Source organism: Muntiacus reevesi, chromosome 15 (genome assembly GCF_963930625.1).
Source record: "Muntiacus reevesi chromosome 15, mMunRee1.1, whole genome shotgun sequence".
Taxonomy (NCBI): Eukaryota; Metazoa; Chordata; class Mammalia; order Artiodactyla; family Cervidae; genus Muntiacus; species Muntiacus reevesi.
In genome coordinates this window covers 31331925-31474958 of record NC_089263.1, presented here as the reverse complement: position 1 = coordinate 31474958, position 143034 = coordinate 31331925, and the positions used below count along the sequence as shown (strand labels likewise).

The following is a 143034-nucleotide window of genomic DNA, read 5'->3' as shown; positions in this document are numbered from 1 at the left end:
AAGGGCAGGGGTCTGGTGCCTTCGTGGGAGCCAGTTAGGCTTGGGGCTCGGACCATGCTCCACACCTCTCCCTACACCTGGCAGCCGTAGGAGGTTCTCAGCTCTTTCAAAGCCTCTCCCACAAGGCTCCTGGCTTGTGTGTGACCTCCAGGGGGGTCCAAGATCCTTCCCAGGTCACTCAGGACAGGTTGGCTGCAGAAACCCCTCAAGGGGAGGTAATCCCTAGAACCCTTCACAGCAGGAAATTAGATCAGAAACTCCTGCCCTCCTTGCCTGCCTCTAGCCACCAACCAGCAACTCCTAACTGAATACACCCCTTCCCCTTTCTAAGGGAAAAATTCCCCCATGACCCAACACCACCCTAACACATATATCATCCCAGGATCAGGCAAACGCCCCAGCCCAGCCCTTTTCCTGCCGTTCAACCACAGCTCAACTGCTTTGTAAACCCAAGCTACTGTGTCCACATACCCAGAGACAGCCATCTGCACCCAACCCCTTCTGCATGAGGAGGTTAAGGGTCCAGGCCCCCCAGGCTCTGGGGTGGATGTCCTCCTAAGCGCAGGCTTTGTTCTTTGACAACTCCTGCCTCCAGGCCTAGTTTCACGGCCCCCATTCTCCCACCTGCCCTTCCACAGGTCTAAATTCTGGCCCATGACCCCATCCCCCAGGCCAGGCACCTGACACCCACTCTGACACCCCCATTCCATCCCCCTTGCCTGTGCACCCAAGATGCCCAGGTCTTACCTGGTGATGCCAGGAAGCCTCTGTCTTGGGAGATGTCAGTGTTCCACAAAGGAGATGCTGAGTGCAGCAACCCCAACCTCCGCCTAGACGGGCAGGGCCGCCCCCTTCCCAGGCACCCTTAGGACCAGGAAGGTTTGGTTTCTGATGGCTCCAGTCCAAGAGTGAAGGCCACTCACACACCAGGCCAGGCTGGACTAGACTCTCAGCACAGAGGCTGGCTCAGCAGTGATGGTCAAAGCAGGCACTCCCAGGAACAGGAGAGGGGTGAGGGACAGAAACGCGCCTGAGGAGCACTCCACAGCACTGGGCAAGGGCTCTGGGCCCAGGCTCCAGGGGTGGGAGATGAGGACATGCTCTCTCCCCCCGTCAAGCCCCTTGCTGATCGAGAACAATCTCACAGAGAAAGCTCAGTTAAGAACTAGAGATCGGGGCTCAGGGCTATGTTTAGAATCAGGGTTTAGGATATGCACAGGGATGGGGCTCAATATGCATCAGCATCGGTGCTGGAACTTGCGCTAGAGCTGGGCTGTCTCTGCTCTTTCCCTGCATTCCAACAGGAAGGCCATCCCAACACCTGAAATAACTTATCTTCATCCTCGAAATAAACTGAGTGGGAATCAGCCCCAGATCAAGGATTTCAAAAAAAGAACTTTGAGAAGATTCACAACCTCTGGGGCAGGATCTGGAGCCAAGGGCTGGGTAATATTCCTCTTCTCATGGGCCAGCTCAGGCCCCTCCATCAGGACCTCCCCTCCTCCTCCCAGCTCCACAGCCCTGAGAGGACCACAGCCTAGCCCGGTTATATAGTCTGCCGTTCCGTGTAAGAGCTCTGCACCCTCTCCATGTCCTGCTCCCTAACACAGCTGAGTACAGAGGGGAGCCCTCTCTGTGATCACTGGGGGCAGTGGCTTCCTGGGGGTCATCCCATGACCCTAGTCCAGCACCAAAAGAGAGGGTGTGTGGAGACCTAGAGAGTCCTGGAGATCCGTACAGCAGTGAGCAAGAGGGGGAGCCCAAGAGGAGAAACAGGACGGGTCATCCCAGGACTGACCAGGCAGACATTTGCCTAGACACACCGGCAGTGTGGCCAGCGGATGCTCAGCTTTGCCTGTGTACCTTCCGGAGGCAAGGCCTCTCCGGCTTCAAAGGTGGGTGTGAAGCTGGTCCTCCCCTTCCTGGCTGTCTCTTCTGGGTTCCCAATCCCCTAGTTGAGGAGTAAGGGTGGGGTGGGGACCAGCTTGCATGACTCATGTGCCCTTTGGCAGGTGCCTGCCCATCCAGACCTTAATCCCCTGTTACTTTGCTCCTCAGAGAAGGGCTGTGATGGCCTGAGAGCTCTGGCCACTTGACCAGGACAGAACAGGAGGCTAACGGGAGGAACAGGGAAAAGGGTGGGAGAAGGCTGGGCCCCCTGCATCCTCTGCTGAATTCTCAATTCTCCATGAGCCTCTGACTCTCCTGCCTGGCTGACTTTTGTCCTGGCCCACTCCCCAGCCCAACTCCAGCCCATGCCCCTCTCCACTCCCACCCCTGCCCATGGCTGCTGAGATGGCCACGTGCTAGCTCTGGGAAAGGACAGGAGAGGCGGTTTGAGAGAACTGGCACCTTCCACTTCATTGTGCTTCCAGGGACGGTGTCCAGGCCAAGAGAACAGCCTTAGCAAAGCTCTACAGCTAACTCAGTTCATGCACAGGAGGGAGGGCAGACCCCTCCCCACCGTCCAGCCACTTTCCAGAGCCTCCACTTCCCCAGCTCCCTCTGGGACCCAGCCCAGGCTCCCCCAGGGTCTTGGTTTACAGCCCTGCCCATCACTGCATCACTCAGGTACCCAGGATGTCAACCCACCTATTCCAAGCATGTTGACAGGGTCAGAATCACTCTGTGAGCCCCTGTCAGGAGCAAGTGACAAGTAGAAATCCCAGTTGAATCAGGCCAATTGACTGCCTTCCTGCCTCTGGCCGGCCTCTCCCATGCTTGCCTCACCTGCTACCTGTCCTTCTGCCCTAGGAAATAACAGTGCCCATGTAGAAAACCTGGTCCCAGACCTGCTCTTTATCTCCAAAGGTGCATCCTCTAAGGAAGGTCAGGGGTCTGACACCTAATGCCATTTTTCCTGGGTTTTTCTACCCAGACTGGCCTCTCTCCTGCTGGAACCTCTGCCTGGATTCCCCCGCTTACCAAGTCAGGCTGTGTGTGGTGTTGAAAGTTGAATGAAAGGAAAATCATGGCTCTCATACAGAATGAAAAATGTTAAAGATTGTGTTTAATTCAGTATTAATGAGGGAACCAGGCAGACATTACGACCAGTTCAGAGGAGAATTCAAAGAAGCCTTAATTTATATGGAATAAAGAAATGTTTAAGTAGATTTATAAATAATTTGTAAAACTGACTTTTTCTTATTTGCTTGATTATAAACAATTATTTTGCATTGCTATCAGTCATAATGGTTTTAATCAAAACAGTGCATAGTTTCCACTGGAAACATCTAGTAATTTTTTTTCTTATTCAAAATTTTCTTACAGTGGCCAGACTCTGAGCTGTGCAGCAGAGGAAGTGGGGCTTAGTAAGTGTTGGAGATGTCAGGGAAGGCTTCCTGGAGGAGAGGGCCTGGACAGGACAGCAAAGGGGAGGGCACTGGCACAGACTACTAGTTGTCCCCGAATACTTCTCCTCCTATTTTTCATTACGAATACTATCCCTTCTTCTTTTTCTTCTTTTTTGGTCATATGGCATGGCATGTGGGATCTTAGCTCCCCAACCATGGATTGAACCTGCATCCCCTCATTGAAAGACAGAGTCTTAACCACTGGACTGCCAGGGAAGTTCCCAACTATCCCTTATTCTTAGCTGGGCATGCGGTGGTCCAGAATAAAGACTACATATCCCAGCCTCTCTTGTAGTAGGTGTGACCATGTGGTCTGGTTCGTGCCAATAGGATAAGAGCACCATGATTTCCGTTCAGTTCAGTTGCTCAGTCCAACTCTTTGCAACCCCATGGACTGCAGAGCACCATAAGGGATATCCCCAAAAGGAAAAGGTGTTACTCTTTGTCATTCTCCTTCTTGCTGACTGAAATGTGAAACTCAAACTCTTGAACCATGAAGTAGAGACTGTAAATGCAAAATGGTGAAGCAAACAGGAAGGTCCTAGACATCCTTGAAGTCATCTGACCAGTTGTGGATTATCTACCTCCAAACTTGTTTGGTATGAGAGGGAAATAGATATCTATGTTATTCAAGCCACTGTTATTTGGGGTTTTCTATTTTTCATTGCCCTAGCCCTGACTTTACACCTGTATTGGATAGAAACTATGCCTGGCCTCCCTTCTCTGACTTGGCAGCACCTGACTCAGCTGACATGAACAGAGCTCACTCAGTGGGAGCAGTGGGCAGTCTTTGGGGGCACACATCCCTTCCAGGCAACCCACACTTTTAGGCACTCTTAGCCCTTCATGATTTTGCTTTCTTCATACTTCTCTATGTCTCCCCAACAAGCACCCTCCACTTGGGCTAAATGGGAACACTCATTCTTTCCAGGTACATTTCCAACTCCATGCTTTTGCTCCTGACTCAAGGGGTAGGTACTATGAATTGCCCATTGAAGTGAAGTGAAAGTTGCTCAGTCGTGTCCGACTCTTTGAGATCCCATGGACTTTACAGTCCAGAATATTGGAGTGGGTAGCCTTAGCTCCCCAACCCCACTCTCTAGGCCAGAATATTGGAGTGGATAGCCTTCCTTTTCTCCAGGTGATCTTCAAAACCCACGGATTGAACCCAGGTCTCCCGCATTGCAGGCGGATTCTTTACTGGCTGAACCACAAGGGGATCCCATTAACCAAAGAAAAAATTGGAAAACCAGCACAATGTCTACCTTTAATAAAAATGCTGGCTGCAGAGAAATAGAAATCTGCATGAAGGCATCAGAGAGTCAACACAACAGTGAAGAATTCCTAGACCAAGATACAAGGAGACAAAAAAGGTTCAGCATTCGGAGCTGCATTTCCCATGGGGGTGTTTGTCTATCCTAAAAAGGTAGCTGAGAAGATGATCAGTACTTTGAAGAGCTTCTAGGTTACCATAGAGACAAAAGTTGAAGTCCAGGACCTGCCAACGTTTGGGGTAAGGTTTGTATATGTTCTTATAAACCCATAGACCATTGGTTTGGAACACTGGACGGCTATACCCTGGGAGTAAGGGTGATCTGGAAGTAAGCCAAATCTCACATAAACTGCAGCTCAGTTTTCAGTCTCAATTCATAAAATTGGATTAAAATGATCTTGAATTGCTCATGAATTCAGGCACTGGGATAGGAAAACGGAATTGTCTCTGGTGGAAGATAACATTATCTTAATCCTCAAAACATTTTACAAGCTAATGTTTTCAAAATGTTTGGCACACAGCTAAGGCAACTAGGCCCAGAAGGAGACAAGAAAACATGACCAAGAATTAATGAAAGCAGCAGACAATAGAAACCCCCTCAGAGGATGATTGCAAAACTCTTAACTTCAAGCCTGATTGGGGCAAGGACTATTCATGAAAACTAGAGGCTCTTGAATTCTCAAACTAATTTGAAGAAGCCAAGCAAACCTCTGAGGAGGGTTTAAAATATAAGGTAAACATTCACATAACACAAACATTCCTCAGCTCAAAGAAGGTTTACAGATCATGGAGGCTTGGTTGGCAGAGAAGAAATGCATGAACCCTTTCAATACCCTCAATCTGTCCTGGAAACTGGAGGGTGATCCCAGGACAAGGACACAGCTCACTGATCCTACCTACCAGGAACTAACAGAACAACTATGAAACAAGCCATTCAACCTGGACACAAAACTCCAAAATCCCTGATCATGACTACCCTACTCTCAGCGTCCTCCTCAGAGTCCATGTGGGCAGTATGCCTGAGGAGGAGGAAGTTGCGACATCTGCACCACCACCTCCTTCCCAAAAGCAGACCAAGACAGAGCCCAAGGAAGAAGACTTCTCCAGAGAGGCAGCAGGCACTGAAAGACAAAGAACCAGGGGCTGATAAGGAGAAAGGTTTTGACACAGCCTTGAAGCTCCATGACAGAGCCACAGGCCTGGACTCCACCAACATGATTTATGTGACCAATCAAGCAGCCGTGTTCTTTGCAAAGGGTGACTCCGGTGAATGCCGGGAGCTTTGTGAGAAGACCACTAAAGTGGGCCAGAAGGACTATCAACAGATGGCCAGAGCTTATGCTCGAATTGGCAACTCTTATTTCAAAGAAGAAAAGTACCAGGACGCCATCCATTTTCACAACAAGTCTCCAGCAGAGCACTGAATCCTAGGTGTGCTCCAAAAATGCCAGCGGAGCACTGAACTGAACTCCCTCTGCTATCCAGCAGCTTCCGGCTCGCTAGTTTACATATCGTAGGGCATATATGTCAATACGACTCAGCTTGGGGCTCTGTGAAGATCTAGACAGGTGGAATGGGGAGTGGGGTGGGAGGGAGGCTCTGGAGGGAGGGGATATATGTAAACACACGGCTCATTCACAATGTTGTACAGCAGAAACTAACACACATTGTAAAGCAATTACACTCCAATTAAAACAAGAGTGCCAACAGAAAGAGAAAATCCTGCAGGAGCAAGAGCCTCCATAAGCTCTGAGTTGGCTTCAGAGGAGAAGAACAAAGGCAGTGAATATTTTCAGGACAGGGACTCTCCCCAGCCCAGGAACCATTTAGACAGAATCCATCAAACAGAACCCAAACGATGCCAAATTGTACAGTGATTGTACAGTGTACAAATTGTACAGTGATCCAGCCTACTAGCAAACTCCTGTGGTTGTAGGTGGCAGTCAAGAACTGTGAAGACTGTCTTCAGCCAGAACCAACCTTCATCAAGGGTTTTCCATGGAAAGTGGTTGCCGTTAAAGTGACGAAAGACTACCCACAGGTCACAAATGTCCAACCAGAAGGCACCAAACCTGGACTTCAATTGTAAAGGAGGTGATAGATGGTTACCAACGCTACATGATGGTCCAGGACAACCGACACGACAGCGTGAAGGTGTGAAGTGAGGGGCCATGGCCACCTTAAGGTGCAGCAGATAACAGGGGACCCTGCGTCATCCTGGAACAGACGCAGAAGTGCCTCGAGGAATGTAAGGCGGTGCAGCCACAATTCACAGTGGGAAACACTATGGAGGTGCCTCAAAAATGCAAAACAAAACAAGAGTTGCCATATGATCCAGCGATCCCACTCCTGGGCATGTACCCTGACAAAACTATAATTAGAAAAGACACATGCATAGGAATTCCCTGGTGGTCCAGTGCTGAGGACTCCATGCTTCCACTGCCGGGGGCACGGGTTTGATCTCTAGTCAGGGAACTACAACCTCACATGCCACACAGCATGTCCAAAAAAAAGGATAGACATACCCCTATGTTCATAAGCAGAACTGTTCACAATAGCCAAGACATGGAGACAAACTAAATGTCCATCAACAGATGAGTGGATAAAGATGTGGTATATGTGTGTGTGTGTGTGTATATGTATATATTACATATATATAATGAAATTTTAATCAGTCATCAAAAAATACCATTTACAGCAACATGGATGGACCTACAGATGATCATACTAAGCAAAGGAAGTCAGAAAGAGAAAGACAAATACATATGATATCACTTATATGCTCCTTGGAAGAAAAGTTATGACAAACCTAGACAGCATATTTAAAAGCAGAGATATTACTTTGCCAACAAAGGTCCATATAGTCAAAGTGATGGTTTTTCCAGTAGTCATGTATGGATGTAAGAGTTGAACCATAAATAGGCTGAGTGCTGAAGAATTGATGCTTTTGAACTGCGGTGCTAGAGAAGACTGTTGAGAGTCCCTTGGACTATAAGGAGATCAAACCAGTCAATCCTAAAGGAAATGAACTCTGAATATTCATTAAAGGGACTGATGTGGAAGCTGAGGCTCCAATACTTTGGACATCTGATGTGAAAAGACAACTCATTGGAAAAAAACGCTGATGCTGGGAAAGATTGAAGGCAGGAGGAGAAGGGGATGACAGAGGATGAGATGGTTGGATGGCATCACTGACTCAATGGACATGAGTTTGAGCAAGCTCTGGGAGATGAGGAAGGACAGGGAAGTCTGGTATGCTGCAGTCCATGGGTTTGCAAAGAGTTGGACATGACTAAGCAATTGAGCAAAAACAATATGTGGAATCTAATATACGATATAAATCAACATATCTGTGAAACAAAAACAGACTCACAGATACAGAGAACAGATTTTTGGTTGCCAAGAGGAAGGTAGGTGAGGAAAGGATTGGCAGTTTGGGTTAGCAGAGGCAAATTCTAATATATAAGATGGATTAAAAACAAGGTCCTACTGTATCATGCAGGGAACTATATTCAATATCCTGTGACAAACCATAATGGAAAAGCATATGAAAAGAATATACACACACACACATATGTGAGATAGATCTAAGACCTGGGACCCTTTGCTGAAGTGCTACAATGCTTGCATCTGAACAAACATCTCCTAGAGCAACAAGATACAAGGAAACTATAAGGGACTAAAAATAACTTATTTTTAGCAAGTTTGCATGCCTTGTTGGGGAAAATTCTGGACAAGACACAAAAAGACCAACTGCCAATTCTGAAGAGCTGGGGGAAAACATAGCAGGAGGCAGGCCAGAGCAAAAGCAGGGTACTGTGCATGCCCCCTGCACACACCACCACCACCTAAAGGGTGGGTAAACCACCTAAGCCACCCTTGCCCTACCCTCACTTCATATAAGGAACCAGCTTACCCACTCCCCAGCGAGTGAGAAAGCAAGGGAATCTGTTACTTGTTATTGCTCCTCCCTGCTACAGCAGGGGCCCCAGTAAAGCCTTGCCTGAATTTTTTGTCTGGCCTCTGATCAATTTCTGTTGATTAAGGAGACCAAGAACTCTGGTTGGTAACATATGTATAACTGAGTCACTTTATTGTACATAAGAAGTTAACACAGCATTTTAAATCAACTATGCTTCAATCAACCCTGAATATTCATTGGAAGTACTGATGCTGAAGCTGAAGCTCGAATACTTTGGCCAGCTGATGTGAAGAGTTGACTCATTAGAAAAGACCCTGATGCTGGGAAAGATTGAAGGCAGGAGGAGAAGGGGACGACAGAGGATGAGATGGTTGGATGACATCACTGACTCAGTGGACATGAGTTTGAGCAGGCTCTGGGACATGGTGTAGGACAGGGAAGTCTGGTGTGCTGCAGTCCATGGGGTCACAAAGAGCTGGACATGACTGAGTGACTGAACAACAGTGCTTCAACAACATTAAAGAAGTACATTTAGGCAGCGCTAGTGGTAAAGAACCCGCCTGCCAATGCAGGAGGCACTAAGGGGAACATTCAAGAATATTGTCATGGCACAGAAGATTCAGAAACTGATGGATATGGATCTGATTGAAGCTTAGGGATGATGTACTCAGGATCCACCATCCTTTCACCCTCATGTGGAAAAAGGAGTCGGGGTTGCAGTAACCCACATGAAGCAGAAGGGAGAGAGGGCAGGTGGGGAGTGCCAACTTACCTTTAAATATTTATACAGATCTATGTGGAAGACACAGAGATGTGTACTCGTGTTATTCATGGAGCTACTGCCTCTGGGCCCTCCCAGCACATGCTTGGTCTCTTCGGCTGCCCTGGAGTTCCGTGTCTCTTTCCCCTGACTCCCAGTCACTGTCTCAACTGCTCCTTCACAGTTGGTTATTTTTCACTCGTGCCAGTGGGCATGTATAGGGAGGGGAGGATATTTCCCAACCTCAGACACTGAGGTAGGAAACAGATGCGCCCCCAGGCTGGACAGCTGGTATTTGTCAAGTGGAGTAAAATTGAAGTTTTGTTCTCACCCAGACAGTCCAAGGACAAAGCTAGTGGCAGAAGCTGAACTTTGTTGAAGAGATAAGATGACCACTCCTGAGGTCAAGGAAAACTTCCCTGTCTGCATATGCGCAGGGAGACTCCTTGGGTGTCAAAAATGGAGGGGACACCACCCCGTAATAAGTGTACCCCCATAATAATAATACCCCACAGCCTTCTGCGGTGGAATCATATTAGCAAAATGTTGGGCATGCATGTTGGGGAGAGTCCTAGAACAGGTCGGGGGTAGGAAAAGAAAAAGAATGGCCAAAGGTAAACAAAACCCCTGAAGAACTGCCCTATATAAGGGATTTAAATCACCCCTTTACTGCACTCTTTCGCATTAGGAAGGACACCCATGCCCTTCCTCTCTAGGTGTGTACTTCTGCCCAGCTTCTGTCTTAAATAAACAAACTTTCTCTGTGTGCTCTTCCACTTGTGCTCTGCCTCTAGTAATAAACTTTTTGTATCTATTACAGTTTTTGCCTCCTTGAAATATTTTTGCTTTCAGTGGGGGTAAGAGCCAGGGCAACTTTGCTTCCAGCTTCTAGCCTCTGGTGTCTAGTGACTAGAAGTCCTGATTTTCATCCAGGCTACTCAGGTCCAATTCCTGGGCAGGGAACTAAAATCTCTCTTCAGGACTGCTCATTGCTGTCTCTCTGAAATAAGAACCAACTGTCTTCATATTGTTAATTCTCTGTTCTCTTCCAATAAAATAAGTCAGTCAGGATTGGTAATTTAAGAGAGAGAAGAAAAAATAAACACCCCCAGAGAGACCAGATATTGGAATTATCAGACACAAACTAAAAAATAACCATGCTTACTATGTTCAAGACTGAGAAAAACTTTAAAACTACCAAACTATTAAAAAAAAAAAAAAAAAAAGAAGGCACAGCAGGTTAGAAAAAACTCTAAGTAGAAAAGTACACTAATTAATGGTTTTCACAGTCAATTAGACAAAACTGAAGAGAGAATTAGTGAGTTTATAGATAGGTCAGAAGAAAATATTCTGAATTAAACATGCAGACTAAAGAATAAAACATGTGGAAGACAGAATAGGAGATATGGAGGCTACACTAAGTAAATCAAATATGCCTTCAATTAGAGTCAAAGGGGGGCAAGAGATCATGAGGTTGAAGCAGTATTTTAAAAATTGACAGGATTTTTTTTTAAATAATGAAGCTTTATAAATTCCAAGCAAGATAAATAAAATTAATTATACTCCTAGCTACATTATGGTAAAATATCAGAAAACCAAAGACAATTCTTTTAATCTTAACAGAATTTGAGGGGAAAAGTCAACTCGCCTTCAAAGGAGTAAGAATTAAGTTGAAAGCTGACTTCTCAACAGAAACAGCTGGAAACAGAAGACCATCAATGGCCTTCAATGAGCTAAAAGAAAATGGCTGCAGTGTCAAGTTCAAGACATAGCAAAAACGTATGTCAGAAAAGGAGACAAGGAAAGAAGATATTGAAGCAGCCTGAGCACAGGTCGGAAAAGGATTTGCAGACACAAAGTATTTCCGAAGGGAGCGAGTTTATTAAGAGCAAGGAGCAGAGATAACAAAGGAGCTACTAGCACATCATGCCAACCTCCTGACAGACCCGGGAAAGCCAACCGTTTTTGTGGGTTGGTAGCCAATTTTTACAGCCCCAAGGCAAAGAGAATTCCTGATGGGAGATTGGCATTAGGTAATTAGTTAGGGTGCTATAGGGTGAGCACTGGGGTGGGCATTTTTGCCTAATATGGGTTAGGAAGCCTGCTGATGATGATTGGGGGGCTTTTGGCAATGGTTACAAAGGGGCTCAGTCAGCTTCAGAGGTGACCTCGGTTCTGAGCTCCGCTTCTGCAGCCTTGGTGCAGAACTCAACAGAAGATACTTGTAGACATATAAAAACTGAATTTGTCACTAGCAGGCATAAGAGGTACTTTCAGGCAGAGGTCAGATATGCAATAGGGAATAAAGATTAGATAGGCAGATGTAGAGAAAGATTTGTTTACAAATTAACGCACATGTGCATCTAAGTGAATATTTTTACCCTGCTTTAATGAAAATTTTCTACCTACATAGAAGAAAATAATACAATAATCCCATTACACATCTTTAATAATTATCAACATGGGATCCTCCAAAAGCTTATCTACAGATTTCTCTTCAGAAGATTTGGAACCAAAGAAGACAGTGGGCTGTTATACTCAAAGAAAAAGGCAAACTGTCAATGAAAAGTCCTATGTCCACAAAAATGGTACTCAAAAAGGGAGGGAGAGGAAGTCCCCTGGTAGCCTAATGGTTAGGATCCCAGGCTTTCACTAGGATGGTCTGGGTTCAATCCCTGGTTAGGGAATTGAAATCCTGTAAGTGCACAGTACAGCAAAAACAAGAAAGGAAAAAAAAATGGAGGGGGAGGCAAGAAATCAAGACATTCCCAGATAAACAAAAGCAGAGGGAGTTTGTAACCACTAGACCTGACCTGATCAAGAAATGCTCAAGAGAGTCCTGCAAGGTGAAATGAAAGGAAACTAGACAGTAACTCAAAGCCATGCAAATAAAGATCACAATGTAAGTAAATACATGGTGGTGGTGGTTTAGTCGCTAAGTTGTGTCTGACTCTTTCCACCCCATGGACTGTACCCTGCCGGGCTCCTCTGTCCATAAGATTTCCCAGGCAAGAATACTGGAGTGGGTTGTCATTGCCTTCTCCAGGGAATCTTCCTGACCCAGAGATCGAACCCAGGTCTCCTGCATTGCAGGTGGATTCTTTACTATCTGAGACACCTGGGAAGCCCATAAGTAAATATATAGGCAATTATAAACCTAGTATTATTGTAACAGTGGTTTGCAGCTATACTTTTTGTTTTCTACATGATTTAAGAGACTAATACATTTAAGAGAATTATTAGCTTTTTGCTTAGGGGCTGAGCGCCAAAGGATTGATTCTTTTGAACTGTGATGCTGGAGAAGGCTTTTGGGAGTCCCTTGGACTTCAAGGAGATCAAACGAGTCAATCCTAAAGGCAATCAATCCTGAATATTCATTGGAAAGACTGATGCTGAGGCTCCAATACTTTGGCCACCTGATGTGAAGAGTTGACTCATTAAAGAAGACCCTGATGCTGGGAAAGATTGAAGGCAGGAAGAGAAGGATGACAGAGGACAAGATGGTTGGAGGGCATCACTGACTCAATGGACATGAGTTTGAGCAAACTCCAGGAGATAGTGAAGGACAGGGAAGCCTGGCATGCTACAGTCCATGGGGTCACAAAGAGTCAGACACGACAGAATGACTCAACAACAACAACAATACTATGTACACAGATTCATCTTGTGACAAAAACTAAAAGAGTTAGGACAGAATTGTAAAATAACAGAGATTCTGCATGTTATTTAGGTTCAGTTCAATTCAGTCACTCAGTTGTGTCCGACCCTTTGTGACCCCATGAACTGCAGCATGCCAGGCCTCCCTGTCCATCACCAACTCCCAGAGCTTACCTAAACTCATGTCCATTGAGTTGGTGATGCCATCCAACCATCTCATCCTCTGTCGTCCCCTTCTCCTCCCGCCTTCAAATCTTTCCCAGCATCAGGGTCTTTACAAATGAGTCAGCTCTTCAAATCAGGTGGCCAGAGTATTGGAGTTTCAGCTTCAACATCAGTCCTTCCAATGAACACCCAGGACTGAGCTCCTTTAGGATGGATTGGTTGGATCTCCTTGCAGTCCAAGGGACTCTCAAGAGTCTTCTCCAATACCACAGTTCAAAAGCATCAATTTTTCAACACTCAGCTTTCTTTATAGTCCAACTCTCACATCCATACGTGACTACTGGAAAAACCACACCTTTGACTAGACGGACCTTTGTTGGCAAAGTAATGTCTCTTTTTTGTTTGTTTGTTTGTTTTTTCTCTCTCTGCTTTTTAATATGCTATCTAGGTTGGTCATAACTTTCCTTCCAAGGAGTAAGCGTCCTTTAATTTTATGGCTGCAATCACCATCTGCAGTGATTCTGGAGCCCCCAAAAATAAAGTCTGCCACTGTCTCCCCATCTATTTGCCATGAAGTGATGGGACTGGATGCCATGATCTTAGTTTTCTGAAAGTTGAGTTTTGAGCCAACTTTTTCACTCTCCTCAAGAGGCTTTTTAGTTCTTTACTTTCTGCCATAAGGGTGGTGTCATCTGCATATCTGAGGTCATTGGTATTTCTCCCAACAATCTTTTCTTGATTCCAGATTATTGAGGTTAAACTTGTATAAATTTAAGTTAAAGTGTTATAACTTTAAGATGTTAAATATAATCCCCACAGTAGTTAAAAGAAAATAGTTAAAGAGTATACACAAATGAAAATGAGAAAGGAATTTAAACATTTCACTACAGAAAAAGTTGACTGAAAAACAAAAGACAGGAATGCAGGAAATGAGAGACAAAGAAACATATAGAAAACAAATAATACAATGACAGAAGTAAGTCCCTCCTTATCAGTAATTACTTCAAATGTAAGTAGATTAAGTCCTCCAGTCAAAAGACAGGATGGAAGAAGGGAAAAAATACATGGCCCAACTATATACTGTCTATAAGAGAATCACTTGAGTATCAAAGACACAAACACGTTGAAAGTGAAAGGATGGAAAAAGATATTTCCTGTGAATAGTAAACAAAAGAGAGCAAGACTGGTTATACTAATATCAGACAAAATAGACTTTAAATCAAGCAGTTTACAAGAGACAAAGAACAACATTATATATTAATAAAATGTTCAATACATAAAAATACATAACAATTTTAAAATTTATGCACCTAATGACAGGTCAAATACGCGAAGCAAAACTGTCAGAACTAAAGGGCAAAATAGACAGTTCTACAATAACAGTTGGAGACTTCAATACCTCTCTCTCAGTAATAGAACAACCAGACAGAGGTTAAGTAAAGAAATCAAGCGTTTAAACAACACAATAAACCAACCCAGTGTTCAACCTGTTATAGCTGAACACCCCACCCAACAACCGCATACACTTTCTTTTCAAGTGCCTATGAGATATTTTCCAGGATAGATCACATGCTAGGCCAAAAATTAAGTCTCATTAGACTCTAAAAGATATCACACAGTGTATCTTCTCTGATCAAAAATGGGATGAAGTTAGATATCAAAAATATAAAGAAAATTGGAAAATTCACAAAATTGTAGAAATTAAACAACACACTTTTAAGCAAGCAACAGATCAAAGAAGAAATCAGGTTTTCCACTCCATTCTAATTTTTTAGAAAATACTCAGAGTCAAATGAATATGAAAACACAATAACCCACACTTATCATGATAGATTTCTAATTTTAAAAATAGATATGCAACAAGCAACAAAGGTTTACTGTATAGCACAGGGAAAAACAGTCAAGATTTTGTAATAACCTATAATGGAAAACAATTTGAAAAATAATATATGTGTGTATATATATAACTGAATCACTATGCTATGTACCTGAAACTTTACAAGTCAACTATACATCAATAAAATATACATATTAAGAAAAAAAACAATAACCAACACTGTGAGACTCAGCAAAAATGGATACAAAGGCGGGAATTTATAGCTATAATTGCTTATATTAGAAAACAAAGAGGGAAACTTCTCTGGATGTTCAGTAGTTAAGACTCCAAGCTTCCAGGATAGGGGCCGAGTGTTTGATCTCTGGTCAGGGAATTATAATCCCACATGCAGCATGGCCAAAAAAGAGACCAAACAAACCAAACAAAACAATAATGATCTCAAATCAATAACCTAAATTTACAATGTAAGAAACTAGAAAAACAAACTAAAGAGAAGAAAGGAACAGAAGGAAAAGAAAAATAAAGGTGAAGTGGAAATAGCTAATACAGATTAGAAAAGCAATACAGAAAATTCAGTGAAACCAAAAAAATTGATTCCTCAAAATAATCAACAAAATTGACAAAAATTTAGCTAGCAGACTAAGAAAAAAAAAAGACTCAGATTACTAAAATTGGAAATGAAAGTGGTGACATTACTAACTCTACAGAAATAAGAAGGGTTATAAAGGTACTATGGACAATTGTATGCCAATAAATTGGATAACCTAGATGAAATGGAAAATCTCCTAAAACACAAAATCTACCAAGATTAAATCATTAAGAAACTTAAAAATCTGAACAGGCCTACAAGTAGTAAGAGGATTGAATAAGGAATCAAAAGTCTATTAACAAAGAAAAGCCCTGGACCTGATGGACTCACTGGTGAGAGTTCTCAAATGTATAAAGAACTAATACCAATCTTCCTCAAATTAAAAAAAAAAAAATTTGAACAGGAGGGATAGTTCCTAACTTATTCTGAGGCCAGCATTACCCTGATAAAAAAAAAGACACTATAAGAAAACCACAGACCCAGAAGTGGAATTGCTTATGAACATTGATGCAAAAATTCACAACAAAATAGAATTCAGCAGCATATTGAAAGAATTATACACCAAGACCTCATAGGGTTTATTCATGGAAGTCAACGATGATTCAACATATGAAAAATCAATCATTAAGCCACATCAACAGAATGAAGGGAGAAAAACCACACAATCATTTTCATTGATGCAAAAAAAAAAAAAGCATTTGACAAAGTTCAAACATGCTTTCATAATAAAAACACTCAACAAAATGGGAATAGAAAGGCAAGGATGACTACTTTCACTACTTCTATTCAACATAGTACTAGAAGTTCTAGGCAAAGCAGTTTAGCAAGAAAAAGAAATAAAAGGACTTCCCTGGCAGTCCAGTGGTTAAGACTCTGAGCTTCCACCACAGGGGGTACAGATTCAACCCCTGCCCAGAGAACTAAGATCGCCCATCCCAGGCAGCACAGCCAAGACATTTTTTTTTTTTTTTTAATGCAAAAGAAAGAAAAAAAGAAAAGGCATCCAAGTTGGAAAGAAAGCAGTATCATTATCTCTATTTCTAGATAAGCTTATAAGTTTAAAATCATAAAGATTCCACAAAAAATCTGGTAGAACTAATAAATGAATTCAGCAAAGTAGAGGGATACTAAGTCAATGAACAAAATCAGTGGCATTTCTATATGCAATGAGTAATATGAAAAGAAAATCATAAAAGCAATTCTATTTACAGTGACATTGAAAAGAATAAAATACTTAGAAATTGATTTAACCAAGAAGGTGAAAGATTTATACAGTAAAACATACAAAACATTGTTGAAAGAAATTACAGAGATATAAATAAAAACACATTCCATATTTATGGATTGGAAGACTTCATATTGTTATAATGTCAACACTACCCAAAGTGATCTATCGATTAAATGCAATCCCTATTAAAAATTTCAATGACTTTTTTTGAGAGATAGAAAATCCCATCCTAAAATTCATATGGAATATCAAGGGGCCCCAAATAATGAAAACAATCTTTAAAAAGAAGAACAAAGCTGGAATACTCACACTCTGATTTCAAAATCTACTATAAAGCTACAGTAATCAAAGCAGGGTAGTATTGGCATAAAGACAGACATTTAGACTACTCAAAACCCAGAAATAAACCCTTGCATGGTAAAATGATTTTTTAAAGGGTGCCAAGATTACTCAATGGGGAAGGGATTGTCTTTTCAACAAATGGTGCTGAGAAAATTAGATATCCATATACAAACAAATGGAGTTAGATACTTATCTAACACCATATAAAAATAGTTAAAAATAGATTAAAGACATAAATCTAAGACCTAGTGCAATAAATTCTTAAAGACAACATAGAAGTGTCACAGCACTGGATTTGACAATGATTTCTTAGATATGACACCAATGGTACAAGTTTAAAAAAATAAAAAATAGGCAAGTTGAAATTCATGAAAATTTAAAGTATCAAAAGACATTATCCATGGAGTAAAAATGCAAAAGCCACAGAATGGGAGAAAATATTTGCAAATAATTTATCTGATAAGGGATTAATATCCTGAATATATAGAAAACTCCCCAAACTCAACAAAAACCAGATTCAGACAGAAATAGGCAAAGGAACTGAATAGAAATTTCTCCAAAGAACATACACAATTGGCCAACAAACATGAGAAAGATACTCAACCTCACTAATCATTAGTGAAACACAAAGCAAAACTATAATAAGATAACTAACTCACACCCATTAGGGTGGCTGTTATTAAAAAACAAACAAAACCCCAAATACAGCAAGCATTGGCAAGGACGTGGAGAATTTTTTTTTTTTACTGAAGTAGATTTACAAAGTTGTGTTAGTTTCTGATGTACAGCAAAGTAATTCAGTTATACATACATATATATTCTTTTCCATTATGGCTTATTACAGGACACTGAATATAGTTCCCTGTGCTATCCTATTGTTTATCTATTTTATATATGGTCGTTTGTATCTGCTAATCCCAACTCCTAATTTATCCCAACTCCCAACTTCTATCCTCCTTTCCCTGCCCTGGTAGCCCTAAGTTTGCTTTCTATGTTTATGAACCTGTTTCTGTTTTGCAATTAAATTCATTTGTATCATATTTTAGATTCCACTGTAAGTAATATGACATTTGTCTTTTTCTTTCTGACTTACTTCACTTACTATGATAACCTCTAGTCCATCCATGTTGTTGCAAATGGCATTATTTCTCTTTTATGGGTGAGTAGTATTCTATCACATGTATATACCACATCTGTTGATGAACATTTAGGTTGCTTCCATGTCTTGGCTGTTGCAAATAGTACTGCTGTGAACTCTGGGGGGGGGGGAGTGTGCATCTTCTCAAATTAATTTTTTTTTCTGGATATATGCCCAGGAGTGGGGCTGATGGATCGTATGGTAACTCTTCTTTTAGGTTTGTTTTTTGTTTGTTTGTTTGTTTTAAGCAAACTCCATACTGTTTTCCATAGTGGCTGCACTAATTTACAGTTTCCACCGACAATCTAGGAGAGTTCCCTTTTAGGATGTGAAGAAGTTGGAGTCCTTGTGCACTGTGGGTGGGAATGTAAAGTGGTACAGCCACTGTGGAAAATGGTATGGTGGCTCCTGAAAACCCTGTTCTCTCGCCCCTGGAGAGTAGAATAGCTAGAAAATCAGACACGGAATTGAATCATAAGGGTGGCAGAACTGCAAAGGAGGCTGTATGATCAACCACAATTGATCTCCTGTCCTAAAGACAGGGTCCCTGATAGAAAAGTAATGGGATTCAGATTACTGCTATGGGAAAATTTGAATGGATACACCCAAGAAACTTGAACCTCCAGTTTTCCCTGGAGGCTAGGCTATAAAAACCCCTCATCTCAAACCTTAGTAAGCAAAGCAGCCTTCTGCTGCCTGCAGACTAGGCGAAGAACTTCCCCAAGGTAGAATCTTCCCTTACAGAATGATAATGTGTCCCCTCTTCATTGCTGCCCCGCACTGCCACCAGACCAATACCTAGAGTTAGCCCTCATCATGGTCCAAGATCAAACGTACAGTCCTGCTCTGGATGAAACCATTTATTTACCAAAAGAGTTGCAGGAGCTATTATGTATTGGAAGAATCTGGGAGAGGAAGTATAAGAGAAGACATGAGAATTTATTTACCTGGGAGCACTCTCCCATGAATTTAATATCTGTCAACAACATCTGGAGTTCCAACATCTGGAGCTCCAACATCCTGCTAGAATGACTCCTTGAATTCTGAACATGACGTTTGCTACAGTATACTAAGTGGAGATCATATAACTACTTTCTGAAAGTATCAAGGAAGGACATTCCCATAAACTGACATGAGAGACCTGAAGGCTATGCTTTGGGAATAAGGAAGATTCCCTAGGAACAAGGACAAAATAGGAAAAGACACACCCTAACAAAACCTAAAGCCAAGCCATGACATACACGGTCAAGTTAATTCATTAGTAATTTAACTGCTGACCGGAACAAAACTCAACATATTTAGAGTGAGGTAACACAAGCCAAATCTCTACAGTATATGTTCAAAGTCCAGCATATAGAGAAATATTTACTAAATATATAAAGCAGCAAGAAAATGTATCCTAAGATTAAGAGAAAAACCAGTTAACACAAGCAGACTCACAGATGGCTGAGATATGACAATTAGAAGACAGGATTTAAACAAAAAATCTCTGGAATTAACCAAGTCCCATAGCAACTACATTCCACTAGTCATGTGCAGATGTGAGAGCTGGACCATAAAAAAGGTTGAGCACTGAAGAATTGATGCTTTCAAACTGTGGTCCTGTGAAGACACTTGAGAGTCCCAGCAAGAAGATCAAGCCAGTCAAGCCTAAAGGAAATCAACCCTGAATATTCATTCAAAGGACTGACGCTGAAGCTCCACTACTTTGGCCACTGATGAGAAGAGCCAACTCATTGGAAAAGACCCTGATGCTGGGAAAGATTGAGGGCAGGAGGAGAAGCGGGTGACAAGAGGAAAAACGGTTGGATGACATCTTTGACTCAATGGACATGAGTTTGAGCAAGCTCCAGGAGACAGTGAGGAGCAGGGAAGCCTGGCGTGCTGCAGTCCATGGGATGGTGAGAGGGTAACAGGCAGGAAGGCCAGGGGTCTCCAAAGGAGGAAACAGGCTACATGTGTCAGACATTTTTTTTATCTCTCCCTTAAGCGGCAGGAGGAAACAAAACTACAAGTGTCAGATTTTTTTTCTCCCAGTGGATGCTTCATGAAGAGGCAACAGCTTGTGTGGCTGTTGCCCAGCCTCTCTGGCTGTTTGGCGCATATGATCCCAGGGATAGATTGGAGAAACCTGTTTTTCTTTATCTCTTTGTCTCCTGTCCTCCATCTCACCCTGTTTTTAATCACCTTTAGTTTTTGCTGTCTGAGCTTCTCTTACTTCAATTGCCTGGATTTCTATTGAAACCAGAGTAGTCTGAGGTCGTGCTGAGACAGGGGTTGTTTGGCCCTCTACTTGGGCACTCTGAATCTCAGTTTGGATTTTTACTGAGATCAAGGCAACCCTTCTTGGTGGGGGCGGGGGGGGGGGTGTTCCCTGACTTTCAGTTTGGTCAGTTTGGAGCCCCGGATATGGGGGCAAAGTAGGAGGACAGAAGGGAGCTGAAGGTTTCATGCCCAAATCTATACCTGAGGAAATAAATCTGGCATGTCTTGCAGAAAGAAAAAGGGCAACACATATGCTACTTCTACCCATTTCCCATGTTTTCTACAGAACCACTCTAATTGTAAAACGGTATTAAAATTAAGAGACCCTCCAACCGGTCACCATTCGCCATCCTCCAGTGGATACCATGGCCATGGTATCACATAGGAAGATCAGGCATGTCTTCTTTCAGCCCTGGGGATCAAATCTATCCCAGTTTTTCAGAATACAGTTCAAAGGCGTGGGGCTGGAATTGTTAGCTCCCATCTGTAAGAGAGGGAAAAAGCGATCGGCGCCATCTTTCTACCAGAGGCGTCCCTCCCTGCTCTAGACGGGGGTATAGACAGACTTTATACTGAAGCTTTCCTTCCCTGCTCGAACTTAGCCTGTCCCTTACTGGTGCAAGCGTTTTACTCGTCCCTCCCGGCTCTACCACCAAGGCGGGGTGGAGATGCACCAGAGGGACCTGATGGCATCCCAGACTGATGTCCAGCTCCTCACCGTTAAAACCTTGCGTGCCTCTGATGCCACCCGGGGTGCAATCAGAGTAACCTTCTGGAATGCCTCCCAAGCTAAGACCACTGGGGGAAACATTCATCTCCTGAGTGCTTCTGCACGACCCTGAATATATTTCTGACCACACTAAGATGGGTACAAACATAAAACCAATATGTTCCTTCTGAGCATCACTACACCAGTATTCCTACAGATTCCACAGAAAGAATACCTACGGAGTTGGGCCAAAAACCACTGGAGAGTCTCCTCTGGACCACTAAGAGCTAGCGTTACCAAAGGAAGAAGCCCGCTGTACTTCCTGAGTAACCTTTAACCTGAGAGATGCTCTTGGAGCTAGAGCTCCATCTAGCTTCTGAACTTCCAACTCCTAGTGAGGCTAGGCGCTTCCTGACTACCAGTCTAAATTTGGGACCTAAGTAAGAGTACACAGTAACAGCATAGGTCACAAGTCCCTTGAAAGTCTATGATCCAACAGAGTAGCTTAGCAGTTCATTCTAATTCCCAGAAGTTATGAAATGGTCAAAGAGACTGGAAAGTTTGACCAAGAAAGGAGAGCTTGGCCCACACACTTCGTCCATCTCTGGCTGTTCCCTGGAGACACTGGGTGCCTCTTGACATTAGCAGGTCGGTATAATCCCCAGACAGGGTTTCTGCCATAAGCCACATGAGGTCACCTCAGAATTGCAGATTAGGACACAGCCCTTGGTTCACATTTGTGTCTCTTTTAATTGATCACACACACAAGCACACCGTAGAGTTAGTAAAATACAGCAGAAAATGTGTTTGCCAGGAGAACAAAGGACTAGAGCTCAAAGCGTCCTTAACTTGTCCTGAAGAACCCCGGGCGAGCCCCCAAGATGAAAGGTTGTTGTTGAGCCATGAAAGATGCCTCCGGGATTCTTGGCCTCCGGAGGAGAGGAATTCAATACAGGGCCAGTGACAGGCTTGATCGCGCAGAGCTTTTGTGTAATAAAGTTTTATTCAAGTATAAAAGAGATAGAGTGCCGGGAGCCATTATGGGAGATCCCACCCATGACAAGGTCATGAGGAGAAGACCTGAAATGCAAGGCTGTTCAGGCTACAAGGGACCCTCCAGGTTGACCCCGGCCTCTACCCAACCCTGTATCCTCCCCCTCTTGCTGTTGTCCTTGTTCGTCCTGTTGTGGATCTTTGCGTTGCTTGCTGAGAGCTCTTCTGCTCCTCTTTCACTAAATAAAGACCAACATAGAACCCTAATTAATAAATCTCCTGGACGCTGGTTCCCTATGAAGGGGCCAGGGATGAAGGAAATGTTTCAAGTAAAAACCTTTTTGCTGGCACTCTGGCTTGTTTGGCAAATGCATACTAATGCACATGACTGTTCACAACACCTTAATCATAAAATAGCATAAAGAATCTGATCACAAAAGGCCCTGATAGGCACAGAGCCCTTTGGGGGTTGAGAAAGCCCTATTGGAAAACACAAAAAATATTATTCTAAAAGTGGTTATTGAATCAATGTTTGATTGCTGTTATTGTACTGAGGTTGTGCAGTGAAAACTATTGTTAATATAGTTAAGAATTTAGAAAAATAAGAGCTTAGCCCTAGTGTAGAAACAATAAGATAATTGTTAATTTTAATCAAGAGTGCTAAAACAGACTCACCAGAGCCACAGTCTTTGCAAACTTTTTAGATAAATTTAGCTGAGAACTTTTGCAAAAAAGGCTGACATTTGCTTTAACAGGATTATATTTCTATTATGTTGCAACCTGCTGTACCATGAGACTGCAACTTTTCTGTTTTCTGCTAAAGTCAAGGCAAAATAGAACAATAAAGAATAGACTACAGAAAACAGTTTTGCCTTCTCCTAGGTCATAAAATGTTAATAGGCCCCAAGGCCAGAAGATAATGTACAAAGATCCACTATGAAAGAAGACTCTCATGAACAAAGAAATATGCAGAAAACACCCTGGCTTCGTGAAGGACAAAACTGACATAATGTTAAACTAAACTTTGTACACTTATCTTTCACCTCCCCTTAGAAATGTACTAACTTAGAGCATAAAAGCTACAGTGGAAAAAAAAAAAAAAGCTACGGTGAAAAATAAAATGCTGCCTGACTCTGCTGCACATCTCTCTCTCTCTCTCTCTCTCTCTCTCACTCACCAATGCCATTCATCCTGACAGTACCCCTGGATCCTGCTGGGGCTGGACCCCGGCAATAGAGAAAGCTTCCGACAGACATCAGAAGGGGGCAGAAAGAGTGCCCCCTTGCTAGTCTTTAGCCGGATGTTTTATGTCTGTTAGGAAGCTATCAATCAGATAAGAGACACACCTCAAGGCTGAGGGAGGTTCACCAGGCCCCTCTCCCACAACTTGCATTTTTGAGATAGGATGGTACAAGATGTGTCATTCCCCAGCCATAAAACAATTGATATGAGTACTGGTTTGTTCAGCTATTATCAGTCCAAGGTTTGAGAAAAGAAAAAAGTTAGTCTTAGGTAGAACAATTTTGAAGAAAAGCAAATTCCAAAGCAAATACATAGTTTCATTAACAGAGCTTAAGAAAAACATTTCCAAAAGAAAAACCCATTGGTTAGCTCAAGGTTTGAGAAAAGTTAAGTTCGGGTGGAACCAGAACTTTGGCAACAAAGAAATTTAAGAGAAAAAAATCTGACACTTGTAGTTTGTTTCCTCCTGCCGCTTAAGGGAGAAATAAAAAATGTCTGACACTTGCAGCCTATTTCCTCCATTTGGAGACCCCTGGCCTTCCTGCCTGTTACCCTCTCAGTGGCAAAGAGCTGGACATGACTTAGCAACTGAACAACAACATAGCAACTACTGCCATGAGCCTTCTGATCTAAACCAGCCAGCTCCCTGACTCCACATTAAACATAACATCCCCCCTATAGCATCATAACTAATCACCTACTGCCACCCTTCCAGCATGATTTTTCTGTCTTGAGGCCATAAGAATTGGCTTCTAGCCTGCAAAAGGGCTCTCCATTGAGCCAACACACTGTTCTAACAGCATCTCCAGCTCTAATAAACTCCAGTCGGCTCTCATTCTGCCTTGCGTCTCCAATCCACACAGAGACCATGACAAATCCTTTTTCATTTCTTAAAAATTCATTTGAAATCATTATAGATTCAAAGATTTCAAAGATAGTGCAGAGAGGTTCTGAGTACCCTTCACTGTGTCCTCCAGCAATTACATATAATACAATATCCAAACAATGTCAAAGGTATAGTTCTATCATTTTATCCCATATAGATTCATGTAACCACCTATGATCAAGATTCAGAATTACTCCACCACTATAAAAAGCTCCTCTGCCAATCCTTTTTTTTTTTTGCCAATCCTTTATAGTCACACTTTATCTCTCCTCTCCCACCATCCCTGTCCCCTGGCAGCCACTGATCTTTTTTCCACCTCTATAATTCTGTCATTTCAAGACTGTTATATAAAAACGTATGTGATGTGACTTTTTGAGATTGGCTTTTTTTTTTCCTATTCAGAACAATACCCTTGAGACCCATCCATGTTGTTGCATGTACCAGTAGCTTGTCCCTTTTTACTGCTGAATAGTGTAAAAAAGGGATTTCCAGGTGGTGCAGTGGTAAAGAAGCCATCTGTCAATGTAGGAGGTGGAAGGGATGTGGGTTCGATCCCTGGGTTGGGAAGATCCCCTGGAGGAGGAAACAGCAACCCACTCCAGTATTCTTGCCTGGAAAATTCCATGAATACAAGAGCCTAATAGGCTACAGTCCACAGAGTTGCAAAGAATTGGACAGGACTGAGCAACTCCCGGCAGTCTTGACTCCAGTTTGTGCTTCCTCCAGCCCAGCGTTTCTCATGATGTACTCTGCATATAAGTTAAATAAGCAGAGTGACAATATACAGCCTTGACGTACTCTTTTTCCTATTTGGAACCAGTCTGTTGTTCCATGTCCAGTTCTAACTGTTGCTTCCTGACCTGCATACAGGTTTCTCAGGAGGCAGGTAAGGTGGTCTGGTATTCCCATCTCCTTCAGAATTTTCCACAGTTTATTGTGATCTACACAGTCAAAGGCTTTGGCATAGTCAATAAAGCAGAAATAGATGTTTTTCTGGAACTCTCTTGCTTTTTCGATGATTGAATGGATGTTGGCAATTTGATCTCTGGTTCCTCTGCCTTTTCTAAAATCAGCTTGAACATCTGGAAGTTCACAGTTCACGTATTGCTGAAGCCTGGCTTGCAGAATTTTGAGCATTACTTTACTAGCGTGTGAAATGAGTGCAATTGTGTGATAGTTTGAGCATTCTTTGGCATTGGATTGAAAACTGACCTTTTCCAGTCCTATGGCCACTCCTGAGTTTTCCATATTTATTGGCATATTGAGTGCAGCTCTTACAAAGCGTCATCTTTCAGGATTTGAAATAGCTCAACTGGAATTCCATCACTTCCCCTAGCTTTGTTCATAGTGATGGTTCCTAAGGCCCACTTGACTTCACATTCCAGGATGTCTGACTCTAGGTGAGTGATCACACCACTGTGATTATCTGAGTCATAAAGATCTTTTTTGTACAGTTCTTCTGTGTATTCTTGCCACCTCTTCTTAATATCTTCTGCTTCTGTTAGGTCCCTACCATTTCTGTCCTTTATTGAGCCCATCTTTGCATGAAATGTTCCCTTGGTATCTCTAATTTTCTTGAAGAGATCTCTAGTCATTCCCATTCTATTGTTTTCCTCTATTTCTTTGCATTGATCGGTGAGGAAGGCTTTCTTATCTCTCCTTGCTATTCTTTGGAACTCTGCATTCAAATAGGTATATCTTTCCTTTTCTCCTTTGCTTTTCACTTCCCTTCTTTTCACAGCTATTTGTAAGGCCTCCTCAGACAGCCATTTTGCTTTTTTGTATTTTTCTTGTGGATGGTCTTGAATCCTGTCTCCTGTACAATGTCACGAACCTCTGTCCATAGTTCATCAGGCACTCTATCAGATCTAGTCCCTTAAACCTATTTCTCACTTCCACTGTATAGTAATAAGGGATTTGATTTAGGTTATACCTGAATGGTCTAGTGGTTTTCTCCATTTTCTTCAATTTCAGTCTGAATTTGGCAAAAAGGAGTTCATGACCCAAGCCACAGTCAGAGGAAGCACAAGCTGGAATCAAGATTGCCGGGAGAAATATCAGTAACCTCAGTTTTGGAGATGACAGCACCCTTATGGCAGAAAGTGAAGACAAACTGAAGAGCCTCTTGATAAAAGTGAAAGAGGAGAGTGAAAAAGTTGGCTTAAAGTTCAGCATTCAGAAAACTAAGATCGTGGCATCCGGTCCCATCACTTCATGGGAAATAGATGCAGAAACAGTGGCTTTTTTTTTTTTTTTCTGGGCTCCAAAATCACTGCAGATGGTGATTGCAGCAATGAAATTAAAAGACACTTACTTCTTGGAAGGAAAGTTATGACCAACCTAGAAAGCATATTAAAAAGCAGAGACATTACTTTGCCAACAAAGGTCCATCTAGTTAAGGCTATGGTTTTTCCAGTGGTCATGTACAGATGTGAGAGTTGGACTATAAAGAAAGCTGAGTGCTGAAGAATTGGTGCTTTTGAACTGTGGTGTTGGAGAAGACTCCTGAGAGTCCCTTGGACAGCAAGGAGATCCAACCAGTCCATCCTAAAGGAGCTCAGTCCTGGGTGTTCATTGGAAGGACTGATGTTGAAGCTGAAACTCCAATACTTTGGCCACCTGATGCAAAGAGCTGACTCCTTGTAAAGACCCTGATGCTGGGAGGGATTGGGGGCAGGAGGAGAAGGGGACGACAGAGGATGAGATGGTTGGATGGCATCACCAACTCGATGGACATGGGTTTGGGTGGACTCCGGGAGTTGGTGATGGACAGGGAGGCCTGGCATTCTGCAGTTCATGGGGTCGCAAAGAGTCAGACACGACTGAGCGACTGAACTGAACTGAGCTGAGCTGAGCAACTGAGCCTGCAAACCTCACTAAAATGGAGTCTAGAGGCCAGAAGAGGGAGCTGTTGCCCAGTACCACTCTGGGTCAATTACAGAACTTGGGTGAATTTGACCCCAATGGGAAAGATATACATTGCATCTTCTACAAGAAATTTACTACCTCAGCAACAGCCAGCAGAAAACCATCATCAACCCTGAACGCCCATTTTTCTCCAATGGACTTTCACTCAAAACAAATCCTCTCAACTTCTCCTCTTTCTCTATAAAATAACATTTCTCTTCTTTCTTTGTTGGACTTGGTTATGCTTTTTGATGTAGCTTGCTTACCCAGAATTTCAGTTCCTTTGCCATTTCCGAAGAAACATATTTTCTGCTAGTAAAATAACTTATTTTTAAGATGAACAATAGTAGTTTGTAATATGGTTGTAAAACACTTTTCTTAGCCATCATTTGAGGGATATTTGGCTGTTTCCAGCTTGGGGCTTTTACAAATAAATCTGCCATGAACACTCATATATAGATTTTTGTGTAGATGTAAGTTTCTATCTTTCTGGGATAAATGCCCAGGAGTACAATTGCTAGGTCATATTAAGATGCATGTTTAGTTTTTTAAAAAAAAACCGCCAAACTGTTTTCCAGAATGTTTGGACCACATTATATTTCCACCAGACGCATGTGACAGAGTTTTATTTGTATTTATATGGTCACTACTTCTCAGTTCCCCTCGTTTTAGTTCAGTTGTTCTAATAAGTATGTTGTGTTCTCTTACCATGGTCTGAATTTGCATTTCCTTAATGGTTAGTGATGCTGAACATGTACTCATTTTTAAAAGCTAAACAACTGTATTAAAAAGAAAACAATTTGGTAAGTGGTTCTCAAAGTGTGGCCCCTGAACCAGCAGCAAAGCATCACTTGGGAACTTGCTCGAAATTCAAATCATCAGCCTCCACCTCTGATCTACTGATCAGAAACTCTGGGGAGGAAATTCCCTGGTGGTCCAGCAGTTATGGAGCTTCCCAGGTGACACTAGTGGTAAAGAACCTGCCTTCCAGTGCAGGAGATGTAAGAGACATGGGTTCAGTCCCTGGGTCGGAAAGATCCCCTGGAGGAGGGCATGGCAACCCACTCCAGTATTCCTGCCCGGAGAAGTCCATGGACAGAGGAGCCTGGTGGGCTATGGTCCACGGGGTTGCAAAGAGTTGGACACGATCGAAGGGGCTCAGCACACACACCAGAGGTTAGGACTCAGTGCTCTTACTACTGAGGGCCCAGGGTTCAATCCCTTGTTGGGGAACTAAGATCCCTCAAGCCGCACGGTAAGGCCAAAACAAACAAAATTGTGGTTTGACAAGCTTTTCAAGTGGAAAGTCGGTATCGTTCACTACAAATAGAAAGTAACTGTAAGAAGGAATGTATTTGCATACCACCTAATATCATCTTGTGTACCAACAGGTTAACACACCACACTTTGGGCAGGGCCCATTTATTCCTCAGCTCTGGGGGCTCCCTTCGCACATATTATGACAAGAATACCCCCCCTTCTCCTCCTAAAATTGTGCAGTGCACAGCCTGCCCAGCTTTACACGGAGTTCTGCCTTTCAGACACTGGCCTTGTACTACCCACATTTTTAATCTGACCAAGAAAACGGAGGCTCTGAGGTAGAGGCTTACCCAAGGTCACCCAGCTGCATGGCCAGACTCCTGTTAGAGCGCTCTTATCCCTGCTGGAACCCAGGGCAAGGCCCGCACAATTCCTAGTCTGTTCAAAGCCTGCCACTAGTCACTGCTGGGTGAAAACTTGGATTCCAAAATAGACTATGGTATATTGTTTTATAAAGTTCCTATTTATAGCGAGTAAAAGGAAAAACTATTCCTCCACACACTGAATACCCCGACATCAAAAGTGTGGTTTTCTCCCCTCACCAACCCACTCTCTGGCTGAAAGTCCCACAATCCTGTTCTGACACTATCTACCTGCGGATAGCATCAAACCACGCAGGAGAAGGGCTCAGTCCCCAAGATTTCCCCTTACCCCATACACCAATCCCAAAGAGTTGCCCCCACCACCCCCAGTAAGTCCAGGTTGGCTACAAATCAGGGTTCTCACAATTGCCTCCTCAGGTGAAATAATTTGTCGTAATGGTTCAAAGAAGTTAGGCAAACACTTATGCTCACCAATTTGCTATATAATAAAGAACATGATAAAGGATACAGTTAAACAGTAAGATGAAGAGACACATTGGGCAAGGCCTGGAAAGTTCCAAGGACAGGAGCTTCTGTCCCAGTGGAGTTGGGGTGTGCCCCCTCCCAGCACACCAACCTGGAAGCCCTTTGGTTCACAGATCATTATGGAGGCTTCATCACAAAGGCATAATCAACGGTTAATTCACTCAGCAGCCCCTCTCCAAGCTTCTCTTTTTAAAAAATTAATTTATTTGGCTGCACTTGGGTGTCAGTTGTGGCAGGCAAACTCTTAACTGTAGCATGTGGGATCTAGTTCCTTGACCAGGGATCAAACCTGGGCTTCCTGTATTGGGGAGTGCAGAGTCTTAGCCACTGGGGGAAGTTCCATCCAAGTTTCTAATCATGGCCCGGTCTTCCTGGTGACCAGATGCCATGCTGAAGCTATCCAGGACTCCACCCAGAGTCACCTCATTAGATGTTTCCTGCTACTGCCCAGGAAACATCAAGGGATTTAGGAGCTCTGTGTCAGGAACCCATGGTAAAGACCAAATGTATATTTCTTATTAGGTCACAGTTACACATGTGTGGAGAAAAGTTGGAACGGGCTGTTAGAGCAGTTTTGGGGGGAAAGAAAGAGTTTACAGATTTTTGTTTAACTTCTCTGTATTTTAGAATTTTTAAAAAAATCATTTGGCCGCACCACATGACGTATGGGATCTTAGTTTCCCGGCCAGGAACCGAACATGTGCCCCCTGCATTGGTAGTGTGGAGTCTTAACCACTGGACCACCACAGAAGTCCTGTATTTTGTGATTTTTTTGTTAAAATTATCATGTTTAGTTATGTAATTCGAATGTACTAGATATTACTTCCCAGGTGGCACTCATGGTGAATAATCCCCCTGCCAATGCGGGAGACACAAGAGAAGTGGGTTCGATCCCTGGGTCAGGAAGATCCCCTAGAATTGGAAATGGCACCCCACTCCAGTATTTTTGCCTGGAAAATTCCATGGACAGAGGAGCCTGGTGAGCTATGGTTCATGGGGTCATACAGAGTTGGGCACGACTGAACACAAAAAAGTCAACATGAAGCCTTTACCCGTGATCCAGCCAGGGCCAACTGTTGGCAAGGTCAGGAGGCCTTCCAGACAGAGCAGCGCCTGCTTCCACCCCAGTTTCACAAGCTGAGCTCTGCCTGGACACCCTTGGCCTGTGGTCGCCCCCACACCCTCCATATTCACACCCACCATCACCTCTTGGGGGTGAGGCCCTTCCCTTCCCAATCCTGGGGGCCCACACACCGAAGCCTGAGAGTCTGCCTGTCTGTCTCTAAAGAGGGGAACTCTTTAGGGCATGCACCCTGCTCGACCTATCACCCTAGAGCCTGGCATAGAGAAAAAGAGTATTTGGTAAGTGAATGAATGAAGGTGGAACTAATCCTAAAGAAGCGGATTTCCTAAGGCCTTTCTCCAGCAGGTGCAATCAGTTCCCCTTTCAGCCGTCTCCTGGGCAGAGGACCTGGTGTGAGGAGTAGGGGGTACAAAACCCAGTGTTTCTGAGGTCGGGAGAAGCAGACTGGATGGACAGGGGGCTTGTGTGGGACTTGGAGTGGGAGTGCGGAGCTGCTGTGGGGCTGCAAGGGAGTGGGCAGCCTCAGTGTGGGGGACCCCCTGGCCCCCAGTGGTGGCTGTGCTGTGTGGGGCGGGAGGCCCGGCTGAGGGTCTCAGAGACAGGTCTGGGACTGGCCCCCGATCCAGCCTGAGCCACTGACCCTGGGCCTGCACCCCTAGCCCCTCAGACCACCTCAGAGAGACACTCACCTTCAATGCGGGGCTGCACGAGAGTGGCAGGTGAGAGAGAAAGGCAAGGTGAGCCTCGGCGTTAGAAGTCAAAGAATCGCCTCATGGCCAGAGGCTGGACAGGACTCCCATGATGGTCTGTGGGGCAAAAGGCGAGGGTCTTCAACTAGCCAGAGTTCTAGAGTTCTGGCCAGGACCACCCCTTACTTGCTCAGGAACGCAGGCTGACCCTCCCACTGCTGACCTGGGGCTTTCTCTCAGGCAGACAGATGAGATCCACGCTTGCCTGCTTGCCTCCACCTCCTTATGAAGCCTTCTTCTCTCCACCTGTGGGGTGTGTGGGGCTGGGATGAGCAGGTCCTCACCTGTGGGCCTCTGACTCCACTGCCCCAGGTGGGTCTGGAGAGCCTGGTCTATACGCAATGTTCCAGCACCCTCCCCTAGCCACCTGGCCGTCTTTTCTTTGTTACTGGGGACTATCTCATGCCTTGCAGGCTGTTTAGCAGTGTCCCTGCCCTCTGTCCTCTGGATGCCAGCATTCTATAGTTATGACAACTAAAAATATCTCCAGACATTATCAAATATCCCCTCGGAAGGCAAAATCACCCCAGTTGAGAAGCCCAGGCCATAGCACCTCTAGGATAATGTTGGGTCATAATGAGAGTGCATTACTACTCCTGACTTTAAGGGGAATACATCTAGTATTAAAATATAGTATCTATATATTCCTGTCCAGGGCTAGTATACGAGTATACTGTATCAAAGTTTAATTTGCAAATAAGTGAAAAACAAGACTTTCATACAAGTGGAGGGAAGCATGTCAAATATTTAATTAATGAGGGAACAGTAAGATGGTAAAGCTAATTCAAAGAACTTTTAAAAAAATCTTTTGGCCACGCGGCATGTGGGACTTTAGTTCCCAACCAGGGATCCAACCCATGCCCCCTGCATTGGCAGCGCAGAGTCTTAAACGTTGGATCACCGGGAAAGTCCCCAAGGAACATTTTGAGAAGTTTTATTTTTTTTTTAATTGAAGGATAATTACTTTACAGAATTTTGTTGGTTTCTGCCATACATCAACATGAATCAGCCATAGGGATACATATTTCCCCTCCCTTTGAACCTCCTTCCCATCTCCCTCCCCACCCTACTCCTCTTGGTTGATATAGAGTCCCTGTCTGAGTTTCCTGAGTCATACAGAAAATTCCCATTGGCTAATTTATTTTACATACGGTAATGTAAGTTTCCATGTTACTGTCTCCATACATCTCACCCTTTCCTTCCTCCCCCACCCTCGTGTCCTTAAGTCTGTTCTCTATGTCTGTGTTGAGAAATATTTCTAGTGCACAGGCAAAGGCATTTCAAAGTGTGTGCTGAGAGACAAAAACCTGATAATTACATATGGGGCAATGACATTGTAATCTTTGGGGTTATCTTTTCTAACAGACAGAAAATCATGAGTTAACATATAATTTCTCAGATACATTTTCCTACATTAGTGGCTTTCAAAGTATAGTCCCCAAACTGGATTTCTCAGTAGACCAGGGAAACTGTTGGAAATGCACATTTTCAGGTCTCATTCCAGAGCTGATTAATTACAGAAATTCTGGGGGTGGAGCCTAGTACTGTTGTGACAAGTCCAGCAGGTGATTCTTAAACACTCTAAAAGTTTGATAACTACTCATCTAAATAGTCAAATAATCTTTATTTGTGAAACAAATCTGTGAGACAATGCTCCAGTATGACATTAAAAGGACATGCCACCTGCCTTTTGCCTTATTTCCAAATTTAAATAAATTGTCTGTTTGATGTTTGCTGTTTTGTCTTTCAAATACCCTATCAACTTAGGGCAGTTTTCACCTATTACTAATTTTTTTCTTTTTTTAAATAATGATTTCCTAAATGCATCAATTCATTTCTTCTTTTGGAACTATTCTTGTCCTCTTTAAAGAAAAAAATTTTGATATGGTATATTGCAACACTATTGATTTCATTGTACTGATATTGATGATTTTTAAAAAGATCTTTTTAAGTGTGATCAATTTTAGCAAAAATTAAATTTCTATCTCTTTCTATTTATGGAGTGGTTTAATTGTCATGGGCTCTATCTGTCCTTTAAAAACTTGAAAGTCTGCAACAATAAAACAATCAGGGTCTACTGTGTAAGTGAGAGGCATGAAACTAAAGAGAGAAATCAAACTGTTCAATTTCTTTTTTGGTCATTAGTTTATACTCTAGTGTATTTTTGTTGTTGCTATCTTTTGTTTGTTTTTATCTATTTAAGCGAATACTGGAAACTTAGTTTTCCTGGCCTATTCACTACTTCAAGCTCACCAGTAAGCAGACTAATACAATTTAAAGCAATCTTTTTCTCTCCCACTAGATTGAGAAAAATTAAGATAAACAGCTGATGTTGGTGAAGCTGCAAAAGCATTCTAAGCATGTCAACTGTTACAGGCTTTTTGCTATGCAACTAAAGGGATTCATCAATATGAAATAAAATACCCAGGCACTTGAAGGCGGTATCTGGGGTACTGGTAATGTTTCCTTATTTGGGTGTCGGTTACATGGGGCGTACGGTTTACGAAAATTCATTAAGCTCTGTATTTGTACTATGTGCAATTTCCTGTATGGGCATTCTATTCCAATAAGGTTTTAAAATTTTATCTGTTGCCACAACCCACACCTGTTAGGGCTTCCCTGATGGCTCAGAGGTTAAAGCGTCTTCCTCCAATGCAGGAGACCCAGGTTCGATCCCTGGGTTGGGAAGATTCCCTGGAGAGGGAAATGGTAACCCACTCCAGTATTCTTGCCTGGAAAATCCCATTGACGGAGAAGCCTGGTAGGCTACAGTCCACGGGATCGCAAAGAGTCGAACACGACTGAGCGACTTCACCTCACACCTGTATAGTAAGGGCGCTGTTTACTGATGCAAAACACGGAAACGACCTGAATACGAGTGCAGAAAGGAAGACCTCCCCTGCCTTAAAGAGAACAAAGTAAACGGCTTCCACTCCCTCTTCCTGCTGCTTTGGTTCTGCTTTCAGTTAGCCTGGGGGTTGGCGCTGGTCCTTTCTGGAGAAAGGTTCTGGGGACTGACAAAGGGACCCGGTGTCTCGCTCCAGCAACTCGGGGTTGGGCGACTCGCGATCCGAGCAAGCCCCGCCCCAGCGTCACGTGACCGCTGCATCAGCTGACCCGGCGCGACAGGAAGGTGAAAGTCCTGGGCGCGGGCTTCCTGGAGCAATGGTGAGGGGTGAGGGTTGATACGAGGCTGTGGTTGCTGGGGGCGGGCACGGTAGGAACCCCCAAATCCCCCCGCCGCTGCTGCGGGAAGGGTGGGGCGCTGGATGCGAGGAGATGGGGAATCTGCCCGGGCCGCGGAGCAGACACTTGGGTGCGGTCGTTAAAGCCGAGGGTCTGGTAAAGAAAAGCCTCCCTCCGTCCGCCTCCAGCAGGGCGGGACGGCAGGCTTGGAGTGTCTTGACTGGAAGGAAGGGCCCAAACTTCCAGGGGCAGGAGCTGGGGCTTGTCTCTCCAGGCCTTTCTCTGCCCTAGTAGGACGTCCCGAAGGCGCCCACCTCCCAGCCTTCCTGTGGAACTTGGAGAAACACTTCCTGACAATTTGGCTCTGTCTTCACTGTTAGGAAATCCCTTTGCTCTTCCCAGAGGCACAAAGGAGCATATACGGGGTGGAAACTTCTCAACTTATCCATTCATTGATTGCTTTAACAGATTGTGAGTGTCTCTGTATATCAGGCACTGTGCCAGGACTTGGGCTGCAGGGGAGAAGGGCAGAATTGGAGGCTTGAATGGGCAGTCATAATTAAGACCTGAGGCGGGAGGAACTAAACTCACCTTGTGCATGATGCCTGAAGGCTTCCCAAGGATGGCATCACCTGAGGGCCTGGGAGCCGGGAAGAAAGCTTGCTGGGGCAGAAAGAAAGCAGCTAGTGTACCCGGAATTGGGAGGCATGGAAGAGGGCTGGTGGGAGGCTGTATCTTCAGATAGGGGACAACATTCAAAGACTTAAGGTGAGTGAGAGCTCGGAACCCTAGGAATGAATACATTTCATCACCTGGAAGAGTAGAAACTAGAGGCTAGTGAACGACTGATAAGCAAAGACCACAGCTTGCTGGGTCTTCAGAGGAGTTTGGACTTTTAAGAAAGGATGGCAGGGAAAGGAGGAAGAGCCTGGGGCAGCAGACACTCCCCCACCCAGGAGATGGTAGTGACTTGAGAGAGTGTGGAGATAGAAGTGGAGGAGATCAGCGGGGCTCAGAGGCTAAATGCATGAGGGAGAAGGGGGAGTGAGGAAGCTGGGCTTGGTTCCCAGGTGCTGGTGCTCAGTGGTGGCGGGACAGGTGGGGGTTAGGTTTCAGAGGGAAGAGAACCAGTCACTGTGATACATGCTGAGTGAGGCTCTAAGCCACCAGGTGCACCTGGGTAGGAGACAGTCTGGATTTAAGGGTATGGAGCTCAGAAGAGAATCTACAATACGATGGCGGTTATAAATTTGGGAGTCATCTGCAGAAAGATGATTGTCTCAGCCACAGTGTGAGTTCAGAAGAGAGGGCCTAGGACAGAACCTAGAGAAATGCCAGTATTTTAAGAAGTTACACAAGGCGTCTACGGCCATACCACCCTGAACGTGCCCAATCTCGTCTGATCTCGGAAGCTAAGCAGGGTCGGGCCTGGTTAGTACTTGGATGGGAGAAGTTACACAAAGAACACATTCTTATGGTAGATTTGTAAATAATACAGAGATGGTAGAAGTCAGAGAAAGTCCAGAGATGATAAAATAGTCCAATAGGTAGAAGTCAGGGGCCCAAGAACTTAGGAAAAATACTATATCTCAACTTTCACTAACTTCAAACTGAAATTTAATATTTCCTCCAGTTATGATTGTTGGCAACAGACCTCAGTATTATTAGCAGCACCTCTGACTTTGTCACTAATGGAAATCAGATATTTTCATGTCACAGCTGTTGGGATTATTTACATATTTATGCTCATTTCCAAATTACTGTCATCAGTAATTGAATTGAAACATATGTCACATTACCAATTGGTTTTGAATATTTTGATAACTTTTTTTCCCCCGCCACACCATGTGGCTTGAGGGATCTCTGTTCCCCGATCAGGGATTGAACCGAGGGCCACAACAGTGAAAGCCCAGGATCCTAACCACTAGGCCACCAGGGAACTACCTATTTTGATAACTTTTAATTAGTGTCTTTTACTATGTAGTTTTTCCTGTGTACTTTATTCATTTGAAAACGTTGTTTTGAGAGAGGCCTGTAGACTTCACCAGATGCCTGATGAGTCCTTGCCACAAAACAATTAAAAATCCCTGAAGTAGGGAAAGAAGCCCCAGACTTTGCTTAACACCCCACCACCTCACCAGCGGTCCCAGTGCCTTGCCTCAGAGTAATGACAGCAGGCAGTCTGCAGAGATCACCGTTTGGGGGCTGCGGTTCAGGAGGGGTGGGCCAGCAAATGAGACAGAGGCCAGGCCAGAGGGAGAAATCTAGAAGAGTGTGTGGCTTCAAGAAGAAGGATGGGTTTGTGTCTGCTGTTGTGGATGAACTAAGGAAGAGGAAGACTAGGTTTAGTGACAAAAGTCACTTGTGACCATGCCTAGAGGACTTCACTGGGGTCATGTGTGATCAAGGGGGTGGCAGGCCAGAAAGGTTTGGAGGTGGAAGGGTCATGGAGCAGGTCTGAAGTGACTGATAAGGTGAACAGTGGGGCAAAGTAGAAGACATGGAGTTAATGGGGCTGCCTTGAGGGCCCGAAAGAATCAGGAGAACGTGGATTCACGGTGTCTCAAGTTTGCGGGTTTTGTTCCCAATATCTGAAAGCAATATAGGTGGAGGTGTGGAGAGATGAACATGTACATTGCGTGCATTAGAACTTTGCTGCAGAAACAGGGCAAAGGACAGTGGATCAGGTGGGTGGAGGATATTATCAATATGTGGTTGACTGAGTGGGTTTGCATTCTAACAGAAGACAGACCTTGAATAAATAATAAAATGTGATATGTGGTGTGATAAACGCTGTGGAGAAAAAAAAAAGAAAAAAAAAGCTGTGGAGATCAAAAAGGAAGAGAAGGAGCTAGAACATGATGGTGAAGAACTGTTTAAATGGCTTCTTTGAGATAAAATTAACATGTGTAGATGTATGGTTCAATAAGTTTTGACATGTATGCTCATGAAAACATTATCACGATCAAGATAATGAATACATTTGCTGACCATCCCAAATTACCTTGTGTGAGGGGCTGTTTAAGAAAGCAAATAGAGAAAGCCCATCAGAAGAGGTGTCATTTGGGCAGAGACCTGAGTGAAATGAGAGAGCAAGCCACGTTTAATTTGCAACAGAAGCAACAGGGAGGCCAGTGTAGCTGGAGCTGGAGAGGGAAAGAAGAGGAGGTGAGAGGGTCATGTGTTCCATGTGGCACCCCCAAGCGCTTACAGTGGGTTCTCCCACAGAGCAGGCACCCAGGCTTGTCCGCAGAGCAGGTGAATGCCTGGGACACGCATCAGAAGAAGGTTTGGTGGCAGGAAGAATCAGGGAGAGTGTTCTCTAAACAGCCTGGTGGTAGGGGAGAACAAGTGGCCAGAGCTCGTCCATCTTGGACAGGGAGCAGGAAGCCGGAGGAGCAGTAGCTCAGGAGACACCTGGGCATGTGTCGGCCTGCCCTCCAGCCTGACACCTACCTCACTCTCTTGCAGAGGTTCCGATTCTGTGGTGACCTGGACTGTCCTGACTGGGTCCTGGCAGAGATCAGCACGCTGGCCAAGATTGTTGAGTGCAGGGGATCTTGGGGGTGGGGGCAGGGAGGGATTGCAGCTGGGGGCTCTTGCGGGGGGCGTGGAGGGTGGTGAGGTCACTCTTGAGTTGGGACCTCAGCCCTCTGGGGCCATTCTCACACGCTGTGTGACTGATCATGTGGCCAGCCCTTTCTGAGCCAGGCCGTCAGCGTGCCTGTATAAGGTGGGTCAGTCCAGCTGATACAAGGCTTCCCCCTCCAGTCCTCTGTGAAGCTGAGGCTGCTGTGTGGCCAGGTTCTGAAGGACCTTCTGGGAGACGGGCTTGACGTGAGTACAGGCCCCTGCCCCCCGTGGTCCCATGACCCGGGGACCCCACTGCCCTGAAAGTGCACCAGACCGAGGGGGGCGGGTGATCAGCTCCCACCCTCCCTGGATGCCTCGTGTCCTTACCACAGGGTCCAGGCCAGGGGGCTGGTGAGCAGGGGACCAGCCCCGCCCTGAGGGCCTCCTTTCTTCACAGTACGAGAAGATCCTGAAGCTCACTGCGGACGCCAGGTTTGGTGAGCACCCCACTGGCTCCACAGACCTTTGGGTGACCCTGGGTACTTGGCCTGGGGCCTGGCACAGAGGCCCCTCCGCCCGGCCCGCTCTGACCCGCTGGCCTCGGCAGAGGAAATAAGGAAGGAAAGTCACTGCCGCCCCAGGGCCTCCACCAGCTCCCGGTGGCTCAGTGGCAGTGCTCGTGGCTTTAGGAGGCCTGGGGACTCTGAGCTGAAGATAGTGGGGCCACAAGGAGGTGTTTGGGGCTGCAGTGACACCCCCACTCCACCCACGGCTCCCCCCAGAGTCGGGCGATGTGAAGGCCACGGTGGCGGTGCTGAGTTTCATCCTCTCCAGTGCGGCCAAGCACAGCGTGGATGGCGAGTCCTTGTCCAGCGAGCTGCAGCAGCTGGGGCTGCCCAAAGGTATGGGGACGACCTACAGGTGGGTGACCTCTGGGCTGAGGGGTACTGGGCAGAGGTTCTGTGTGACCCTGGGACGCACCTTGCCTTCTCTGGGCCAGGAGCCTGAGACCTGCGCTCTGAGCCACCTAAACCCGAGCCTGCTCGCTCAGGGGACCTCCTTTCGTCCCCAGAGCACGCGGCCAGCCTCTGTCGCTGCTACGAGGAGAAGCAGAGCCCCCTGCAGGAGCGCCTGCGGGCCTGCAGCTTGCGGGGTGAGTGCAGGGCGGGCCTGGGTGGGGGCTGGGCTCCATTCTGGAAGGTGCCTGTGGCTTGGGAGGTGTTTGTCCTCAGAAAGGATACTTAACAGCATCACGTCAAGCAGTCACAGGGCTGGGCTTCCTGGCTTCAGCCAGGTTTCTCTTCTCTGAGACCTGCTCTGGGTAATCTGAATTCCTGGGTCAGAGGGATGAGAGCCTCTCAAAGGCCACAGAGCCCTGGAGGGTTCCGGGCTGAGCCAGGGTGAGGGCTCGGGTCGCCTGGCTCCCTGGCCTGTGACCTCAAGCCCCTCTTGGTCTCACAGTGAACAGGCTGGTCGGCGTGGGCTGGCGGGTGGACTACACCCTGAGCTCTAGCCTGCTGCGTGCTGTGGAGGAGCCTTTGGTACACCTGCGGCTGGAGGTTGCAGCTGCCCCAGGTGCCCCGACCCAGCCTGTCGCCATGTCCCTCTCAGCAGACAAGTTCCAGGTCCTCCTGGCAGGTGAGGCTCAGCTGTATCAGGAGGGTAAGGGGCGCCCTGAGATCCCGCCTAACTGCCGCCTGCCTGCCCGCCTCTCCCCCCTGCAGAGTTAAAGCAGGCCCAGGCCCTGATGAACAGCCTGGGCTGAGAAGAAAAGCACAGGGCCCCATGTGGAGCTGCCCTTGAACTTTTCATTAGGGGGCAGCCCCAGCTCCAGGACCCTGAGGGCCTGGTCTCCTGGGTCTCTGGCTTCCTAGGTTACCACCTGAGAACCCAGCCTGGGATCCTGAGAACACTTCCAGCATTGCCTTCCCTCCCCCGTGAAAGGCACTTATCAATGGTTTTCCTGAGAAGGAACAATAAACAGAAATGTGAAAAGTGTAAAGCAGTGTGTGCGTGATTTCTTTAGGGTTCAGATCAGAGGTTTTCGTGACAGAGACAAAGTGATACACTGACCTATGGTACATTTTCTTTTCTCAGCTGCTGACTGAGGCAGGTCAGGGGTGAGGCAGAATGAGGAACAAAACGGGACAGCTTGTCTGTAGACAGGAGAAGCAGGGCTCCAGCTCCCAGTCCTGGGATGCTCTTGGCTCTGCCCTGTCTGTGCTGGCCTTGTCTTGAAGCTGGCAGCAAGTTGGTGGCCCCAACACCAGATGCCCCAAGTAGAGAAAGGAGGGAGCCCGTGACTCCCTGTCACCTTCTCTAGGAAGAGAGAAGGCCCGTGCCTGAACCACTCATTGGCAAGGGGAATGGGATATGGGCTGCATGATTGTGAGCCCACCCCTAAATTCCTATGTCCAAGCCCCAACCCCAGTGAGATGGTTTTAGGAGGTGGGGCCTTTGGGAAGTAATCAGGTTCAGATGAAGTCATGAGACCTGCATGATGGGATTAGTGTTCTTATAAAAGAAGACAGACTTTCTCCCTACAAACATGTACTGAGGAAAGGCCGTATAAGAACATAGCAAGAAGACAGCTGTCCAACAAAGCAGGAAAGAGCCCTCACCAAGAACTGACTCTGACTTGAATGTGGACTTCCCAGTCTCTGGAAGGAACTGTGAGAAATATATGTCTGTTGTTTAAGCCACCTAGTCCATGGTATTTTGTTATAGCAGCCTGAACAGACTAAGACAAAGGGCTTCCCAGGACTGTCTTAGGCCATCCAGGGCCGCTTGTAGAAAAGACTGATCCTGGGCCTGGGGCAGGGAGAGCACAGGGGGAGCCTAGAACATCTCAGGGTCCAAAAGTGAAAGTGAAATCACGCAGTCGTGTCCAACTCTTTGCGACACCTTGGACTGTAGCCTACCAGTCTCCTCGTCCATGGGATTTTCCAGGCAAGAGTACTGGAGTAGGGTGCCATTTCCTTCTCCAGGGGATCTTCCTGACCCAGGGATCGAACCTGGTTTCTCCCACACTGTAGGCAGATGCTTTTACCATCTGAGCCACCAGGGAAGTCTCAGGGTCCAAGGAAACTCAAAAAAATGAGTCATGTCAACAGGCACAAGCTTGACCCACTGGCTAAAGATGGGACAATTTAAAGAGATAAGGCCTGACTCCCTTCCTGGCTTCTGGAGAAATGGAACGGATGAGCTTTTCTCTGTTTCTCCTACTAAGTGCAGCTAGAAACCTTGAACATTTTTTATAAAACAAGCATGAGACTCCAAAAGGTGATGAGATGGCAGACTGCCTAGGATCCTCAAGACCTGAAGAACAATACAGCAAAAAATTCCTTAGATTTCCTTTTTGTTGCATGTATCCCACGCTGAGTGATGGTGAAGCTTACCGCCAGAAACACCAACACACAAAGGAAGCCCCGACAAAAGCCTGCTTTCTCTAAGCAGTGGACGAGGAAAAGGACAGTCCAGCAGCACAGAAAAGTTAGAGACAGTAAGGGCTGTCCTCGCCACACCCTGCAGAACCGCAGCCCCCCTTCCATCCCTGCCTACAAAGGCTGAGTGGGAGCTTAGACTCTACCCCAGCTTGCAGGAGGTGGCATAGCCCTTCCCCCACTAGCCCCATGTCAGAGAAGGCCTGCTAAAAGAGAAGATTTAAATATGATCCAGTTTCATAATACCCAAAATATTTAGAATTCAATTTTTAAAATTCATTGTACCAAGAACTGACAAAATTTCAACTCAAATGAAAAAAGACAAATGCCAACACTGGAATGTCTCAGATGTTACAAGTCTATGCTAAGGATTTTAAAGCAGGCATCCTAGAAATGCCTCAAGTCTCAGCAGAGAAATAGAAGATATAAAGAACAAGATAAACATTTTAGAACCAAAAACTACAATAGCCCAAGTAAAAATCTCAATGGGTGAACTTAACTACAGAAAAAAGAATCAGTGGATTTGAAGATAAACCAATAGAAATTACCCAGTCTAAACAACAGAGGGAAGATAACTTGGAAAACAACAAGAACAAAAAAATAAATAAAATAGAGCCTCAAGGACATGTAGGACTGTTAACAAAAGATCTAGTACGTGTGGTGTCAGAGTCGCAGAGGGTACGGAGAAGGAGGATAGAACAGAGAAATACTCAAAGAAATAATGACCAAAACTTTTCCAGAATATGGCAAAGGACACAAATGTATAGAGTCAAGAAGCTGAATGAACTTCACACAGGTTGAATCTAAAGAAATTTATGTCAAGATACATCATAATCAAACTTCTGAGAACTAAAGAAAAGAATCCCGAAAGCAGCAAGACAGAGATGACACCTTACATATAGGTGGAAAACAATTCGAATGACTGAATATCTCATCAGAAACCACAGAGGCCAAAGACAACAAACACAACACGTTTCAGGCCCTGAAAGAAGTGTCAACCCAGGATTCTATATTCAGAGAAAGTCACCTCAATAGTAAAGGACAAGGGACTTCCCTGGGGGTCCTGTGGCTAAGACTCCACACTCCCAGAGCAGGGGGCCCGAGTTCCATCCCTGGTCAGGAAACTAGACCCCACGTGCTGCAACTAAGAGGTCACATGATACAACTAAAGATCCCTCATGGGGACTTCCCTGGTGGTCCAGTAGTTGAGAGTCCACCTGCCAATGCAGGGGACATGGGTTCGATTCCAGGTCCAGGAAGTTCCCACATGTTGCAGGAAAATTGGGCCTGTGGGTCACAATTACTGTGTCTGCAAGTTGCAACTACTGAAGTCCACCATCTAGAGCCCGTGCTCCACAACAAGAGAAGCCATTGCAATGAGAAGCCTGCACACTGTAAAAAGAAAGTCCATGCAGCAATGAAGACCCAGCACAGCCAAAAATAGATAAATAATAAAAATTAAAGATCCTACATGCCCCAGCTACAGATCCCACATGGGACAACTAAAGATCCTGCGTGCTGCAAGTAAGACCTAGCACAGCCAAAGAAATATATATATATATTTTTAAGAGTAAAGGGCGAGTAAAAGAATGAAATTAGAACATTTCTCATACCATAAAAAAAATGGATTAAAGACCTAAATGTAAGACCAGATATGATAAAACTTGAAGAAAACATAGGCAGAATACTCTGACATAAATTGTAGCAATTTGGGGGGAGGGAATTTTTTTCTTCCTAAGGCAAAGGAAACAAAAGCAAAAATAAACAAATGGCATGTAGTTAAACTTAAGAGCTTTGGCACAGCAAAGGAAACTATGACAAAAATGTGTACAGAATGGGAGAAAATAATTGCAAATGATATGACTGGTAAGAGATTAATATCCAAAATATATAAATAGCCCACAGAACTCAATATCAAAAAAGGAAACAACCCGATTGAAAAATGGGCAGAAAACTTGAATAATCATTTTTCCAAAGAAGACATAGGAATGGTCAACTGGCAATGAAAAGATGCTCAGCATCGCTAATTATTAAAGAAATGCAAATCACAACCGCAATGAGATATCACCTCCCACCTGTTGGAATGGCTATCACCAAAAAGACTACAAATAACAAATGTTGGCAAGGATGTGGAGAAAAGGGAACCCTTGTTCAAGGGAATATAAATTGGTACAGCCACTGTGGAAGCTATATTGAGTTTCCTCAAAAAAAATAGCAAAAAATAAAATAGCAATAGAACTATCATATAATCCAGCAATCCAACTTCTGGGTATTTATCTACAGGAAATAAAGACACTAATTAAAAAAGATACACACACTCCAATGTTCATAATATATTATACATATCACTCATCCATAAAAAATAATGAAATTTTGCTTTTTACAAAAATACAGATGGACCTAGGAGAGTATTATGCTTAGTAAAATAAATCAGAGAAAGACAAAATAGTGTATGATATCACTTACATGTAGAATCCAAGAAATGAATGAATAGAAGAAAACAAACAGATCCATAGATATAGAGAATAAACTAATAGTTACCAGTGGGAAGACAGAAGAGGGGAGGAATAAGACAGGAGTAGGGGATTAAGAGGTACAAATCTCTATTTTATGTGTAAAATAAATAAGCTTCAGGGACATATGTACAGCACAGGGTATATATCAATATCTTATAATAACTTTAAGTGGAATATAACTATAAAAATATTGAATCACTATGTTGCACACCTGAAACTAATATAATATAAATTAATTATATTTCAATTTTTAAAAATGACAAAATCGTAAGACATTTTGAAGAGTAAAGGGGGAGATCAAGACATTTGAAGATGAGGAATAACTAATAAAATTGTCACTAGCAATTGTAATATAAAAATAAAAAGGCTAAAAGGGAACCATAAATAAAAAGACAAGAGAAAATATTTGCAAATGATGTGGCCAACAGGGATGAATCTCCAAAATACATAAACAACTCATGCAGCTCAATAACAAATAAACAACTGAATCAAAAAATGGGCAAAAGATCTAAACAGACATTTTCCCAAAGACATACAGATGGCCAAAAAGCACATGGAAAGCTATGCTCAACATTGCTAATTATTAGAGAAATGCAAATCAAAGCTACAATGAGGTAGTCAGAACGGCTACCATCAAAAAGTCTACAAACAATAAATGCAAACAAAAAAGAAAAAGGAACCCTCATGCACTGTTGGTGGGAAAGTAAATTGGTACAAACACTATGGAGAACAGCATGGAATCTCTTTTTAAAATTAAAAACAGAGCTACAATATGATCCAGTAATCCCATTCCTGGGTATATATCTGGAAGGAAGCATGATTTGAAAATATACATGCACTCCAGTGTACATGGCAGCACTATTTACAATAGCCAAGATAGTAAGCAACCTAAATGTCCATTGACAGATGAATGGATAAAGATGTGGTATATATATACAGTGGAATATTACTCAGCCATAAAAAATGAAATAATGCCATTTGCAGCAACATGGATGGACCTAGATATTATTATACTAAATGAAGTAAGTTAGACAAAGAAAGACAAGTGTCATATGATATTACTTAAATGCAGAATCTAAAAAAAGTGATACAAATGAACTTATTTACAAAACAGAAACAGATTCACAAACATAGAAAATACACTTTTGGTTACCAAAGGGGAAAGGCTAGGAGGCAGGGATATATTAAGAGGTTGGGATTACCATATAAACACTACTATATAAAATAAATAGTCAACAAGGACCTACTGTATAGCATAGGGAACTCCATTCAATACTCTGTAATAACCTATATTGGAAAAGAATCTGAAAAAGAATGGAGATATATATATATACACATATGTATATGTGTATATATGTGTATATATGTGTATATGTATATGTGTATATGTATATGTGTATATATGTGTATGTATATATATAAAACTGAATCACTTTGCTGCATACCTGAAACTAACACAACATTGTAAATCAACTATATTCCAGTATAAAATTTAAAAATGTTTAAGTCTAAAGGAGGATCTCTAAACAGAAAGAACATGATAGAAGAAATCTTGAAACATTAGGAATGAAGAATAATGGAAAGAATAAAAACATGGATGCAGCAGACTTTCCTTCTCTTGAGTATTCTGAAATATGTTCAACATATTTGAAGCAAAATATAATACTGTTAGATGTGGTTCTCAATGTATGTAAAGGAGATATTGAAGGTTGTTATAAACTAGTGAGGGGAAAAGGAGATAAGGTTTCTACACTTTACTCAAATTGATAAAATGTCAATATCAGTGAACTGTGACAAGTATATACACACGTAGAATATATGTATAGAGTAATACCTATAGCAACCACTTCAAAGGCTATATACAATGTAATGCACTCAATATAGTTAAGTCAAACTGGAATTCTAAAAGATGTCCAAGTACCCCATATAAGGGAAAGAAAAAGAAGACAAAAGCAAAAAAAACAGGGAATAAAATGCAAATTAAATGGCAGTCACAAAAAAAATTCCAAGTCTCATCAAATTCGTAATAGAAACTGGGTTACCCAGGTAGCATTCCCTCTTCTGTATCATCACAGAATCTCCTCTAGTTGCTATCATAGCACAGCATTGCAATTTTGTATTTACTCACTTGCCTTTTACCAGTCTTTCTTAAGGATAGGAATTATATTTACCTGTTTGTATAGCCCTAAAGACTAAAACAGTACTTTCAATAAGTGGGGGAAAAGAAAGATTTGGCAGGGAACAGATCTAGCTATTGAAAATAAAAAAAATCCATGAGTCCATAAAAGATAAACCCCCTCCCCGTAAAAAATCAAACCTAATTTGTCACCATTGGACTTTATTGCACCAAGTTCTTAGTCTAAAAATTGATCATTGAAGAGAAGTGTTTCAGAATTTATCCTGTCTTTTTAGTATTTCAGAATAACCCTAATCAATGAAATAAAGCTCTTCTTTACAGAAGAATTCAAGTTAATGTAGAGGGAATGACAGCATTAGAAAATCACCATTTTGTAACTCCCAGTTAAGTACTTGATTGAGGCAAGAATCATTGGTGATAAGAAAGCCATTAGGTGAAAGGCTGATGTGATGTGAAATTGGGTATTTGCATGGTGCTAAAGAATAACCTCACGTAAACAACTCAGTGTCCCTCAGCTGGTAAGAGGATAAACATGCTGGTATGTCTACACAGTGGAACACTACTCAGCAATAAGGATTGATAAGCATCACAACATAGATGGATCTCAAATGCATTATGCTATGAGGACAAAAGCAAACACAAAGGCTACATACTAGAGATTCTGTGTACAGGCACACCTTGGAGATACTGCAGAGTCAGTTCCAGAACACTGCAGCTCAGCGAGTATGGCCATAAAGCAAGTCACATGAACTTTTTGGTTTCCCAGTGCATAGAAAAGCTTGTTTACACCTTACTGTAGTTTATGAAGTGTGCAATACATTGTGTTTAAGGGCTTTCCTGGTGGCTCAGATGGTGAAGAATATGCCTGCAATGCAGGAGACCTGGGTTCAATCCCTGGGTCCGGAAGATCCCCTGGAGGAACTCCAGTATTCTTGCCTGGAGGATCCCAAAGAATTCCATGGACAGAGGAGCCTGATCGACCATAGTCCCTGGGGTCGCAAAGAGGTGAACATGACAAGCAACTACACTACTACTACACTGTATTTCAAAGCAATGTACAAGCTTTTTTGTACATTGTGAAAACTCTTTTGTAATTAAAAAATACTTTATTGCTGGGAGTGGTGGGGAGGATAGATTGGGAGTCTGGGATTGGCAGGTGCAAACCATCATATACAGAATGAATAAACAAGGGCCTACTGTATGGCACAGTAAAATATTCAATATCCTGTAATAAACCACAACAGAAAAGAACATGAAAAATAATATATGTAAATATATAACTGAATCAGAAACTAATACAACATTGTAAACCAATTATATTTTATGAAATAAATTTTAAAAATTCTTTATTGCCAAAAAATGCTAACCATCATCTTGACAAAGCAGGATTGCCACAGACCTTCAATTTGTTTAGAAAAAATGCAATTATCTGTGATGTACAATAAAGTGGAGTGCAGTAAAACAAGATATGCCTGTGTATGACATTGGCAAAAACTATATGGGCAGAAAACAGATTAGTGGTTGTCAACAGGTACAGTGTAAATATTGACTAAAAAGTGCATGGGCAAATTTTGGGATGGGGGGTGATAGAAATGTATTACCTCTTGATGGTGGTGATGATTAAGTGTATGAATTTGTCAAAAGTCACACTCTAGGGACTTCCCTGGTGGTCCAGTGGTTAGGGCTCTATACTTCCAATGCAGGGGGCACAGGTTTAATCCCTGGTTGGGGAACTAAGATCCAGTATGCCTTGTCATGGGGAAAAAAAAAAAAAAAAAGACAACAACAACAAAAAAGCCCTCACACTCTAAAACGGATGAATTTTACTATATAACTTCATTAAACAAACAGGACTAAGGAAACGGAAACCGTCCCATAGATTACTTAGTGGTCCAAGGATGTGAAACATACCTTTACAACACGGAAGTCTGGCTGTCACAGCCTCACCGGTGATCAATTTCATCCCCACTAAAGTGAGACAACCAGAGGCTGGGTGTCTCCTGGTGTCATGCAATTTGGAGTACAGAACAGCATCTAGGAGATACTGGGGCTTCCATGATAGCTCAGTTGGTAAAGAATCCACCTGCAATGCAGGAGACCCCGGTTCGACTCCTGGGTTGGGAAGATCCCCTGGAAGGGGATAGGCTACCTACTCCAGTATTCTTGGGTTTTCCTTGTGGCTTAGCTGGTAAAGAATCTGCCTGCAATGCGGGAGACCTGGGTTCGATCCCTGGGTTGAGAAGATCCCCTGGAGAAGGAAAAGGCTACCTACTCCAGTATTCTGGCCTGGAGAATTCCATGGACAGTCCATGGGATCCCAAAGATTTTGACACGACTGAGTGACTTTCACTTCCACTTCCAAGCCTTTAGATCTAACTTCTGGGGTGCAGGGAGAACTAGAGACAGAGGAACAAGTTAACAACACCCAAGGAAACAGCAAACAAATCCAGAATATTGATGAGGCATCTCAAAGAACTCTTCAGAAAGGTAAGTATCATGAAGTCCAAAAAAAAAGGGCAAGTGAGGTGAGTAGGAGGTGGAAAGGGTGGTTCTATCTAGATTGGAAGCGATTGAACAGACATATAATCCTCGTTTGGTCTCTGCTTTGAACAAACTAGCTATAAAAGACATTTTGGGGACAACTAGGGAAATTTGAATGTGGGATGTATTAGATAATATTAAGACGTTATGTTGGGGACTTTTTCTGGTGGCCCAGAGGCTAAGACTCTGTGCTCCCAAATGCAGCGAGGGCCTGGGTTCCATACCTGATGAGGGAACTAAATCAAGGAATTAGATCCCGCATGCTGCAACTAAAGAGCCACATGCCACAACTAAGACTCCCTGCAGCCAAATAAATAAATACATATTTTTTAAAAGTTATTGTTAACTTTACTAGGTTTGGTAAAAAGTATTATCTAATGAGGGCTCCCTGTTGGCTCAGAGGTTAAAGCGGCTGCCTGCAATGTGGGAGACCTGGGTTCCGTCCCTGGGGTCGGGAAGATCCCCTGGAGAAGGAAATGGCAACCCACTCCAGTACTCTTGCCTGGAGAATCCCATGGACGGAGGAGCCTGGTGGGCTACAGTCCACGGAGTCGCAAAGGGTCGGACACGACTGAGCGACTTCACTCACTCACTCTGATGAGTTTCCCAGGTGGCGCTAGTAGTAAAGAACCCGCCTACCGGAGATATAATAGAGGCAGGTTCTGTCCCTGGGTTGGGAACCCCTGAAGAAGGGTACAGCGACCCACTCCAATATTCTTGTCTGGAGAATCCCATGGACAGATGAGCCTGGCAGGCTACAGTCCATAGGGTCACACAGAGTCGGACCCAACTTAAGTGACTTAGCATTCCTGCATGCATTGTTTAATTTACTTTAAAGTACTTCTGGCAAGATACACGAATAAATAGATGAAGGGAGAGGAAGTAGTATGAAGGGGGAGAATCGGCTGTGGGTCAAGCACCGAGCCTGCTGCACTTAGAGTGAAATGCCAGCTCCTTATGGAGGCCTCCAGAGGTCGGAGGGGACTGGCCCTTGCTCGTGTATCGGTCCTCCCCTCTCAGCACTCCCCCTAACCACCTCCCTAGTAGTTCCTTCCACCTGCCCTATAGACTGGTCCCCTCTCTTCTCCTGATGACTCCTTCTGAGGTTTCAGCCTAAATGTCACCGCAGAGAGACCTTTCCCCACATCGGAAATAGGTTCCGCTTCTCCGCCCCTGCTTTTGGTTGCCGGGCAGCACACTACCACCCGCGGGGGCGGTGTTTATGTGTTCTCTCTGACTAGCGCTGAAACGTAAGGCCACCACCGGGTCCCCAGAGCCTGCACTGAACGCACACCTGTTCGCGCCCTGCGCCCAGCTGCAAGGGTCTCTGTTTCGGGAAGTTGCTGCTGTTTACCGCTGGGATTGCCCACCAGGTCCTGGACTTAGCCGCGTGGCTTCTCACCGCCAGAGTCGGCTGCAACCCAGGACCTCACACCTGACCCCGGAACCCGCCGGCGCCAGGCAGCGGGAACCAGGTTCTTCCGCCACCTCCCAGCCAGGTGACTGACCGAAGCCTTTCCCACACCCCAGGGCCCCCTACTCTGGAACTCCACCCCGTACAGGCTTTACCACCTACAAGAACTACACTTCCCAGCAGCGCCCGCAGCTCCCAGCATGCTCTTAGGCGCCGTTCCGCCTCCGGCATAACCCCTTGGTGGCTGCAGGCTTGCGGGAGCGACGCTGAGCGCAGGTAGCCTGCGGCGGGACGGGGGACGGCGGTTGTGTGTGTGTGCGCGCGCGCGGCAGAACTGAGAAGAGGACTGGAATGGGGGCCTTGGGAAGGAAGGGAGCCAGGGTTAACCGAGGGCAGGCAGCGGGAGCTGGAGGAGGGGGATGGGTAGGAGGCGAGACATTGAGCGTCCGCCCCTCGCGAAATTAGGAACCTGGAAGTTCACCTTTTCCCGCAAAACGAACCCTTTCGGGTGCCAGGCCCGGAGCGGCGCCGAGGTTGCGGGTGGGGAGGGCAAAGGAGTTCGCCCTGGCCAAATGCTTCGCTCTGCCCAACACCTACCTTGGCCTCAGATCTCCCGACACTGGCTTGAGGAAATTGTCAAACTCCCTGCCTCAGCCAGATGGGAACCCATGAGGGTGAGGAAGGAGGACACCCCTCTTGGCCCGAGACGCTGGCCCGGGCGTTTCCTATGTCCCCCTGGACCATGGCCTGGAGCTTCGGGAGCCCTTCCTGGCGCCTCATCCACCTCCCTCAAAGTCGTGTGTCCCTGACTCTAGCTCTAATGTACCTGAAGACAACTACATTCCCTCTTACTTGGCCTCGGCCTCGGTCCTGACCAGTGGGTGATGGGCTGGCTCCTCCACCTTGTCTGCCGGCAGAGCCTGTGAGCCACCGTTGTCCCAGGTCTTATCTTCCAGGCTCATTCCCTCAATCATTGTGGCAACGGAGGTGGGCCTGATTCTTGGGGAGATGAGCGTGCACAGTTCCACAGTTCCCATTCTGGGGTGGGAATGGAGCCAGAGCCAGACAGGAGCTAATAATTTCAGGTTCTGGGAGTGCCATGAAGGGGGTCAGGGAACGGAGGACGCTGCCTCCGATACAGCGGTCAGGAGGTGCCTCTCTTAAATGTCTCTAGACCGAGGGGGACGGCAAGGGCCGGGGATGGGGGTGGGGGGCAGGGAGAGCTGTGTGCTTGGAGCAAGGGGGTTGGCGCACAAGGGAGGAAATGAGATGACAGCCTGGGCCCGGGAAGGATATGGACTTTATTCTAAAATCAGAAAGTGTTCTGGAAACTCATGGAAGGTGTTAATGAACACGGCAGTCATGTTTCCCGAGTCAGAGCTCTCCAGTGTCCTGGGCTTTCTCAGCATTTTCAGGGATGCGGGAGGGGGTGGGGCGGGGGAGGGACAGAGCAGGGGCTGTGGCCAAGCCAGCTGATTTCCTGCCTATTCCCATTGACCATGCCCTCCTCTGACCCTCTGGGTTCCCCTTTGAAAACTGGGAGTGATATTGCCACCTCACTGGAAGCACACCTGGCCCAACCTGCTGTCATCCTCCCCACAGGGCCCGGCCGCCCCTCCCACAGAATGCCTGAGGGCCCTGAGCTGCATCTGGCCAGCCAGTTTGTGAACAGGGCTTGCAGGGAGCTGGTGTTCGGCGGGTGTGTGGAGAAGTCACCCGTCAGCCGCAACCCTGAGGTGCCCTTTGAGAGCAGTGCCTACAGCATCTCGGCCTTGGCCCGCGGCAAAGAGCTGCGCCTGACCCTGAGCCCTCTGCCTGGGGCCCGGCCCCCACGGGAGCCACTGGCCCTTGTCTTCCGCTTTGGCATGACTGGCTCCTTCCAGCTGGTGCCCAGCGATGCGCTGCCACCCCACGCCCACCTGCGCTTTTACACAGCTCCACCTGGCCCCCGACTTGCTCTCTGCTTTGTGGACATCCGCCGATTCGGCCGCTGGGACCTTGGGGGCCAGTGGCAGCCAGGCCGCGGGCCGTGTGTCTTGCTGGAGTACGAGCAGTTCAGGTAGGGCCAGCACCAGGTAGGAGAAATACAGTCCAGGGCTCCAGACGTGGCTTGTTAGTCCTTGTTGGCCAATGAGAAGCGAGTTCCAGCCCCTCTGGGCTTCAGTCCTTTCATCTGTAGACCAAGACAGTGTCCTTTTCTGGGGACAACTCCCTGAGCTAATGGATGTGGAAACCCAAAACCTGTAAGAGGAGGTGGGGGCAAGAGGTGGAGGACATGGCCGGTTGTGTCAGAGCTGGGGCTCTCATCAGCATCCCACACTGCTTGGTGCCTGCACAAGGCTAAGAAAAGTAGAGAGGCTTTAACAACCCTAGAAGGGAGGCTGAACAGAAAGGAACTGCTTCAAGTGGGTGGGGAGAGGACCACTAATGACATGGCTTCTGAATCAGGTTGTGGTCTCCCACATCGTGCCAGCCCACTGGTCTGTCCCCCCTGGTCTCTCTGCCTGTCTTCTGCCTGAGGCGGGGTAAGAGCCCCACCTGGGGTGGGATGCAGGTCACATAAGATGGCCCAGTGTCAGCCACTTCCTGTCCTCTAAAGATAAAACATGCTTGTGTCTCTGCTTGGTGCCAGGCCAGTTCTAAGTGTTGAGGGTTCAGCTGTGATCAAGAGGGATGTGGTCCCTGCTCCCACAGAGCTATTTCAGGTAGGGCAGGGGGAAGGGAAAGTGAAAGTGAAGTGAAAGTCACTCAGTCATGCTCCTCTATCCATGGAATTCTCCAAGCAAGAATACTGGAGTGGGTAACTGTTACCTTCTCCAGGGGATCTTCCCAACCCAGGAATCAAACTGAGGTCTCCTCCACTGCAGGCGAATTCTTTACCAGCTGAGCTACCAGGGAAGTGCAAAGCTCTCAAGTACAAGCATTCTGACAAGACTCACAAACAGGAAGGCATGGAGTGGGACTTGACAAATCCTTTCTTGGGGAAGGCATGCTTTCGGCTGCCCATTGGGGTGGGTCAGGGCATCTCTGGCCCACAGAAGGCAGCAGACTCCTGGCCTTCCCAAGCATGACCCCAAGTGCACCCCCAGGGAAGTATCTGTGTTGTCTTAGATTTCTCCCACTTCACCTTTCCTGGGGGGTCAGGCCACAAGTTAACTCTTTGCCAGCTGGTTCTGAAGCTTCTCTCGCGTGATGAGCATTTTGGCTTGTTTGGTCCTCCAGCTGCAAAGCCTGTGGGGATATGCCTCCCTCTGGGAGCTGACCACCCAGGCTGACCTTCCACTTTACTTTTACCCCCCAAACTATCTTCTGGCCCTTGTATCATTTGCTTTTCATGCCCATCACTGAGTCAGTCTCGTCATGACCCTTTTCTCAAAGAAGCAAGATTCATTTCCTCTTCATGGTGGTGAGGAGAGACCTGTGGGGGTGCTGGGGCACTCACCAGCCAGGACTTGCCCCCTTCACTCCTGCCAGACAGAGCCAGTGCCAGCTTCCTGGAAGATCTTCAGCATCTCGAAAAGAGCTGACCCCACCAATGCCAAATCTTCATGTCTAAGCAACTGGAAGTCCTAGACAGGGAGTTCCAGACTGCAGGCACACCTGAGGTCCTGTGATCACCTTGTTCCCCAAAGTATCTTGAATCTGAGCCACTCTGGTGACATGCAAACCACATACATAGATTCAAATGTTTTCTTGAGCATGTTCCTTTAGATTGGCATTTTTAACCTTTTGTAATGAATTGAAATCCCACATTGTTCCCATTTAACAGAAAATGGAGGTTCCTGCTGCCAAATACCATGGAGGCTGGGATAATGGGAAATTGGGACTTCTTGTTTCCTTCCCTTGCACCCAGAAATTTCTTCCCCCAGCTCCTCTCCCCTACCCCATTGGGAGGCAGGGAGGCATTGGCGGGGGGGGGGGGGCGGGCAGGCAGAATGGGTCTTATGTGCCCGGGCTTGTCCCTCCAGGGAGAATGTGTTACGAAACCTAGCAGACAAGGCCTTTGACCGGCCCATCTGTGAGGCCCTGCTGGACCAGAGGTTCTTTAATGGCATTGGCAACTATCTGCGGGCGGAGATCCTGTACCGGTCAGCAGGCAGGCCTTGGGCATGAGGGCAGGGGTGGCTGGGTATGCTCACGTTCCCCTATGCTTAGCACCCCTCTCCACCTCCCTGCAGGCTGAGGATCCCCCCCTTCGAGAAGGCCCGCACAGTTCTGGAGACCCTGCAGCAGCGCAGGCCGGTGAGGGTGCCAGGAGGGATGCGCCTGCACCCGTCAGGCAGGCGGACAAGGGTCGGGGCTAGGTCAGGTGTCTGCGGCTCAGCTCAAGCAGGTCCCTTCTCAGTTCCAGCCTGTGTCTACAATGTGTGTGTGTGTGTGCGCGCGTGTGCGTGTGGGAGGTGATGGGGGCTGCTGATGAACTGTCTGTGTCCTGCCAAGCTCAGAAGGGGCCTGTTCCCTGAGGGATCAACTGCCTTCTGAGCAGCCTTGCCTAATGCTGACATCCAGGTCCTACCCCTGCCCCATCTCCAGAGCCCGGAGCTGACCCTGAGCCAGAAGATCAGGGCCAAGCAGCAGAAGCCCGACCTGCTGGAGCTGTGCCACTCGGTGCCCAAGGAAGTGGTCCAGCTGGGTGAGGCCTGGGAGGCAGAGATGGCTGGCTAGCTCTGCTTTGGCATATCATGTAACCCAGGACAGTTCTGCCCCTCTCTGGGCCTGGTTCCCTACCCGGAGAATGGAAGTTTGTCGACCTAGTCGTTTCTAAATGGACTACACCTCCTTCACAGATCTTCACATGTTGGGTGTCTGTTTCCTGAGCTGCCCATGAGGCAGGCAGGGCAAGGATTCTTAATCCGACTTCAGGATGGGAAAGCCATGGCCCAGAGTGGGGAAGACACCAGCTTGAGGTCACACAGCTGGAGGGGGGAGAGCCTTGGCCCCCTGACTCAGTCCATCAGCTTTGAAGCTGATGTCTGAGCCAGGTCTAATTGGGCTCCCCCTCCTCCCAGCCTAAGTCAGCCCTCTGATCTCCGCCTGGTTCCTCTGTCCCACAGGGGGCATGGGCTACGGGTCAAAGAGCTGGGAGGAGGACTTTGCTGCCTTCCAAGCCTGGCTGCAGTGTTACAGCGCACCAGGCATGAGCTCCCTGCGGGACCGGCATGGCCGCACCATCTGGTTCCAGGTTTGAGCTCTAATGCTTGTACAGGCAGAGACCCAAGGAAGCTGGTGGGATGGAAAGACCTGGGGTCACACTGGTCCTGAGGGTCTAAGCCTTCCCTGTGCTATGCTCCGCCCCTCCTCTGAGTCCTAGGGTCCCCGCTAGTGGTGCAGCCCCAGAGCAGGGGGACCTTGCTGCTGGCACTGACCTGGGGGGTGGGGAGGGGACAGTCAGGCTTCCTTGGGGAACGGCTTCACTGATAGGGAAGGACAGGTAGGATTCTGCCTCTCCAAGGAAACTACCCCTGCCAGGCTGACTCCTGAATTCTCCTGATTCCATTTTAGGGGGATCCTGGACCCCTGGCACCCAAAGGTAAACTCCTAATGTAACGAAAGCAGAGAGAACTAGTTGTGCAAGGGCCAGAGCACCCTTCTCCATCCCATTCCCCTGCTCCGACCCTGGCAGTCACTCCAGAGTGGGAGCGTGGGAGTCTAGACAAAGGGGGCCGAGGCCACAGGACCCTCCAAGCCCATCAGCATCAATGTCCTGCAGGGGGCAAGTCCCGCAAGAAGAAGTCATCCCAGGAAGCACAGCAGGGTCCTGAGGACGGAGCGGAGGTATGGCTCCCTGCTCCTCCCTGTCCCTGCGTGCTCTCCTAGTCCAGCCACACCTCCCAGGCCAGGCTCTCAGGCAGCTCCTTTCCTTGACAATGGAGGCCTAAGGTGGGTCCTCACCCACCTGACCTGCTGGGCTCCTCGGGGACCTGTGTCTTCTCCACCCAGGACCCTCCATCTCCAAACAAGGCCCCTTCAAGGACACGAAGGGCACAGAGAGGCCTTCCTAAACAGACTACAGCCCAGGTGCCCGAGAGAACCAGCCTCCACCAGGACCCAGAAGCCCCCCCAGTCCCTGACAAAGGGAAGAGGAAGCGGCGACCAGCACCCTCAGGTGGGCTTTCCTCAGCAACTTTCTCTGGGGAGGGACGGACCACCACAGCGAGCACCCCAGGACAAGGGATGGCAGTGTGGGTGGGAGGAATACGTGGACAAAGGCGGGAGGGGGGCTCTTGGGGAGTCCTCGGCCAGGGACTGCCATCTCACCTGTCCTTCCCCAGGCCGCCGCAGAACCCGAAAGACCAAGGCTGACACCCCATCCTTGGAGCCTGAGGGGACCTCAACCTCCTAGCAAGAGGCTCTTCTTGCTTGTATCCACCCCTCCTCCTGGCACCCTGGATCTGGGCCTGGGTGACTTCCTAGAAGTTGCAGGGAACTGGATGCTCCAACCCTATGGCCATTCCCTATACAATTACGTTTTTAATTGTACCCCACTATCCTCATTTTTTAAGCCCATGTGAAAAATGCTAATTTTTAGTAAATGCATAAATGTGAACTTCCTGGCACTTCTTGGGCTGACTGCAGAAGGTCTGGGAAGGCTGAATGTAAAGGGCCTGCTGCCCAGTCCTGAGGACAGAAGGTTACGGCCTCTGCAGGGATGGCCCCTCATTGGTGGTGCAGAGGCCCCCTGCCCAGCTAGCCCAGACTCTACAGCTCCTCCAGTCCAGGACTCCTCAGGGCCTGTGGCTGCTCCCCTAGCCTAGTCCAGACTAGTCAATGCTTCCCTCCTAGTCAGGGTCAGTCAGAACCCACCCACCAGGCCTTCTCCTCAGCCCCAAGCCCTCTATCTGTGGGTACAGGGGGAAGTGCTTCTTTTTTTTTTCCCCATGTGGGATTTAAGTTCCCTGACCAGGGGTTGAACCCACACCTCCTGCATTGGAACCTCATAGTCTTAACCGCTGGACTACCATGAAGTCCCAGAACACTGTCTTGCATCATGGTCTTTCAGTCAGCTTATGATCACCAACATCCCGGGTCTCTCTCATGGGGGGCTGCAATCCAGGTGCTGCATGCACAGATAACCTTAGGTCTTGCCCCTGCCCCCAAATGCCTGGGGTAAAAACTGTCCCCTCAAAGCCTGAGGATGGGCCCTGAGGGGACTGAGCAGGGGCTACCAGCAGGGTCCTGAGCCAAGGGTTTATTGTTCAAGAGGTAACTGACTCTTGCTTCAGGCTCAGGAGGCTGCCAAAGCCTTCCACAAACAAAACCCCACCCTCAGGAACTCAGTTCGGTGGGGGCTGTAGAACGAGCAACAAGGACTGCACTTGGAAAGGAGTAAAGGTGAGCTTCAGGCGGTTGTCCCGGAGGAGTAGGGGGCCAGTAGGGTCGCGGTGCTCCAGGAGGTCACAGCTGGAGAACAGGAAGTGGCCATGAGGGCCCCGCGAGGGCAAGACCCCCACTGCTACCCTGCACCCCCACTCACAGGACGGCCTCCTGAACCGGCAGCGACGTGTGCAGCCAGCAGTCGGTGTGACTGCCATGGGCCTCGTAGAGCCGCAGCAAGAGAGTGCGGCCCTGGGGGCTGGTCTCCGCCTGCGGAGGGAGGTGTGGTGGTGGGTGGGGTCTATGGCAGGCCCCGCCCCTGCCGCGCCCCTGCCCCTCCCCGCTCCGCCCCTTGCCTGCTTGACAGTCTCCAGCACGACAGCGGGCGAGGACACTGAGAAGGCGCTCCATGCAGAGGCGGGCGCCGGGCCCGGGGCCGGCAGCGCCAGCAGCGGGAAGTTGAGGCTGTAAGCAGCGGGGATAACGCCAGCGTCCTGGAATGAGCCTGGGCGCAGACCGGAAAAGGGACGTGTGGTGGAACATGGGGTCAGGGCGCGGGACTACGGGCGTTTTCCCCACTTACCGTTGGGGCAGCAGAGGCCGAGAAGGGCAGAGGAGTATGGGGCGCAGCACTCACCCTTGTGCGGCATCAGCGCGTAGGTGAACTCGTGGCGTCCCATGTCCACGGTGGCGTCAGGGGACTTAGGAGCTCGCAAGCTGCGGTGGGGAGGGTGGGAAAGGACAGGCCGGAGCTGCTGCAGTTCTGTCCTGGCAAGACCGGGATCCCATAGCAGTCCCTGGGGGGCACCCCACTCACAGCGAGAGGCTGAGGACGTTGCCCCGTACTGACGCGCCATACTTGCAATCATTGAGCAGAGCCAGCCCAAAGCCGTGCTCTGACAGATCCATCCAGCGGTGGGCCCACACCTGCAGTGCAGATCAGAGACCCTCCTGGTGGCCCCCTTCCTCCATGTGCTCCAGAGCTCCCTGTCCTAGGCTGAGGGATGCTTTGGGACCTCACGACTGATTGAATTCCAGCTCTCACCTCGGGAGGCCCTGGGCACACCACATAGCCTGTCTAAGCCTCAATCCCTCATCTGGGAAAGGTGGATTAAGAATCCTTACCCCATCAAATGGGCATGAATATCAAACTGAACATAAAGCGTTTGGCACAATGCCTGGCATACATGCCAGGAACCATCATGTTCCTCCTCACCCCATACCACACAACAAATCGTTCCCCAGCCAGGGAGGAACCAAATCTTCCACCCCACACCACCCCATGGCAGACCTCAAATCGAGCCCAGTCCCAAGAGGTGTTGTAGTGGGTGGGCCGCTGCAGATGTCCAAACTGGACCTCATAGGTGGCCTGGGGGCTGCGCACACGGGCAGGGAACTCCACCTTCAGGAACTTGTGGGCCTCGTGCCAGTGCACCTGTGTGGGGTGGGGGACAAGGGGCTGGCCCCTCCTCACCAGCCATACCCAGGGAAGATACCCACCACCCTGCCCCCTGCTACCTCAGTGTGGAAGCGGACATAGGGGCAGCCAACATCCAACACAACCTCCTGGCTGAGCCGACTGTTAGGACTGATCTGCAGCAGGAACCAGGCGCTGCCCCGCACACCACCCTCAGTGCCCACTGCCAGGGTCCCTGCCTGGCCCAGCACTGGCTTCCTGTGGAATAGGGGGGAGAAGCGCTGAGCCAGGACAGCCTGGCAGAGTGGGCCCAGTACACTTGTTCGTATTCCCACTACCACTACCCTGAGTCCTGCCCACCCCTCACCGTGTTTCTAGGTGGTAGTCCATGACGTCCCACGCATCCCAGTACAGGGGGACATCGTCAAACAGCACAAACTGGTTCCCCACGGCGCCCTCAGCAATGGCCTCCCTGGAAAGACATGGACATCAGTACTTTATAACCGAATGACTTTGCTCTCCCAGCTGTTTGAGGTGGGTGCGGTGGAGAGTAGGGTGAGTAGGCCCTGCTCCATGTGTGGGTCCCAGTTCAGAGCCACTCGTGGGCTACTGTGGTCAGCTGTGGCCAGGGGACAGAGGGAACAAGAGGTCTGGGGTCCACCTGCCAGGCACTGGGAGAGGGCAAGGGGTGAGCACCTGCCAGAAGCCACCAGCACCAGGGATGTCAGGCGGCCAGTTGGGTCCAGCCTCACTCGGATGATGCCGTTGTCCAGAGTCACAGAACTGTCAGTCTTGGTGGGAGGGGGCCTTGAGGCTAGGTCTGCAGGGGCTTCCTGCAACCAACAGCCCACCCAACCTCCAGCCCCAGCCCTGCCTCGCCACTTGCTCCAGATTGGGGAGCTCAGAACTTCCACGTTGTTAGGGACAGCCCAGGACAGCCTCTGCCCCACCGCCACGTGCCAGCACTCACCTCTTGCACTACGAACACAGGCTGCTGGGGCAGCAGGGGCTGCAGTGAGGTGGGGGTGGGAGCAGGAGCAAAACCCATACTGGGGACGGTGACCAGGGCTGGGGAGGAGGCCTGGGCGTCAGGGCAGCCTCCTTGACCTTTCAGTAACCATACTTGGGGCAGGGTAGGGTGGGGTGGAGGGGGTAAACACTCCTCCTCTCTAGCCTGGGGCACCCTGGGGCAGAGACCCCCAAGCGAATGTCCCTGACTCTCAATTTAGCCTTGATCTCTCCTGCCACAGTACACACCCTTCTCCCCAGCTCATACCTAAGGAGTGGGCCCCGCCAGGCCGGGGCAGGGCCAAAACTTCGGTGCGCTTCCAGGGCAGCGTGTTGACAATGAGAAGGCCCTCAGGACCTGGCTCCCCAGCACACAGGGCTGCAGCTGCAGCGCTGAGCAGTGTGTTGCCATGGGAACGGATGTCTGGGGAGAGACTGGTTGGTTATGGGTGGGCAGGGGGTCAGGGTGACCCCTGAATGTCCCATGGGGGACACTCTGGGCGCTGCACTGGGTGCTGGAAAGCTGTGGAAATGTTATCAGCCTCACCTTCGTAGTGGCACATGGCTTCCTCTGCCACCAGCTGGATGCAGCTCCCAGTCACCACATCATGGAACTGGGTTAGGAGCAGGAGCCTGCGGGGGCCAAGGGCAGGGCTGAGAAGGATGGGAGGCTGGGGAAGGCTGGGAGGCTGGGGCAGCCACAGAGGCGTCTGGGTGAGGTTAGCAGGTGGCAGAAGATGTGCCGACCTCCAGAGATCCTGCAGCAGGGCAGCCGGGTAGAGGAACTGGGCACTGCGGGCCAAGGCCAGGCTGCTGAGCAGCTCCACGTCATGCAGGATCCGTTCACACTCCCGGTTCCCCTTCTTGATCTGAGCCCAAGGGAGGGGGACTCAGTCTAGAGCCTGGGCAAGCATCCCAGGGCCCTCCTGCCAAAGCCTTCTCTTGCTCAGAACCTCTGATGCTCTCTAGGAACTCCTGGATGAAGCCTTGTGTGTTATTTGCCCCAAAAACCTGCCTCCTCTCCCCTCTGTCCAAGACCCTCCCCGCTAAGAGATGCTGAGTCCTGCCACCTCCAGGCTCCTGAGCACCCAGCTCTTGCATTCCTCTCAGCTCTTCCATGGAACACAAGCCTCTTCCCCCAGGTCTGGGCCACTCGAGGGCACCCCCCCTTCGCTGGTTCAGCAGCCAGTTCCTGACCTGGGCATGCGTGGTGTAGGTGCCGTTGTGTAGCTCCAGGAAGAGCTCCCCAACCCAGGTGCACAGCTGCTCCGAGTGGCCCTCCAGCGCCGAGAAGAGTCGCTCCGGAGAAGACAGCTGCACCCTGAGGGAGACTGCAAACCTGGGTTTCCCAGCCTGGGCCATGTGACTCACCCTTCTTCCATGCAAGTGTGACAAGAGGTCCAGCCGCAACAGAATGGAGCCACCCCTAGAAGACTCCCTGTCCAGACAAGGCCAGGTCTGGACACCCCCCCAGGAGAGTTCTGTTTCAATGGCTTTAAGCTCCTTCCCACCTTCGGCTTTTCTCCCACCCCACCTCCAGGGTAGAAGTTGGGAGGTGCCCATGGTCTGGGATCGGAGGGAACAAGGTTGAGGGGAGGCACTGGGTCCAATGTTTGAGCAGAGGCAGGGTTCAGGGCAAGGGCAGAGGGTGGGGTGGAGTGAATCCAGGCCTGACCTGGGCAGCCCATCGGTATTGCACAGCCGCTTCAAGCGGTCCACCATGGTCTGGGTGGGGCCACCACCTCCATCCCCAAAGCCAAAGAGGAAGGCACTGTGGTTGGTCCGTCCCTTGTCCCGGTTTTTGGTCACTGTCTTCAGCACCTGGACAGGTGGGGGCAGGTCCACACTGGTCAGCTTAGGCTGGATGCCCGGCCCTCTTCAGCCTGCCTCCCTTCCCAACCTTGGCCACGAGATGCCTCTCACCTCCTCCACACTGCCCTGCATCCCATAGGAGTCACCAGGCGGGAAGTGGGCCAGCACCTGGGAGCCATCCAGCCCCTCCCAGAGAAAGGTATGGTGCTGCAGGCAGGGAGACAGGTGGAAGAGTGAGGCCAGAGTCAGGGCTGAGGCAGAGCCGGGCCTCCCTCACCTGCCCCCCACGCTGTGTGACCCTGGGAGAGGCATGTCTTCCCTGGGTGGAGGCTGGGTGGTTTGTCCAGGACCCCTCAATAAACCTGGACGAGATGTTCAGGCCAGGAGGGACCCAGGCCCGCTCCAAGCCTGGCCCCCTGGCCTGCTCACCGGGAAGGAGTTCACCAAGTTCCAGCTCAGCTTTTGGGTGAGGAAGCGCTTGATACCACAGCTACGCATGATCTGGGGCAGCTGTGCAGAGTAGCCGAATGTGTCTGGGAGCCAGAACTGCAGGGAGAAGGCCTCTGGGGCATGGGGACCCAGGAGCTCGGCAGAGCAGCCCAGCTGCAGCCCCTCCTCACTCAAGGGCAAGCTCCGGCCCCCTCTGCCTGCCGGTGTAGCAGCTCCCCGCCTACCTCCGAGCACATCTTCCCGAACTCCTGACGGAAGAAGTTCTGACCCTGCAGGAACTGCCTCACCATGGACTCTCCACTGGGAAGGTTCCCATCCTGGCCATGAGGGAAGAAGGGGCCGCTGGGGTCAGCACCAGACAAGACGGGCAGGGACTCAGGCAACCACCCTGTCCGAAGAAGCCAGGGCTCTGACAGAGGGAAGCCAGTGCCCCGGAAGCGCCCATCTCCTCACTTCAGCCTAACCATCTGTCTGCCAGACAGGAGGTATCCGGGGCCGGGTCACACAGATGGCCCGTCACAGTGCTTGAGACCCCCACCCCCTGGGAGTCCTGAACCCTAGGATTCCAGGGACTGATAAGAGGGCATAAAGGACCTGCAGAAAGTCACCAGCACAGCCGAGGGCAGAATGGTAAGGCCTGAGGCTGAGGGGCTGCAAAAGGCACTCACCATTTCCACCCAGGTGCCCCCCACGGGCACAAACTGCCCGCGGCAGGCGAACTCCTGGAGCCGGGCATGCAGGCCAGGGTAGTAGCTCCTCACCCACTCGAGCTGCTGTGCCTGTGGGGCAGATGCGGTGGGGGCTGGCCAGGAGCAACAGGAAGCCCACCCAGGGCTGAGCGCCTTGGACTCAGTAGGTGGGCTGCGAAGCCCTGGGAACCCCACACTAGCACCCCCTGGGATCCAGGTACCACTCACACAGCCGTCCCTCTGACCTGGGAGCAGGCAAAGATGAACTCGGGGTTCCGCTCCATGAGCTGAACTACTGTCACCCAGCTCCGGGCACATTTTCGCACGGTCTCCTTGAAGGGCCAGAGCCAGGCTAGGGGGGGAGGAGGGTGGAGATAGAGAGCAGTCAGACCTTCACAGACCTCCAGCCGCACCCCTGTCCCCTAGCACCCAACCAGGCCCCTCCTGGGCCACCAGAGGGTCACCGTAGCCTTCCTCCCATCCCGTCCCATTCCCTGCTGAGTCCTGTGGCATCTCTCCTGAGCTATCACTTTTACATGGCTGGGGCTAGCGGGGCAATTTTATAGTCAGGAAATGGGGGCCTCAGTCCCTGGATTGGCCTTATTCTGCGGTTTAGAGAGGATCCTTTAGGAAGCAGCAGGGGTGGCCCCTCCCCTACACACACGGAAAACATCTGGGAAGAGAGGGCATCGCTTCCCTGGATGGACCCGCCTGGGCCAGCTGTCCTGCCTGAGGCACTGCTGCCTCTCATAACCTCTAGGCCTCCTCAGTTCCTTCTTTACCAGCCCAGAACGCCACATCCCACGCTTTGGCACAGCAGAGAAAGCCCCGGTTCTGTGGCTCAGAAACTTCAGCTGCATCAGAATCAATACCTTGGGAAGTTCATTTAAAATGTCATTCCCTGTAAGCCTCAGACACTGCAGACTCATCAGGTTCCAAAATGAACTCCTGATCCTCCCCAGGAAGCCTCCCCCTGTGCTTGCATCCCCATCTCAACTACTTCCACACATCACTCCTGTCTGAGGATTCGGGCACCCTTGTCAAATTCTTACTCATCCTCATTCTGTTCAAAGGCCACCTCCTCTAAGAAGCCCTTCTTGAATCTGCCACACCCAGCTGGGTTAAGTGCCTCTTTTGGGCTCCCCATCTCCCCATACTTCCCTCCATCATGGCAGCAACTGTCTCTGCCTATTTTGTGATCATCAGCCTCAATAATCCTACCCCCTTCCCCCAATATCTAGCATGATGCCATCAAGGACATCAGATTTTGCTGAAAGAATAAATGAAGTCACATTTAGCAAAAGCTACAGTCCATTCCCCTTCCCCATTTTACACATGGGAAAAACTGAGGTCCAAGAACTTGAAGTGGATCACACAGTGCTTCCAGGGTGCAACAAGGTCTTCAAGACCACTCCTGACCCCCCATGCCGAGCCACCCCGGCCAACTGCGGCCCTACCTGTGTCAATGTGGCAGTGCCCCAGGGCGTGGATGGTGTGCTGGCTTTCACCCCCACGTTGGCCAAAAAACTTGGAGGCCAGGGCCTGGGCCACTGGGAAGGTCTCAGGCTGGGCAGGGTCACATACGTTCACCATCTGGTTGGCAGTGTATAGGGCCTGGAAGCTGCGCTGGTTGTCCTCCCCGAGGCCCTGCAGCAGGGTTCTGCCCCTTAATCCCCATCTCAAGCAAGCAGAAGCTCCAAAATTAGACCCCAGTTGATCTCCCAGGGGTTCTCAGCAGAATTCCTCCCTACCACCAACCCTGACCTCCTCCTGGTCCCCCTGCTCAGCACTGTCTCCCTCTTCCCCTTTACACAGGGAAGTCCTCCCAACATTCAGGCAGGCACAAACTCTCTCTATTCTGGATTCCCGGAGCCCCAGCTATCTGACCCAAGAAACAGCCTGCCTGAAACAGGGCTCGAGAGAGTATACAGGTGGGGTGGGGATGTTGAGTACCTTGGCGATGCCCAGCAGGAGCTCCAGGTCCACCAGGAGCTTGTAGACATCCCGGTGGAACACGGCCAGCTCAGCCCGGCTCACCTGGAACATCTTCTCTGGATCAGGGGCTGCGATCATGGATCCCTTTCCGGCCCCCAGGAGCCCATTGCAGGCTACTTCCACAAAGAGGGTCAGGCTACAAATGTGGGGAGGCAGCCTCAGGTCAAGGGACTGGCAGAGGACTCTGGGGCTTGGGCAGGGAGGACCAAGGAGGCATCTGACAGACCCCTCCTCATGTGCCCACAGGATCTACCACCCAGAGGATCTCACAGTTATGTCAGGTACGTCTGAAGGAGGGTCATGGTGGAAAAAACAGACTAAACCCACATTCTGCCTTGGCTGGGGAGGTTAAGTAGTCAAGTTTGGAACTGTGTGAATTATGTTGTTTAGATTTCTGTTTCCAAAGCTGTCTATACAAAGCACTGCCTGGATCTCAGAACCCTCTTTGCACATTAAAAACATGTTTGGATCTCCCAGGTCCAGGTTTCAGAGCAACGATCTGTCAGCCAACAGATGCAGGCCATTGTTCGAAGCAGTGTGATAGGCTGTGGTGCTGTTCTGCTCAATCTTCAGAGAGCAAACATGACTTCCTTCGGGAAGCCTTCTGGGACTCTTCCCCTAGTGCTCTCCTTAGTCTAGAACAGATTTCTCCCATTCAGAGTGCTATCTTTCAGAGCCCTCATCAGTTTTGTAATTGTATATGTAAGTCTCCCTTGCTGTCAAAGATCACATCACTCACAATCCTAGTCCCCATGTCTGGAAACATCAGATACAGAAGGTTTAATAAATACTGAATATAATAAAATATAATATCTAAGCAGAGTTTTTTGATGGTGTCATAAAATGCACATGTTACAATACGGAATTTTAAAAAATCAGGATGCAAAATATCAAACCTCAACTAATAAATGCCACCTCTGAAAAAATTTCTGGGAAGAATGCTGAGCTGTTAATAATGGATATCTCTAGGTGACAGGGTAATAGGAATTACTAATATTTACTTCTTAGTGCTTTTCTGCATTTAATGTAGGAACTAAAATGCTATCTTTTTGGTCAGAAAAATCCTGCTTTTTAAAAACCAACTATGAGGGTTGAGGATGGTGGTATTGAAAGTGGGTGTGTTTCTGCGATCACTCTGGACCTTGGCGCCTCCTCACCCTCTGGTGCCCCCTTCCCCTACAGCACTGGTCAGCCACAGTCCAGGGACTCACTCACCTGCGGGGGTCTTTCTCCCCCAGCTTGTCAGTCAAAATGTAGCTGGTTTTCTCTCCCTCTTTGGTCAAACCCTGGTGGGGAGCGGAGTGAAAGAGACAGGGCCTGAGGCTTGTGGACGGTTCTGGTGAAGTATAAGCTGAAGGGGGCCAGGCCCCTCTACTGGACCTCTAGCACTAGCTCCTCTCTCCCAAGGCCAAGACTGACAAATCAGGGACCTCTGGGAGCAAGTGCCCCTCACCCCACGGCAGTCAGCACCATGGCCACCAAATGGCACCTGCTGACCAGCAGAAAAGCCACTGGTCTTGTGGGGTCTTAGGTAGGAGTCAGGTCCTTGGTGGCTTCTGACGGCCTCTGTACCCCGAATAAGCATCTGACGGGAAACACTATGAGGTCAGGGAAAGGTGTGCTTCATTCTTCACTACATCCCAGTGCTTAGCACAGGGACCTGTGCAGAGATGGCACTCAGGAGACATCCACTGAGCCAAGAAAGGGAGGGAGGGAGGGAGGGGTCTGCTGCCTTTCTGCACAGGAAGAGCAGCAGTCCTAACCCAAGACTGAGGATTAGTCAAACTGAAATGGAAGCTGTGTGAACCCAAGCAAGTGTGCTAACCTCTACATATCTCAGTTTCTGTCTGTGAAAAGTGAAAGTGTTAGTCGCTTGGTGGTGTTTGACTCTTTGCAATTCCATGGACTGTAGCCTGCCAGGCTCCTCTGTCCATGGAATTCTCCAAGCAAGAATACTGGAGTGGGTAGCTTCCCTTCTCCGGGGATCTTCCTGACTCAGGGATCGAACTCAGGTCTCCTGCACTGCAGGCAGATTCTTTACTGTCTGAGCCACTGGCCATAAAAATCTATCACATAGGATTATAAAGGTTAAACCTGATAAAGTTGGATGCATAAACAAGGCACTTAATAGTGGCTCTATCTGAGGAACTGGGGGTGAGGTGGGAGAGACCCATTATTTCAGGTAAAGAGGACTTTGTAAACTTTATATTATCCAGAACTGTTTCAAAGTCCTCCTCCCCAGCTGCCATAAGCATATATTACATATAATAAAAACTAGTTTACTAAAAATTAAAAATAAGAAGTGATATAGTCTGCAAAGTCACTAGTCTGGCACCTAGCATCTAGTAAAGGCTTAATAAGTCCATCTGCTGTACATATTATTGTATTTGATTAGTAACTAGTTTCATTCTAGAATGGGAGGGTGACCAGTCAGTGGCAGAGTTGGCTTAGCATTAATTATGTTGAGACTTTAAGTGATCCACTTAAATATAAGAAGGAACAGTTACACAGGGATCTAAGCAAAAACCCATCCAGTCCTGAAATCCTGATACCACCCTGCAGGCATAGCCATTCAGCTGTCGTTTCGCCAGAGACCAGGGCTGAAGTGGCCATACCTGACCCAGGGCAAGGCTCCTCACCTGGACAGGTTCCCCATCACGCCACACCAGGCCTTCTCCATCGCTTTCCCAGCGAAGGTGAACTTCCTGACCCACCCATGCCTCTGGGATGGTCAGCTCTACGCGGAACCAACAGGTCCACCATCTGCAACAGAACCACTAAGATGAGCCTAGGGGTCAAAGCCCTGTCCTTTCGACATACTTCCTATGATTAAGGGTCAGCGAAGGCTTGAGACTTTCTGCCAGAATCTGCAGCACCACAAGATATTCAGCTTTGATCCAAAAGAAAGAAGCAATGGGGTGTGCAGCAAGGTGAGAAAAGGAGGCAGAGAGTCAGGGGTCTGTGATCTGTCCTAGAGTGCCCTTCCCAAGGGATGTCACTGAGCAGGAAGAAGTGAAGTGAAAGTCACTGAGTCGTGTCTCTTTGTGACCCCATGGACTGTAGCCCGCCAGGCTCCTCTGTCCGTGGAATTCTCCGGGCAAGAATACTGGAGTGGGTTGCCGTTCCCTTCTCTAGGGGATCTTCCCAACCCAGGGATCGAACCCAAGTCTCTGCATTGCAGACGGATTCTTTAATATCTGAGCCACAGGGCAGCCCGCGGGGAGTAGTGGGGAAGAGAAAATTCTTCCATGAAGGCTTGAGGAACCAGGGAGCTATCTCCAGCAGAGGGTGCTGCTCTGCCCCAAGTGACAGTCTCGGGCAGAGAGCCGACAAAGGAGGCTTATAGGGGAGTCAAGCAAGCTGGGAGGTGGGGCCCAGGGACTCCGTCCTCTCTGGAGCGTTACCCACGTGGGTCCGAAGCTGTCGCCGACCTGCGCGGGGCGGAAGTCCTGCTGGACTGCCTCCTCGTAGGGAAGTCTTTCGGGCGTCAAGAAGCTGGAGAGCTCGGCCACTGGGCAGCTGTCTCCGAAGAGCCTAGGCGGGAGGGGCAGGTGGTGCGCGCTCGTGGGCCAGCCGGCGGGTGGGGATGCGCGTACCCTCCATCCACCGCCGGGAGGGCTGCCCCATGACACAGTCTCTCCCCACCCTCTCCTCCCGGGCCCCAGCACTATCTGAGGCGGACACTTTGTCCCTCGGCCCACGTGGCCGAAGCTTGGGTTTCCCCTCGGAAGGGAAGGCTAGATACGCGTGGATGCGGCCGGCGGGTGTCCTGGGCAAGGGGGCCACACCTGCCGCGGAGATTACAATCGGTAAAGTAGAGCGGCGATACGAATTTCTCCACCCGCTCCAGCGTAGTGCGCCAGTGCTTCAGGGCCGGCGCCGCCGCCATCACCGCGCGCTCGCTCCTCTCTCCTCTCCCCGGAAGACCCCAGGCGCTGCCGGCGCGGTCCTCGGTCTGGAACCAAAGGTTCCGGCGCCTAAAAGGCGCCTTCCAGGCCCGGGCAACTTTCCGTGGAACACCAGCGGCTCAGTGAAGCCCCGCTGCTCCGAACTTTGAGCAGCGAGCTGAAAACTAAAAGCTGCGCTTCTGAGGCTTTACTCTTATCTCGGTCCAAGCTGGTCGCCACTGGGCAAATCCTTAAGTAAAATAGGAAGTCTGACGTTTCGATTTTGAGAAAAGCCTAGGACAGAAACAGACCGAAGGCGCGACTGGTGGGAGCTTGGGTTGCTGCAGATCCAGGTGACTTAAGTCTCAGAAGCTACAAGAGGAACCTCCTTGTCTATGGCCCTGTGTGTGCTTAAGGTGGCGCCAGGGACCGGTGCTTTGAAGCCATTCGGCGGACGTGTGTTAAATAGGGAGTGCTTTATATTCCAGTAACCTCAGCTCCCTCTACTACGTGTTCTATTTTATGTATATGGCTAATTGCTGCCCATTGCCAGAAACTTAAGACTTTGAGACGGCAGATCAGACATAGAATTTATGAGCCTAACAGAATAATGCATTTCTCTGTAGGGACTGATGAGTTCAGAGAAGCCATAATACCAGAAACACCTCCAATTTCATCCTCATGTTACTCTGGTAGTCTATTGGCAGGTTTCCCCCACCTCCCTCCTGGGAATGGGATGAAATCTTTCTCTATAAAATCACCAGGAAGAAAAGTATATACACAACATAACGGACCCCTGATGTTTTAATAGAAATACTGACCAAGTTTACAACATTTCAAATGCAAATCGTAGGGAAAGGTGACTTAAGTACAGAATACCAAACATGACTTAAAATATAACTTGCTGCTGTAAGATAGGCTGAGCTGAGCTTGGAGCTCAGATGTCAGAAGGCAGGAGACATAAAAATGCTGTTTGTAAATCCTGGCTGTAGGTGAAGCTCCCTTCTTTTGGTTGCACTAGTAGGATTGGTCCTGAAACCCTATCCTGACCTGCAGGCAGCTGCTCTGGACATAACCCTCTGCAGACACAGCAATAGCTGGGGCTGCCTGGGTCACGTTCAGTCAGTTCCCCCTATTAACTCCAAGTCAACAGGATCTTTCTTAAGCAAGCAGATGGGGATGGGTTGAGTCACTGGTGGAAAACCTGAAGATCCTACCCAACCCATCAGTATCACTCCACCTTCCAAGTGAGGCAGTGCTGCAGCTTCACCAGAATCTCCTCCCACAGCCTTTGGTGCCGCTTCACACATGTGAGATGAGTCTCCTATAACTGTCCCATCCCTCCACTGCCCCCCTCAACAAAAAAGTCTAAAAATCAGGTAAGCTTACCATTCGTAAGGAAACTCCAGAGCAAAAAAAATTTGTGGTTTTGTGGTGGTGATATTAGGGATTTTTAATTAAAAAGCAAACAAAACCACACAGGAACACTGTTGTTTACTTTGACTAGAGTAATGGTTGCTGGAGAAAAATTCACCAAAGTCCCAGGAGGGGCTCAGTTGGTGTTTGTTCAGAAAAGCCAGTCTGCCCACATACAAAAATCCTAATCACTCATGTTTAAATATCTGCTGCTTTAAATTTACGTAATTAAAAAATATATATACGTATATATTCCATTTGCAGTTGCTAATGTATCAAGTCTTCTCCCTCCTAACCCCATTTATATCACACACAGTGTAGACACTTCTTTCAAACACTAGTTTGGTATTTAAGCTGTTCACTCCCATTTCCAATAAAGGTAAGAAAAAAAAGAGAAGCACAAACTATACAGCTGCACAACATACCCATATGTAAAATATTTCCAAACAGCTGAAATAAGGGGGTATAATATGTACCAAAAGAATGAATAACTCTATTTTTAAAATGTGAGATATTTTGATTTGGGACAAGTACAACTGACTGCTAACTATTTAAAGCAAAACCCTGTTTTTGTACTGTATGTATATAAGGAACTGAAGCCCAAATCCCTGCTTCACAGTATTCTCTGGTGAGGACAAGGGACTTGTGTTGAGAGTTTATTCCTTAAGTAAGAACCAAGCTTTATTTATTTACAAAAAAAAAAAAAAGTTGGGGCAAGAAGGAAGACAAGTTTTACACAAAAGTACTACAACGGTAACTCCCTTTGGTAAAAAGTGTAATAAATGTCTTGTACATCTGTTCATAGGTACTAAATCTGAAGCCACATAGAACTATGGTACACAAGAAGCTAGAGCAGTTATGCTAGCACATCAAAGCATATTTCTTTTAATAAAAAATTGACAGTATGTACATTATTTACAAAAAAAAAGAAAAACCAAGTTAAAATTGTGTGTGTGTGTGTGTGTGTGTGTGTGTGTGTGTGTGTGAGTAAAGCTGGTGGATGGCACTAGGGCAGACTAGTAAAGAAGCAGGTACAAAACAGTTCCACGGGAGCTAAAAAGGACGACTGATTTGAACTTGTTGAGGCTGAGAACCAGAGGAGAGAAGAAAGGGTGGGCAGCAAGGTACTCGTCAGGAATCAAATCCACAAGATGATCAATCCCAAGGCCAAACTGCAGGTCCCAGAGAAAACCTAATGGGTGATCTAGATGTGCTCAAGTGACCAGGAAAAAAAAAATCCAATCCAGTTTTTTTTTTTTTTTTTTCCTTTTTGGGGGGAAGAGGAAAGGAGCAGTGACCATCAGAGTTGCAATCCATCTAAGCGATGACTCTTCTTGAGTCTGTCAGTCGATGCTTGCCCATCCAGTCCAGGTGTGAACAGCATCTGGTTCCCTCACCGAAGGTCGCCTCAGGAGGCTCCAGTCTCCACTCTGCTGGTGTGTGCAAGCTGCGTGTCCCTGTGCTTGCGTGGGTTTCCTCCCCTCCAGGGCAGGTTAATACCCAAAACCCCTGGGAAAAGTTCCAACTCCGGCTTTGTAAGGGATCACACGTTCCTTATATGTAGCCCACTTGGTGCCAGGCTGCACCAGCCACGCACAGATCAGGTGGCCATGTCCCCGAGAGGCCCAGTGAGGCTTGAAAGGCATCTTCCTTATTTCTTCAGTGTGTGCGAGTACACGCGCCCCCCCCCACACACCACCCCCTCCAGTTATCTGCTCTGGCTTTGCAGTTACGGGGTTTTGAACACTGTGCCATATTTGACACGGTACTTGTTAATGCTCACGAAGTGCAGGGTCTCTGTGTCACAGGTGGTGGTGCAGGGCACCAGGCCCTCCAGCCCCTCACCCATAAGCCACTTGCTGGTCTCCGCTGCCATTTCACGGGGCACATGCTCCTTGGTCCATTTATCTACCCAGGCCTGGAACCTCTGATGTAACCGCTTGCTTACACGCTCATGGGACTGCAAGATAGAACAAAGAAGAAACCACCCATGAACTAGGACTAAAAAACCCTTCAAATACAAAATCCAATTTTCTTCTAAAGTAGCAGAGGTAAGATGTGGGCTCAAGTTGCAGATCATAAAGCCCCCAGAGAAATGCCAACCCAAGGTCTGGTCAGAATTAGCTCAGTGCTTCTCGATTTTAGTCTGCAGCATCACCATGTGGTGGCGTGTTGGGGAAGGAGAAGGTCTTGGAAAAAACATGTACAGAGTTTCTTGTTTCCATCGATCTGTATTTTTAAACCAGCAAGTCAGCCGATTCTAATGTACCCTGAGTGAGACAATGACTGAGGCTGTTGGTCATTTCTGTCACAGTGCAAGGCAAAGGGTTTAAAACCCACTATCCCTTCCTGCTATTATCCCACTCTGTCCAGCAGATTGTTGGGCACAGAAGATCTTCAGTGGAGGTTTTCTGTTCCTACCTCCAACATACTTGTTGGTGCCCATCATCAAGGAAGGGAAGGTGATACAAAGATGAATTAGGTGTTTCCCAGCTCCCTACATCATTTGAATCAGACATGCAGACATATAACATACAGCACTGAGAAAGAAGTAGATTAAATTGCCCACCCTGTGCTTCCCACTTGAATGTTCTGTAGTCCTTTGATCTGCCTCCTAAACCTGGTAATAACCCTTTCCTGTTAACAGATGTACCCCTAAGCTTCCCAGTTACTCAAGCAAAATAAGCAAAGAAACAAAATCAAAAAACAAAACCCACCAGGTATCATCCTTAATGTTCTCCTTTCTCTTAACCTCCCCACATCCAATCATTAGCACATCCTGACAATTATATCTCCAATCCTTTTTTGACACTCAGCATGGCATATGGGATCCTAGCTCCCTGACCAGGGATCAAACCCAGGCTTCTTGCATTGGAAGCTCCAGGGTCTTAACCACTCGACCACCAGGGAAGCCCCTCCAGTCTAATTAAAACCACTCTACAAGGGTTTATCTTGTAGTAGTCTGGGCAGTTATCATCTCATATGTATTAGAGCAGTCTTTTGAGTGGTCTCTGCCCGTCCAACTTGGTGCGCTCGCTCACTCCCATCAGTCTACATCTTGGTCAACAAAGTCTCAATGTATCTCAATATCCAAACCATAGCCTGTGAGAATAAGTAATGTGGCCTCTGCCCACCCTTCCAACTTCATGCATCCCACTTTCCCTATGGCTTAAAACACAATGATATTTATTTTTTAAAGGCCCTGCCATGTGGCATTTGGGATTCTAGTTCCCTGACCAGAGACCAAACTTGCACCTCCTGCATTGGAAGTGTGGAGCCTTAACTACTGGATCACTAAGCAAGTCCCCCACAACTGATGTTAGTTTTTCGAACACGTGAAGTCCTTTCCTCCCTCCCAGCCTTGCACTTGCTTGTTTCCTTTGCCTAAAAAGTACTAACCCAACTCTGCACCAGGCTGGATCCTCGTCATTGTACAGGCCTCAGGGTCACCTCCTTAGAGAGGTCTTCCCAACAAAAGCAGGGCCCTGTGTACCAGTCACCCTTGATCACCTCACCTCGATTCTTTCCTTGGAAATGCACATCATCACACTACCTTACATGCTCTATCTCGTGGCTGTAGTCTCGGGGCCTGGCACAATACCTGGTACATAACTGCACTAGGACTTTCGCATGTGAACACAGACAGGATTCACACAAGCAATACTCTCGGAAATGTGAATGCTGGGAGTAGCTTCACTAGAAGGTGTCACCAGCTGTTACTAAGTTGTCCCCCAACAAATTCACAAGTGGAAATCCTAACTTCCACTCCTCAGAATATGACCTTATTTGGAAATAAGGTTGTTGCAGACACAATTAGTTAAGATGAGCTCATACTGTCGGAGGGTGGACCCATAATCCAGTATGGCTGGCGTTCTTTAAAAAGGGGGAAATTTGGACAGACGTGCACTTAGGGAGAATACCATGTAAAAACGAAGGCAGAAATATGCAAGCCCCGCAATGCCGGTGATTGCTGGAAAACCATCAGAGGCTAGGAAAGGCAAGAGATTTTCCCTCACAGTCCTCAGAAGTTTTGAAGCAACTCTGCCAACACTTCAACTTTGGACTTCCAGCCTCTACAAGTGTTAAGATAGTAAGTTTTTGATGTTAAGTTACACAATCTGTGGTACTTTGTTACAGCATCCCGGTATTGGCTAAGGAGGGAGACGTGTGGAAAAATTCCAAATACTGGTTCTCACCTGATGAGCCCGCAGCAAGGCGGTCCTCCGATACATGTAGTCCTCTGACTTGATCACATATACCATCTTGTAGGAATTCAGCTTGAATCTACACTCCAGTTTATCCAGGCTGTCTGCATTCTCCATGGTCTTCTTGCTGTTTCCTTCCTTCCCTTCCTTTTCCTGCTGCTCTCGACCACGCTGACACTTCCGGATCCGCCGCAGATTCCTACAAAGCAGCAAAGCCCTGCAGCGTAAGAGTTCCTCCAGATGCAGATTCCTATGACTGCCCCCCAATTTTTCCTTATTATACACCTTCGTGAAGCTGATCACAACTACATACATCTAAAAAAATGTTCAATGGTTTCATTGTTAAAAAAACTTTTTTCAACTGCAGAGATACATGGAATAAAAAGCAGAAACTGCCAACTACCCCCAATTCTGAAAATCCCACTTGCCCTGGCAGGGGTGGCCACTGTTGGCAGTTTGGGTTTTTTAAAATATATTTATTTTTGGCTGTGCTAGGTCTTCGTTACTCCACGTCGGCTTTCTCTAGTTGCAGCCAGTGGGGGCTGCTCTCTAGTTGTGGTGCGCCGGCTTCTCATTGTGGGGGCTTCTTTTGTTGTGGAGCATGGGCTCAGTATTGGTGGCACATGGGCTTAGCTGCCCCTTGGCATGTGGGATCTTCCTGGACCAGGGATCGAACTACTGTTCCCTGCATTGGCAGGCGGATTCTTAACCACTGGACCACCAAGGAAGTCCCGCTGTTCGCAGTTTTGGCTTAAAATCTTCTAGGTCTCTCTCAATTTTTCACTTAATGCCATAAAGATTTTTTTTTTTTTTTTCATTTCATTAAACATAGATTTGTGTCATTCTCTTTTAACTGCTACAGAAAAATATGTCTTAATTTAACATTTCCTTAACAGGAATCAATCAGGGCTCTTCACCTGAACCACAGAGCTCAAAAAATTATTCAAATGTCTATTTTTTCAGTTCTCTCAAAGACGGTACATAATCAGTGCCATTCTACATATGAAAAAAGATAATTCACATCAGTGGATGCCTTGGCAGGTATTTAGAGCTTAATCCCCTCAACAACAAGCAGAGAAAGGTTGTCAGCTTGACAATTCTATTGTTTCCTATACTTTGCTATTAAAAACTGCTTCAGTGAATATCTTTGCTCATGTACATTTCCATAGGACAGCAGTTCTTTGGTCCAAGGACTGTCAGAGGGTCCAGGACCTTTTTGAGGAAGTTGTGAGATCAAAACTATTTTCATAATACTAAAACATTGTCTTTCTTTCTAAAAAAAAAAACAAAACAAAACACAAAGTACTAACATTAGCATTAGTGGTATAAAAATAATGGTGATTTAAAAAAAAGCTGATAGTGGCACCAACCTCCTCAGGTATCCTTGTACTCTTCTCTGGCCACACACCAGCAGTTAAACAAAAAGGAAAGCTGGTCTGACTTAAGAATGTCCTTGTGAAGCAGTAACATTTCGTATGACATTAAAGCCCCTTATTTCACATCTTTTTAATATGCTGGGTGATGAAATGGAACTACATATAAAGCACCTCTGTGTGCTAAAGTACAATGGACTCATGAAGGAAAGCACTTGAGCACCACTTGAACTGCAAATGTTCACACTTTTTACCCGAAAGAATAGCTGACTAGCCAGTCTGGGATGTTTAGCAGATATATTCTCAAAAATGAACAACAGAGCCTAGTACCTCAAGGAAAAACAACTGAATGTATTTGTTGTTAAAGATAAAATTTAAGATTTCAAGTAAAATTACGAATTTTGATAAATTGGTACTGGCCAGCATGACAAGTGACAACTTCCCACTACTTAAAGATGTGACTGATGAAGTCAACGGCAATATTAATAAATGTGGCTTTTTTCAGGGGTGGTATGGAGGTAGGGGTGGGAATATTGTAAAAAGAAAACATGTCAACATTTGGTAGGTCTGCATACCTCGGTGAATTCACATTTTCCAAATAACTGACTATATGAAGTTATAAAACCATGCAAGAAAAAATTCAAAGTACAAGATAAGCCAATGGATTTTGATAAGCTCGTTGATACTATAACTAACCTTTAAGAAACTACTACTTGGAGAGTTTTGTTGTCATATCAAATATCTACAATTATCTGAAAGGATATGAAAATACTTCCTTTTCTAGCCAGATTTTCTTCACATAGTACAACCAAACAAAACAGTGCAACAAACAGACTGAAAATAGGAGCAGCTATGAGAATCCAGTTGTTATACTAAGCCAGACATGAAACAGATTCACAAAAATGTAGAGCAATGCCACTCTTTTCACTAATTTGAAGTAGTGTTTCATTAAAACACTATTTATGATAATAACATGGAATGCATCTAGTGTTTTTTTTAATGAATTCATAAATATTTTGCAGTTTTAATTTCTAAATGTTATAAATATTACTATATATAATTCACATAACTAAGAGCTTTGGGGGGTATTCAATCTCTTAAGAATTTAAGGGTTTCAAAGAAAAAGACTGAAAAATAACCCCAGCTGTAATAATAGCTGTAAGGCAAATTATTAAAAACCAAAGGTCCAGGGTAAAGTATTCTGCATTTTAATTGCTCTGACCTCAGAATGATTGTATCAATATTTCCCCTTAAAGTATGTGAAGGTCGCTCCCCTCGTTCCCACACCTGCTAAAATACAGTTTACAAATCTTTTAAGAATTTTGCCAATCTGGTGAGAAATATACAATCTTATGTTTATTCGTACTGTTTCATAAGCATGGAGACTAAATCTGTTTTGTTGAGAAAGGGGCCTGGCACAGAGCAGCTGCTTGAAGTCTGCTAAATGACTCAATGAGTAGAAGAAGCTGGCAGCGTCCTTCTGTTCACACCTCTTTCCATGTTCCAATCAGGAAAGAGTCTAATCACACTATGATAATACCTTTCTGGGAATGTAAGACATGAGATTTCAATTCCCAAACTTTGGAAAGGGAAGAAAGCTGCTCAACTATAGCAAAACCTGTTTTCTACTTCTGAAACTTTCTTTTCATCTTCAGATAGAGGTCGTCCAACATACACAATTTCCCCACATACAGGGAGGAAATTTCAAAAATTCTGCTAAGAGTAACACAGCCAGCCTAAGACTGCCATCCTTTGAAAACCTTGCTTACAAGGTTGTCCCCTGGGTGGGTTCTGGGACTGTGGATCGTGGGAAAGTTTCCACCATTCTCTAAATGCTAAGAGTGCCTCACTTTTACAAAGTAAATGGAAAGCTGAAAACCTGCTTTCCTTCTGGAAGTCAAGAATTTTGGTACAAGTTAGGCAGAGGGTACCCACAGGACTAGCAACCAATAAAAAAAAAACTCACAGCACCAAGTCTCCAGCAAGCTTCTCTGACAGGCAGCATTTCAAACATATTGTAATTTGCTGCTGGAGGAATTAAGAGTGTCCTTGTGACTCCAATGGAAGCCACAGACTCTCTAGAAGCTTGCGCCTGCCTTCCTCTGATTTTTGTCACAGGGACCTTCTGACTTTGCTGATTTAGCTGTGTATCCTTTCATTATAGTAAATCATCACTGTGGGTATGACTGCATCCTGTGAGTCCTCCCAGTGAATCATCAAACCCTGGAGACTCTGACACACATTCTAAAGGGAAGTTATTACTGATTCCTAAAATTCTCACCTCCCTGATGCTTGGGCATACGCTCCAGGTAAGAGCATGGTGCAAAAGCCACACAAACCTCAAATTACTGTCTTCGGTAAATAGAACCATAGATAAAATGAAAACCACGACCCTGAAAGTGAGCTAACCCCTTGTTCCCGGACACGCAGAAGTGTCCTGTTGCCGCCACAGGACACGGTTCACTCACCGTGGGAGAAAAACTGGCTTCCGTGCCAGGTGCTCACGAAGCTCAGGAGAGGTAGTATCAGAATTCATGTATCGCTCCACGTAGTCTGACCAGCGCTAGAATTGTAAACACAACATGGGTGTGGGGAAGGAACCAAAAACTGAACTCCAACCTCAACAGATGGGTTAGCAAATTCTGACTGAAATGTCTGAAACACTTAAATTTCAAGATAAAAAAATTCTCTTTCATAATGACATGCTTGTTAAGTGGTACTGAAACACAGCTTAAAAAAAGCTGTGAGAATGCAAAACTTAAAGCTTCTCTGAGATACTTCAGAGTTATCAGAAGTCATAAATGGTAGCTCACTGAAAAGTTTTATTTCCCCACAGAGGGTTCTGTTAAAGAACAAAATGTATAGTGGCAAATGTCTGAAAGTCAGTACCTTTCACATCAAAATCTGAATTTCTGGAACCTCTTTTTAAAAATTAAATATTCGGCAACCATATTCCCATAAAACAACAGTCTCCTCCCCTCCATATGCCATCAATGTCATACACGATGCTTGCCTCTCTCATTAATATTATCTGCTAGACCCAGCTGTGATAACCAACTCACTCTCTATCTACTCTGTGGGGTTGAACTCCTGGCTCCATCTATCCCAAAAGAAAGTAAACATGACACAAAGAATCAAGATGATACTGGGCAGATGGCACCTCATTGTTGTTTCTTATGCTTTAGGAGAAAAACAAAGCTGCCAACCATGAGATTTCCTCTGAGGAGAGGGCTTTACTGAACGCTAGATGAGACTGCCATTAACTCTAAATACCTACCACTAGGCAGTCTCCACTAGGCAGTTGAAGACATGGCTGACATGACCTATACTTTAAGCATCAGGTCTTGACCCTTAAACAGGCTAACGCTGGCTGGGCTTCTAGTAGACAGTTCCTACGCAGACTCAGCACAACACACTCTCAGCACAGTTTCTGCAGTATGTTCATCCATACCTCTGCTTCTACAGGGTCATCCGAGTTCTCCTCTTCTGTGTCCAGAAGCTCAATGGTCAGCTGAACCTGGCCTTGGCTCTGAATGAACATAAGCTGCAAATAAGAAACCTGAGTGTAAACCAAAGACCATCTCCAAAGCTGTAATTAGATTCTCAAGGGTTGAGAGGTGGGGGGATGCAACAGAGTTGTAAAAAAAAAATTTTGCTCCAGTTGAAGAGATGAGAAAGATACTCAAAAGCTTAAGAGGTGATTAAAAGGCAAAGGTTGTTCATCTTGCTACCAGCAAAATGAAATGTAAGAGCTTCTTGCTGACATTTCATGTTTCATACTTCTTGAATTAGCTAAAACAGTAATCAATATCAGAAAGAGTGCTCAAAAGTCAGAACCATAAAATGTCAATGCCATTTCACTTGATAATCTCACTTATGGGACTTAATGCAAAGATGTAAACAAGTCTACAGTGCTTTTTTGTATTTTTTTTTTTAAAGAAACTTCCCATACCAAACTGAAGTGGAAAACATTAGAGAGCAGCAGTCACATTTTCACCACAATAAAGACTACCCAAGAAATCACACATACCATGGGGTAAGGAACACAAACCATCAACATTAAGAAGTGATCTGTTGCAATGAAACCAATGATATTTGAAATTCTGAGTTTTGTTAATATTATTTGTGTGATTTTTTGAAAAATTCATATTTAAAAGCAATACACTGATGGGGCAAAACCAAGTCATGTTTTGCACAAAAGAAGTATCAAGTGGTGATGGCACACAGAGCTTCCTGATGGGAATCCCAGGACTCTCAATGCCCTTATCCTGAGGAATTGCTGCAGATAAGTCACTATCAGATTGATCTCTTACCTAACTCCACAGTGATAAGAGAACAGACTCTCTGCTTTCACTACCTTTAAACCATCAAAGCTTTGCACTTTGTTTTATGTCCCTGGATATACTTCAGTGTCTCCAAGATTACAGTCTGTGGGAACTTGAATAGAGTGTGTATCCTACTACGTGAAAACTGTATAAATTTTAATTATGTTGAATTGGTTCACAGTGCTTTTCAGGTTTACTATATCCTTCTACTTCTCTGTATACTCATTCTATTAATTTTTGAGAGTTTGACACTGAACTTATCTACTTAAAAAATAATTATAATATATAGTGGCACTATATGTAACCTTGTTCTGTATTTTCCAAGCTTACTATAAATGTGTTATCATACTTTCATAATTCAAAAAAATTAAAATTAATTGTAAAGAAATTAGCCTCCCAACTAATAAATGAAAAAAAATTAAAAACGTAAAAAAGATCACTATCAGAATTACATGGTAAAGATCAGAGATTAAAGAAAGCTTGAGAATCATTTATTTCAACATTCTCCATTTTACATAGGGAAAAACCTAAAATTCAGAGTTCTGATTTCTCAAGGCCACACAGCTAGTCAATAAACAAACAGAACCAGAAACCAGTTCTGGTTCACAGTTCTTCTAGAGCAGCCTTTAAAAACTCCTATTAGCTAAGAAATTTTTAAAAATGACAAGAACATAACATACACACATATAAACACAAACATAGTTACTTTCAAACTAGATTTGAAAACACCTGTTCCGAGGAGTTTGCTAAAACCTCCTGGACTCAGGATGAATGACCTAGAGTGTTAAGATCTGTCCTATGGCTGTAAGGAAGCCACCCTTCAAAGCAATACTGAGCAGAGCGTCCTCTGCACGCCTAAAGCTGACGTCGCTGTCACCCGAGGCTCCTCACCCATCTGACACGTACCTCGCTAGGTCTTTTACCATGTGCTCACCCCCACTCTGACCTCTGCAACCACCCCACGCCTTGACTAGCTGTATTATTAGACTGCCCACATCCATCACCCCAATTTGGTAACTGCCTCCAGTCGGAATTATGCCTCGATTCCTCCCCTTCTCCTTACTCAGTGCTACTAAACTGATCTTCCTGAAAGCTCCAATCCAGTGGGCTATTTAGTCCTTAAAAATGCCTCACTGCTCACCAACCACAGCAAAAGTCACACCTCGTCCTTACTATGGCTATGAAGATCCTCTGCCATTTGGACACAACCCTCCTCTCCTTTCTCTACATACCTCTCTTGCTTCATTCAGCTAACACAGTCAAGCCACTGAAAGTTTGTCATTTATCTGTCAGGGGTACACTCAGAAGAGAGCATGGTTTCTTGCTTGTGTGTGCATGCATGTGCGCATGTGCAGTCAATTGTGCTGACTCTTGCGACCCCATGGACTGCAGCCCACCAGGCTCCTCTGTCCGTGGAATTCTCCAGGAAAGACTATTGGAGTGGGTTCCCATGCCCTCCTCCAGGGGATCTTTCCAACCCAGGGATCAAATGTGCGTCTCTTACACCCCCTGCATTGGCAGGTTGGTGCTTTACCAGCTGAGCCACCGGGAAGCCCCAGTTTCTTGCCTGGAGGAGCTTAATTCAGTAAAGGAAAAGGAATACATACAAACAGCTATATTTACATTACAACAAAATAACTACAAAGGTACTATTCTAGAAACATGAGCAATATGCTATTCCCTGCTCAGTGAATTGAGAAAGATTCCACTTCACTGAAGTGACACTTAGCTGGGCCCTGAGAAACATGACAATGGGGAAGACCAACCAATTTCAGAGAAACCGTAACAAAGAAAATCAAACAAATAAATCATAACAAAAATATTTGAAAAAGTACATAAAAAGAACTACAATCCTGCTCCCCCAGAAACACTGAAGGATGTGAATGCGAGTACGCAATACACAGAAGAGGAAAAATGGGTGACAGTAGGAAACAGGGAAATATATTTTTCTAATCATCTAATTGTCAAAAATGAGCTTGATAATACTAAGTGTTATGGAGAAATAAATGCTCTTATCAAAGTACATACTGGTATACCCTGTCAATTTGGGAGAGAAATGAGAAAGTTTAAATTTTAAAACATGCATGGGCGTGCATGCTCAGTTGTGTCTGACTCTTTGCGACCCAGTAGAGTGAAGCCCACCAGGCTCTTCTGTCCATGGAATTTTTCAGCAAAGAATACTGGAATCGGTTGCCATTTCTTCCTCCAGGGAATCTTCCCAACCCAGGAACTAAACCTGTCTCCTGCAGCTTCTGCACTGTTGGGCGGATTCTTCACCACTGCACCAGGCTTCCCTGAGAGCTCAGTTGGGAAAGAATCCGCCTGCAATGCATGAAACCCTGGTTTGATTCCTGAGTTGGGAAGATTCCCTGGACAAGGGATAGGCTACCCACTCCGGTAGCCTAGTATTCTGGCCTAGAGAATTCTATGAACTGTATAGTCCAAAGAGTCGGACGCAACTGAGGGATTTTCACTTCACTTACCACTGCACCACCTAGGAAGCCCTAAAATATGCATACCTGACCCTTTTAACCCAGTAATTTCATTTCTATGTCTCTACCCTTAACACTACCACATGCACACAAGAATAAAAATTGTAAATGCTGTTCAATGAAGCACTATTTGAGATAGTAAAAACAGAAATAGCTTAAAAAGTTCACCCATAGGGGAATGGTATTTAAAAAAAAAACAAACACACACTATGGCACAGGAAATTCCCTGGTGGTCCAGTGGTTAGGACTCTGTGCTTTCACTGTTGGGGGCTCAAGTTTGAGCCATGGTAAGGGAGCTAATACCCTAAAAAAACAAACAAACCACAAAAAACTATGGTACATTCATAGTATTAAGTATGACACAGCAGCTAAAAAACACGAGCTATGTCTATATAAACCAAAATAGAGCAAATTCTAAGACATATTAAGTGGAAAAAAGCAAGATGTAAAGGACATAGTTTAATTCAAAAATTTATTTCTACATAAACACATATGTGTATGTAAGTGCATAGAAAAGGCTTTGAGTGGTTATGCGGAGAGTTAAACATGCCTAATTTTTAAAAAGCACTAGAGAATATGCCTAGAAAAAAATGAAGGGAGAGGAGGCTGGAGGTGGGACTGGGTAGGGGATTTGAGGGGCTACTTATGCTTAGCTTAATGCTTATACTATGGACTTTCATTCTCTATGTAAAACATTTTAAAGAAAAAGGTCACTGTGATGACCCACTACTCCTGGTTACCAAACCTTCTGTCCCCTCTGCTATTCTGACAAACGTGTTATCTACAAGGTGAGCCTAGCCATTCCTTCATAGGCCCTCACCACACAATCTATTAACTCACTGTAGGTGGGGGTGGTAATTCTGTCACCATGAAATAAGCACACATTAAACTCAAGATAAACATGTATAGATTTAAAACTATGAAAAGCTTAGGAACTCTCCTCTGTAGTGGGAAAGTCCTCAGGTAGTAGAGCATCACAAACTGTGACTGAACTAGAAAACGCGTTTCCAGGTCTTTGATTCTAAATTAAGCCTACAGTAGGTTGAAAGTAGAAGCACACACAGCTAAGCAAACAGTTTGAGGGTCAGATCATTAAAGTACACAGGACATGCTCACTGAGGTTAAACTTTTGTTTGGCTTAGCTCTCTCTGCTTGGCCAACTACAAACCATACTCTGGGCCACCTAAACCTGTCCTTACATTAATACATACAGGCTTTGTTCAACTATACATATTACACAGCTGCAATAGTAACACACATCATTTTGTGTCCTTTTATTTGCTTCATTATTTTTATTAACATATAATTAACTTTTAAAGAGCTGCAAAATATGCCATCTAGCAGTCACACAATAGGCTGCCATTAACCATTCCCATTAAGGGTTGGACATCTAGATTGTTCCCAGTTTCCAGCTATTTGCTTTTCTAATTAGCTATTATAATTGTGGAAAACTGGAAGCAACCTAAATGTCCAAATAGACAGGCATAATTTTCTATAAAATACTGAACAGTCATAAAAAGATGCTCAAGACCCAGAGGTGTTGCTAACTGAGCAAAATAAGTTACACAGAATGCTTTGCCCAGTATAATCTTTCAAAATATATACAAACACAGAAAAGTTTAGAAATGCCATCAACAATTATTTCTGGGGAAAACTGTAGACAACTAGTTTTTCTTTTCTCTACATTTCCTATCTTTTCTACAATGACTATGGATTACATTTTTAAACAATATTCACAAAGCATTTAATACATAAAAAAAAAGTTCAGAGAAAATGAAAATCATATATAAGAACTGATTTTTTTTTTAAAGGCAAGAAACAGACTGCCTACGAGACTTTACTTTTCCATTTTTTTTTATATTTCTTCTAATGAGTTCAAAGGAACTCCAAGGCATTCTCGGAGTGGAGACACTGGGTCGAAGCACCCTGGTACGGCTCTGACTTCTGCAGGGTAGAGTCCCAACAGTTTACACTGTCATCAGCATGTTCCCTGACTAAATGAGTAACTCTCACCTTAAAGCAATTTTCATCTGACATGAGCTGCTCAGCTTTCCGCTGATATGTTGACTCCAGGAGGCTCCTTGAAGTCTGTGTGTTCAGCTGGCCTCCTGTGGCCCCATTATTGTTTTCTGCCAGGTACAGGTCAGTCACTTGTACACAGATCTCATCACTCACGATATGCTGCAGCTGGAATCAAGCAAAGGCAAGTCATCAGGAACCAAAAATACAGTTTTACCCGTCATACACTCAGCCTTCCTTTGGTGATTCCAATCATTCAGTTAAAAAAAGGGTTTTTTTTTGTTGTTGAAAACTTTAGAAAATTAATCATATAAAATCACTATCTTATTATCTTAGAGAATAACCAAGACAAAATCTTCAACCATATCATTGGTCCACGAGTAAAATGTTCATGTATATTTAAGAGCAAAACCATAGGTAACTCAGGTTAATGTGCTACTTATTTAAAGTTCTAGCACTGGTCACTCGGTCGTGTCTGACTCTTTGTGGCCCCATGGACTGGAGCCCACCAGGCTCCTCTGTCCATGGAGTTCTCCAGGCAAGAATACTAGAGTGGATTGTCATTTCCTTCTCCAGGGGGATCTTCCCCACCCAGGGACTGAACCTGGGTCTGCCGCACTGCAGACAGATTCTTTACCAACTGAGCCACCAGGGAAGCCATTTAAAGTTCTAAGGTACTTAAAAAATTTTTTTACACTAAAGAAAATTTCTATGGCTTGCTAACCTTTATGGCACTTCTTTACCATTTATAATTTGCTTTCACACATATTCTCATTTGATCCACACCACTACCCTGGGAAGCAGTCTGGACAGGGGTGCCCTGTTATATATAAGAAAAATTTACATTTTAGACAAATTTACACCTGTGTGCTAAGGTGAAGAGAGGGAACTTAGAGAACCATGAAAACAAGATCCATTCCTATACTCAAAGCCCTGGTACAAAGTGAAATTCAATAGGCACTGAAGAAGCTGTTGCTGAATTAATTTGTCACTGGCACTCAGCTAAAGGAGCTGAGTCAGAATGAATATTCAAGTTTCTGGACCCCAGGCCAATATTCTTTCTAACACACTCCCTATTTTTCCACATCTGATAATAAAAGCATAGTATGTAAATTTTATGCAAATGAACTCATTTTCAATACATGTCAGTCATGATGGACTAATGGTAACTTCTGTGACTATCTTATTAAACTCTCTGATGACTAGCAAGTTGTTCAGTGATTCCATTCTTATAGGTCGTGACGATATCATCTATCATAAAATAAAAATTCCTTCAAATGAAATTTTACCCCTTAAAACGCCACAGGATGTGAAAAACAGATAAAGAAGAAAGCAAAACGTTAATTGCAATAACAGTTTATCTATTTTACTTTAAAATTCTCATAACCGCTAAGCCATTCTATTTTTAGGAAGATACACTCTTTTTGAAGCACTAGTAACTATGACAACTACTTATTTTTAACATTTGAAAAAGTCTTAAATGACAAGTATGTGTATTTGTAGATAAATGGACAAAATGTAAGGTCAGACGGTGAGTGACCCGATGGGTGGTAGAAAGGCCAGCAACTAAATTACAATTAGGCCATACAACAGCTTTTAATGTGACTGTTAAAATAATGCTTATAACTTGAAAATACAGTGGAAACCTTAAAACACAGTGTTTAAGAGAAAAAAGCAGTGTTAAAAAAAAAGTATACAAAGCATGGTCTCTACTATGTAGATACATCTTTATACTTTCCTGGTAAAGGTCACCGACTCCTTCCACACCCTCTTCTTGGATTTCTGGCCCCACCCAGTCTTTGGAAAGGGTAGCATTATAAATCTAGGCACAACTAGGCAACTCCCAACCCAATGCTAGGCTTGTCAGATTCTCTTTCCTACTAAACTGAAATGACACAATGAGTGTGTCTGGTAGACAGACATTTTACAGAGGAGCACCTGGATTGGAAAGGTTGGTAATATCAGCGCTGAAAACACTCAGGGGGCCAGATGTTCATCTGCAGAGAGAAGCATGAGGATGGGGGAGATGTCCAGAAAAGAGGCATGCCAGAGAGTTAACCTTCCCAGGCTAGTCCCTACCTGGTCTGGCCATACTTTCAGCCCCACACTAGACATTTGTGAGACTGCCTACTGTATTCTTGAGCAAACCCGTATTAAACTAGTCTGGAAAAGTAAGCTAAATATATGGTTTGACCCTGCAATGTATATTCCACCTCCAGTCAATAATGAACTCTGGGAGAACAGCAAAGGATTTAAGGAGAAATATTATGTCTCCAATTCAGGAGCTAAGCTGAGAAGCTTAAATGTACGTTTTTAAAACACTAGATTTGGATTTCCAGATACAATCTGTCTCCATAAAAAAAAGACTGGACCTTACTTATTACTGACTTAAATCATCACCAGGTGCTTCTAGTAAATGGACTAATCACTAATCTATTGTTTAAAAAACCAACTGTGGGCTTACAAAAAAAAAAAGCTGGTAGTATTGGATTTTTAAAGTTGAGCTGATAGTATGAAAGACTTTACTTCTAGCTACAGCAACAGCAAACTTGTGAAGAGAACATAAGCACATGTTATGGCAAGTGGACTCTCTTATATAAATTTAGGGAACATTAATAGGCATCAGTCTCTCAAAAATTATGACCATAGCTGATTACATCCATGTAAAGATTTCTGTCTTTCAACATAAAGACCCCTTAAGGGAAGGTCTAATAACTGCTTCAACTTGCAGCTCCCTCCCTGACAATTTTTGTTAAGATGCCAAGATTCAGTTATTCCTTGACTTTGAGTAGATCCTCCGTGAGGGGTGCAAAGCCACACATCCTTCTAAACTCAAGACAAAAGCAAGAGTACCTCACAAAGGATTCCTTTGTGATTTTACCTAAGGAAGGCACTTTCCACTTTAAAAGAAAAAAGTGGGACTTCCCTGGTGGGGCAGTGAATAGGAATCTGCCTGCCAACACAGGTGACACAGGTTCAATCCCTGGTCTGGGAAGATTCCATGTGCCTCAGAGCAACTAAACCCTTGTGCCCTAGAGTGCGTGCTCTGCAACAAGAGAAGCCTGATCACCGCAATGAATAGCAGCCCCCCGCTTGCCATAATGAAAGAAAGCTCATGTGCAGCAACAGAGACCCATTGCAACCAAAAATAAATAAATCCACTAATTAAAGAAAAAAAGAGCACTAACAGACTGATACCTTTAAGAACTTAGAACAAAAGGCAAAGGAATGGAAACCTATTACATGTTATTTGCTTTAAAATTATCATTGTTGTAAAGAACAACATATCTACAAACTCCCAGGGTACCCCAAGAATAAACCACAAAACCAACTACAAACCTAACTCAGAGGGGAGTCTCAGATAGTGAGGCAGACAGAGTATTATAAAAGATGTTATACAAAACCCTTCCTGTAAAAAGAACTTCAAATGTTAAATGAGGAAAGTCCATAGAATTACCAACACCTATTCAGACAGTAAAAAAAAATCCACCTGCAATGCAGGAGACCGGGTTTCGATCCCTGCGTCAGGAAATCCCCTGGAGAAGGAAATGGCAACCCACTCCAGTATTCTTGCCTGGAGAATTCGACGGACAGAGGAGCCTGGCAGGCCACAGTCCATGGGGTCACAGACTCAGACAGGACTGAGTGACTAATACTTCCACTTTTCAGAGAAGAGGAAACAGCTCACACCGGGTACTTGACATAGGGGCTGTGAAGGTAGGATGGGAGCTGGGGGCAAAACCTCACGGCTGAGGTAGGTTCCTCCTCCCAGGGCACACTAAGCAAAGCAGTCGATCACATGGCTGAAGCCCTTCCACTCCGTTAACAGGAGAAACGTGACATCACATTAACCTCTCCCTCCCCTCTACAGAACCGCGTGTTCGTTAACATTATCACATGAGAAAACTGCCTGCCCATTCCCCAAAGAAAACTTGCCCCGTCTCTTTCCTGACCCAGCTGCAGATGAGGACTGTCTCCCTCCCCAACCCTCGCCCGCACCACACCCTCACCTGTCTGACAATGCTCTGGATAAGTTTGTCCATGGTAAAGGCAATGTAGGCATGAATGGTGAACATCTCTCTCAGCGAATCTTCATACTGGGACGAGTCTATGTTGCCATCCAGCAGGCTCCGCACCATGTCCAGGAAAGCTGGGTAATAATCTTCTACATCAACGTCCACTGTGGGAAAGAGGGGAGAGGTGAGGCCTTACCCTGCTAAGAAAAGATGGAAGAGAGGGCAGGGCAAATCCCATAGCTGGCCTGAAAAGCACTGGACAGAACAAACCCTCAGTATTCAGTCTGCTGCAGACAGATGAGATCTGACAGGTGGCCACAACCCCAGCACTGTCGATCAAAGGAGAGTGACGCTGCAACTTCAACAGCGGCTTCTAACCCTCTGACTGACCAAAACACTTATTTACAGTGTGGCCTGGCAATGCGTGACAGGAAAGCAAAATATTCCAGGGAAGAAGTTTCTTCAAAAAGCTGTCAGCTCCCTGCTAGGAGAGGAGCCTGCAAAGGGAGTATCCCCCACATGGGTCACTTGCTCAAACAGCTATTTCAACGAAGCATAAAGGGATGAAGAGAAAAGACAGACAGAACCAAACACTAGCACTGAGTAACCTCTCAGGAACAGGAAACTAGGAGGGCAGATTAAATCCTTTATGAATAATGAAGTATCTGCATTTGTCAAAGTCCTTTTGTTTAAAAGTGGATTCCCAACATTGTACTTCACAAATTACATCAAATGATCTATACTTGCTGCATATGAATCACTTCAACCACCAGAGAGAAACCTTATCAGTTGTTACAGAGACATTTGGCAACTAATAGAGTGCACAAGGAAAGGTGAAAGGACTCTACCTTTAGCTTACTAAAATAAGACCTATTTACATGAAGCTGAAAAACTGGCAAATCTCATCTCCAGTGCTGGCAATTCAGACAGCAGTGCAAGGGGGCTACTGGTTATGTTGTTTCCTGATCTGGATGCACAGGTGTACTTGCTTTGTAAAAATCACTGAGTTACGTAATTCTGTATATGTGTTGTATTTCAACAAAAAATTCACTACAGTGAGAAAAAATTACAAAGAGAACTCTTTGTCTTTGACATTTAGCTACCTCTTTGCAAAGCTTGTACGGGGGGGAGAAACGCTCTGAGAGCAAGAGTTGAGTCCATTTCCATTTATTTGAAGTGTGACAGATTTATTTGAAGTGTGACAGATTCATTCAAGACAGGCAAAACAGGACAACTACTATTTAAGAGAAGCAACTGGCTTGAGTTTCCTGACAGAATATTACCTTGTTCAGATCCACAGCAGAGGCATGGGCTGTGCTATTACTGTAAAAAATGCTCTCACATCAGTATAAAACTGTGAGTTCTACTGGTGCAAACCACGTGAGCCATGATCAGTGGAGGCTTGGCACTATTACTGAAGAATGAACTGTTAGCCTCAAAAATCAGGTTAAGTCAACAGTCAAGCCAAGATCAGGTCATCTTTCTCGTTTCTACCCAAGCAGAGGGAATCGCCACACTGAAATCTAAAATATGTCTCTCTCAAGCTAGGATTAATCCAGATAAAGGCTTTTAGAATTAATTTCCAAGGTCATCAGCTCTCCAATAGATAGGTGGCCAGGGCTTCACATGGGCTTCTTACATTACTAACAGTTTTAAAATAAAGAGATAATTCACGCCAAAAGAGTGAATTTCATAAAGAACACACAAGAAGGTTTCACAGAAGAGCTTTGGCTAACAGTTTAAGTACCTAACTTACAACCTGAAGGGAGATCTAGAAGCAAGCAGCACAGAATCACATACAACATGTGGAGGCTTCCTTAACCTTATTTTCCTTTTTCTGAGTTTTCTATCTTCATTCCTGTTCTGCTGTCTCAAACCATCTCCTGAGTCCCCATCTCCTTTTTTGCAATTGTCTAAGGCACAAACAGTTGTTCTGTCATGGAGTGGAACCAACTATGAGGCTTCAGTCATTCTCTGTCCTTTCAAAGAGAGACCTCCCATTTGGGAAACTGACGACGGTAACTGACACCCACTTCCTTGGTGTCGGCAGTACCAGCTAGTAAAGATTTATGATCTAAGAAAGGCACAGGGTGCTTTGCGTATTTCCCCCAATTCTCCCAGCAGCCCCACAAGATAACAAGTAGCACCTCCAGTTTACAGATAAACAGGTTCAGAGAGTTTAAGTAAGGTCACACAACCAATAAATTGCAGGGCTAGGATTTGAACCCAGCCAGCCTCTAAGGACTGCCTGTGCTCTATGCATTAACATAAAAGAAAGCAGGCCTGAGTCTAACTAGGTCCTGCATCCCCGAGCTCTCACACCTTCTGCAGACCACAACCCTAGCACTCACTAGGTTCTTTGAGACGCAGCTGGATGGCAGGGCTGTCACTCTTGTCTCGCTTGATGCCCAGCACTTCCCGTTCCCACTCTCTTTCTCGGTTTTCTTCTTCAATTTGCCGTTCAGCTTGGGAACAGATCCGCAGCAGCCTCAAGCAGAGTATCTGGTGCAGCCGCATAAAGATATACCAGTTATTATTAACATAGAAGAGGTTGTACACTTCATCCATCCCTCTTAACTTCTGAGCTGCTGTGTTACTAAACAGTAGCTTGGACTTAGGGGGACTGCCCCCAACACCATTGTGCTTCTTAGCCGCCCCTGTGGCTTCATCTACATCCATCTCTTCTTCTTCCTCTTCCTCCACATCTGAGAGATCACCTCTCTGAGCAAAGAGCAGATCTGGAATAAAATGATGCATGATTTGCTTGATTTTATATTTGTCTTCCTTCTGAATGCCTGTCTGCCTCTTCACGTGGTGGATAATCAGAGCAGCAGCATCTTCCAGAATCTGTTTGTCTTCATAGGCAAGTGAAAGGTGTGGGCCAACAGGTACACCAGCGTTTTCTTCTGTAGCCTGCTCTTGCCTCTACCAGGAGAGAGAGAGACAAAGTATTATGTGACAGCTACAAAAGCAACAAACAGACCTCCGAGATTACGCCAGTAGTACATTCTATTAACCATAATGGCCACTATTTTCCAATCAAAAACTTCCAGAAACAAAAAGATAATGTGCAAGATGTGGTTTGATACCAAAATGACTGGAGGTACCATGACTGGCACCTCCCAGACACTGAGACTTTTAAAAGACAATAGGAAAGAAAGGGGACCATCTTCTAAAATTTTACATTAGTACTTATGGAGGATATGATACGAGGTTTAAATTTCTTTTAAAATACTTCTGGGAAAAAATAAATAAATAAAATAAAATACTTCTGGGAGTGAGGAAGGTGGCAGATATAACAAAACTGGCAAGACAGAGAGGAAATTAAATTTATGTCAGTTCATTTTACTGTTCTCTCCCTTTTCATGTATGCTTGATATTTTCATAATAAAGCTTAAAATTCAAGATCACACCACTTCTAGAAATTCTCAATCATACTCTATTTGTTTCTATCCATCCCCTAAGACTGTGAGCTCAAAGAAAGGAGGATTAATTTCTTATTCATCTCTGTATCCTAGCTCCCAGTACTCTACATAATCCTGAAGGATGCCGAATAAACAAGGATTAGAAAAAGTCTGGGGGCAATTCTCTGGCAGTCCAGTGGATAAGACTCCACGCTCTCGGTGCCAAAGGCCTGGGTTCAGTCCCTGGTGGGGAAACTTAAATCCCACAAGCCACACAGCATGGTCAAAAACAAAGAAAGAAAGAGTATGGGGATTGAAGATAGTATTTTAAGTTGTGGAAAGTTGAGATAGGCTACAAGAAGGAATATAAGGTACTGCTGGAAGGAAATATGGAGAGAAGTGGAAGAGGGTGGCAGTGGGCATGAACTATAACCAGGATGGAAAACTAGAAAACCAGTAAAACAGCTTAGTGAGCCTTAGATTTAAAATGGCAGAAGAACTGGGAATAGAAGTCTATCCTATGAAGCAACAAACCTTGGAGGGTCTCATGCTCATATAACAAAGATAATTTGCAGGAGTCAAAGCTATGCTGAGCATATACTGGAGACTTCTCACAAATGTTGAGACCCCCAACTCACCTCATCATAGATACTCTCAATCTCGTTGAGTAAGCTCTTGGACCTTAGGACCTTGGTGTCATTTTGTTTAAAGTTGATGCCTTGGTGGTCCAGAGATTTCAAGTAGTATTTCTCATTTTGCTCTCTCCACACCTTGTTAAAGCCTCTCTGAGCTTCTCGCCATTCTTCCTCTTTCATCTTCAACCTAGCAGGGTAGAGGGTGGAAAAAGACAGACACGGGAGTCCAGAGGAGGGAGTTTTAAGGCAAGGAGTCATATTAGAATCGCAGACTGGAATCATGACTCTGCCACACTAGCCATGTAAGACTGCTTCCTTATCCGTAAAAAGGAAGAAATATGTCAGGTTTACTTTATTTCAAAGGTCAAAAGGTATAGCAGATCTGTCAAATCTGTTGGCAACTTTGGGGTAAATTTATTCAAACTAGTCAATCTCTGATACATGAGAAAACTACTCATTCAGGACTTACTATGGGGAAGTAATTTATTCCAAAGTCAGAAATCTTGCTAAGAACAGTTATTTCTCAAACAACATTCCACAGAATACCCTAGAAAAGTAGATTCTCTTCCTTGGCCAGTTAAAACAAAGTGAAACAAGTTTTTTTACTATAGGACTTCTGAGAATGTTTATTATGCTAATGTAAATGCAAATGTCCAAGAGCAGAGAACTTGTATAACAATGCTCCTCTGGACTGAGGTTGGAAGTTCCAATGAAAACAACTGACTCTGATCCTCTGGAAGAGAGGAGAATAAAATCAAAACCAGCACTAGAACTGAAGGATATCCTCCACCTCGAAGACAAAAGTTAAATGCCACTGGCAGGAAGACAAACACCTTCTGCCAGCTCTTGAGAGGAAGACTGGGGAGGAACAAGAAAATCTGGGCATGTGTCAACTGTGCAGTGGATAAGTTTTCACCAGGTGATACAGAGGGAGGACCAGATTTATAGTAGAGCACAGATCGCCACGGACTTCGAGGAGCCTGGGGCTCAGCCCTAGCCCCCTCCTTGATACCTACAGCCTTATTTAGGTGGGTTCAACGGCCCCTCTATACCTTGGTTTGAAGGTTGGTTAAGAGAAAGAAGACATTCTTGGATTTTTATGGGATGCTAAGGCTTTTTAAGTAACATGCCAATTTTATAGAGACAAAGTGATTTTTCTTATTAAAAAACAGAAGATGTGAACATCAGTTAGTACTGAGTAGCAAGAACATGGGTGGCTGTTTTCTTCTTTGTTCTCTATTTTAAAATATCCCCCTAAACACACAGAGCATTCCAGTGTGGACTGGAAAGGTTTGTTCTCTGCTGTTGGTGACACAGAACCCCATCATGAAGCTCCACTATCCCACACTATTCACCTGACTTCCTACAGCCGAGGTTGGGAAGAAATGGAGGTCTCATGGAATAACTGGGCCGAAAAGGAGAACCTTTTTTAATGGGGCACTAAATCTGTTGAGAAACACACTAAAACATGAAGGGCATGTGCACTCAGGTACCTTTTAAGGACAATTGGGACGGCAATGGAAGGATTCTTTCTCAGACCATCAATGATGTCAGCTGCTTTGTCAGCATATATCCTTTGGAGTGCTTTTCGGTGGATGACTTCCGATGTGCCCCCGAGGGTGTTGTCCAAGCGAAATTTGGCTTGTTCTTCAGCAGACAAGCGGGAAAGTTTCTTCTGTATTGCTTCCAGAACCCGGATAGTTGCCAGATTGGTCTCTAAAACCACATCAAGCTAAAAAGAAAAAAAAAAAAAAAAGACAAAGGATGCTCAGGACCCAAACCAGAACAGAATAGCTGTCCGGAGTAGAAGGTGGAAGTCAAACTTCCTGGATTTGAATCTGGGCTCTGCCATACCATGGCCAAATAAAACTGTTAGCTTATCAGTAAAACAGAATACCACCACCTATTCTCACAAGGTTGTGTTCTGGATTTAACAATACAACCCACATAAAGGATTCAGCACAATACCAGATACACAGCAAACATCCAAACCCTGAATATTCATTGAAAGGACTGATGATGAAACTGAAGCTCTAAAACTTTGGCCACCTGATGCGAAGAGCTGACTCACTGGAAAAGACTCTGATGCTGGGAAACATTGAGAGCAGGAGAAAGGGGGCAACAGAGAATGAGATGGTTGGATGGCATCACCGACTCAATGGACATGAATTTGAGCAAATTCAGGGAGATAAGTGAAGGACAGGGAAGCCTGATGTGCTGCAGTCCACAGGCTCGCAAAGAGTCGTCTTAGCAACAGAACAACAACAACAAAGAAGTAGTTAATACTTCTAGCACCACCAATGTGGTTTATTGAGGACTACTGGCCCCCACGCCAGAGGGACCTAAGAGGAGGCAACCTTACTGGCACTTTTCCCTGAACTTTTGTGAATTACTCAGATCTGTTACAAACAATAACAATCACTACCACCAAATCCCGAGAAGACCATTCAAGATAGTAAATCAATCTCATGAGCAAAGTTTTTCAGAGTAACTTAAAATGTTTAAATGTTCAATGTCTTGTTCCACATCTACTAATAATAAGAGCATTCCTGGAGGGCTTCAATGTTGTATCTGTGCATAACCATTTAAATTCTGAATATTCCCTAACCTGGTTAAAGACATGACTAGCAACCTTGAGTTACCTTTTTTCCAAAAATTTTCTAGATGAGAAACAGAAAATAAAGGAAATGAACAGTCTCAAGGGTCTATGACTCTGTATAAGTGTTTCCTAATTTTCTAGTTTGAGGACTATGGTAGTCGTTTTGTCAAAAATTTTAATGCCCCCTTTCCCCACTGATGATAAATGATGGCTTGGATTTCCTGGCTGCCTTGAGATTAGCTAGGGCCATGTAACTAGTTCTGGCCTATGAGCTGTTAACAGATGAGTTAAAGTAACATCCACTACTTCTAGGCTAGAACATTTAAGGGTGCAAGATCCATCTGAGCTCTTCCCCTAGTCACTGGCACTGTTCATGATGGTGGCACTCTGCCAGCCCAGGCCCCCAAGCAATTCTGATGAACGGAATCTTCGGCTGAACATCAATGCGCATGCAGTATGACAAGGAAATAAATCTGTCTTTTTCAAGTCAATGGGATTTAGGGGTTGACTGTATTGCAGGAATATTAACCAATCCTGATGTACAAAGGATTCAAATTAGTCTACCCCATCCAATCCTCAGCATGTACATGTGCATACACAAACACATTTCTTTCATCTTCACTACTGCAATAACAAGCAGGAAATGAGGCTGATGCCTCTCCTCTGCAGGCATACTAGTTGAGAATAAGAATATCCTGTCAAAAACAGGCGTCAATCTCTGCTAACACATCATTGAAACTGACTAAACATAGGTTAAAAAAAAGAAATGCTTTCTTCAGCTTGATAAAACTTTCCATAGAAGTTAACATCTGTCACGGCTGAGTTTTCTGCAAATGGTTGAAGCTCCTCATAAACACTGGGGCCCAGCGGACCAACCAACATGTGGCTCTTCATTCAAAACATGCCAGAAGCAGGGGAAGCAAGTGTGAAGGGGGATAACTGGCAGAGAGCTAAATCAGTATGGGTTAAAAAAGAAGCAAGACATCTCCCATCCATAGGAAGAGCAGGGACAGTCGGTTTTATATAATAAATATGTTAAAAAGAAGGCATGTAATTTTCCTTCTCTAGACACATTTAACATTCCCTTTTTGTTGATATCAGCAAACCAGACACTGGGAACTGAGTCTGTTTCCAGTACTTCCCACTCCTGGTATCAGGGCTCTCGACCAGCTCGTTTCTTCACTCCAGCTCTTCCCTTCCCAACTACTTTAAAATGAAGTCCCTACCTCAACTTTCTTTCAAAAGGAGACAAATCAACACCAGAAATATGACAGAAGAGTTCCAGTTCTCACAGGAGCACTGGTTTGCTAACCATGTTAGTAAGATACCTGCTAAAAATAATATACACTTTAAGATAAGTAATTTAAAATAGCTACAAAAAAGCCCACTAGGTCTTAAGATACTGATTTTAAATACTACATAGGACACAATAACCTTTAAAATGCCATTAAAAATTCAAAGGAAACAAATACTAAAAGCAGCAAGGGAGAAACAACAAATAACACACAAAGGGATTCCTATAAGGATAACAGCTGATCTATCAATAGAAACCCTCCAGGCCAGAAGGGAATGGCAGGACATACTGAAAGTAATGAAAGAGAATAACCTACAACCTAGATTACTGTACCCAGCAAGGATCTCATTCAGATATGAAGGAGAATTCAAAAGCTTTACAGACAAGCAAAAGCTGAGAGAATTCAGCACCACCAAACCAGCTCTTCAACAAATGCTAAAGGATCTTCTCTAGACAGGAAATGCAGAAAGGTTGTATAAACGTGAACCCAAAACAACAAAGTAAATGACAACGGGACCACACCTATCAATAATTACCTTAAATGTAAATGGGTTGAATGCCCCAACCAAAAGACAAAGATTGGCTGAATGGATACAAAAACAAGACCCCTATATATGCTGTCTACAAGAGACCCACCTCAAAACAAGGGACACATACAGACTCAAAGTGAAGGGCTGGAAAAAAATATTTCACGCAAACGGAGACCAAAAGAAAGCAGGAGTCGCAATACTCATATCAGATAAAATAGACTTTCAAATAAAGGATGTGAAAAGAGACAAAGAAGGTCACTACATAATGATCAAAGGATCAATCCAAGAAGAAGATATAACAATTATAAATATATATGCACCCAACATAGGAGCACCGCAATATGTACGGCAAACACTAACGAGTATGAAAGAGGAAATTAATAATAACACAATAATAGTGGGAGACTTTAATACCCCACTCACAACCATGGATAGATCAACTAAACAGAAAATCAACAAGGAAACACAAACCTTAAATGATACAATGGACCAGCTAGACCTAATTGATATCTATAGGACATTTCACCCCAAAACAATTAACTTCACCTTTTTCTCAAGTGCACACGGAACCTTCTCCAGAATAGATCACATCCTGGGCCATAAATCTGGTCTTGGAAAATTCAAAAAAATTGAAATCATTCCAGTCATCTTTTCTGACCACAGTGCAGTAAGATTAGATCTCAATTACAGGAAAAAAATTGTTAAAAATTCCAACATATGGAGGCTAAATAACACGCTTCTGAATAACCAACAAATCATAGAAGAAATCAAAAAAGAAATCAAAGTATGTATAGAAATAAATGAAAATGAAAACACAACAACCCAAAACCTATGGGACACTGTAAAAGCAGTGCTAAGGGGAAGGTTCATAGCATTACAGGCACACATCAAGAAACAAGAAAAAAGCCAAATAAATAACCTAACTCTACACCTAAAACAATTAGAGAAGGAAGAAATGAAGAACCCCAGGGTTAGCAGAAGGAAAGAAATCTTAAAAATTAGGGCAGAAATAAATGCAAAAGAAACTAAAGAGACCATAGCAAAAATCAACAAAGCTAAAAGCTGGTTTTTTGAAAAAATAAACAAAATTGACAAACCATTAGCAAGACTCATTAAGAAACAAAGAGAGAAGAACCAAATTAACAAAATAAGAAATGAAAAGGGTGAGATCACAACAGACAACACTGAAATACAAAGGATCATAAGAGACTACTACCAGCAGCTCTATGCCAATAAAATGGACAACTTGGATGAAATGGACAAATTCTTAGAAAAGTATAACTTTCCAAAACTGAACCAGGAAGAAATAGAAGATCTTAACAGAGCCATCACAAGCAAGGAAATCGAAACTGTAATCAGAAATCTTCCAGCAAACAAAAGCCCAGGACCAGATGGCTTCACAGCTGAATTCTACCAAAAATTTAGAGAAGAGCTAACACCTATCTTACTCAAACTCTTCCAGAAAATTGCAGAAGAAGGTAAACTTCCAAACTCATTCTATGAGGCCACCATCACCCTAATTCCAAAACCAGACAAAGATGCCACAAAAAAAGAAAACTACAGGCCAATATCACTGATGAACATAGATGCAAAAATCCTTAACAAAATTCTAGCAAACAGAATCCAACAACATATTAAAAAAATCATACACCATGACCAAGTGGGCTTTATCCCAGGAATGCAAGGATTCTTTAATATCCGCAAATCGATCAACGTAATACACCACATTAACAAATTGAAAGATAAAAAACATATGATTATCTCAATAGATGCAGAGAAAGCCTTTGACAAAATTCAACACTCATTTATGATTAAAACTCTCCAGAAAGCAGGAATAGAAGGAACATACCTCAACATAATAAAAGCTATATATGACAAACCCACAGCAAGCATCACCCTCAATGGTGAAAAATTGAAAGCATTTCCTCTGAAATCAGGAACAAGACAAGGATGCCCACTCTCACCACTACTATTCAACATAGTGTTGGAAGTTTTGGCCACAGCAATCAGAGCAGAAAAAGACATAAAAGGAATCCAGATAGGAAAAGAAGAAGTGAAACTCTCGCTGTTTGCAGATGACATGATCCTCTACATAGAAAACCCTAAAGACTCTACCAGAAAATTACTAGAGCTAATTAATGAATATAGTAAAGTTGCAGGATATAAAATTAACACACAGAAATCCCTTGCATTCCTATACACTAACAATGAAAAAACAGAAAGAGAAATTAAGGAAACAATACCATTCACCATTGCAACAAAAAGAATAAAATACTTAGGAGTATATCTACCTAAAGAAACAAAAGACCTATACATAGAAAACTATAAAACACTGATGAAAGAAATCAAAGAGGACACAAACAGTTGGAGAAACATACCGTGTTCATGGATTGGAAGAATCAATATTGTCAAAATGGCTATTCTACCCAAAGCAATCTATAGATTCAATGCAATCCCTATCAAGCTACCAACGGTATTTTTCACAGAATTAGAACAAATAATTTCACAATTTGTATGGAAATACAAAAAACCGCGAATAGCCAAAGTAATCTTGAGAAAGAAGAATGGAACTGGAGGAATCAACCTGCCTGACTTCAGACTCTACTACAAAGCCACAGTCATCAAGACAGTATGGTACTGGCACAAAGACAGAAATATAGATCAATGGAACAGAATAGAAAGCCCAGAGATAAATCCACGAACCTATGGACAGCTTATCTTTGACAAAGGAGGCAAGGATATACAATGGAAAAAAGACAATCTCTTTAACAAGTGGTGCTGGGAAAACTGGTTAACCACTTGTAAAAGAATGAAACTAGAACACTTCCTAACACCATACACAAAAATAAACTCAAAATGGATTAAAGATCTAAATGTAAGACCAGAAACTATAAAACTCCTAGAGGAGAACATAGGCAAAACACTCTCCGACATAAATCACAGCAAGATCTTCTATGACCCACCTCCCAGAATATTGGAAATAAAAGCAAAAATAAACAAATGGGACTTAATGAAAATTAAAAGCTTTTGCACAACAAAGGAAACTATAAGTAAGGTGAAAAGACAGCCCTCAGATTGGGAGAAAATAATAACAAATGAGGAAACAGACAAAGGATTAATCTCAAAAATATACAAGCAACTCCTGAAGCTCAATTCCAGAAAAATAAACGACCCAATCAAAAAATGGGCCAAAGAACTAAACAGACATTTCTCCAAAGAAGACATACAGATGGCTAACAAACACATGAAAAGATGCTCAACATCACTCATCATCAGAGAAATGCAAATCAAAACCACAATGAGGTACCATTACACGCCAGTCAGGATGGCTGCTATCCAAAAGTCTACAAGCAATAAATGCTGGAGAGGGTGTGGAGAAAAAGGAACCCTCTTACACTGTTGGTGGGAATGCAAACTAGTACAGCCACTATGGAAAACAGTGTGGAGATTTCTTAAAAAACTGGAAATAGAACTGCCATATGACCCAGCAATACCACTTCTGGGCATACACACTGAGGAATCCAGATCTGAAAGAGACACGTGCACCCCAATGTTCATCGCAGCACTGTTTATAATAGCCAGGACATGGAAGCAACCTAGATGCCCATCAGCAGATGAATGGATAAGGAAGCTGTGGTACATATACACCATGGAATATTACTCAGCCGTTAAAAAGAATTCATTTGAATCAGTTCTAATGAGATGGATGAAACTGGAGCCCATTATACAGAGTGAAGTAAGTCAGAAAGATAAAGAACATTACAGTATACTAACACATATATACGGAATTTAGATAGATGGTGGCGATAACCCTATATGCAAAACAGAAAAAGAGACACAGAAATACAGAACAGACTTTTGAACTCTGGGGGAGAACGTGAGGGTGGGATGTTTTGAAAGAACAGCATGTATATTATCTATGGTGAAACGGACCACCAGCCCAGGTGGGATACATGAGTCAGGTGCTCGGGCCTGGTGCACTGGGAGGACCCTGAGGAGTCGGGTGGGGAGGGAGGTGGGAGGGGGGATCGGGATGGGGAATACATGTAACTATATGGCTGATTCATGTCAATGTATGACAAAACCCACTGAAATGTTGTAAAGTGATTGGCCTCCAACTAATAAAATAATATTAAAAAAAAAAAAAAAAAAAAAAAAAAAATTCAAAGGAGTATTATTCAGCAAATGGAGTAAAAATCCCATTATTTATATTTTAATTTCAGTTAAAAGGGCTAAAGTGGCCTAGATAAGTCACATTTGTCATGAAAATATTACTAACATATCTGACAAAGTCATAAAACATGGTAAATACAACAAGCATTTACCACAGAAGAAAATGAGCCTCTTGCTCTTTGGTCTTAAAAGCCAGTCCTCTCAGGTTGGTATTTAAGATATCCTGTCTTTCCGAATCTCTCATTTCCCCAAACTTCAAATGATAAAGGAGCTTGTACCTCAAAACGTTCATCTTCACAACGATAGATATGTTCTTCATACTGCGTTTTCTTGGAACTAACAAAAGTGGAGTCCTCAGACCAGGATGGGAAGGAAACCCAGGTATCATTTAAAACCTTTGGGTAAAAGAAGATCAATTGAAACAAAAGTGTAACAAAGTTTTCTGGTGATTAGGCTTTCTCAATTAAAAAAGAAAACTTTAGGGGAGGGAAGAAACAGTTAACATTAAAAGTTTCACCTGTAGCAAGTTTAAAAAGGTAGTTAAAAAAAGGTTCTCAATATAAGTACAAAACATTTTCTTTTGAAAAAAGACAGAAAAGGATTTTGATTTCCTGGTTTGTATGCATCCTCCATTCCAGGTACTACTCCCTTCTGGAGGAAGCTGAGGACTCAGGGCTGATACCTTCCCTGGAAGGCCTTACCTCTTTACAGAGAGGAGTCCGTCCCGTACACTTGGGCTGCTGGTAACTCTTTGGTAGGGCTCGATAGCTGGAGCCCAACCGTTTACATGAGGCATAATCTATCTCCATGGCAATGCCCTCTGTGGCCCGTTCCTTTGGAAAGGTTTCCAGATGTACAGACTCCTTATAGCCCAGGAAGTTTTTAAACCAATTAAACAATTCTGGGAATTTCCTAAAGAATCAAACCAAAAACTAGTGAGCAAGTAGAAGCATTATGCAGTAACGCTGAGGTGTGACTACCATTTGATGTAGTCAGAACTCTGCTATCTCTGGACAAATCCCAGTGACAATTATCACTTCTTACCTAAGAAGTACTGCTTTTAAATACCTGGCTTCTCCTTTTCTTACAGAGTGCTCTAAGATCAGTTAAGGCAGTGACGCAAGAACTGTACAGAAACAAGGCGAGAACCAGCCATCCTTCTAATCAAGAATATTGTTTCAAAGTTCAGATAATTCTTTGGTTGTCAAAGTCAAGATTCTAGAACCCTGGAAGAGACTGGTCTATGTAAAACATCCAACATTGGTCAGGGGATCAGGAGACCACTAGTCTTGGCCAACGCGCCATCTGCCAATTTTTTCATTTCCAAAGTTGAACTAGAAGACTTTGCAGAGGACTCTCTTAGCACTAACATTTTATGAGTCAACTGACCCACCACAATCAAATTAATTTTGTCCATCATCTACTCCCACAAACTAAGTTTTATTTCACCTCCATATCATGCATCAGGGCCAAGCTCCTGATTCCACTTACCCCAGGAATGGAGAGACTAACTGAACAAGCTCTGCCCGAGAGATCACCTCCTGGTTAAAGATAACAAGACAGCGCAGGAAATTTTCATAGGCCTCTGCACTCCGCAGAGCCTTTCGGACCTTATGGAGACAACCGAAAGAAAAATAATTAAGTGAGAAATCAAGAGATCCTGGATCGCTTTTAAAAGCCTAGGGAAACTTGAACTGTTATCTGACGATATTAAGAACCAATTTTGGTTTTTTTAGATGTATTAATGCTTATGTTTGAAAAAAGGAGTCATTTAAAAAGGAAACTTAGGGACTTTCCTGGTGGTCCAGTGGCTAAGACTCTGTGCTCCCAATGAAGGAAGACCAGGTTCGATTCCTGATCAGGGAACTAGATCCCATGTGCCACAACTAAGACCAGGTGCAGCCAAATAAACAAATATTTAAAAAAGAAAACTTAGTAAAATACTTATGGGTGAAACAATATATTATCTGAGACTTGTCTCCAAATAACCTGGGGTAGGTGAGAGTGCACGTGAAACAAGCACACCAGCTAGGAGCTGAGACCTGCTGAGGCTGGACGACCGGTCCATGCGGTGCCATTTCACCATTCTCTTTAATTTCACATATTTAAAAATGCCTATAATAAAAACTCTGAAAAAAGAGATCCTGGAGTAAATAAGACATTTACTTCTCACAAGTCTGATTCTCTGAACCATATGAGTGTTGCCCAAGTTTTTGTTGCTTCTCCTAATGGATGTTTACAGACTCTTTTCAACACTCTTTTCAAACTCTGGTAATTCTAATAACCTTTTAAAATAAGGTACTTTTGTCCTCTGACTTGATCTGTTTCCTTTCTCCATTTCTCCTTTCTTTACAGTGCTGATAATTTTAATAACCCAAAACACTAATCATTTGCCTGAATTATCAAGCGAACTCCAGACTTTTTTTAGTGTGTCTAAGAAATAATACCTTAAAACAATAACAATGAACACCATCACTATTATAAAAATTAACTTGTTCAGTCCCCCTCCCTCACCCTTTCCTTGCCATCTTTTGGCTGTGACCTGGACTTTTACATTTGCCTCAAAAGCACCAAGTGCCCAGGCAGCCCTCAGAAATGGTTCAGATCAGAGCCATGGACTCAGGAGGCACCAATCATGGAGATGCTAAATCATTTGCCCTTTTGCAAAAACCCAGAGGTGCAGGACTTTCCTGGTGGCTCAGTGGTAAAGAATCGGCCTGCCAGTGCAGGAAACATGGTTCGATCCATAGTCTGGGAAGATCCCACATGCCTCAGAGAAACTAAGCCTGTGGGCCACAACTACTGAGCCCACGCACTCTGGGGCTAGTGCTCCAAAACGAGAGAAGCCACGGCAATGAGAAGTGCATGCATCGCAACTAAAGAGGAGTCCCTGCTCATAATTAAAGAAAAGCCCTTATGAAAACAAAGACCCAGCACAACCAAAACTTAAAAAAAAAAAAAAAATCACCTGGGGAGTTTTGACAACATACAATTAAATCAGAATTCCCATGAACCAATATTTAATACCACAATAAGTTTCACAAGTAATGAGAAGGTTACAAGTCATTTTAAGTCCTCAACAATTGGTGTACTGACATGCCTCACTATATACACCTGGGTATCTATAATAGGAACGCAATAGTTTTAGAGAGTAATATCAAGCACTTCTTGTAAAGCTTTTTTCCACAAGGCAAATTGCTATATTTTGCTGCAAACTATTTCACAAAATTAAAGCAAACAGTGCTACCATTTCTCTAGTTGTGCTAACAGTTCTCAAAGATGGCAAAGAACTACAATTTGAAATCTACATTAGAAAGTACAAAGTCCTAACCAGCTTGATGCCTCTAAAACAAAATCTTCTTGGGGACAAGGTGATTTTCTTTGGGCACTAGTAGCCAATATTAGGAGTCTTCCAATTTGACGCATTGTCTTTCAAAGTGATGCAGGGCTTCCCAGGTGGAGCTAGTGGTAAACAACCCACCTGCCAATGCAGGAGACATGAGAGACACGTGTTCAATCAAATCCAATTCATTTATTACTCACCTTATCAAAAAATAATGATTCTGTTCCTACACCATGCTTGCTGGCATCTGCCATAGAAGAATCTTTGAGGCTGAGCAATTTGGGTTTCTTCTGTAAAAAAGGAAAAATATAAACATGTAAGATTCAAAGAGAGGGTTTCACTGGGCTTTATGTTCTTTTCTGTTTTTGCTTTTTTGGCCGTGCTCTGTAGTGGGATCTTTGTTCCCCGACCAGAGATTGAACCTGGGCTTCTGGCAGTGAGAGGGCCAAATCTTAACCACTGAATTGCCAGGGAATCCCCTGAGTTTTATCATCTTCTCTGTTCTAAGATTCCATCACTGACCACCACTGATTAATAATTTGCAACAAATCAGAGAATTCAAGTCACTAACTTGCTTTACATCTTAAAAGATTTCCACTCATCTTCCCTATTTTTCAGATTGCCTGTCATTTCCCCCCAGAGGTTCACAGGTCATTCTACTTGCCAAGAACTCTTTCCATAAATGGTCACAGCATTACTGTGATGTTAGAATTAATATCCTTACTTTTTTCCATGGGCTAAAAGTAACTTTATTAGGAACCAAATGCTATTGTTTTATTTTCCTAGCTGTGGAGGCAGAAGAGGCTATAAAAATATCTGGAATACACAGTAATCAATCTTTAACCCTTACCTTTAAATGGTTCAACTGAAAAAATCATGAAAAAAAAAGTTTATTTTCCTAACAGAAGGAATAACTACCTTGTCAGTAATATCCACTCAGACCAATTTAAGATTGCTCTTTTAAAGCAAATGAATAGATCATACATAACTCCAGGCAGAAAATTTACTATAAAGAAATCACCTCTCAAATGCCTGTGAATAAATGCACATTCTGGGAAAAGCAGCACATTTACCTTTGCCACTATGGACTGCATTCTCTTAGGAGTCACAGCCTCTGCCTATACTGCCTAAGGAAAAGGCAGACAGGGAATCCTAACCTCCCAATATAGGATTTCCACCTGCGCGTAATCAAGTGTGGGAGGAGACCAAGATTGGCGCCTATCTGCTGACCTGATTCTTGCTATTCGTATTACTAAAATTCCTTACTAAAGTGAAAAAACATACACGATTACTATGTTCAGCTGGCTTTCAAAACGAGAAACCATTACAAACATTGAAAAATATTTCAACAGTCCTTCCAAAGTGTCAACACCTTATAGGTCAGTCTTAGTGGTTATTTGCTTATTTACCAGTCACTTCTTCCCATAAGATATTCCACTAGTTTTTGTTATTCTTTAAGTTCTGAAGACACGTCTATCTCTTCAACATCATATACAGCTTCAGAATTCACTGAAACAACATTCAGTACATACACAGAGCCCACTCCCTAGCACTGCTGCCCCACATCAACGAGGGCGAGAGTGGGCTCAGCTTTCTGCAGGCAGACCATCAGTGTTTACCCTAACATGGAGCACCATGATAAGTCACTAACAGGAGTTTAAGACCGCCCTCTGCTGCACTCCCCCAAGGTCCTTCCTTGGAGATTAAGATGATGCAGATAAGATCTGGCAACCCAACAAAGAACCTTGGGCAGGATAGGCCTCTAGATCAAGGAGATCCCACAAAGCATTTGCACTTGACTCACAAGAGGACCTCAGAGAACACTGACTTATATTGGAAGCAATTATCACTTTAATCAGTTTCTTTCTTAGTACAAGGTAGGAAAAATTACGTCTCAGATACCCTTGGCAGGAAACAAAGAAATAGATGAGAGCTAATAGCAAAGAAGGGAGAAAATATAAAGAAAACCTGTAAGAACTCAAAAGTAATCGGAGCAATTAGTAGTCTAACATTCCTTCGCAAAGCCAGATAAAAAGATTTGCACTGAGTTTCTGTGACACAGACCAACTAACTTCCAATATCCAGGATCCAAGTGTCAGCCTTGTGCACTGTCTGCTACTACCGTTCCTGAAAGTCACAATGAGCAGTTGCGACCTCCTCACCTTCACTGGAGGGGTGGCCCCCGCTCCAGAGTGCCTGCGAATCTGGCAGCCATTCTGGCTGGGCCTCTGCGGCTTGTTGTTCAGCTGAGGTTTCTTCACCGTGCCTCCATGGTCATTTCTCACGGAATCGACCTTCTCAGCAGTTGTTTTGCTTAAAAGCTAATTAAGAACACATGAAAGAGATGAGTGCTCTTATCAAAGTAAGTTATTTCGAAAGAGTATCCTTCTGATTCCAGCTTCCTAACTTCTCACAACCATTCTCAATTGTGTAGTTCCTCTAAATAACTTACCACAGAGCTGTTGGCATCTGGTAGGAACTGTCCAAATTCTGACAACAGATCTTCCTGATTTTTAAAAAGACGAGCCACCTGGGCATACACCTCCTGCTCAGTCAACGCTGGAGTGTAGTTTCCTCCAGCTTCCTTGGCATTTCGCTGCTCTTTCTGATAGGAAATTGCAAATGGGAAGAGATCATATTAAAGGGCACTGTTTTGAATGACCTGCTTTTGCACACTTTCTGAGAAGCCTGGTAAGGGCTTTGTATGTTATCTATTTGGACTGCAGTTAAGAGGAAAGTCTATGTTCTTAGCACCTGTTTTTGGCTTCAAGCTTTGAAGTTGAGAAAGGAGTGGAAGATGGTGGCTGACAATTCCTTTTGAAAACCAGGGCAGTATATGTGAATGCTCTGGGGATCACTACCGACTGATAAAATACAAAATATTAGAGAAATTTCTCCTTCTATTGTACTTTAACTATATTACACAAATCATTCTTTAAACTTCCAGATAAATAGCACTGTTTCACAGAGCAGTGACTTTAAAAATCCTAACTGGCTCCTACAAGGCAATTAAAGTCAGGTAAATCAAACTGGCTTTAAAAAACACACATCATAATTTCTAACTGGTTAACTACCAGTAAGAATTAGTGGACACAACTGTGGCCACAATAACTAGTTCTTCTCAGACTAGTTGTCCCCAGAAGGCAATCTGGTTAAGACAGGCTGAAAGGGCAACTGTCTTACCTGATATGTGTGCAAAATCTCCAGGAACGCTTTGTAGATGTCTGGTTGGCCCTGGAACCTGTTCTTGATCTTATTAACATAGTTGATGGCATGGTTAAACTCCACAGGCTGATTGTTCTGCAAGGGCGGGGCTGTTCCCAACGAGATTGTCACTGGTGTATGAGGCTGGACAGGTGGAGAACGTGGGGACGCGTATGGTGGGAGTGGGGGAGTCTGCTGACTGGCTGGAGTATGTGCTTGTAGTTGGGAAGGCTAAAAAGAAAAAAGTCTTTATTCTCCTCAGGAATACAGATGGTTTAACACAGGAAAGAAAGTTCAAAGTAAAGAGAAACAAGGTGTCTGATTAACATATATACTTTATTCACTCTGGCTAGGCCATCTTAGCCCAGCTCAAATCACACTGAGCAGGGGTGGCAAGAGCAGAGGGTTCACACATTCTAATACAAAAATTCCAGCCTTAAATTTTCTAAACACAATCTTAAAAGTGGGCGACATCTCCAATTACAGGGAAGAATTTTAATACGCAATTTTTAAGCTTCCTTGCTTAACAGGTGCAAACAGAATAGGAAAAAAACCTTATTCTACATAGATCTTTAATGTCAAAAAAGACAATTCAATTGCTGCAGTTAATGCCACATAAAAGTCTTCTAAACCAACTCTGCCCAGCAAACTCTCTGAAGTGATGGAAATGTTCTTTATTTGCATTATTCTGCACAATAGCCACTAGCCACATGAAACCAGTGAGCACTTGAAATGTAGCTGGTGCAACTGAAAAACTAAATTTATTTTAATTAATTTAAATTTAAATATAGCCATATGTGACTCATGGCTACTGTATCAGTAGAGTTCTGTACTAAGGACACCTAATCATCATCATCATCATCAAGATCTTCTGCTTAGCTTGATATGGCCTAATCTGGTAAACAGAGTAACTTTTGTAAAATGATGACCATACAGAAAAGTGTAATCTGATCATAAGCTGACTATTTCTGCCTGTGTTATCAAAGTACTATTGCACAAAGCTGTCACTTCTTGGGATGCTCATGGGTTCAAACAGCAGAAGTTGGGGGCAAGAGAGTCCATGCAGGTTGCTGATGTACAGACTTAAACAGATATATAACCATGTGGTGTGTAAATATGAGCCACTTTATAGGAATGTGACTTGCATCTTCTCTGATGAAATTTTAACTTGTGTTATCTATCTAAGCCTTATATACGAAGGGAAAATGTCAAAGGAGGGTGCTTTCTAGGGATGCATTTCACATGGTGCAGAGTTTTCCAAGTGCTCACCTTGCTGACTTTGGCAGGTGGGGGCTGAGGAGCTGGCTGGGCAGGTGCTGGGGCTGACTGGGCTGAAGGCTGGGAAGGATGTTGGGGTGGTGGCTGAGGCTGGGGCTGGATGCCATGGGTTGGGATCTGATGAACCTGGCCAGGAGTTGTCACATTCACCATGTCATTGGTTTGCACCTCAATCTTGTAGCCAGGGGGCAAGAAGGTATTGAAGCCCATGATCAGGTCAGGGTGGCCTTTGAACAGCTGGGACACACGACTAATCACTCCTGGAGTGTCGATGCTGATTAAAAAAAAAAAAAACACAAATATTAAAGTCGCAAGCTTGACAAAGCACCCTGGCAAGACAAAATTCACATTCCACTAGGTTCTCTATACAGGAAAATAAAAGTCAACCTGAATATTACAAAATTAACCACACCCAAAGACCTCTGAAATTCAAAGCCATTTATCTTCGTAACCAAAGAGGCTTGGTCAGAATAGACATTCAAGTATGCTAACAGTTCCATGAAACAAATACTTAGGCAGTAAGTCTTCAACTCCAATTCCCATGCAAGATCCAACCCCTGATATACCAGCATAAGTTATCGTGTATCTATATACATTGTTCAGATGAGTTACTCTTTTATAATAGTGAACCATGCCAGAATATTAGGGTATCTTAAGTTAATCCAAAAACCAAGTAGCCTAATCATTACCAGTTTACTTCCCTGACTGAGATTAAGTACTAAGAAAAATTTATCAATATGCAGAAAATAAAGGTGTTGGGCCTTCAATTTTTATATAACAATATATAAAACAAAAACATGACCCATGGAAATAAAAGCACAACCCCCTCCAAAGAGTCCTTTATCGTTCAGCAGATGAGAATAAGCTATATCCTCCTTCCAGAACCAAAATAACAAGCAAAATTCTCAAGTACAACTACATGTATCTTTTACCTCTGAGATTTAAACTCCTTCATGATGTCAAGGAAGTCATTGTAGACCTGAGGCTGACTACCAAACTGCAGCTTCACTTGGTCAAGGTAGGATAGTGCATCCTCCACCTGAGGCAGGAACAAATCTCAAGGTTATTAAGAGAAAAGCCAGCCAAGAATTACTTGTAAAAGACTGATTTATACCTAAATAAAATTAGCATATTAAATGAAATAGAAACATATAGTAAATATACATTGAAAACACTAAAAATTAACATGGGTACCAGTAATATAACTCAAGATTAAAATAAAAATTAACCCATAAAATCTGTAACCTTGCTTTGAATAGTTCTGCATAGAATTATTAGTGAAGAATAATCACATCCATACGTCATTCACTTATTCATTCATTTATTCATTTCACAAATATTTACTAAGAAGCAACAACATGCTAGGCCAGGCACAACGTGAGGTCCTAAGGAATTAATGATAAATAAGCCACGGTATGCCCTGCTGTACAGAAGTTCATTCCACATCCAGCTGGGAGTAATAACACAGTGGGAAAGTGGGCAATCACCAAATGCCCAGAGAGCACATGGAAAGGGAACCCCTCCACACACAAGAAAATAAACCAACTAACCAACCTATGGGGACATACCAGAGGGCTTCCTAAAGAAATGGTGTCTAAACTGAGTCCTGTGGATGAGTACAAGTTAGCAAAAATGAAGACCCATGAAGAAAGTCAGAGGAAGCAGCATGGGCTAAACTGCAGACGCGACACCATCTGGTATATATGGAAATGTGAAAACAGTTTAGTTTGGCTAGAGGATCTGTGGTGAAAAGAAGCAACGGTGGTAGGAAGAGTGATGATAGATGACACAGGAGACGATGCAAGATCTAGACCCTAAAAGGATCTAGATTTTTAGATCTAGAAAGCAATTCAGATTTTTATCATCTGCACTTTAGTGTATCAATTTGGCTACAGTACTGAGAACGAGTTGGTGCAGGAAAAACAGACGATGAAAAGGAGGGAGGAAAACCATTCATGCTATAAGGTTAACTCATGTGTGAACAGGAGTGGCATAAATTACAGTACTGACCAAACAGAGAAAACTGGACAGACTCAAAAGCTTTTTAGGAGACAGAAGTGACAGGGTTTGGGGGCTGACTGACTGTACATGGAAGATAAGGCAGAGAGGGCATTCACTAAATTATACACCATGTGGGCATTCACAAAGAGGAATAAGTCTGAAGGGCCAGAAAGTTAAAAGTGTGATCTAGGACAACTTGAGTTTTAGTTACTCAGGAGATATCTAAGGGAACTGCCCACTAGGTGTATCCTACATACTCTAGGATTATTTTTAATTCTATATAACAGCAAGTTTAGGAAAGTTTCACAAGTAAACATCTGATTTGACAAGCACTACTCTTGTGACATGTTGTGAAACAGAATCTTTATGATCAAATAAGCCATTAAAGAGTAGTAGCTCAAGAGTTGCCCAAACTTCCACTATAGCCATGGTTAACAAGAGCATTTGTGTTGCCAGAGCACTGTGTGTATACCTGGTCGATACCAACTCACTGGAGGTTGGTCTTTTGGTACTTTATAAATAACATGACAATTTTTGTTGAAATTCAATATTCAGAATTTTCCATATTGAAATGTTTAATTAGTGACCAAATTGATGGAACCTAAAACTCAGTAAGTTTGCAGAAGGGAAAGACTTTGGAAGATATTTAAGAATCGTATTCACAGTCACAACAGAAGAGTTATCAAAAATAAACACACAAAAAATAAGAAACAAAAACAAGCACTCTACCGTGTAATACAATAAATACACAGAGAGAAAAAGTGCTGAAACTTGAAGAAGCAAAGTATACGTGATGTCTGTGTGTCTGGAAGAAAAAGGTACAGGTCATAATGAACCACTGTTTAAAAATTAGTATAGAACAACTCTTTTATCAAAGCATGTATATAGTTCTAGAAATCATTACTTAGAAGAACACAACTTGGAAGGAATCATTTGAAAGCTACAGGTTTAAGGAGGCATGTGGGGCGGGTCTTAAGAGTCTGCAGATGCATCTTCCTGGCTCACTTCAACAGGCATTTATGAGTAAGGTCGCCAGCCTCCTGGAGTTCACGACGTTGTTGGGGAGACAAGCAAATAATTGTAAAGAGAACTTGCTAAATATGTACGCTGCTGGCATTCAACAAATAATTATTCAAATCTTCCTTGTCATTAATCTGCCAAAGACAAAGAAGTATAGACAATGTCGATGCATGAAATAAGCTAAGAGTTCTCACTGAACACTTCCTTTTTATAGAATATAAATGGTTTATAGAAGTTGGTTCAAATGCTTGTAAAACATTTTAACACTGATCCAAAAATGGCAAGCGATGTGAGAAAATTAAATGAAATTACAAGGAGGCACAAGAAACCATTTTACCTCTCCTTGTTAGAAAGGAAATTCAACAAGTTATTACATCCAGGAATCGCATTCAAGAGCTTGTAACCAAGAGAACAGAGCAAGAAAACCTAACTCAACCTGTGACTCACTCTATAACCCCAACCTAAAGCCCTTTCTTGCTTCCTTGACAGCACCTATAAAACATACAAAGCACACTCTGTATACTTGTAGCCAAGTGAGGAAGGAGAATAAACTAGGTGCCATGCTTTGACACGGCTGACTGGAAAAAGGATATAGAAATAAATATATATATTTTTGTTAGTTTAATAAGTAAGTTATAAGTGCTTTTGCAACATTAAGGTATCAATTGCTAAATACAGTATTAATATGGAATTTAGTCACACCAAACCAACTTAAAAATTTTTTTCAGGACTTGGTGAAGTGTTAAGTTTGTAACAATAATACATTTTGGTATACAGTCACCACTCTACAAATAAAGAGTAAAAATGTTTTAAGGAAAACATTAATATAGCTTACAAATATTTTCCCAAACACAGAGCCCAGAGTAAAGTTTCAGGCCCAAATAATTTCTACTCTCTTTAGGACTATGTTTATGCATAGTCAACTCATAATTACTTAAGCTAATATACAGAGTAAATTGTACAAAATCCCTCTAGCTTTGGTGTGCTTTTATTTATGTAAAATTTAATTTCTTTAGGCCAATGTTAAAAAGTTCTTGAGAGCCCAAACAATGAGGGCAGGAGTCAGGGAGAACTAGATTAAGTACTAAAAAGAGAGAGAGATGAAATATCTGCTACACACAGATGTGTCCTTTAAGGATACGTTGTTCATTCCTACTTGCAAGCTACTTGATATAATTACAATTGTATGACCAAATAAAGATACATCTTATCTCTTTATAGGTCTTCAGTTTTATACTTCTTGCACTTGATTTCAAATTTTATATAAAAACTAGGGGGAAAAAAGAAATCTGGAAAACTTACTAGCATAATCACACATTTGGAAAAGTAACACTCAACTAAACAGAGAGAGAAAGTTAGCTGGAAATGAAAGTTTCATTTCTCTACGGATGCATGAATTTCAAAGTGTTGAAAACCTACAGCATACACTCAGTAGATCAGATGAAAATACTGACTTTTTACTCACGATAGCCTTTCCCAAACTTCATAAAGGTTTCCCGAAAGGAGCATGTGATTTACTGAGGATGGACTTGATGATGCTAGCCAAGTCAGCTAGTCATAAAGAATAAGAAGGTTAAACCATAATACTTGGGTCCATTTACCATAAAGGACTGTAGTCAACCATGTGTGTGTTAATAAAACCTTATTCCATGCTAAGAACTAAAGAGTTCAAAAGCAGGCATCCAAAAAATAGACTTTATTTCATATGAAAATAGCTCCTCAATCCTGGAACGTTTGAACACCACACATTCATTCCAAAAACATCTCTTGAATGTATTCTCTGGATCAGGCACAAGGTGCTAAGACAGGAAATCTAAATAGGTTTCAAAACAAAAACAAAGTAAGACTTCTTGTCATTCACCCCCCCAGCCTACTGTAAACAGCTGTAACACCCCTAGCAACAAGCTGAAGTCAATGATGCCTCCTAAGAGAGAAATGGAAGGGGCGGAATACCACCTTGAGTCTCTGAAACTGCTGCTGTCCCTGCACTGGTGCAACTGGTGGAGCTGGATGAGCGTGACTCTGGACCACCTGGCCTCCATGGGGCTGCACGGCTGTGGGGTGATGATGGCTGCTATGCACCGCTGCGATGGCGGGCCCATGACTGCTGGAGCTCTGCGGCACTGCTGAAACCTAGAACAGACAAAACACTGATGAGAAGCTTCAAGGCTTGTGCATTCTTCCCCAAACGCCTCCAAAGAACACACACACAGAAAAGATTACCAGAAACCCAAATTTCCCACAAAAGAGAATTGGTGAAATAAATTATAGCCCACCCATCTTATAGCAGAATTCTACAGCTATTAAAAATTATATAGCTTGGTATAGCAGAATTCTACAGCTATTAAAAATTATATAGCTTGGTATATCTCAAACTATCTGTGGTAAAGGACCAGTTTTTCTCGTTTCTTAAGTTCTGATCCTTCATGGACTACTACTTTTATGAAATACAATAAAAATGAATTACTATATATAACGTGAGATAAAAATACATAAGCCCCCATTTTTTATTACAAGGTTTTACAGACATAAAATTACAATGTCCAATTGCTAAAGAAGTTTCTAAACACTCCATTTCTGTTCTTATCTCATTACAGACTAGTATGAAAGTATTCGTATCAACCATCTGTGGACCACAGTTTGAATAGCACTGATAGACAGGCAAATATTTTAACACTTAAAAATGTTCACAATCCATAAACTGAATGTATTCATGTGTTGCATATGGATTTAAACTTTTAGATAATTTTTTAAAGCCTATTACACAAAGCAGTATATATAATACATTAAGGATAAATCAGGAGTTTGGAATTAACATATACACATACTATATATAAATCAGATAACCGACAAAGACCTACTGTATAGCACAGGGAACTACACTCAGGATCTGGTAATAAACTGTAATGGAAAAGAATCCTATACACACACACACATACATTGTGCTGTACATCTGAAACTAACACAACATTGCAAATCAACTATACTAGAATAAAAAAATTAACATTCAGAAAAAAAAATACAATAAAATTTCAAATCCTAGACAACAAATATATAGTAAAATGTGACCATTTTATTTTATGACGGTAGGGTTAGAGAATATTTTTATTTTGTTTTATTTATTCTCTATATTGTTATTTGTTCCTGGAGTGAAAGCTCCAAGTCTCTAGCCACTGGATTGGGACTCAGGGAATTCCCCTTACGTGCTACTTTTAAAATAAAAAACTTTTAAATTTTCTGTTGGTGGTCTAACATGAAACGTATTTTCTTATCTATTCCCTCTTGTCCTCTTAAAAGTTTAGGGTTAAAATAAAAGTACAAGCCCATTTCCTTCTATCTCTATTGCAAAAAGTGCTACATAAAATTTCCAAAGCTTTAAAAATTTTCCTATTTCAGAACTTTAATCACTACAGAAAACAACTAAGGACAATACACCTGATATGCCACATCTCCAGGGTAAGGAGACTAAATAACATGACGCTTTAAAACAATGTAAACTAAGTACTGCAACTTAAGAATGTTTTTCTCCCCAAGTCCCCACAGATTTACAAAGACTACCCTGGGCAGAGCAGAAGGTGAGAAATAGAGCAACTATTTACAAATCCACAGAAACAATAAACATTAGGAGTAAAAAGAAACTATTTAGACGATTCGAAAAGTTCTAACACTTGTAAGAAGAGTTATATGTTTCTGAGCTTTTTATATTACAACATGCATATACTAAACGGGTTTTTGTAAGACTTAACTAGCATTTACAAATATTTGTGACGGCTGGTTTTATAAGAGCATGTTATAGTTTCTAGTATAGGAATAAATGTAATTATCCCAGGTGTAGGAGAAAGTCGTGAACCAGTTCAGACAAAAGTAATCAGCCAAGGAAAACACACTACCTTTCTTTCCTCCAAGTCCTAATCTAGTGGTCTGATCTGTAGCAGTCCTCTGACTGCCCCACCTGGCCCCATAGGAAGGCACTATATTGCTTCAAGGCGGGCTCCAGTGGGGGAGTGACACCTAAAGAATTACCATTTCCTACTTCATTCTGGTTTCCCTCTTTCTTGACTGTGTTCTTATAATTCCTAGATATAGAATTGCTAGGTAAAAAATAACAACTCTGATACAAACTATCAAATCGCTCTCAAGAAAGATTAAACCAATTTATATTACCAGTACCAGTCAAACCTTTTTATTTTTTCATTTTTACTTTATTTTTTCTGGCTGCACCACATGGCTTGCAGGGGCTTAAGCTCCTTGACCAGGGACCGAACCTGTGCCACAGCAGTGAAAACCCAGAATTCTAACCACCAGGCTACCAGGGAACTCCTGTGCCAGCCCAAACTGTGCCTCTCTAGACTAGTTACATAAGTTATGGTTCTGACTGACCAGGAATGGAATATTAGATATGCAATGGTTTTTTTTAAAAATTACTTGGGATGTATACTGGTGGTCCAGTGGCTAAGACACCAAGCTCCCAATGCAGGGAGCCCGGGCTCAATCTCTGGTCAGAGAACTAGATCCCACATGCCACAACTAAGAGTTCACATGCCACAACTAAAGATCCCGCATGCTGCGACTAAGACCTGGAGCAGATGAGTAAATAAATATATATATATTTTCAACTACTTGGATCTATACATATATTCTGGAGAAGGAAATGGCAACCCACTCCAGTATTCTTGCCTGGAGAATCCCAGGGACGGCGGAGCCTGGTGGGCTGCCGTCTATGGGGTCGCACAGAGTCGGACATGACTGAAGCGACTTAGCAGTAGCAGCAGCATACATATATTCAAGTACAAAGTTGTCCACTACATATTAAGTGAAAAGAAAGAACAGTATACACTGTATGGCCTAAATTATGTAAAGAGAGAAGTGCATCTAGATAATTAGAAAGGTAAATAAACATGCCTGCATATGCAGAGAAAACTCTGAATACCCAAGAAATGCACCCAACGGGGTTAAGTCTGAGGGTTCAGAGGAAGAAGTCATATTATATCCTTTTTTTTTAAATGGTGACATTTACTTTCATAATTAAAAAGGCAAAAACATAAATTTCTTATATTTTTACAAAAAAGAGTGAACAGAAAAGAGATGAATGATCAGTGTTGATCAGGATATGCAATGACAGGAATATACAGTGTTGGAGTAAACAGAAATAAACTGGGACAGCTCTGAAAAACAATTTGATGTTACCTGCTAAAGGTGAAGATGTATGTATCCTATGGCCCAGCAAACCCTCTCCTAGACACTCAAACTTCCTACTATGTCCTCGGACCTGCAGTTCAGTTCAGTTCAGTTCAGTTGCTCAGTCGTGTCCAACTCTTTGCAACCCCACGAACTGCAGCATGCCAGGTCTCCCTATCCATCACCAAGTGCCAGAGTGTACCCAAACCCATGTCCATTGAGTCGGTGACGCCATCCAACCATCTCATCCTCTGTTGTCCCCTTCTCCTCCTGCCCTCAATCTTTCCCAGCATCACGGTCTTTTCAAATGAGTCAGCTCTTCACATCAGGTGGCCAAAGTATGGGAGTTTCAACTTCAATATCAGTCCTTCCAATGAATACCCAGGACTGATCTCCTTTAGGATGGACTTGTTGGATCTCCTTGCAGTGCAGAGGACTCTCAAGACTCTTCTCCAACACCATAGTTCAAAAGCATCAATTCTTCGGTGCTTGACTTTCTTTACAGTCCAAATCTCACATCCATACATGACTACTAGAAAAACCATAGCCTTGACTAGATGGACCTTTGTTGGCAAAGTAATGTCTCTGCTTTTTAATACGCTGTCTAGATTGGTCATAACTTTCCTTCCAAGGAGTAAGCACTTTTTAATTTCATGGTTGCATTCACCATCTGCAGTGATTTTGGAGTCCAAAAAAATAAAGTCGGCCACTGTTTCCCCATCTATTTGCCATGAAGTGATGGGACCGGATGCCATGATCTTAGTTTTCTGAATGTTGAGCTTTAAGGCAACTTTTTCACTCTCCTCTTTCACTTTCATCAAGAGGCTCTTTAGTTCTTCTTCATTTTCTGCCATAAGGGTGGTATCATCTGCATATCTGAGGTTATTGATATTTCTCCCAGCAATCTTGATTCCAGCTAGCGCTTCCTACAGCCCAGCAATTCTCATGATGTACTCTGCATAGAAGTTAAATAAGCAGACCTGCAGAATGGTCTGAAAAAATAAGCAGCTTGTACCAGAATGCAAACCAACTACTTCACTAATAAATACACTGCTTTATTCCACTGCCTTTTTTTATTTCCACAGCAAAACCTTCTTGATAAAATATGTAGTGCACCGACTCATAGTCTGGTGCAAGCTTATCTTGCCAGGGATTGCCACTGTGAGTACTACTGTACTAGGAAAATCTGCGAACACTCACTGCAGCTCCTGTCTAACAGGAAAAGTCTGGAAACAGCTTGATACTCTATCAACAAGAGAATGGATAAATTAATTGAATATATTCATGTAATTCATAACCGAGTGAAAATTCTACTTAATTGGTCACATATATGAAAATGAATAAGTCTTAGGAACCACACTGAATGGGTTAAAAAAAAATATGAATCCAAGAAGAAAATATACATTTTTACTTTATATACAAGTTCAAAAATACCCAAACTAAACAACTTTATTGTCTGTATGTATAAATAAAATGGTTTCATATAACACAGGGAATCCTAGTCAATACTCTGTACTGGCCTGCATGGGGAAAGAATCTGAAGAGTGGATACATGTGCACACACAAAACTGATTCACTGAGCTGTAGAGCAGAAACTAACACAGCACCATCAGCCAACTACACTTCAACCAGTGAGAAGAAAGGCTTTAGAACACAAAGGAAAGTCATGGAAATAATAAATACAGTTTAGATTAGTGGCTACCTCTAAAGGGACAGACAAGCAAAAGGGACCATGGAAAGACACGATGAACTTCAAAGGTTACAACAACACTCTTTAAAAAAAATGTGTGTGGTAAATACACAAGTGTACATTGCTTACATTATTTTTAATACCTTACATATATCCCATAAATAGATTTCTAATACCTGAACGTTTAATAAAAACTCTGCAACTGGATGAATCGCCAGTGTCCTTCCTTCACCCCAGTCCCGTTCTGGGCTCCAGCTTACCTGGTAACTGGGAGTCACAGAGTACTGAATCCCTGTGGCTGACTGCATGGTCTCAGACACCGCTTCATACACGGGAGGGGCAGGGGCAAGCACCCGGTGCTGGTGAGGAAAAGCCTCTGCACTACCAGGAATCCGACGCTGCTGGGCCGCATACACCGGTGACTCCTGGTCATCCAAACGTCGCTTCATTCTGCGCTCATGCTCAGGGATGCACTACAAAACCTGCAGAAACCAAAAGCAACGACATGCAAACCAGTTCACACTCCAATGTAACATGCACAAGCAGGTACCCAAAAGTTCAACTCCTGGAGTCAATGACTATCTACTGCATCTGGAGATGATCACTGGGTAGTTAAGTGCATGGGGGACCACACACTCCCAACAGTGGACAGAATATCATAACTGAGAGACAAAAATGTAAATAATAACCCAGTTTGAATTACCTTGATACTGCAGAGTTGAAAAATAGCCTCCAATTTAGAAACACACAAATACACCTTTCTTTACTCTCTGGTTTTCTCAAGTGCCATCATCCCTAATATTAATTATATTATTCACTGGCTATAAAAACGTTCAAGTGTTTCTTCCTAACTCCTCTCAAAAGCTAGTACTATAATTGTGGTCTAATTTTTAAAGTATGAAATGTTTCAACAATTAAATGGTATCATAGAAAGAATACTAGGCCAGTAGTAAGGCAATGGTTGTAAACTTGCCAATTTTAGAAACTGTGTATATCCCAATAAGCTCCTCCTTCCATGTAAATTTATTTCTTCAAAAATAAAATAAGGTTGAAACTGATCATTAATAAGTTTTCTCCTTATACTCTCAAATCCTAAAGTGATTCCAGAACCCCCCAGTTTAATAATCCCCCTGTACGGGAATACTTCCCTTCCCACAGCACACAAAGTCTAGTAACACTCTGGCCAGGAATCCAGATGGGTCTTTTCGGAGCTCTTCCAACGTTGGTATCATTAATACAAGCATATCAATAAGAAAGAGCGCTCTACTCAGCCAAAGACAAAATGGGGCCAAGCCCTACTACTTTTCTGGTCACAAAAAATAGTTTTAAGAAAGATACCACTGCTGTGGTGAGAAGATTAAAAATACAGTAATAGACTTCACAAGCCACTCCCTTTCCATCTAAAGCAAGATTCTTTTTAAAATTGGGGGGAAGTGGGTTACCTACTTTCTAAACACACCCAAATCTCTCTCATTTCCTGGGAATGTGCATGCCCTGAGGGGAAGCAATCCTCACAAGGACTCCTCGAGGCCGCTTCACCTCTCCTCCAGCCTCGCCATCATCTTCCATCATCTTCGGCAAGCCTGTCACTCGGGTGCTCAGCCCTGAAAGAGCATCTTGGGTTGTTCTCACACTCTCACAAACCTAAGTTAGACTCTGACACAGGAGCACAACTGTTTCATCTGCAAGCCAGCAATTTTCAATATTATCTTTCTGTACATCTCAAGCCATAATTAATCTTTCTGCAGATTATACTGTATTTTTTGCTGTGAGGGATATGAGATCTTAAAATCCCTAAAGAGGGATTGAACTCAAGCCCCCTGCATAGGAAGCGTGGAGTCTTAACCACTGAATTGCCAGGAAGTTCCTATTGACTATAAATTTAGATCAAAGGACTGTCTCCTAAATTTATATGATAGTATGTTGAATTCAGTTAACTGGAGTTGAAAACAAACTGCTGATGGCTGCCGAGGGGAAATAATTTAAAATGTCTTAACTGATTATGTCTTCCTAGGCTTTTCTAGTATGAAGTAGCATATTTAGCGCAGTATTTCAAAATTTTTCAGACATATTAAGAAGTTAGAAATATAGATTTACACATGCTATTTATACTTAAGAACTGCCAGTCAACTGACTATGAACACTTAATCTCAACCTATTTGGGAGTAAGTCTAATAAATGAACAGAGTGAAAAGTCTTAAAGACTTCTTGGCTGTTACTTCTATGTAAATCCATGATCTAGATCATAGCTTGATCTTGGGTTCTATTGGCATGGAACCTAGATGCTTAAACACACCTGAGATTAATCGCTGGAACCAAAAGCCAGTCGATACCTCATAAATGGAAAACCAAATTTAGATGAGAAGATCACGGCACAGACTATGGAAAAAAGACTAGAGTACCTGTCAAGACCTGGATTCTAGTCTGAACTCACTTGAAGCTATGTAACTTTGGTCCTGTTTTCTTATTTGCAAAAGGATGTAATTAGACTACTCTGTGTGCCTGCATGCTAGTCGTGTCCAACTCTTTGCCATCCCATAAACTGTAGCCCGCCTAGCTCCCTTCTGTCCATGGAATTCTCCAGGCAAGAATACTGGAGGGGGTTGTCATTTCCTTCTTCGGAGGCCCTTTCTGACTCAGAAATTGAACCTGAGTCACCTGCATTGGCAGGCAGCTTCTTTACCACCGCCCCACGTGGGAAGCTATTCCCAAATGCTGGTCTAGGGACAAGTCTACAGGAAGATGAAAAAGAAGGGGGAGGAGGCTGCAGTGAGTTTTCCAAAGGTTAAGTATTAGAGAACTATGCTTTATTCTGAGATCATGGCCTATCTTTTAGCTATTAAAATATCATTTCCTTTATAAAGTGTGATTCTATAAAGTAGTTAACTGCATTTGCCTCTGGAGTTTGCCTTCCAGACCATCTCTATGACACTGAAGAGGCTGCCCGAGGTCTGTATTTTCTGTGAACTGCCCTTTACTTCTTGAACAATTACCACTCTTAATTCTATTCCTTAAATGACTCTCAAATCAACTGCTTCTCCCCTAGTCATACAGGCAACTCCTCATTTTGGGACCTTATCATCCTTCATTACCAACACCTTTCAGCCTCCCTCCCATCCAGTCTACACTGCTTTTAAAATGGTTGGCCTCAAATGCAAATCCAATTCAGTTGTAAATCCATCAATCCAGGATTTCCGTGGTGGTCCAGTAGTTAGGACAGGGCACGCTCACTGCTGAGGGGCCTGGGTTCAATCCCTGGTTGGGGAACTAAAATCCCACAGGTCACACAGTGCAGCCAAAAAAAAAAAAAAAAAAATCCAAATTCCTTAAGTTAGCCTTCGAAATTCTTTCTCACTGATTGTGGGGACAATTTAACTCACCAATTATATCCTTGCAATCCCACCCTATGATCCAGGTTATCAAAATGCTTTTCCACTCCCCTAAAGAAGCCTGAAGTCTGTAAGCTTCTTCAAGATAAGAGTCCTTTTCAACTTTGTCTGCACTTCTCACCTTCCAGACACTTATCACAGGTGCTCAAATACTGCATATGCAGAAGGGAAAGATAATAATTAACATAACAGCAGCATATATTGAGTGTCAAGCACTATTCTACACAATTTACCAGTAATAATTTAATCCATTCAACAACCCTGTAAGCAAGGTGCTACTATTCTCTATTTTACAAATAAGGAAACTGAAACACAAAGATTAAGTAAATTGCCCAATGCTGCACAGCTATGAATCCACGAAACCTGCTTCCAGAGCCTGGATTCTTAACCACCTCACTATCCTACCTCACACAGAAGAGAAGACAAACAACAGGAAAGAAGAGTTCCTTTACTAATTTAACACACACACACACGTTGAGCAACTTCTGCTTTCTTTAACTTCTCACACACTTACCTCATTCATCCTTTCTTCAGCCTTAGCCAACAGCAGGAATGCTCTGGCAGCACTCATTCATTCATTTAGCAAATATTTAGATACGAAGGTGGTAGAAGATTTCAACCCTTGCCCTAGAAAAGTTTGAAAGCTAGTTGGAGGGACTTTCCTGATGGTCCAATGGCTAATTAAGACTCCATGCTCCCAATGTGGGTGGATGGTGGGGGTGGGTTCGATCCCTGGTCAAAGAATCCCAGCTAGCTGGAAAGATCATATACAGCCTCACTAGTAATATAAAGTAAAATGATTACCCAAAGGAACTAACAAAAATTAAAAAGAGAATGATGACATTCAGTGTAGGTGAGAGTACAAGGAGACACTACTGGTGGTAATTGGGAAAGACTATTTGGTTGGCAACTTCCAGGCTTTTATTAAATTTTTAAATCAAACTGAAAATGTGCATACCCTTTAACTACCTAACAATTCCACTTCTAGGTCTCTATCCTATATATCTGCTAAGTATATTTACTGCAGCAAAGTATGAAAATTTTAAACATCTATCAATAGCTAAGTAAACTGAATCCATCTATATTTAGAGAACTATGTAGTAATTAGAAGGATTAGGGTTCACCTACAGGGAAAGGCAGAACAGTGAAAAAAATGAGCTACAGAATATATACAGTATGCTCTCAACACATACACAACGTACTCTTTTAATATTTCTGCCTTTCATTGTGTGCAAATTCTAGAAACAAGTATTGAATTCTAGATAAGGAGATGCATGCTCAAGCACTTAGATAAAAGTATAGAGAATTCCCTGGAGGTCCAGTGATTAGGACTCTGCACTTTCACTGCCAAGGGCCCCCCCAAAAGAGTGTACCAATGTCTGAAATGTACTTAGAAAATCACCAAGAAATTAGTTTGGATTAATAGATGATGGAATGGAAAGGTGGATATATAATTAAAACAAGTACTGTAAAAATGGAAACAGTAAAATCCAGGTAGTGTGTGTATATGGGTGTCAACTATAAAATCATATCAAATCGTGGGAGGAAAAGCTAATAATACAAACTAGTTCACAAGTGATACAAACAAGCACTATCAACTGGGAAGGGAGTAGAAATGTGTACACTGAGAAAGAGCCTATACGGAGAAGGTAGTTATATTTTGAAAATTAGGGATGAATTAGGGTATGGGAGTATACAGGATGAATTAAAATATTATAGTACCTTGGACTTATAGGCAGTAAATAGCTGTATAAAATTTTTGTCTATTTATCCATCCTACAAAGACTTCCCGAGTGCCAAGCCCTGTGCTCAGGGTGGGGGCCCCAGCACTGAAAGGGACATTCCCTGCTCCACACCAGCCAAGTCCTGCGATCTGATTGCCACCAGCTCCTCACAACACTCCTGTCGGCTGAGCACACTCAGAAACCTTCTATCTGGAAGGAAACTGATGCTCCAAGAAATTAAGTGACTTATTCAAGGTCACAGGGCCGGTTAAAGGAACAAAAGGGTAGATACTCTTTCTCCTTGGAATACATGATATATCTGGAGTAGAAATACTGGACAGACCAGAGCATCCTCCTTAGAGGTACAGTATAATTCGAAACCATAAAGTATTTGAACGCCAGATGATGGAGCCGCAAGAGTTAGAAAACTACTTTCAAGCCCCGATTCAGTTGACATGATTTTCATCTCTGACTATGGTCTCCAACTGTTTCAGATTTGGAGGTTACCCTGTTATCAAAACTCTAATCTAAGAAGGCAGAAAAAGCAAAAAAAAAGCATTCTGAGGGACAGAAACTATTAAAGAAAGCCTAATGTGAATAAACAATAGCACAGAACACTAAAAAGTCATCAGGTCATTTATTATAATAAAAAGTGGGAACAGCTCCAAATCATCAGGCAAAGTAATCATAATTCCCAAATAAAGTAAGTAAAGCAGGATAATTCTGACATTGCAGGGGAGTCTTCTGGAGTAGGACAGAACAACTGAGGAGCGAATGGAACACATTTCAGACAGAAGGGCAGGGTAAAAACTAACCCATTCAGAACAACAGAAATAAAAACTAATTTCCTAGTTTTACAAACTAAATGTCTTTAACCACAATAAAGTGTTGGCCTCCGAGAAATCCAGAAACTTCTCCATAATTACTAAAATCCAAATGGAAAAATCCAACTTTAAAGAATCTTTTAATTTAGATTAAATTTCACACATTGGCTTAAATGGAAACAATGGAATTTTTTCAGTCAAGATAAGCTCAAAGTAATAGTGTGCATGAAACATACCACCTTATTATGGAGGGTTTTAACACAACTTTCTTTATGAAATGCATTTAACTTATGGCTGACCCTTTAGTGCCTCTTGCTTTTGTGTTGGTATTATCTTGAATTAGGCACACTTTAAAGATCTTTTATTTATATAGTAAAAGAAAAATCTGAAATTATTCTCTCTTACTACATCACGTGAAATCACATAAAATGTGTCCTGGTCAGTTTTATTTCAATGAATACTCTTGAAAAAATGGAAAGCTTCTCTTCAAAAGTAAAGAAATTTTTGTCAAAGCACAAGTGACTATAATTACTTCAACCCTGTAAAACTCCTGTCATAGTCTACTTCAAAATCTGTCCAAAAATCCACTTCTGGATTTAAATCTGCTAGAAAGTGAAAAAAGAAAAATGATTCCAGAATGAAAAAGTCAATCCATTTAGATTTCCCACATTACCTAGAATAATTGCTCAACAAAATTAACAACCCATTTTCCTCAAAATACCACAAGATATGATACCCAAGCCTCCCCTGAAAAGTAGTTTCATATTTTTCCGAAGAGGCAGTCCTCCAACCTGGGGAGATTTTGCCCCCCTCCAGGGTGCATCTGGCAACGTTAGAAGACATTTTCTGTTGTCACAATTCCAGAAGAGGGGTGCTACTGGCATCTCACGAATGGAGACCGGGGATGTTACCACACACTGCAGTGTACAGAACAGATCCCCACGACAGAGGATGATTCAGTCCAAAGTACTAACAGGGCCAAGGCTGAGAAACCTGGATTGATATAATGACAATCCCATTTGATATATACCTTTTGTGAGCTTTGATGAAGTTACGTCATACTACAGTGTGACAACAATTTTTAAAAAGGTGATTCAGGATAATCATCTTGTATGTGCAGATGGTAACGCTGCTTTCTTTACAACATGTGACTCACCTTTCACCTCAGTATGCCAGAAAACACTTATCATTAAACATTTGAGCTAGAAACATCTTTATTAGAAATTTTAGTGAGAATTTAAGCTGCAAATCCAAATGTTTATTCCACATCTCCCTGACTTTGAAGATATATATAACCAAAATAAGCAATATCCTTTAAAATGCAACTGACTAGTCATCAACTGTCATGCACAGACTTATCTCAAGTAAAGTTCTAGCTTATTACTTTGGGGTTCTTATTGGTTTTTGCCTTCACATCATCAAACACAACTTTGGGCATCTGTCCATTTACAAACTGTGTCAAGTAAGTTTTAGTAGAAGAATACCATTGTACATCCTTTTAGCAAATTGTAATGGTTTACACTCTTGTTGAAAATGCTGCATTCCTAAGTTCTTCTAGTTGAATGAGTCCTGGATGAGGACATCATATTCCAGCCAGCATCCTACCCTCAGAAATATATTGTCCACTCATAAATTCTTCAGTTTGAGAAAATTCATCTAGGATATTATAATCTAAAACTTCAAAGTCATCAGCTTGTCTTATGCAATCAGTTCTACCATCGCCATCACAGCCAAGAGTGTTGCTATCTGTTGCATTGTTATTGTTTATTCACTAAGTCATGTTCAACTCTTTTGCGATCCCATGGACTGTGGGCCGCCAGGCTCCTCTGTCCATGGAATTTTCCAGGCAAGAATATTGGAGTAGCCATTTCCTTTTCCAGGGGATCTTCCCGACCCAGGGATTGAACCCACATCTCCTGCATTGGCAGGTGGATTCTTTACCACCAAGCCACCAGGGACACCCATTGCTTTCATCTAATAGTTCCTCTAACAACTGTGAAATGTCTTTCTCTGTTAGTTTTCCTCTTTGCCATTATTGGAGGAAAATAAAAGATTACAGGTTATGAAATATGTTGAATGAAAGCTTATAAAAAACTATAAAAATAGTAGCATAAAGAACTGTCATCGACTCTTCACTCAGATAACTCAATTGGTAACATCTTACATAATGTTTCAGATGGCATCCCCCAACTTTTTTTTTCTTTCTTTCCCCCCAACTTCTTTTATACATTTTTGAAAGATGCTGTAATGCTTTGGGCAAAGCAGTAAGAAAACTGAAGAAATGATGACTTAAAAAATTTACTATTGTATCACCTTTCTAGGGTTTCCTAGGTGGTAAAGTGGTAAATAATCCACTTGCAATGCAGGAGACGAAAGAAATAACAGATTCTATCTCTGGATCAGGGAAGATCCCCTGGAGTAGGAAGTGGCAACCCACTCCAGTATTCTTGCCTGGGAAATCCCATGGACAGAGGAGCCTTGTGGGCTGAAGTACATGGGGTTGCAAAGAGTTGGATGCAACTGAGTAGGCACGCATGCACACAACACATCCTTCTAGGCAATTCATCATTCTTCCACTTATTATTTCAGGGTTTTTTTTAGCATCAGTTCAGTTCACTCGCTCAGTTGTGTCCAACTCTTTGTGACCCCATGAATCGCAGCACGCCAGGCTTCCCTGTCTATCACCAACTCCCGGAGCTTACTCAAACTCATCTCCATCAAGTCGGTGATGCCATCCAACCATCTCATTCTCTGTCATCCCCTTCTCCTCCTTCCCAAATCCCTCCCAGCATCAGGGTCTTTTCCAATGAGTCAACTCTTCACATGAGGTGGCCAAAGTATTGGAGTTTCAGCTTCAATATCAGTCCTTTCAATGAACACCCGGAACTGATCTCCTATAGGCTGGACTGATTGGATCTCCTTGCAGTCCAAGGGACTCTCAAGAGTCTTCTCCAAAACCATAGTTTAAAAGCATCAATTCTTCGGCGCTCAGTTTTCTTCACAGTCCAACTCTCACATGCATACATGACCACTGGAAAAACCACAGCCTTGACTAGACGGACCTTTGCTGGCAAAGTAATGTCTCTGCTTTTTAATATGCTATCTAGGTTGGGAATAATTGATCAGTAATAATAAAGTAATTCCTAAGATGATGAAAGACCAAAATGCTTCAAGACATAGGATGACTAAGATCATCAAGATCCCACAATGTAGGTCAGATGTATAAATGGTAAAAGCTAGAATCAGTTTATTCATTAAAAAGAAAATAAGTAAATTTCCATTCTTTTGAAGACCTCTAATAAAGAATAAAGTCATGAAATATAAATCTTTACAGGTAGTTAATACTGCTCAAAAAAGAAATTCAAAAACTAAAATTGGGTCTAACTAACACTGATGTTATAGACAAAAAATGGACAAGAAACTACTTAGTTCAATTCAAAAGATACTAACAACTGTATCAATATTCACTTTCTGATTTGATCACTGTATTGTAGTTTTATGTAAGATGCATTTGGGAGATCTGGGTGAAGGTTATATGGCAATTCTTTGTATTACTTTCTCAAGTTTTTTAAGCATAAAATTATTTCAAAATGAAAAGTTTAAAAAATTAAATATTAACAGTAGAGGAATTTAAAAACAGGAAATCATTGTGTATCCCTCTTCTCAAGGACATTAACATTTATTTCGTGTGACAAGCTTTCTATAAATTAACTGGCAAGTGTAAAACTACAGACTAAGTATAACAGAAGTTATGTTAGCTGCAGCTTTAAAGAAAGTATTATAAAGAACAGAACTCAAGGTGGTTCTGTGAATGACAGATGTGCCACTCACCTCATATTCCCTCTATTCTATTAGCTATATTTCTGCCCCCACACAGACATGGGCACACAAACCTTTAAACATCTTTGTATCCTCCACTGTGCTTAGGATAGTGTTTTGCTGTGATGGAAACCAAATCATTCATTCACGCATGTATGCATCCTCTAATATTTAGTAAGCACATACTATGTGTCGGGCATTGTTCTGGGAGCCAGGAATATAGATGTAAACAAAATAAAACAAACTTTTCCTTTCTCAGGAAGTTTACATGTTTAAAAAAATATATGTATATATTTACTTGCCTGCGTCAGGTCTAACTTGAAGCAGGCGGGATTCTTAGTTGTGGCATGCGAACTATCCACTGCGGCACTCGCGATACAGTTAACCTGACAAGGGATCAAATCCAGACCCCCTGCACTGGACCACCAGGGAAGTAAGTCCCAGAAGTTTACATTTTAGTGGGAGAAATAAACAAGATAATAAACAGTGTTCAAAATATTAGACAGTGACACATGCTAAGAGAAAAAGCAGAGGAGAGTTTTTGAAATTTTAGGTAATAATGACCAAAGAATATCTCACTAATAAGGTAACTTATGAAATGAAGTTAATGAAGTAAGGGGCTGGCCATGTGAGGATCAGTAGAAGCAGCATTACAGGCAGAGTGGACAGCAATGCACTCTGACGTACATAGGTGCTTGGCATTTTCCAAGAAAAGGGAAAAAGCCATGCAGTTGAAGCAGAATGGAGGAAAGACAGACTAATAGGAAATGAAGTCAGAAAGGTGATGGAGTTGGGGGGTAATAGGTAGAGAGTACATGTTTGTTCTCATAGGTCATAATAAAAACTCAGACTGAAATGGGAAGCCATTGGAGGGTTTTAAGCAGAGAATCACTTGGGTTGCTATGTAAAGAACAGACTGAAGAGTGGCAGTAACAAAACAGAGAGAACAGTTAAGGTGCTACTGAAATAATCCAAGCTAGAAATAGATATGTTAGTGACATTCACTGCTGTAGCTGGGGGTAGGGGGTGGAATTAAGTGGTCAAATTCTGGATAGTTTTTTGAATATAGAGCCAACAGTATTTATTTGCTGTGAATAAGAAAGAAGTCAAAGATGCCTGTTAGCTATCCAAGAGGAAGTATGAAGTGGGCAACTGGATTTGTTCCTCTACAGTAGAGAGGAGAGGTTTCCAGTGATAGAAATTTGAGTTATCAGTATTGCTTAGATTTTGGAAAGGCATATGGTTCATAGTGTAGCTCTCCATAATCAAGCACATTCACATTTCTGCACCAAGTTGGACACCTTAGATCAGGATGTGCCTCTGAATTCCTTATTACCAAATTCCAAACTTACCAAAATTTGCAAGTTGTGCCTCTGAATTCCAAACTTACCGAAACAAACAAACAAAAATACTTGTATTTCAGAGCTGAAAATAAGGGACTGTGTCTCTGTATATCCTTCAACAGCCTGCAAGTCAGCAAGCCTAGCCCTGGAGGATATCAACAGGACTGAGGAAACATTCGGCACCATGATGCCGGTAAATCCAACTAACATGCAGGCACTCACACAAAAGAGTGGGTGAGGAAAACAGAAGCAAAAGGGAGGAGCAAAAAGGAGATGGATCAGTTAGAAATTCCTACCAATAAAAGCCTAACTAATTTTGAAGCCAACTGCCAACTAAACAGAGGTATCCTCTAGTTGTTTAGTCTCTAAGCTGTGGCTGACTCTTTGCAATCCAATGGATCACAGCACGCTAGGCTTTCCTGTCTTCCACTATCTCCCAGAGTCTGTTCAAACTCATGTACATTAAGTCAGTGATGCCATCCAACCATCTCATCCTCTGTCACCCCCTTCTTCTCTTGCCCTCTATCTTTCCCAGCATCAGGTTTTTTTTCCAATGACTCGGCACTTTGCATCAGGTGGCCAAAGCATTGAAGCTTCAGCTTCAGTTCTTTCAATGAATATTCAGGGTTGATTTCCTTTAGGATTGACTGGTTTGATCTCTTTGCAGACCAAGGGATTCTCAGTCTTCTCTAGCACCACAATTCGAAAGGATCAATCCTTTGGTGCTCAGCCTTCTTTATGGTCCAGCTCTCACATCTGTACATGACTACTGGAAAAACCACAGCTTTGACTAGATGGACTTTTGTCAGCAAAGTGACGTCACTGCTTTTTAATACACTGTCTAGGTTTGTCAGAGCTTTTCTTCCAAGGAGCAAGTGTCTTTTAATTTCATGGCTGCAGTCACCATCCATAGTGATTTTGGAGCCCAAGAAAATAAGTCTGCCACTATTTCCATTTTTCCCCCCATCTATTTGCCATGAAGTGATGGGACTGGATGCCACAATCTTAATTTTTTATATGCTGAGTTTTAAGCCAGCTTTTACACTCTCCTCTTTCACCCTCATCAAGAGGCTCTTTAGTTTCTCTTTGCTTTCTGTCATAAGAGTGGTGTCTTCTGCATACCTGAGGTTATTGATATTTCTCCCAGCAATCTTGATTCCAGACTGTCTTCCAGTCTGGTATCTTGCATGATGTACTCTGCATAAAGTTAAATAAGCAGGGTGATAATAAACAACCTTGATGTGCTCCTTTGAAAATTTTGAACTGGTTCATTGTTTCATGTCTGGTTCTAACCGTTGCTTCCTGACCTGAATACAAGTTTCTCAGGAGGAAGGTAAGATGGTGTGGTATTCCCATCTCTTTAAGAATTTTCCACAAAAAAAAAAAAAAAAAGAACTTTTCACAGTTTATTGTGATCCAGTCAAAGGCTTTAGCATAGTCAATGAAGCAGTAGATGTTTGGAATTCCCTAGCTTTCTCTATGATCCAACGGATGTTGGCAATTTGATCTCCAGTTCCCCTGTCTTTTCTAAACCCAGCCTGTACACCTGGAACCTCTTGGTTCACGTACAGTTGAAGTCTAACTTGAAGTATTTTGAGCATTACCTTGCTAGCATGTGACATGTGCGCAACTGTGCAGTAGTTTGAACATTCTTTGGGACTGGAATGAAAACTGACCTTTTCCAGTCCTGTGGCCACTGCTGAGTTTTCCAAATTTATTGACATATTGAGTGCGGCACTTTCAGTTCAGTCCAGTCACTCAGTTGTATCCAAATCTTTGTGATCCCACGGACTGCGGTATGCCAGGCTTCCCTATCCATCACCAACTCCCAAAGCTTACTCAAACTCACGTCCATCGAGTCAGTGATGTCATGCAGCCATCTCACTTTAACAGCATCATTTTAATGATTTGAAATAGCTCAGCTGGAACTCCATCACCTCCACTAGCTTTGTTCATAGTAGTGCTTCCGAAGGCCCACTTGACTTCATACTCCAGGAAGTCCTCTAGTTATCAAACTATAAAATGTCATTAGAGTTCAGTTTGTAAACTACTTATCTATGACCTATTGTATGCCAGGACTGTCCTAGACACTGAAGCTATGGAGAAAATACAGTCCCAATCTAGACAACTGTGAATTGCTGGTGCAGCTCTCCCTGAGGAAAATCAGTATCAGGTTGTTGTCCTGCAAATACACAAGGACAAAAAAAATCTGCATGTGGTTATATCTGACAACAAAGCCCACTGGGCAAGTCTTTTGGGACTTTGGAGGGGAAGGGCTTGCCTTTTGAAGAAACAGACTCCAAAAGAAAATTACATAACTGAAGTCAAAGGTTTTGAATGTGTTGTTAAAAGACAATTGGACAGATAAATTGTATAAAGACAATTAAAATTCAAATTTAAAAAGGCATCTGTCAGAAAAACAAATCTCCTTGAAATATTCGGAACTCAGACTACCCAAGTATGCTGCTGGATGCATCTCATCACTTGACCTTGATCTCAACAAAAACCAAAAACCAGGAATTGATTACTTAAACTGTAACAAGAAAAATATTAAAATCCTACGATATTACTTTGACCATTCACTTACTAAAGTAACAGAAACAGGAAGGTAGGTGGAGGGAAAGAAGTATTAGGAAATAACAGTTGACCATATTAATAAAATATCTTGAGCTTAACAGAGTAACAAAAAGTTACCCCAAGTTCATAATTTCTTCCCTGTGCTTCTTAACTACCTTCTTAAGCAGGGGAAGCAATCACATCTGCCAACTGAAGAGAAAAGGATTCACAAACTCTGGAAGACAGACAATCCATGTGCCATTTTCAATACAATGCCACCCTTACTAACACTCCAAAGCATTCTCTGGGGTATTTTGAGAGATGTCTAACAACTCCCTTAAACTGGCTCTGATTTCAGACTCCTCCCTCCTATTTCTTATTCAGTGTCCCTTCTTCCTCTTCCCACCAAAAGCTGGACTCTCCCCTGAATTCCTTACAGCTCTCTGTACTTGACTCTTACACACTCAACCTATACTGGCGAGTAGTAAAAATCACATTGTATGTATATCTACCTTTCCTTATAAGAATGTAAACTTTTCAGGGACAAAGACTCTTCCTGTGTCATTCCAGAGCGATTTAAGATGCTCAATAACCTTAAAAAAATTGTGAATCATTGTGTCGTACACCTGAAATTTATATAATACTGTACATCAACTATACCTCAACTTAAAAAAGGTGGTCAACAATGCATGTTGACTCATTTTACCTTTAGAATCTGAAGCTCAATCTTCCCCCTTAAATGTGACTTCAAAAGCACATTGGTGCGTCTTCCAAAAATTAAACATAAAATTATCATATGTCTTAGCAATTCCACTTCCGCGTGTATACCTAGAAGAATACAAAGTCGGTACTTGAAGAGATATTTATCCATCCATGTTCACAGCAGCATAGACAAGAAGTGGAATAGACACCATTCCACTTAGACAAGAAATGGAAACAACCAAACATCCATCATACGGATAGACGAAATGTGGATGGAGGTGATGCTCGCACAATAATGTGTATGCACTTAATGTCACTGAATCACACATCTAAAAATAGATAAAATTGTTAATTTTATATTATATGTTTTACTACAACTAGAAAAAAACAAAACACCTCCACACTGCTCCTTCTTCATTTACTATCCTTAGACCAGAGGCAGCTGGAGTGTGGCATTAAGAGCCTGGATTCTATAACCAGAATGCCTGGGTTCAGATTCTGGATTAGTCATTTACCATATGTCTAACTTCTCTCTCCCACTGTTTCCTCATCTTTAAAATGAATTTCATAGTACCTACTACACAGAGCTGTAGTGAGCATTAAACATTAATAAATGTATAATACTTAAGTCAGTGCCTGGGGCATAGTAAAGGGCTCAGTAAGTGTTAAGTTCTTATTATTACTCAAGAAGAGAGACAAAGTGTAGTTTGAACAAGCATTTACATCACCTTTATAAGACTGTACAGAAAATAAAGCTTAACAAATTCTTGATTGATAGAGTTATCCAGAAGAGTAAGAAAGCCTTTGAAAGCACTGCACTAGATTACTGAATGCCATGGATACAATCTTTTAATTCCAACTAAAATTCACAGCCATTAACATCTGCCTGGCAAAGCTCTTCAGCATTTTGTCTGTTTGCACAGAAGATGTAAACAGGACTATGTTTTGCCAGAAATCTTATGAAATTACTACATATCCCCTTCCAAAAAAAAAAGGTTTGTTTTTTTTTTGACTCTTGAGGTGAAACCTTAATTACAAAATGCAAATCAATCTAGGGTCTTTGACAAAACTATAGTATATGATACTGATATTTGATATTAACTTTCTTAATACAGCATTATTTAAGCTCTTACTTGAATTCTTAAAGTCTACGCGGGACTTCTGACCCTGGCTCACCAAAAGGCCACACAGTCTTCAAGGGCATGAATTAGGTCTTCTATGTTCCCCAGCACACAGCATTACAAATAGTGGGAATTATGTGCTAACTTTCCTCAATGGAAATTCTCCGCTATTTTCACCAACTTTATCAGTCTATAGAAACAGGGGAAAATACCCAGGTTTCCTGTCTCCACACCAGTTCTACTACAGTCACCACTAACCAAATTAAAGTTACTGTTGCCACGGCTACTTCTTTAGCTAAGAAGGTGGGACTTAATCTCTTCACAAGAGTATAGCACAGAACACCAAGCTCTCAGTCCCAAATGAGCAAAGCACAAATCCAGAAATGAACTTCAGTTCAGCTCATTAGCCAGAGGGCTTGATAAGATATTAAGGAATAAATAAACATATTTGTCCCATGTTTATTTTCTCATGAAAAATATCGAAAACACAAGTAATTTCTCTTAAGAGAATGTTTCGGGCGCTCAGGGCAGGTGCACTGGGATGACCCTGAGAGATGGGATGGGGAGGGATGTGGGAGGGGGGTTCAGGATGGGGGACACATGTATACCCACGGCTGGTTCATATCAATGTATGGCAAAACCCACTACAATACTGTACAGTAATTAGCCTCCAATTAAAATAAAATTTTTTTTTTTTTTTTTTGTCTTTACTTGTTCCTTTTTATCCAACAGCTAACGGCTTCTAGTTTAACTCATATTCAGCGGCCTGCCTTACAAGTAACCTGGACCCACAAACTGTGAGCACGTTCTCAGGTTTGAAGGACACACAGATGCTGAGTTCAGGAGCCAGTCCTTCCTCTTCAGGTGGTGCTAACCTTCTCACTCATAGCCAGGATCATCATGAGCTTTCTGAAGAGAGTTACGAAATCTAAGAAGAGGTCAACGCAGTGCCAGATATAATCTTTATCTCCATTTTCAGCCTTTTCAATAATGAGTTGAGTATCAAAAAGGACAAAGCCACACATGACCACCAGCCCCAAATACAGGTTTGCCTGGAAAAGCCAAACAGATCCGAAGAAAAGGTTCCCCAGGGAAGACAAGAGCATCAGGCTCATGGCCGACATCAAGAAAAATAAATTTTTTAAAAAAGAGAATGTCTCAACTCTTAGCAAAATCCTCAATTAAAGTGGTTCATTAACCTTGAAATGTCCTAGGGCAATTTCCAAATACAGACTGCAGGGCAACAGTAGTACATAAGTCACATACACAAGGCTCAATACACTTGCCTCAAACTCACCCTTCTCTAATAAAATAGGGCAAGAACATTATGCTTTATAAATATAAATAGAAAGTGGTCTAGATATTCTAACAGAATTACATAAAACCAGACTTTTCAAGAACACCTAAAGTTACCTAAACTGCAACTTACTTATTTGTGAAATTAGGTAGCAGACCACCTGTACAATCACGGGATTAAAAATGCAGGAGCTGAAGAAACTGGAATATTTTATTCAAAGTCTCAGGTTTTTTCTAATCACCATTTTTTATAAAAATCATTTAGTAAAATGGAAATCTAACACTTCCTTTTCTAAATCTCAGTCTTGTGAAGAGCCGCTTTCTCAGCCTTTCCTTGGCTAACTGTATTTGAAGTTCTAAGGCAAAGAAACAGAGGCCAAGTCTAACTAACTACCCACCATCCCATTGGCTTAGAGGAAGCCCCGCCCCATACAGCCTCGGTAACCCAACATCAAGGGAACTCCAGGAAAGGTTGTCCCCGGCCACATTTCTAGTCTCTGAGGACTCTCCGCCCCTCCCCCCAACCAGCACCGCTGCGGAAGCACGGTCTCAGCACGAGCAGCCCTCGACCGCAGACTGCAACGAAAGGACCTTGAGCACCTCGGCCCAAGAATTACAACCAAGAGGGCCGTGAAGTGGACCACGCTCCCACTCTCCAGGCTGCACAGTGCCATCCATGCTGCACCGAGTAAAGCAGGGACAACAAACAGCTCTGGCACCTGACTCTCGTGCCCCAGGCCAAAGGCTTGGCCGAGCCACAAGAGAAAGTCCTGACACCTCCACAGTTCGCAGTCTGGGGGCTCCTCCCACCCTATGGAGACGTAGGGCGGGGCAGATCTAGGCGCCGCGACTCTCAGCCAGACAGGACAGCGGGCTTTCCCGAGCCCCGCCTCGCTTGCCAAGGAGGCGGAAACCCGGGAAAGGGGGAGGACGGTCAGGGGGAGTGGCACTGCCGCTCCGTACGGCCCCTCCGGCCAACCGGATCCCAGGAAGGCGGAGGAAGGCAGGTTTCACGCCCCCTCCCTGCCGCGCCCCGAAGCCACAGGCGGGAGACCCCCAGCCCGTCCCCCAACCCCAGCAGGCCAGTGCTAGGCCGCCCAGCCGAGGCCCCGCCCAACCAGGGAGGACTGGAGGGGTGGTCGGCGGCAAAGAACACTCAGCATAGGGCCCAGCCCCGCCCCTTTCTCCACAATCGCACGCGCGCGCCGGCCCCGCCCCTGAGCGGCGGCGCGAGAGCCCGCCCCCTCCGCGCGCACCGGGACTACGCTCTCCTCCCCCTCCCGCACCGAGAGCTACCCCGCTCCGCCCCCCACCCCCCTCACACATCCACACGCCTCCCGCCCTCCTGCTCTACGGGAAGCCGAGGAGGTCAGCCCCCCCCAAATACACACCCTCGCTCCGGCGTTACCCGCCACCAGGCTCCCCGCCCCGACCCCAGCCCGGCGTGCTCTCACCGCAAACTGCTTCGGCCGCTCTTCACTGCGTGTCCCTCTCGGCGTGAGCCTCTGGGGCAGGGAGGCCCCAAGAACGGCGCGGGGCACAGGCCCGCCAAAGCGGACTGGCAGCCGCCCCTCCGCTAACGGAGTGGTCACAGGCCCCAGTGCCCAGACTGGGAAGGAGGGAGGGAGGGAGGGAGGGAAACTCCGAGGGGGGAAGGGGAGGGGGGGAAGATGGAGAAACCGTCTCCGCCGCCTCTACCGCCGCGGCCGCTTCTCTGTTACCCGGGAAATCCCGCCCACTCGCCCGGCCCGCCCCGCAGAGGGAAGACTCAACTTCGCTCCGCACAGGCCGTACTATCCGCCCGTCAAAGATACAGCCAATCGCTGTGCTCTGCCTGCTGATGCCCGCCCCTTCCCCCCCGGCTGGGAGGGGAGAAGGGGGGGAGCCGCTCACCTTCTCCACGCCCCTATTGGCGGGGAGCTTCCCTAACTCAACCCCGCCTATTGGAGACGGATTGCTGAATCCCACCCCCAAGCCACAATACTATTGGAGGAAGCAGGGAAGCTCTTCGTATCTCATTGGAGAACTGTACATGTCCCGCCCCGAGCCGTCTCAGCTACAGGCCCAAAAACTCCGCTCCCGCCCTCGCCGGTCACCGCATTGGAAGACTACCCCTAGCTCTCCGGCTGCCCCAGGAAGGTAAGTAACCGATGTGGGGTAAAATGTCCGTGAGCAGGCTCCTCCTACCGCACTGCCGGGCCAGGCCCCGCCTCCAACCATCAGACTGGCTATCTCGGCGCCGGTAGGAGCCTCTATTGGTCAGGATGCCCGTCTAGGAAGCAGCTGACTCCGCCCTGCGCGAGGAGGCTGAACCTTAGCAGTCCTTTTGTGGAATGTTTACACTAGAGACTGAAGCGCAGAGAGTTCCAGGGCCTGTAACAGGAGGTGATGCGGAGCGCAGCAGCGGGAATCCGATGCCTTGGAATCTGAAAGGGAGAGGCAGCAGCATTGCCACCGTGGAGGACCCCCCTTACAAAGAGAAAGAGAATCTCATCCTTCCCATTCAGTTATCTACAATTTACATTTCTGCAGACTGCCTCCTTGTAGACACAAATATGCGGAGCAGCCGACAGCTCCTTTCAGTAAGTAGAATACAGAACTAGGGGCTGGAGATCAAAGTCGAGGAATAGCTCCAGCGGTTGTTCAGCCCGCAGCTAGGGGTGGCTGCATACTTTTAACACCAACACTCCCTAAACCTGAATATGCAGTCCTAAGAGGGCGGAGATAACCAAAATGAGGGCAGGGCCCTAACAGCCAACGCCCTGGCAAGCCTCTGAAAGACGGAGCGTGAAGAGTACGGCAATTGCGATCTCCAGGGTAGATCTGGACTCGACGAACTGAGAAAGGAGACCAAACAGGCCATGGCATAAATGAATCTTTCACCACACTTCAGAGAAATGATAAAAGTTCCAGAGTTGAAAACGGAATAAGAACAGCTGTTCCCCACCAAGGGTCAACGAGTGTTAATGACAGTTCCTAGGCCCTCTATGTGTAGGTAATATGGCCTTGAACACAGACGAGGTGCTAGCGATATCTCGGTGGCTTTTATTTATTCACTAAATAGGGTGAACTGACGCTGGTCTTGCTTTGGGGGGCGCTCACGGAGCGCCAGGAGAGGAGGGGGCGGGACTAGAGTTTTCCCGCTCTCTTCCGCATAAAGGCTACTCCCCTAAGAGAGCCGAGTTCGTATACAAGAGGCAGGCCCCAGGTAGCTCACTCCCAGGTCCTTGTCCGTCCTCCGTAATCCGCCGGAGAGCACAAGAAATGAACGCTGGCAACAGGTGGGCCAGACTCCAAACCGGAAGGACAAGGCAGCGAACTGTGAACCTCATCAATAGCCGACTGATGGGAACAATCTCCCCGGGAGCCAAACCCTGCCCCAGGACGGAGCTCAAAAAGTAAGTCACACGGACGAAACAAACGAGACCCCCAGGCCAAACCTCTAGGAGGTTACGAAGAAGCGGCAAATATGCAGAACTGGGCCTTCCTCCGCTCCTTGCACTGGGTGCCACACGGCGTTCCCACCGGGACATCAAGAACCATTTGGAACTCTAGCAGAATTGGGCCGCCCTCGACTTCTCTGTCAGCAGGGGATGAGCTGCCCTGGATATTGCCTAAGGCATCCACGGCAATCCTAGGTTGCTCAGAGGTTTTGATAAAGCTTAGTAAGGACAGCGGCTGCCTTGTGCTGAAAAGAAAACACACTGGCAGCGTCCGCAGCGTTCTGAAGCTTAGGTTTACGGCAGTCTCCGGGTAGTTGAGTCGCGAGAAAAGCTAGGATGCAGGGTCAAAACTTTTGTACTTGGCGAGGAAGGACAGACCACACCCCCTCCTCCCAACCCTTACAGAACCGCGAGAGCAAAGCCACCTTACACCGTCAACCCCTAACTTCAAAGCGAAGGCTACCAGATCTCGAGCCTTGGAGGAAACCGTGTGCCTTCTCGGCTCTCCCCGCCCCCCTTGCCAAGGGCTCCAAGCCCGGGACTTCCGGGCGGGAGGACTGTTCGAAGGAGCAAGGCGCGGCTTACACATGTGCTGAGCGCGCACACACACGCTAGGGGAGGGGGCGGGGAACAGGGGTGGACTTCCCCCTCCAAGCTCGCTCTCCCGTAGGGGGCGGGACTATCCACCCCACCAATCAGAAGTAGGGGCGGACCCTTGCGCCTCACGTAAGCCGCCGGAATCCTCCCTCCGCCCTTTACGGAAAAAAATCCTAGCAACTTAAACTCCAGCCCGGCCTCCGATAGGCGGAGCTGGGAAGAATGTCATCCAATCAACAACCGAGCAGGAAAAAAGGGAGCCTCGCCCAGCCAGTGGAAAACAAGAGAAGGCGGGCCCTCTGAAGAAGCCCGAGACGGGTGGAGGAGAGGAGGGAAGGCCCCGCCCCTCAGCTCGCCTCCAGGCCGGTTGCACAAGCCGTCGCCGGAGTATAGTAAACAGGCTAGGCCAAGGAGTGGAAGCAGGGGTATTCTGGCGCTCCAAGGGCCGGGCCCCTGCGCCTCCTCTCCTGGCGTCGCCCCGCCCAACCTCCGCGGTTCGCGCCGGCGCCCCGCCCCCCAGCCCGCGGCCGCCATCCCGGCTGACAGGCGCGCCCCCCGCGCCCCTCCCGCCCGCTGATGCATTTCCTTTTCCCGATCCGAGCGTGGAGACTGTTTGCCCAGTTTCCGACCTTCACTGCCCCTTTCAGGCTACCCCCTCGTGGGCGCGCTCACTCGCCGGTGCCCCCGCCCCCGCCCCTTCCGCGGGCGAGCAGCACGGCAGGGGGAGGGGAAAGGAGCTGCCGTCGCCGCCTTGGGGTGGGCGGGGAAGGAGGCAGCTCCATGTTTGCAAAGGGATCAGCTGGGGCTGCGGGTCGAAGCCGCCGAGTTCCTGGAGGTTTTCCACACCCCCGGGCCGGGTTCCGGCGCCGAACGCTGGCTCTCCTGCCACGGCCCGGGAGTTCGGAGAGCCCAGACCGGCGCATGGGTATACTGCCGAGGCGCTGGGGCTCTTTCCGGTGGCCTCCCCCGCCCCCGACCGCCCCTCCCGCAAGTCCGGCGTTGCCCCCGCCCCCAGAGTCCATAACAACCGCGGGCCCAAGGAGCCCGCGCCTCTTCTGAGCGCGCCCACCGCCCCCTCCGACAAGTTTACGGACAGAAACAAAACCCTTGGGCGGCTGCCGCCCTCGCCCAGCGTGGTTAGCGGGGAAAGCTGCGGGCCTGGGCTCGCTCGCTAACTCCAGCTCTCGATCAACTCCGGGCGGTTTGGTGGGCCCGGCCGGCTGAGCTCAGGCCGCCGCCCCCTGCCGAGCCCGCGCGCCGCAGCTCGGGCCCGGTTCCAGTCGGTGTACGGAATCTCCCCTTTTTTCTTCTTTACAATAATTTTTTAAGGCATTCCAGGAGCGCGAGGGATCTCCTCCTGCCGGCCCCTTACCCAGCCCACCGCCGAAACCTACCGAAACCGACCGCTCGGTGAAATAAACTAGGCAGCACGGCCGGTACACTGGCGACCCCGGGTCGGGCCGACCCCCTCCCCGCGGATCCGGCCCGGCTTGGAAACACACACTGGTGAGCGGGCGGCGCCAAGAGCTCTCCTTCCTGGCCTGCCCCTCGCCTCCCTCGGCCGCCGGACTCCAAGCCTCCCCTAGCTCCGTCCCAGGGCCCGCGGCGCCTGCACCATGGCTGACTGGTCAAAGGGACCGGCCGGCAAACAAGCCCCCCAAACGCCCGAGATTGGGGAGACCAAATTAAAAGCAGCTGTTTAACATACCTTCCAGCCAGGCGAGGAGTCCTGAATGGGGGGGAACGCCCCCTACGGGCCATTGGCTCCCCGGTGCTCGCGTCAGTCATCTTGGGCCCGCCTCCTCCCCTTGCTCCACCTCTTCCCCTTCATTGAACGCCCCCTCCCTCCAAAAAATAGAAATAAATTAATTAAACTAGCTGTGAGTGGGAGGCGCAACCATGGCAGAGGGCCCCATCTCTACCGCACCGCCGCTTGGAGTTACTTGAGGCCCTTGGACTGGAAGGAAACCTCCTGGGACTCGAAGATCCGCTGGGTGAACCTGGAGGAGGAGCTATTGGGGCTACCCGGCCCCCACATCCTTCTTACACACACCCCATTTGGAACTGGGCAGAGGGGGCGGGTAAGGATACCCTAGCGACTGACTGGAATGTCCCGACTCCCCTGGCTGTGTAACCTAACCGTGTCCGGCGCCTGCCTAAAAATTGAGCGGTGTAAGCGGGAAGTCCTGCCTTCGGGGTAACAGGCACTTGCCTGAGCACCTTCAGGGGTGAGGCAGACACATTCATACCGCACCTGCTGCTTTTTGCCATTACAGAAACTGAATGAGATGCTCACTCTGTGCCCTCTTAGGGCTTCAGACCTAGCTGAAGAGAGGATACAGGAAGAGCTAAGGCAATTTGGAAATGAATATAGAGACACCTCCAGAGGCTCAGAGCAGGGAGATTCTTCTAGCTGAGGAAAACTGGGTGAAGACTTCATGGAGGAGGTGTCACTCAGCAGAAACGGAGGGGCAACTAACTCATTTTCAGCAAAGCACACAAAATGATAAATGCAAAGCAGTATTAAAAGCTTCTTCAAGTGTGGTTATAGTAATGAAAACCAGAGTTCCTCCAACTAATAAAAAAAAAAAAAAGAAAACCAGAGTTGCAAAGATGGAGTGAGTCAAAGAGAAGACTTTTCCACCTTGTTAAAATTCTTAAAGATTTGTATAGCAGAATGTACAAGCAGCATGCTGGGTCACAGGACCACAGGCCCAGAACTACCATTTAAGATGCTGAATATCCCAGCAGCTGGATGAATTCTGAGGGTGGGTTGAGAGAAGGGTGACTACAAGCAGCAAGGTGAGGCAGAAAGGCTGTTGTAATGAGCGGTTTGAAGACTAGAGGTACATCTTCTGGTGGTAGGGGTAGGTGGGGGGAGGCAAGATATTTCTTGTCTCTCCTGGTCCCCCAATCCAGAAACCCTTCCTATTTTCAGCAGCCCTAGTCAAAATTCTGACTCAGACGCTTCCCTGGATCATTTGAATTTTTTTTTTTTTTGTGGGGGGATGGTGAGGCTACCCCACATCCCTGTGCTCAACAGAGCTGACCCTGGGGCCAGGTTACACAGTGAGTGAGCAAGAAAGACCAGTTGAGATATTCAGGAAAAGAAGCTAGTGTGGATGAGGTGGGGTGTCAGAATGCAAAGGGCCTTTAAATCCTGTGGCAGAATAGGGTAGCCTGGTGCCAGTTAGGCTGTCCCAACAATTCAGGTGAGATGTAAGGAAGACGACTAGGGCAGTGGCAATGGGTAAGCAGGAATAAAAATGGGGAGATGTGTTTGAGAAAGACTCAAAAAGGACTGATCATTGTGGGTTATGGAGGGAAAGGAGTTGTCAGTGGCTGGTGTGTGAAGAGGTAGAAGAGCTTGAGGCTG

At 44.6% G+C, this 143034-nt stretch overlaps 4 protein-coding genes and 1 pseudogene across 7 annotated transcripts; 3 read left to right on the top strand and 2 right to left on the bottom strand.

Moving 5' to 3' along the window:
- The window catches only part of LOC136146951 (stress-induced-phosphoprotein 1-like), a 9407-nt pseudogene extending 2621 nt beyond the window's left edge, over positions 1 to 6786 (top strand).
- Positions 6787 to 34366: 27580 nt separating this feature from the next.
- On the top strand, positions 34367 to 40028 carry COMMD4 (COMM domain containing 4). The gene is made up of 8 exons (XM_065906185.1): positions 34367 to 34435; positions 37925 to 37996; positions 38225 to 38290; positions 38484 to 38523; positions 38809 to 38928; positions 39099 to 39179; positions 39488 to 39664; positions 39751 to 40028. Exons 1-8 carry the CDS (start codon positions 34433 to 34435, stop codon positions 39789 to 39791), a joined length of 600 nt encoding a protein of 199 aa, XP_065762257.1. The 5' UTR covers positions 34367 to 34432; the 3' UTR covers positions 39792 to 40028.
- Positions 40029 to 50097: 10069 nt separating this feature from the next.
- On the top strand, positions 50098 to 56624 carry NEIL1 (nei like DNA glycosylase 1). The gene is made up of 10 exons (XM_065905977.1): positions 50098 to 50353; positions 51680 to 52136; positions 54046 to 54165; positions 54256 to 54319; positions 54611 to 54710; positions 55132 to 55259; positions 55580 to 55607; positions 55788 to 55852; positions 56018 to 56183; positions 56350 to 56624. The coding sequence occupies exons 2-10, from the start codon at positions 51703 to 51705 to the stop codon at positions 56418 to 56420; spliced, it is 1176 nt and encodes a 391-aa protein (XP_065762049.1). The 5' UTR covers positions 50098 to 50353; positions 51680 to 51702; the 3' UTR covers positions 56421 to 56624.
- A 627-nt stretch (positions 56625 to 57251) lies between these two features.
- Positions 57252 to 68681, bottom strand: MAN2C1 (mannosidase alpha class 2C member 1). 2 transcript variants are annotated; one of them, XM_065905974.1, is made up of 26 exons: positions 68551 to 68681; positions 68171 to 68296; positions 67402 to 67525; positions 65978 to 66048; positions 64721 to 64898; positions 64225 to 64414; positions 63013 to 63119; positions 62747 to 62857; positions 62303 to 62395; positions 62058 to 62174; positions 61740 to 61835; positions 61492 to 61637; positions 61014 to 61137; positions 60564 to 60685; positions 60364 to 60449; positions 60085 to 60240; positions 59779 to 59876; positions 59505 to 59599; positions 59176 to 59280; positions 58910 to 59066; positions 58683 to 58826; positions 58209 to 58318; positions 58029 to 58108; positions 57748 to 57896; positions 57552 to 57661; positions 57252 to 57478 (listed from the first exon to the last, which is right to left on the bottom strand). In XM_065905974.1, the coding sequence occupies exons 1-26, from the start codon at positions 68649 to 68651 to the stop codon at positions 57352 to 57354; spliced, it is 3123 nt and encodes a 1040-aa protein (XP_065762046.1). In that variant the 5' UTR covers positions 68652 to 68681; the 3' UTR covers positions 57252 to 57351. The 2 variants fall into 2 exon arrangements, with proteins under 2 accessions (XP_065762046.1, XP_065762048.1); XM_065905976.1 differs by having other exon boundaries at positions 59505 to 59889.
- Positions 68682 to 69435: 754 nt separating this feature from the next.
- Positions 69436 to 141387, bottom strand: SIN3A (SIN3 transcription regulator family member A). Of its 3 annotated transcripts, none has more exons than XM_065906794.1 (21): positions 141367 to 141387; positions 119105 to 119326; positions 113933 to 114109; positions 109888 to 109994; positions 108947 to 109229; positions 107657 to 107908; positions 106926 to 107078; positions 106636 to 106794; positions 104674 to 104763; positions 102622 to 102740; positions 101832 to 102042; positions 101409 to 101525; positions 94028 to 94266; positions 92538 to 92721; positions 90847 to 91420; positions 88490 to 88659; positions 84474 to 84647; positions 79095 to 79187; positions 78112 to 78206; positions 74262 to 74469; positions 69436 to 72025 (listed from the first exon to the last, which is right to left on the bottom strand). In XM_065906794.1, exons 2-21 carry the CDS (start codon positions 119291 to 119293, stop codon positions 71795 to 71797), a joined length of 3825 nt encoding a protein of 1274 aa, XP_065762866.1. In that variant the 5' UTR covers positions 119294 to 119326; positions 141367 to 141387; the 3' UTR covers positions 69436 to 71794. The 3 variants fall into 3 exon arrangements, with proteins under 3 accessions (XP_065762866.1, XP_065762868.1, XP_065762867.1); XM_065906796.1 differs by lacking the exon at positions 141367 to 141387 and adding an exon at positions 133206 to 133224; XM_065906795.1 differs by lacking the exon at positions 141367 to 141387 and adding an exon at positions 122748 to 122767.
- Positions 141388 to 143034: the final 1647 nt, after the last annotated feature.

What these genes read in the sequence shown, in the direction of transcription:
- COMMD4 (XM_065906185.1), top strand. An exon ending in TTCTGGGAGACGGGCTTGAC is followed by an intron (nt 38,291 to 38,483) that starts GTGAGTACAGGC and finishes CTTTCTTCACAG; the next exon opens with TACGAGAAGATCCTGAAGCT. An exon ending in GCGGGCCTGCAGCTTGCGGG is followed by an intron (nt 39,180 to 39,487) that starts GTGAGTGCAGGG and finishes TTGGTCTCACAG; the next exon opens with TGAACAGGCTGGTCGGCGTG.
- NEIL1 (XM_065905977.1), top strand. Translation starts at nt 51,703, where the DNA reads ATGCCTGAGGGCCCTGAGCTGCATCTGGCCAGCCAGTTTGTGAACAGG. An exon ending in GCCGCACCATCTGGTTCCAG is followed by an intron (nt 55,260 to 55,579) that starts GTTTGAGCTCTA and finishes ATTCCATTTTAG; the next exon opens with GGGGATCCTGGACCCCTGGC. An exon ending in TGGACCCCTGGCACCCAAAG is followed by an intron (nt 55,608 to 55,787) that starts GTAAACTCCTAA and finishes AATGTCCTGCAG; the next exon opens with GGGGCAAGTCCCGCAAGAAG.
- MAN2C1 (XM_065905976.1), bottom strand. Translation starts at nt 68,651, where the DNA reads ATGGCGGCGGCGCCGGCCCTGAAGCACTGGCGCACTACGCTGGAGCGG. An exon ending in GGGGCACCTGGGTGGAAATG is followed by an intron (nt 62,396 to 62,746) that starts GTGAGTGCCTTT and finishes CCTCATGGCCAG; the next exon opens with GATGGGAACCTTCCCAGTGG. An exon ending in TGCAGGGCAGTGTGGAGGAG is followed by an intron (nt 61,638 to 61,739) that starts GTGAGAGGCATC and finishes CCACCTGTCCAG; the next exon opens with GTGCTGAAGACAGTGACCAA.
- SIN3A (XM_065906794.1), bottom strand. Translation starts at nt 119,293, where the DNA reads ATGAAGCGACGTTTGGATGACCAGGAGTCACCGGTGTATGCGGCCCAG. An exon ending in AGCAGTTTCAGAGACTCAAG is followed by an intron (nt 109,995 to 113,932) that starts GTGGTATTCCGC and finishes TTCCTGCCTCAG; the next exon opens with GTGGAGGATGCACTATCCTA. An exon ending in ATGACCCTGTAGAAGCAGAG is followed by an intron (nt 78,207 to 79,094) that starts GTATGGATGAAC and finishes TTACAATTCTAG; the next exon opens with CGCTGGTCAGACTACGTGGA.